The sequence below is a fragment of the Leiobunum rupestre genome, chromosome 3, assembly GCF_980474605.1.
Source record: "Leiobunum rupestre chromosome 3, qqLeiRupe1.1.hap1, whole genome shotgun sequence".
In the NCBI taxonomy this organism is placed as follows: domain Eukaryota; kingdom Metazoa; phylum Arthropoda; class Arachnida; order Opiliones; family Sclerosomatidae; genus Leiobunum; species Leiobunum rupestre.
Window position 1 is genome coordinate 16,052,169 of NC_143386.1, and position 144,179 is coordinate 16,196,347.

At 34.9% G+C, this 144,179-nt stretch overlaps 2 protein-coding genes and 1 long non-coding RNA gene across 3 annotated transcripts; 1 reads left to right on the forward strand and 2 right to left on the reverse strand.

Annotated features, from left to right (window-relative positions):
• Positions 1 to 13,845: 13,845 nt before the first annotated feature.
• Positions 13,846 to 38,963, reverse strand: LOC149949679 (uncharacterized). Its single transcript, XM_090169267.1, has 4 exons — positions 38,950 to 38,963; positions 35,331 to 35,566; positions 26,690 to 26,940; positions 13,846 to 14,172 (listed from the first exon to the last, which is right to left on the reverse strand). Exons 2-4 carry the CDS (start codon positions 35,535 to 35,537, stop codon positions 13,950 to 13,952), a joined length of 681 nt encoding a protein of 226 aa, XP_090025393.1. The 5' UTR covers positions 35,538 to 35,566; positions 38,950 to 38,963; the 3' UTR covers positions 13,846 to 13,949.
• A 6,157-nt stretch (positions 38,964 to 45,120) lies between these two features.
• LOC149949680 (complement receptor type 2-like) lies at positions 45,121 to 88,635 on the reverse strand. Its single transcript, XM_090167869.1, has 23 exons — positions 88,502 to 88,635; positions 78,912 to 79,094; positions 78,665 to 78,844; positions 78,415 to 78,594; positions 77,020 to 77,202; positions 75,048 to 75,227; positions 72,132 to 72,329; positions 71,336 to 71,527; positions 70,112 to 70,297; positions 69,842 to 70,048; positions 69,594 to 69,776; positions 63,808 to 63,855; positions 61,886 to 62,014; positions 60,258 to 60,424; positions 54,568 to 54,623; positions 54,265 to 54,440; positions 50,896 to 51,075; positions 50,688 to 50,822; positions 49,748 to 49,820; positions 49,360 to 49,415; positions 47,138 to 47,225; positions 46,107 to 46,164; positions 45,121 to 45,255 (listed from the first exon to the last, which is right to left on the reverse strand). The coding sequence occupies exons 1-23, from the start codon at positions 88,575 to 88,577 to the stop codon at positions 45,217 to 45,219; spliced, it is 3,153 nt and encodes a 1,050-aa protein (XP_090023995.1). The 5' UTR covers positions 88,578 to 88,635; the 3' UTR covers positions 45,121 to 45,216.
• A 15,547-nt stretch (positions 88,636 to 104,182) lies between these two features.
• LOC149949681 (uncharacterized) lies at positions 104,183 to 104,964 on the forward strand. The gene is made up of 2 exons (XR_016479982.1): positions 104,183 to 104,704; positions 104,915 to 104,964. It is a non-coding gene; the product is annotated as an uncharacterized LOC149949681 (long non-coding RNA).
• The last annotated feature ends 39,215 nt before the right edge of the window (positions 104,965 to 144,179 follow it).

The window sequence follows — 144,179 nt, forward strand, 5'->3', positions numbered from 1 at the left end:
TAAACACTACATTTTTACTAGCTTTTTTAAAGGGGGTCAGAATGGTCACTAACCCATTAAGCGAGAATGTAATTCTAATAGGAGTATCACAGTAGTTTGCCACGGTTATTAAACTGTCAGATTTAATTACTTCAAGCTGATGTAAGGTTCCATCCAGCTTTCTCATTGGTGTTAAGACAATACGAGCTAAATAAGAAAAAAAACCAAATAAGATGGAATATATAATTAATGTTTCTTTTAATTTTTTCTCTCACTTAGTTCTAATTTCAAGATGTAGTTGTAAATAATCTTTTTTCCAGATTCAGTTGACAATTATTCAGGACCTAATTTTAAACGCTTTGATTTAGAGCTTCCGCAATCTCCAGTTTTCCATTTTAAATTCTCGGTTTGTATTTCTCGTGAATGTAATTGTTTCAAGAAAAAGTCACACTGCGTTGAGATGGTAGTTGTGTAAATATAAACAGCTTGTGCGCTTGCTACTTCGGTTTCGGGTGGAATTTTATCTTGAAACTTTACATCAAAGGTTTGTGTTAAAGCATTTTTTAATATTAATCTCTTTTCTTTATCTGTGTTTGAGTTTCTTTGTTCCTAGAAAATGGGTTATCTTTCTGGGTAGATTTAGCCGCAGTTACTTTTAGGTAAAAATTGCCCTGGGTGGACTGATTATTAAGATGAACAGCTGGAGTTGTAGTAGAGGATATTTTAGTTTTGCGGGAAGGCATGGCCAAGGCTTAAAGTTTTAACATCTATAAAAAAAAGTTGATAGTTTAATTTAGGAGCAACAAACACAACACCCCACACAAGGAGAACGCAGCCCGTCAAAAGTCGTGGATTTTCTTGTGTACATTTTTCATTGGCTAGACGCTTTAGCGCCTGCTGCCGTCGGAAGCGGAAAATTAGGAAATTGTCTTCCCCCCGCCCGTAAAATGTTCAGCGTAAAGGTTCGTGACGCTCGTCCAATGAAATTCGTTAGCGTGTTTAAAGGCAAGCTGCGTTCTCCTTGTGTTTGTTGCTCCTAGGTTTAATATAAAAAATTTTAACAAATAGTTTCCAATTACAATTATTTATTTACCTGGTAGCAATAGATGTTGTGAAAAGCCCTAAAATGACGTATATATTTAAATCTAAAGCAGCTAATCCTAGTAACGTCTCCGAGTTTTTGAAATAGTACGTCAGTGTATAAATGACCAATAAGGAACTAGAATTCGATATAGGTTCTACTTTCTTTCACATCTATTCTGATAAGCTATTGGCTTATTTTGAATGAGAAATTTTAAAAAGCATCGTCTGCTCAAGAAATAACGTGTAAACTTTACCCAAAGCTGCAGCTCGGCCCTAGTTCCAGACTTTTTGTACGAAGTCTTATCAGACTTTTGGTTTCACAAATAATATAAAAAAGAGGAAAATTATTTCGACAACTTACTCCAAAGAGCGAGCAGACTCTTCGTTATGACGGCGTACTGTAGTTGCGATTACAGTTGCTTATCTCTAGGAACTGCCGTAATTACTACTTTCCCGTGACAGGCGTGCTCGAATGACAACATAAAGCTTTGAACATAGAGATTAATGGATAGATAGATGTACAACGACTATAAAATCTACCTGACTGAAAGCGTTTGCCGTGCACGAGCGGATGACTCGAGAAATGCGTACGCTTTTTTATTTTAATTTTTATTTTTATATATCTATATAAAACTTAAGTTAAATATTTAAAAAAAATGATGTATAGCTTTATAGATGAAAGTATTTTCTTTAGGGACGATACTCTAACCCAAAAAAATTTAATGGAATTCCCAAATAATAAAAATACGTAAACATGAAATTAGTATATTTGTAGCGTGTATTTGTCGTCACGTTTCTTTAATCTTTTCTTAAAACGTATACTAAGAAAATAATTGATTTTCTTAAGTTAAAATGGGTACAAACAAATTAAGGTAAAGACAAAATTAAAAAATTTTTTTTTACACTATACTAATTTTTGGCTTTGCAAATTTTATACCAGAATTTGGCGGATTAAAATAAGTCCAATTAACTTATTAAAATAAGTTCAATTAACTTAGGAAAATAAATTTATTTTATCAATAATAAATATATAGGGATCATGACTTATGACGTAAATAAAAACCTATAGCTATTTTTACACACAAAAAAGTATCTGTTGAGAGCCAACTGACCAATGGCGTCAGTTCTTTTATATAGAATTGCCGTCTATATTATTTTCATAGAATTTTACTGGTGCTTCCGTCCTAGCCGTCAACCGCCTAGTAAGAGCTCTACCGTAAAAATGGGATCTCCCCAAAATAGGTTATGGCTTGCCCCTCCCCGTAGACAGCTTTGCGCTGGCACGGGCAGATTGGGGAGGCGGGAAAAATAGTCTATATTTTATGAATATTTATCAAATAATTAAGACCGAATATAAGAAATGTTATTCGATATTCGATCAAATACGAAAGAGGCGTTAAATGAATATAGAGATGATTATCATTAGTTTGAATATATATAATATAATGACTTTCTAGGAACCTTGGGTGGTGACTTCTTAAATCTTGTATAGGTGGCTCTTAAGTGTAACTTGGATCTCTGAATAAATAACGTGAAGTCAAGCCCAAATAGCAATATGATTAAAATATAATTTATATTATATTTATTTAATTGCTTAAGAAAACTATCATAAAGTGGCAACTGTTTTATAACTTATTTTAAAATTTTAAAAGGTTCATAATAAACAATTCACTTCTCACCTTTATAGTTCATATGAAAACCTATAAAAAACCCATTCGGCATAGTGCATTTAGTAATTTGTGAACGTAAACTCTTCGACATAAAAAGTGAAACAAAAGATTTTGCACGCATAGCTCATTTCTGAAGTTGTTAGTGTGTCCGCTTAGAAAGTGGTAAACGAAGACTAAATGTATACTTTCTCAAAATGGTTTTTTTTTGTACTTCGTTATGCAGAATAAACATAATGTTTACGGGCTACTAATCTATATTTTCTTTAAGATGACTTGGGCCTAAAGTCACCACTTGGGTATTATCCTAGCTGATTATTAATATTATTATTATTTCCGTATCCAATATTTGGTGTAGTTTTCGATGAGTGTCCTTTTGAACACGACAATTCACTAAGTCCCTTTTCGGAATAAATCGTTCAGTTTTTCCAACGAGTTGATTTGACTGACGCCTTTAACAAGTCACCGTAATAAACCGTTGAAATCGTCAGCCCGAATTGTCAAAAAGAAAGTTGAACAGTGGTCAACATCCAACTGCAACTAATAACTGAACTTGAACTTGTGGTTACGAATAACATATTTAAATTTGACTTCAAGCTTTAAAATGCGGAAAAATGTTTTATCCAATTAATTTTTGAAGTATTTGATTGACTACGGATAACGACGGGGTGCTTGTTTTTTCCGAAACTGAAACTGTTTATCATTTTAAGTGTTAAAAGTTTTATGAGCTTGGGAATCAGCAACCTAATAAATAATACATAAGATATAACATTATACTTATTAGTCAGCTTCTTTTGTTTGGAAGCCGCTTCATCCAAGAGCATGTCTCTATGTAGTTTTAATCTAATTCTATCAAAATCCGTTACGTAGAAATCCATAAGGAACTCTTCAGAAACTGTTTTGTCCTCAATAACGAACGTTTCTCTGCTCTTCAAATGGTCCATGTGATAGTGTGTGTGGTGATGGAGTGTATAGCACTTTCAACTCTCAGCATTCAATTTCAGCTGGTTGCACTGGGTGTGATCTCGGAAAAACTTCTTCTGCGTTGAGTTTGGAAGGTTTCTCCCAAACTGTGTTTAAGGTTTTTCTCTAGAGTTCTTCCGTTTCAGCTTTCCATCAAAACGTCTTAAAGTAAGCGGTAATTTAAAGTGCACTAAGCTATTGACTTGCTTTTCGTGAAGGTTTTTTAACCATCTTCCTTTGCATCGTAAGCGGGCGACCTGAATTAAGGGCAAAAAAGGCGCAAGCTGACTTGGGCCTATGCTAGTGACTGGGGTATTAGTCTAGCCAATTATATTTGTAAATATATCCATTTCAATTTACTATTTAACGATAAATTAAGCTTTGGCACATCTCCAGAGCGTAAAAATAGAAGCTGATATAAATTGGATGTGTCGGCTGAAAGTGCTTGTAGAAGATCTATGAAATGTTATTTGTTTTAATTTCATGCTATTTTCAGTACCTTTCTTTCAATTCAGCTAGAACTAAAATCCCGTGAAGACTGAGTTATAAATAAAACCCTATCCCCCCCCCCCCCCCGCTCAGTCTCCATTCTCCAAGTGACGATGACGCGGCCGCGAAATTGACTGAGGCAGAAAAATATCGGTTGTATAGGTGTATGTAGGTTGCAAGATTCACGGCACCTTTCCAGGGGCAAAAATACATAGATTTCGACTCGCTTTTTAACATTATTTAATTAATTAACTTAATTGGAAATCGATGAGAATAGCGCGACTCGCTGCCTTTAAACCATAACAATAGCTGTGAGAAATTTGGAGGTCCTAGGTTGAACGGCTCGGACGCCTATAGAGAAACAGATTCAACACAGACAGACAGACAGACAGATGAAGACACTTAGGAATATAGTATAGATAAGAGTTATTGTTGTTTTTAACTCCAGGGGTTCCTTTTTAGCATTGTTACAATCTTTTTTAATTTAATCTATCAATTTAATTAGACTCGTTCATATTGTTCAAACATTAATTTGTAAACATTTTGAAGATTCCTTTCATAATATAATATACTTATAAATTATATTAATTCGTACTTGTTAGGAGCTTTATCCTAATCACCAAGTAAGAAAAGTTGATATAAGACTAAATAGAATGTGAAATTTGACAATTTTGGAATTGTCAATAGGAATAAATAATGCAATTTAGAATGAACAACAATTACATCTAGATAAAAGATCAACATCTGTTTACAATACACCTATATAACCGTTAAACTGATCCCCATCTTCGAAGCTAAGGGCCCTGTGCAGATAAGTATTTAATTATCGTAGCTTTTAATAAATAATATATTTACAAGAAAGGGGACATGACCAATAAACTAACGATTCTATTGGTCAGAACGATATGCAGAGACAATTGATTCTCAACTTTACGAGAGACGTGTTGTAATCAACAATAACAGTCCAGTTTGTTGCTTTGATCGCACTGGGAAAAGCTGATGATAATTATCGAGGAATAAACGTCATTGAAGCAGTTGTTAAAAAAGCGACGATTTATCACGAGAGACCACACCCTTTTCAGATATGGAACCAAGAGTTTTTCAAAGAAAAGTATTAACCAAAGTAAGGTTTTTTTCGTTACAAACTTCGATAGACAAGAAATCAACACCAAAAATAAATCAATCGGTGAAATTAATTTAAAAATAAATTCTATTTTATTTTAGTATTTTAATATAAACCCCCCACCCGTTATCAATTGCACCCTTTGGAGGAAAATTTGGCCGAGGATTCTATTTAGATGTTTATAATAAACTTAAAACTTTTCTTCATCTAATAACTCAAATTATTGGTTTCATTCATACTATAATTGTTTGTTATTTTAACACTTGCTCAAAACGTGATAAGGGATAATTTAAATTTGAAAAAGTAACCAAAACTGTGGGTAGATAAGGGCATCTATTATCAAACGAACAAAGAAACAACAGCTAAAAAATATATTACTCTTTTTTAAATAAAATATAAGTGAAATGAAAAGATTTATCTGAAGACTGGAGATACGTAAATTGGACTTTATATTTTATTCAGATTAAACATACCAATGACTCTGCTCTTATGTATAACGGCTAAAAATTATAGCGTCAGTACAAAGATATGTGATACAAAGAACTAAGATTTGTAAGATCAATTACATTTGCAACTGGTACTAGAGTATTTTAAGAAGCTTAATGAATATGCGACCAAATAGCCGCGTCGTATGATTAAGACATTAAATAAATTGCAAAAGAAATTTTTAAAAATTAATTAAAAATAGAATGGTTGCCGTTTGCGGGTTTTATGACGACAGATTCATTTGGTAAATTAATACTTCGAAGTGCAGTATAGGACATGCAAAACATTACGCTGCTGCTTAAATCGATTTATGGCCGAATTGAATTTTGTGCCGAAGATATTGGTCACAGTTTCATGCTTTCAGTACATATATACTTAAATTGGGTTATCGTCTAAGCCTTGAACACCGCTTTAAATAGATAAATCATAGGCTAATAGATTTTTTATGCTAAAAGTTAACTAAATCCACTTAGGATTAATAGCATTGCTTTGACCTCACACGTTTACTGTGCCCTGTTTATAATTGAGAAAGGAGCTCACAGTTAATTTTGCTTGTAACTTTAACTAAAGCAGTGCCAGCTCTAAATTTGGCGGTGCAAGGTGATGCAATATAGAATAGGGTAGTTAGCCCCCAAAGGGTTTTGGGTTATAAAATTTTAAATAAAGCGGTGCAAGCTCTAAATTTGGCAGTGCGAGGTGGAGCAAAGTGGGTGCATATAGAAAACGTTAGTTATAAATTAGTTGCGTACCTAGGGGGCTGGCTCTTAAGTTAGCCCCCGGATGGTTTGGGGTTATAAAATTATAAATAAAGCGGTGAAAGCTCTAAATTTGGTAGTGCAGGGTGGTGCAAGGTCGGTGCATTATATTTAAATATGAAAACCGTTTAGGTAAAATCTGGGTGTCTATCGTTAAGTTGCCTTCCCCCTTAATTTTTTATTTCGGTGGCGCAAAGTGGTGCCAGGTTGGTGCATATAGTGTGAAAATCTGTGATTTTATTTCAGGAAATTGGGGGGCTAACTGAAGATAATCCGAGGGGAAGCTAAGAAATTGCTTTTACTGACGCCCTCGTAAACCAACCCCTCTTCTTCTCGCAAGAGAGAGTAAGGTCGAAAGGCCCAAAGAACTTTATGGTGAATTTTAATCGCTTTTTACGGCAGTTACGTAGTGCATGGACACGGATGGCCTCCCGTCTTAAATCGATTCAGCAGATAGGTAATGTTTGCATACAAATTTCACAAACGCACGTATTTTCAACATGCGAAACGACTATTACAAATCAATTTACTAAGGTAAATGCAGTATGTAAAGAAAAATTGGACGGGAATAAAATGGCAGAAAATAATAAAATTTTAAAATGTAAATTACAATTATATTTCGAAATGATTGGGAATTAAAAAAACTTACCCCTAAAAAAATTGCCAAAGAACAATTTAAAATTTATTTACTCCCTGGATAGAAAAAATGACGGTAGAGAAGCGCCTTCCTATACGTAAAAATGTATGTCATTTAAACGACAAATACAAACTTATTGACTTTTACCGAAATCTAAATCCCTATGTTAAAGATATGACGTGCAAATGTAGTTCCGATCCACATCAAAAGGTGTACCACGACCGTTATTAGGTTTAATCTGCCATTTGGCCAATAGTGGGGGAAATAAATACGGTTTATGGCGCTTGCAAATCTAACAACTAACAATCCTAAGGTAGATGCGCTTCTGAACTATTTTGTTGAAACTTGGCTTGATGACTTCGATGCTAGGTTTGATAGAGCCATATGGAATCACTGGAGCAACTGTGGAAAAAGAACAACCAACAACATGGAAGGATGGCATCATGCGCTTAAAAAGATAGCCGGGATCGTAATTCAAGGAAGAAGAAGTAAAGGTGGTGTTACCGATTTGAAGCTGCTTCGGAATGGAAGAAACATTCGTGGAAAAACTCGGTCCTTATGCCCCCGTCGTTGGCATGCGCCATAATCTGCCTGGATGTCTTATTAGATCTTCGCAAGCCCTTTGATAGTGTGCACACAATCGACTAATAAATAAACTGCATAGACTAGGAGTACGTGGTTACGCTGGGAGCTGGATAAAAATTTATCTCACAAACCGTAATTGTTACACCCGAGTTGATAATAATTATCTATCGAATATCCAATCATGGTTAAATAATAATGGCCTAAAGCTTAACCGGGATAAAACGGAGTACATGATTTTTAATAATTTCGGAAAAAAAAAACAAACTGCAATCCTTATTGACAACTACCCATTCAAAAAATATATAAGTATCTGGGCAATTGGTATGACTCTCATCGAACCTCGAACGAACAAGTAGACTCGCTTTCTAAAAAACTCTCAAGGGTTTTTGGCCTATTCAACATCTGCCGCGTAAAGTTATGGTGGAAATGTTTCACTCGTAAATGTCGTATGGTATGGGTATTTGGAGAAACACTTCGAAGTTAAATACCGAACGTATACAAAAACTTGAATCAAAATTATACTATGCCCCCTACCTAGCTAATACAAAAATGTTTTTTCCATAAAAGCAAAAATTTTAATGTAAAACAGCAATATAATTATGCAAGCCTTTTATATATCTATAAACATAAAAAATTGGAATGTAAAATCACTGAAATAAATACAGCCTTAAATCAAAAGAGGTCAAATAAAACAATAAAAGAGCCAAAATGCTATACCACTTAAAAATCACATCGATCTTCTATTAAGGAGCAAAAAACTTTAATAGTCTAGAGGGTGTTATTCAATCGGCAGCTAAATACATTTAATTCATATACGTAGATGATAAGTTAAAAATTTTAAACGACGATACGTTTTGGGTATAATATTGGTTATAATGCTCAAGCCTGGTGCTATAATTGGAATGATGTTTTAAATCTTTTAAATAGTTTAAATCTGTTAAAATAATGAGATTGATGGTTAGTTTTCGGTTTAATAATGTTTTTTTAATATACTATAATTTATAAGAGGGAAGTCGCCAGTTGACTTAGCCCTCTAACCTCCATGTACATTTTACTAAAATATATAAAAAATGGAATTGAATTGAACCTAACATAATAGTTAGGGGTGTGTGAGTACTCAATTATCATCGAGTACCCGACGTTTTTTTAGGTCGAGTACTCGAAACTCGAACTCGAATAAGAAAATTTAAATACTCGTCGATTATCGAGTAGTAAAAAAATGCCTTATTCGAGTACTCAACTACTCAAATAAGCCGCCTGCTAAACTCGTGGAGTTATTTCCCCGTCGATAATATGCAGCCCGTCGTGTAATCGTCTAAAAAACGCCACACTACCCCTCTATAAGAGTCTCTTTCTCTTCGTCTAGCCCTTTTCTCCACCGATGAAGCGTTTTATTTTATCTTCAACGCGCGGCTGCGCAGTACACAGCTATAATATGAATAAATACCACCGTTACCTGGTTTAAAACTTCACTTTTCAAAATCAAATGTGATAACTTGTCAGGTAACTTAGGCAAAATTACCAGTTGTTTGGATTGCATTTCCGGTTTTTTGGATTTTTAACTTAATTGTTATAGTTTTAAATTTAACATGAACTACCTCTGTGATAATTTTTCACAAGACTAGAATTATAAATACCTGTGATAAATAAACTAGGTCATTTTATTGTAACTCTTCAGATTTTAAAGTTATTAAAATTAATTAAATTTTGTAATTAGCTACTGGTTTTTCTTTAATCGACAACCCCGGGCGATTTTTCAAACTACTCGAGTACCCGAACTATTTTTCTTAAATACTCGATACTCGAACGAATAAGGAAAAATTTTAGCTTAATCGAGTACTCGAGTACCCGACTAGACCAAAATATTACCCGACTCGACTACTCGACGAAAGCTTGTCGAGTACTCGATACCCGACTCGATCACCAAAACCCACTACTCGCACATCCCTAATAATAGTGTGTTTCGCTCAATTTCACGCCAATGAAACTTCGTGTTTTTCAATACAATTATTAATTTAGAACATAATAGTTTAGATTTTTTGGATTATAAATCCGTTAAAAAAAAGGTTTAATTGTGAAATTAAAAAACAATTCTTGAAGTCATTCAAAAATCAATGAAGTCGGACATATTCAACTAACAAGATGTTCATTTCAAAGAAATTTTCTGCAGTTTATTCTTATTTCTATATTCATTTCATGTATAGGGTAACAGGGGCTGATTAACCCTTTCGGCGCCTCTAGGAACAAAACCATGCCTAATGGTTAATACGCCCTTGTAGGGTATCCAGGCATATTTACAAAAAACTATATATCGTAGAATTTAGAAAATTTCACGCTTTTAAATATCCCATAGATGTCGATTTATCTTGTGAATTTCAGATAAAAGTTTTTTTTATATAATTAGATAATTCTTTTTTGTCTTGTAATACGATATATAAATAACACCCGACTTTTACAAAATATATTTTTTTAAAACACTGTCATGTTTCTGTGTTCCCACTTCGTCGTCACGTGCTTGACTTTTTTTCAAATATCTTGAAATTTATATTTTATTGGTATGTGATAAAAAAATGGTTACAATAATAAAGTTGTAGAACCTAGAGCCTAAAACTAAACATAACCTTGAACCTATCAAAGAAGACCTATATTTCAATTCGTTATGATATCATGGAAAAAACAAGTTGGTATTACCCCAAAATAACTTTTTTTAAACCATTGTTATAAACATTTTTGAAAGCGTACGGGTTTCAGTAGAATATAAATAATATTTTATAGGGTTACGTACCTGTACAGTGGTAAGTTATTAATCAAGTATTGAAAGCCCCGCCATTTCCAATTATCTCATTATTAGAAAAACTTTCTCGTTGTAAAATAATGTTTCCGAAGTCGTTATAAATGCATCGATTTTTTTGAAATTCCCAAACAAGGAGATGTCTTTGCCTTTAACTTTACGAAAAGATACGTTAATTTTCTTTTAATAATATATTTAAAAAAACACTCTAGTAAAGAAATTTTTTACCTCTCCGAGGGGACAAAGTCCCCTAGGAGGGGTTATACAACGACCGTGTCTGTCTGTGGGTCTGTGGGTGGGTCTGTCTGTGGGTCTGTGGGTCTGTCAGGCCTGCGAACGCGTTCGCATTTTCGGTGCAAAGTGTAATCACTGCGTACGCAGTTTCTCGAGATCTCTGCGTTCGCAGTTGCTAGTAAATAGGGAACAAAGTCGAAAAACCGTGTTTGCAAAACCACCGTGGGACGGTGAGCGTTAACGGATTAATTTGCAGTCGGGGTTGGTTTGGTGGTTTTTTTTCGTCAACGCTCGCCGTCACGACAGGTTTAATTCAGTGGTTTGGATATTTCGCTATTGTAATGTTTATGTGTAGGGTGGTAATGTTGTGTTATTGTTATGACGTTTGTGGGTGTTGAGTTTGTGGTGTGTATGCACGGGTGGTATCTCTCCAACTCTTTCTCATTGACTTTTGGGACGGACCGAGTGCTGAGTGTAATGCTACCTCTCAACATCCAATGGCAGGGTTTCCACCAATTGTTCACGGTATTCGTCTTAGTATCAATTTGCGATGGCATTGGGCGGGTTTCGAACCCTAGACCGCCTGTTTGACAGGCGGACGTTCTACCACAGAACCACCGACACTTATTACGTTTCATTGAAAATTAGACCTTCAGCTTTATCGAAAGCGTATTTAATAGAGTATGAAATTTTGGTTTAATTGAAATAGAGCAAGATTTCGTGGAAGATTTAAATTATTGCATCGAAGAAATTCTAATTTAGCGATTTCTCATTTGATTAAAAACAAATGCGTCACCCGGGTTTCGAACCCTAGCCGTTCAGTTAGGCAGTCGAGCGCTCTACCACAGAACCAACGATAACTTCAAGCTATACTGGGTCATTCCATGACAAAACGACCTAGTTTTTTTTAATTTTAACACCCGACCCCTTTCGATTTCGCCAAAATTTTGTATACAAGGTGTTTTGGGCCTAGGAAAACGATTTTGACAGTTTCATAACGATCGGTTCAGCCGTTTACGAGATACAGCATACGCGTTTTTTCAAAAGTTCGCCTTGACCCCCTAAATGTTTTCTAGTATATCTTATGACATAATTATCGCAAAATCACATGTAATACCTCATTTTAAAGACAATGCGCACCCTAATATGATCTGGGCAATTGGTATGACTCTCATCGAACCTCGAACGAACAAGTAGACTCGCTTTCTAAAAAACTCTCAAGGGTTTTTGGCCTATTCCACATCTGCCGCGTAAAGTTATGGTGGAAATGTTTCACTCGTAAATGTCGTATGGTATGGGTATTTGGAGAAACACTTCGAAGTTAAATACCGAACTTATACAAAAACTTGAATCAAAATTATACTATGCCCCCTACCTAGCTAATACAAAAATGTTTTTTCCATAAAAGCAAAAATTTTAATGTAAAACAGCAATATAATTATGCAAGCCTTTTATATATCTATAAACATAAAAAATTGGAATGTAAAATCACTGAAATAAATACAGCCTTAAATCAAAAGAGGTCAAATAAAACAATAAAAGAGCCAAAATGCTATACCACTTAAAAATCACATCGATCTTCTATTAAGGAGCAAAAAACTTTAATAGTCTAGAGGGTGTTATTCAATCGGCAGCTAAATACATTTAATTCATATACGTAGATGATAAGTTAAAAATTTTAAACGACGATACGTTTTGGGTATAATATTGGTTATAATGCTCAAGCCTGGTGCTATAATTGGAATGATGTTTTAAATCTTTTAAATAGTTTAAATCTGTTAAAATAATGAGATTGATGGTTAGTTTTCGGTTTAATAATGTTTTTTTAATATACTATAATTTATAAGAGGGAAGTCGCCAGTTGACTTAGCCCTCTAACCTCCATGTACATTTTACTAAAATATATAAAAAATGGAATTGAATTGAACCTAACATAATAGTTAGGGGTGTGTGAGTACTCAATTATCATCGAGTACCCGACGTTTTTTTAGGTCGAGTACTCGAAACTCGAACTCGAATAAGAAAATTTAAATACTCGTCGATTATCGAGTAGTAAAAAAATGCCTTATTCGAGTACTCAACTACTCAAATAAGCCGCCTGCTAAACTCGTGGAGTTATTTCCCCGTCGATAATATGCAGCCCGTCGTGTAATCGTCTAAAAAACGCCACACTACCCCTCTATAAGAGTCTCTTTCTCTTCGTCTAGCCCTTTTCTCCACCGATGAAGCGTTTTATTTTATCTTCAACGCGCGGCTGCGCAGTACACAGCTATAATATGAATAAATACCACCGTTACCTGGTTTAAAACTTCACTTTTCAAAATCAAATGTGATAACTTGTCAGGTAACTTAGGCAAAATTACCAGTTGTTTGGATTGCATTTCCGGTTTTTTGGATTTTTAACTTAATTGTTATAGTTTTAAATTTAACATGAACTACCTCTGTGATAATTTTTCACAAGACTAGAATTATAAATACCTGTGATAAATAAACTAGGTCATTTTATTGTAACTCTTCAGATTTTAAAGTTATTAAAATTAATTAAATTTTGTAATTAGCTACTGGTTTTTCTTTAATCGACAACCCCGGGCGATTTTTCAAACTACTCGAGTACCCGAACTATTTTTCTTAAATACTCGATACTCGAACGAATAAGGAAAAATTTTAGCTTAATCGAGTACTCGAGTACCCGACTAGACCAAAATATTACCCGACTCGACTACTCGACGAAAGCTTGTCGAGTACTCGATACCCGACTCGATCACCAAAACCCACTACTCGCACATCCCTAATAATAGTGTGTTTCGCTCAATTTCACGCCAATGAAACTTCGTGTTTTTCAATACAATTATTAATTAAGAACATAATAGTTTGAGATTTTTTGGATTATAAATCCGTTAAAAAAAAGGTTATTGTGAAATTAAAAAACAATTCTTGAAGTCATTCAAAAATCAATGAAGTCGGACATATTCAACTAACAAGATATAGTTTCAATATAATGAATATATTTTTCTCCTTTCTATGTATTAAATTTATACGTTACAGCCAGCATGGTTTAATAAAAATTAATCTTGTATACAAGAAGTAAAGCAACACTTTTATCGCCTCACTTTTTATACAGTTTGATTAAATCATCATCTCAATTATTAATATTAAGTTAGACGTAATTTGTGAATCGTCTGATAAGGCCCGAAATGAAACCGAGGGATCCGGCCAGGTAGCCTGAGGCCAACAATAAGAAAGTGCTTTTGAGGTGTCGCAGTCGGATATAGTCGACGGCCTCTCCTTTCGCTGCCACCCACATTTTATTCGTCGTCAGAGGGCGCAGCAGTTTTTCTTCCCATTTGGACAAACAACCAGATTCTCGGAGAGCCTCGATCCTTCAAAAGAGGAAAGGTATTAGAAAAATCATTTCAACATTTTTAGAAGCTAGTAAAAACAAGTTGGCAAGCCAAAATATACCTCTCCTCGGAAGCATTGTCCCTAGTGGTATTAATTTCTCGAGATGACCCTCTAAGTTATATCTCCCCAATTCAGAGTTATTTACTAATAACGTAATCCCGGTTCAATCCCGCCCGGTATAAAATTTTAATTTGAATTAAAATAATTGAAACGAAACAACAGAGATTAATTTGTTCAGAATATTATAAATTAAGTAGTTACAACAGTGAGTTAGACGAACTAGAACAACGCACAATTGAATTTAACCCTATTTACAAAATAATTTTATCAGTTAAATGTAATACGAAGCAAACTTTAATAAAAGAAATATCTACAGAGGGTATTTGTATTTTTATCGCTTACGATATAACAACACAGAAAACCTTCTTTAAACCACTTCACACGAAAAAATGATAATTAAAGCCAACAATACCGCCCAAAAGCTCAACACAATCAAAATTAAAATACAACTAGCGGTATTTATTTCTCGAGATGACCCTCAAAGTTATATCTCCCCAATTCAGAGTTATTTACTAATAACGTAATCCCGGTTCAATCCCGCCCGGTATAAAATTTTAATTTGAATTAAAATAATTGAGACGAAACAACCGAGATTAATTTATTCAGAATATTATAAATTAAGTAGTTACAACAGTGAGTTAGACGTACTAAAACAATGCACAATTGACTTTAACCCTATTTACGGTACAAGTTTAGCAGTTAAATATAATACGAAGCCAATTTTAATGAAAGAAATATCTACAGAGGGTATTTGTATTTTTGTCGCTTACGAAATACTTGCCGCATAGTTAACGCTCATTTTATTTCAACGTTCGCCCGATCAAGATACCGTAGATATCTGGTAGTGGACGACTCGTAGACTGTCGGAACCATCCTGTTGACGTTGTGACACATACCGCATGAAAAAGACCAAAACCGTCCAATTTCCAATATCATATAATGACTCGCACACCCCGGATATCAATGACTGCATTAGGAATCGTAGATATCCAAATATCCACACCACCAAAAAACTTATTAACAAGAAGCGAAAAACTTACCATTCACAAAGCACAGAAAGCCACTAGACTATACGTATATCAATAAATGACCGTAGAGGGAATAGTTAGGGTTCTTTATAAATAAACACAAACGAACCCAATTGATGAACTGCATTAAACATCTTAATCAGCCGAGAAAACGTTTAAAATAAATTACGACCGAGTTGAAAACCAGACCAACTTGATATGTTGTTAATAAATGAATTATTAAGCTTGAAAACCCATACGCTAAACCTAATAGATAACAATATACGACTGAAAAAACTAAATAAATTACAAAAAACTAACGGGTTCTACCCTTTATCTTATCTGCTGACTGCGCTAAAACAAGATTTGACCATTAAATTTTTTGAAAATGCGACGTATACACTTTGAAGGTTCCGTCAAAAATTATCCTTTCCCAAACGTAAAGGTTCTCAAAACATTAATACACAAAAAATAAGTAAAAAGGTTCCTCCAAAAAATGAACCATTTTGCGGAAGAAGTAAATAATTTTAAAAGAATAAAAGATAAAACAAATATACAACCGCAAAAATAAAACGTCAAATAATAGAAGAAAAAAATCTTTAACTCCATTCATTAAAAAAACCCTAAACAAAAGTACCAAATTGAAATAAAGCAACTTATTATATTAAACAAGATTAAGTCTTTATAATTTTTTCGTAAAAAACCACATTAGGCCTTCACAATTTCATTCGTAAAAAAATTCAAGACTTTGTTAACTATTATGCTTACAATGAGTGTCTTATTTGCAGTGGGGTCATTCCATGACAAAACGCCTGCCACAGAACACCCGACCCCTTTCGATTTTGCCCAAATTTTGTATACAGGGTTTTTTGGGCCTAGGAAAACGATTTTGACAGTTTCATAACGATCGGTTCAGCCGTTTACGAGATACAGCATACGCGTTTTTTCAAAAGTACGCCTTGACCCCCTAAATGTTTTCTACTATATCTTAAGACATAATTATCGCAAAATCACATGTAATACCTCATTTTAAAGACAATGCGCACCCTAATATGAATATTTAATCAGAGTTGTCATTTGACGTAAATGTCATTAAAATCTGGGCCTTTAAATAATTTGACCTTTGACCTTGCCCAGACACCTCAGTCGTAGGTCAACGATTTTAGCATTTTTAAAATTCCCACTATCGAATACATAATAATCACTCAAAATCTCAAAGTAATATTTGTAGTTTTCGAGATATTAATTTTTGAAATTTACCCCTCAAATTAATGAAAATGCTATTTTATACACGAAACTAGTTGACCTACTAAATAAATTAAAAATATTATTATTTTGGTAATTTTGAGTTTAGAATATCAAATACACTAATTCTTAAATTAAGTTGAGTTATTTACATATTATTTTTAGTTTTGCATGTTATCTGTAGACAGAAGACATCACTAAATTGCTTGTCCTTAGTATAGTCTGGCGTTCAATATTATTGTAGCGTATCTTACTGCACCCTAAAATGGAAATGTGCTAGATATCTCAAGAAAACCCAATATTGCTCTTAGTCATATCGATTACGTTTTTAATAACGTAAAAATGTTTTAATATCTTTTTAATATATAATAGTTATAATTGAGTAGTTAAATATATTAACAGCGATAATTGAGTAGCGAAATAGAATTTATTTAACTGTATATTCTCGAACAAAGCCCTGAAATGGATCGAAATTGTTCGTTTTGGAGAGACAGTAGTAAATGTCATTTGCAAACACTTTCGAAAACAGTTGGTATCAACAACCATCTGTCCGAGGATGACAAATTAGTTCTTAGCAGCCGAACAGCTATACCTATGTCCAAAATAAGAAACATATGTCGTCACCATGAAGAACTTTTTATGAAAAGGTATTCAACGAGTCAAAAGAAATGTATGAATCCTTTTGGGACTCACGACGCTGAAAGAAAGAGTGGACTAAAAACTATTTCATTGGATTTGTTCAAAAAATTAAAGTTACGAGGAATTGAAGTTATCGCTGGAAATAAGTTGTGCATCCAGTGTTTTATGTCTGCTAAAAAAAAAGTAAAGGATGAACTCCAAATACAGTTGGACGTTTCAGAAGTTCACACTGCACAAGAATCACAAGAAAGCGATTCTTTTTCATTTAGTCAACCTTGTTCATCGGGAGATGCGACGCAAGACGACAAAGCTATAGCTTTAGTGGCAGTTAACGAAACTCTAATAAACTTGGGAGAATCTCCTGTTAAAAGAAGTAAGAAATATATTCAATTTGAAAGAATTTATATATGTATACATATATAAATACATATATTTTTTAACTTTTGTACAGAAGGTTTGTCATCTCGCCAAAAAACAATTCTAAGCAGGACTAAGTTAAACGCTGTGAACAATTCATTGAAACGCAAATTAGAAGAGTCAATGGAAATTTCTCTTGATGAAACAGACGATAATATGGTTACGGACGATGTTTTTAGAAAGCTCGAAGAACATCGATTATATGAGAATATTTTGAACGAACTGAGAGAGAAATTCAATAACTCCAAGACATCATACGGCGAAAAGCTTCAGATCCTGACCTTGTCACCATTTGGAATACAACGCACAATGGAGGAATTTGGAGCACCAGAATACATGGTCAAACGAAGCAGGAATCTTAAATCTAGTCAAGGAATTCTTTCGCTACCAGAGAAACAATCGAAGGGATTAATATTGACCGAAGACGTTAAATCAAAGGTCGTTGAATTTTACGAAAATGACGATAACAGTCGTATGACACCTGGACAAAAGGAGTTTGTGTCAGTTAGAAACCACGAGACAGGTCAAAAAGAACATCATCAAAAGAGGCTTGTACTGCTGAACCTGAGAGAGCTCTATAACAAATTCAAGGAAGAGCATGATTTGACGTTAGGATTTTCGTCATTTTGTTATCTACGACCACCTTGGTGTGTATTAGCAGGTTCGTCAGGTACACATTCAGTGTGTGTCTGCACCTATCACCAAAATGTCAAGCTAATGATATCAGCTCTACCGTCTCCTTGTCCTTTAAAATGTGATATCGATTTCATGGCGCTCACCGTGTGTGACACTCAAAACAGGAATTGTATGATGAGGGTGTGCAAGGACTGTCCTGGGAAAAATGGTCTACTTGAAAATGAATATTTAACGAACCTTTTAGAAGATTTTGAAAATATAAAGTTCATGCAATGGGTGACAACTGACAACACAAAGCTCATGACCTTGAGCGAGAGTGTTGAAAACTTTTTCGACTCTTTGGCCATTAAACTACTTGAACTAACGCGTCATCATTACACATCTAAGTCGCAATCTAATTATCTTAAAAACCTCAAAAAAACTCTAAAACCTGGTGACGTAATTGTTCTCGGTGATTTTGCGGAGAACTATTCCTTCGTAATTCAAGACGAAGCACAAGGGTTCCATTGGGACAATTCTCAAGCGACAGTGCATCCCTTCGTAATCTACTTCAGGGTAGTCGAAAACGGAGAACTTAACCACTTAAATTTGTGTATTATCAGTGATACCAGAACACATACAACCAATACTGTTCACAGTTTTTTAACTTATCTAATTCCAAATATAAAAACACATGTTCCTAATGTTAGAAAGCTAATTTATTTTACGGATGGATGTGCTGGACAGTATAAAAACAAATACAACTTTTCTAATCTCTGTTGCCACAAACAAGATTTTGGTTTGGACGCTGAATGGCATTTTTTTGCCACATCTCATGGCAAGGGACCTTGTGACGGAATTGGCGGAACAGTGAAGCGTAAAACAGCAAGAGTCAGTCTTCAGCGACCAGTGACTGGACAGATTTTGACTCCAACAGATATATTTAATTTCTGCCTATCAAACTTCGAAAATATCAAGTTCATCTATGTTAAAAACGAAGAAATTGAGCGACAAAAGGAACTTTTAAAAGAAAGGTTTTCTAAAGCCATAACAGTAAAAGGAACTCGAGGGTTTCATAAATTCGTTCCGAAATCGTTAAATGAAATCATGGTTTCTCCGTTATCTAATGACGATTCGCTAACCACAGTTAAGGTTTCGACTTTAGAATTGTCAGATACTCGAAATCAAGAGGCTGAAAACTTTAAAGTGGGAAATTTGGTAGCCAGCGTCTACAAAGGCCAACTTTACGTTGGATTAATTGAGGAAGTATCAGAAGAGTTTGGAGACTTCTTTGTAAACTTTTTGCGTCCCCCTGGTATTTCGGACAAATACACATGGCCCAGAAGGATCGATAGCAGTTGGGTGTCAAGTGAAAATGTGAAAACTACAAATATTACTTTGAGATTTTGAGTGATTATTATGTATTCGATAGTGGGAATTTTAAAAATGCTAAAATCGTTGACCTACGACTGAGGTGTCTGGGCAAGGTCAAAGGTCAAATTATTTAAAGGCCCAGATTTTAATGACATTTACGTCAAATGACAACTCTGATTAAATATTCATATTAGGGTGCGCATTGTCTTTAAAATGAGGTATTACATGTGATTTTGCGATAATTATGTCTTAAGATATAGTAGAAAACATTTAGGGGGTCAAGGCGTACTTTTGAAAAAACGCGTATGCTGTATCTCGTAAACGGCTGAACCGATCGTTATGAAACTGTCAAAATCGTTTTCCTAGGCCCAAAAAACCCTGTATACAAAATTTGGGCAAAATCGAAAGGGGTCGGGTGTTCTGTGGCAGGCGTTTTGTCATGGAATGACCCCACTGCAAATAAGACACTCATTGTAAGCATAATAGTTAACAAAGTCTTGAATTTTTTTACGAATGAAATTGTGAAGGCCTAATGTGGTTTTTTACGAAAAAATTATAAAGACTTAATCTTGTTTAATATAATAAGTTGCTTTATTTCAATTTGGTACTTTTGTTTAGGGTTTTTTTAATGAATGGAGTTAAAGATTTTTTTCTTCTATTATTTGACGTTTTATTTTTGCGGTTGTATATTTGTTTTATCTTTTATTCTTTTAAAATTATTTACTTCTTCCGCAAAATGGTTCATTTTTTGGAGGAACCTTTTTACTTATTTTTTGTGTATTAATGTTTTGAGAACCTTTACGTTTGGGAAAGGATAATTTTTGACGGAACCTTCAAAGTGTATACGTCGCATTTTCAAAAAATTTAATGGTCAAATCTTGTTTTAGCGCAGTCAGCAGATAAGATAAAGGGTAGAACCCGTTAGTTTTTTGTAATTTATTTAGTTTTTTCAGTCGTATATTGTTATCTATTAGGTTTAGCGTATGGGTTTTCAAGCTTAATAATTCATTTATTAACAACATATCAAGTTGGTCTGGTTTTCAACTCGGTCGTAATTTATTTTAAACGTTTTCTCGGCTGATTAAGATGTTTAATGCAGTTCATCAATTGGGTTCGTTTGTGTTTATTTATAAAGAACCCTAACTATTCCCTCTACGGTCATTTATTGATATACGTATAGTCTAGTGGCTTTCTGTGCTTTGTGAATGGTAAGTTTTTCGCTTCTTGTTAATAAGTTTTTTGGTGGTGTGGATATTTGGATATCTACGATTCCTAATGCAGTCATTGATATCCGGGGTGTGCGAGTCATTATATGATATTGGAAATTGGACGGTTTTGGTCTTTTTCATGCGGTATGTGTCACAACGTCAACAGGATGGTTCCGACAGTCTACGAGTCGTCCACTACCAGATATCTACGGTATCTTGATCGGGCGAACGTTGAAATAAAATGAGCGTTAACTATGCGGCAAGTATTTCGTAAGCGACAAAAATACAAATACCCTCTGTAGATATTTCTTTCATTAAAATTGGCTTCGTATTATATTTAACTGCTAAACTTGTACCGTAAATAGGGTTAAAGTCAATTGTGCATTGTTTTAGTACGTCTAACTCACTGTTGTAACTACTTAATTTATAATATTCTGAATAAATTAATCTCGGTTGTTTCGTCTCAATTATTTTAATTCAAATTAAAATTTTATACCGGGCGGGATTGAACCGGGATTACGTTATTAGTAAATAACTCTGAATTGGGGAGATATAACTTTGAGGGTCATCTCGAGAAATAAATACCGCTAGTTGTATTTTAATTTTGATTGTGTTGAGCTTTTGGGCGGTATTGTTGGCTTTAATTATCATTTTTTCGTGTGAAGTGGTTTAAAGAAGGTTTTCTGTGTTGTTATATCGTAAGCGATAAAAATACAAATACCCTCTGTAGATATTTCTTTTATTAAAGTTTGCTTCGTATTACATTTAACTGATAAAATTATTTTGTAAATAGGGTTAAATTCAATTGTGCGTTGTTCTAGTTCGTCTAACTCACTGTTGTAACTACTTAATTTATAATATTCTGAACAAATTAATCTCTGTTGTTTCGTTTCAATTATTTTAATTCAAATTAAAATTTTATACCGGGCGGGATTGAACCGGGATTACGTTATTAGTAAATAACTCTGAATTGGGGAGATATAACTTAGAGGGTCATCTCGAGAAATTAATACCACTAGGGACAATGCTTCCGAGGAGAGGTATATTTTGGCTTGCCAACTTGTTTTTACTAGCTTCTAAAAATGTTGAAATGATTTTTCTAATACCTTTCCTCTTTTGAAGGATCGAGGCTCTCCGAGAATCTGGTTGTTTGTCCAAATGGGAAGAAAAACTGCTGCGCCCTCTGACGACGAATAAAATGTGGGTGGCAGCGAAAGGAGAGGCCGTCGACTATATCCGACTGCGACACCTCAAAAGCACTTTCTTATTGTTGGCCTCAGGCTACCTGGCCGGATCCCTCGGTTTCATTTCGGGCCTTATCAGACGATTCACAAATTACGTCTAACTTAATATTAATAATTGAGATGATGATTTAATCAAACTGTATAAAAAGTGAGGCGATAAAAGTGTTGCTTTACTTCTTGTATACAAGATTAATTTTTATTAAACCATGCTGGCTGTAACGTATAAATTTAATACATAGAAAGGAGAAAAATATATTCATTATATTGAAACTATATCTTGTTAGTTGAATATGTCCGACTTCATTGATTTTTGAATGACTTCAAGAATTGTTTTTTAATTTCACAATAACCTTTTTTTTAACGGATTTATAATCCAAAAAATCTCAAACTATTATGTTCTTAATTAATAATTGTATTGAAAAACACGAAGTTTCATTGGCGTGAAATTGAGCGAAACACACTATTATTAGGGATGTGCGAGTAGTGGGTTTTGGTGATCGAGTCGGGTATCGAGTACTCGACAAGCTTTCGTCGAGTAGTCGAGTCGGGTAATATTTTGGTCTAGTCGGGTACTCGAGTACTCGATTAAGCTAAAATTTTTCCTTATTCGTTCGAGTATCGAGTATTTAAGAAAAATAGTTCGGGTACTCGAGTAGTTTGAAAAATCGCCCGGGGTTGTCGATTAAAGAAAAACCAGTAGCTAATTACAAAATTTAATTAATTTTAATAACTTTAAAATCTGAAGAGTTACAATAAAATGACCTAGTTTATTTATCACAGGTATTTATAATTCTAGTCTTGTGAAAAATTATCACAGAGGTAGTTCATGTTAAATTTAAAACTATAACAATTAAGTTAAAAATCCAAAAAACCGGAAATGCAATCCAAACAACTGGTAATTTTGCCTAAGTTACCTGACAAGTTATCACATTTGATTTTGAAAAGTGAAGTTTTAAACCAGGTAACGGTGGTATTTATTCATATTATAGCTGTGTACTGCGCAGCCGCGCGTTGAAGATAAAATAAAACGCTTCATCGGTGGAGAAAAGGGCTAGACGAAGAGAAAGAGACTCTTATAGAGGGGTAGTGTGGCGTTTTTTAGACGATTACACGACGGGCTGCATATTATCGACGGGGAAATAACTCCACGAGTTTAGCAGGCGGCTTATTTGAGTAGTTGAGTACTCGAATAAGGCATTTTTTTACTACTCGATAATCGACGAGTATTTAAATTTTCTTATTCGAGTTCGAGTTTCGAGTACTCGACCTAAAAAAACGTCGGGTACTCGATGATAATTGAGTACTCACACACCCCTAACTATTATGTTAGGTTCAATTCAATTCCATTTTTTATATATTTTAGTAAAATGTACATGGAGGTTAGAGGGCTAAGTCAACTGGCGACTTCCCTCTTATAAATTATAGTATATTAAAAAAACATTATTAAACCGAAAACTAACCATCAATCTCATTATTTTAACAGATTTAAACTATTTAAAAGATTTAAAACATCATTCCAATTATAGCACCAGGCTTGAGCATTATAACCAATATTATACCCAAAACGTATCGTCGTTTAAAATTTTTAACTTATCATCTACGTATATGAATTAAATGTATTTAGCTGCCGATTGAATAACACCCTCTAGACTATTAAAGTTTTTTGCTCCTTAATAGAAGATCGATGTGATTTTTAAGTGGTATAGCATTTTGGCTCTTTTATTGTTTTATTTGACCTCTTTTGATTTAAGGCTGTATTTATTTCAGTGATTTTACATTCCAATTTTTTATGTTTATAGATATATAAAAGGCTTGCATAATTATATTGCTGTTTTACATTAAAATTTTTGCTTTTATGGAAAAAACATTTTTGTATTAGCTAGGTAGGGGGCATAGTATAATTTTGATTCAAGTTTTTGTATACGTTCGGTATTTAACTTCGAAGTGTTTCTCCAAATACCCATACCATACGACATTTACGAGTGAAACATTTCCACCATAACTTTACGCGGCAGATGTGGAATAGGCCAAAAACCCTTGAGAGTTTTTTAGAAAGCGAGTCTACTTGTTCGTTCGAGGTTCGATGAGAGTCATACCAATTGCCCAGATCATATTAGGGTGCGCATTGTCTTTAAAATGAGGTATTACATGTGATTTTGCGATAATTATGTCATAAGATATACTAGAAAACATTTAGGGGGTCAAGGCGAACTTTTGAAAAAACGCGTATGCTGTATCTCGTAAACGGCTGAACCGATCGTTATGAAACTGTCAAAATCGTTTTCCTAGGCCCAAAACACCTTGTATACAAAATTTTGGCGAAATCGAAAGGGGTCGGGTGTTAAAATTAAAAAAAACTAGGTCGTTTTGTCATGGAATGACCCAGTATAGCTTGAAGTTATCGTTGGTTCTGTGGTAGAGCGCTCGACTGCCTAACTGAACGGCCAGGGTTCGAAACCTGGGTGACGCATTTGTTTTTAATCAAATGAGAAATCGCTAAATTAGAATTTCTTCGATGCAATAATTTAAATCTTCCACGAAATCTTGCTCTATTTCAATTAAACCAAAATTTCATACTCTATTAAATACGCTTTCGATAAAGCTGAAGGTCTAATTTTCAATGAAACGTAATAAGTGTCGGTGGTTCTGTGGTAGAACGTCCGCCTGTCAAACAGGCGGTCTAGGGTTCGAAACCCGCCCAATGCCATCGCAAATTGATACTAAGACGAATACCGTGAACAATTGGTGGAAACCCTGCCATTGGATGTTGAGAGGTAGCATTACACTCAGCACTCGGTCCGTCCCAAAAGTCAATGAGAAAGAGTTGGAGAGATACCACCCGTGCATACACACCACAAACTCAACACCCACAAACGTCATAACAATAACACAACATTACCACCCTACACATAAACATTACAATAGCGAAATATCCAAACCACTGAATTAAACCTGTCGTGACGGCGAGCGTTGACGAAAAAAAACCACCAAACCAACCCCGACTGCAAATTAATCCGTTAACGCTCACCGTCCCACGGTGGTTTTGCAAACACGGTTTTTCGACTTTGTTCCCTATTTACTAGCAACTGCGAACGCAGAGATCTCGAGAAACTGCGTACGCAGTGATTACACTTTGCACCGAAAATGCGAACGCGTTCGCAGGCCTGACAGACCCACAGACCCACAGACAGACCCACCCACAGACCCACAGACAGACACGGTCGTTGTATAACCCCTCCTAGGGGACTTTGTCCCCTCGGAGAGGTAAAAAATTTCTTTACTAGAGTGTTTTTTTAAATATATTATTAAAAGAAAATTAACGTATCTTTTCGTAAAGTTAAAGGCAAAGACATCTCCTTGTTTGGGAATTTCAAAAAAATCGATGCATTTATAACGACTTCGGAAACATTATTTTACAACGAGAAAGTTTTTCTAATAATGAGATAATTGGAAATGGCGGGGCTTTCAATACTTGATTAATAACTTACCACTGTACAGGTACGTAACCCTATAAAATATTATTTATATTCTACTGAAACCCGTACGCTTTCAAAAATGTTTATAACAATGGTTTAAAAAAAGTTATTTTGGGGTAATACCAACTTGTTTTTTCCATGATATCATAACGAATTGAAATATAGGTCTTCTTTGATAGGTTCAAGGTTATGTTTAGTTTTAGGCTCTAGGTTCTACAACTTTATTATTGTAACCATTTTTTTATCACATACCAATAAAATATAAATTTCAAGATATTTGAAAAAAAAGTCAAGCACGTGACGACGAAGTGGGAACACAGAAACATGACAGTGTTTTAAAAAAATATATTTTGTAAAAGTCGGGTGTTATTTATATATCGTATTACAAGACAAAAAAGAATTATCTAATTATATAAAAAAAACTTTTATCTGAAATTCACAAGATAAATCGACATCTATGGGATATTTAAAAGCGTGAAATTTTCTAAATTCTACGATATATAGTTTTTTGTAAATATGCCTGGATACCCTACAAGGGCGTATTAACCATTAGGCATGGTTTTGTTCCTAGAGGCGCCGAAAGGGTTAATCAGCCCCTGTTACCCTATACATGAAATGAATATAGAAATAAGAATAAACTGCAGAAAATTTCTTTGAAATGAACATAAAGATGCAGTAGAGAAAGGGCGTTAGTTCTAGGCTACGTTCAGTAGCTTGCAACAAATTAAGCGTTGCAGTATTTCGGAACCGGTTTTATACTGTACGCTTTTTTTCATTTCCGGTGTGACGTAGCGTTGCTGAACCGTTGCTGAAACATTTGAACCTGCTCTACCAGCTGGTTTCTTCGTTGTTAAACGGAATCGTGACGTCACAGCACGCGGGAAGGCTAGCTGCGGACGATACAGCAGACGATATTTTATAAAAATTACAACAATCGTAAGAAAGCGTTCAACAAGACAGGATAAAAAGTCTCAACGGAATCAACGCAAACGTAAAACGGTATAAGACCGTTAAGCTTCACTGAACGTAGCCATGGTGGTCGGTATAAACGTTTGGCGCGTTCTTTTGGTATCAAAACCCTCCATAATTCCATCTTAGTTTCCTTAACTCATTCTGATCACGGGCAGTTGCACTAAAGTTTTACTTAAAAAAACAAAATAATTATTTCCCTATTTTTAAATATACTATTGAAGCAAACTTTGTAACTTACACCCAATTAAAGCCATCCTTGCACGGGAAATCCTTCCTGAATCCAAGACCTGCTCGCAGGTTGTATAAGTGCTCTTTAACGATAGAGTATTGAAAGTCTTTTATGCCGAATAAGAGCAACCGAAAACCAAAGCTTTTACTAGCATACAAGATAGTCATTTTGTTTTCGTTTAGACGGGGCAAATTGATGAAATTGAATGTCATCGGAGAAGCCACTTTTCTATATAGATCACCGTACTCGTTCGATGAAGGCTGTACATTTCATTAAAAAAGTATAAAAAGTTATAATCTATTAAGATTCGATTGCGGGTTAAGAAAGGAAAAATATATAGGGTGTTTTAGGCGTCAGTGCAATAAATTTGAGGTGTTATAGGGGTTGGGTAAAGATGTTTGACTGTCTTTGTCGCGATCTTCTGCGACCAATAGGAAAAGCGCTAGAGAGCGTTAAAGTTTGGCTAAAAACGCCTAAGTGTAATCTTTCAACGAACATAAGAACCCAGATAGAAAACCGGTTTTAAAGGGGTAGTAGTAATTTCCTACTAAGAACCGCACTTTTCGACCTTTACTATAGTTTTTTCTATTCGTACCTTAACTACGGCATTGTAGTTTGGGGTAATACGTCAAACCACAATTTAAACAGATTAAATATTTTACAAAAACGAGTTTTGAGAGTAATTTTCAATTTAAATTGGATTGCACCAACGAGTCACTTATTTCTAAAAAACAAACTTACCAATATTTATCAATTGTATAAAATATCATGCCTAAAATTTATCTATAAAAATACTAACAGCGGGAATACAACGTTGTTTGAATTCGGTATTGAAAACCGAACTACTAGGCAAAATATTCTGTTAAAACCACCTTTATGTCTTACTTCCAAAAAACAAAACTCAATATTCTATCAAGGTGTAAATCTATACAATTTATATTTTAACCAAATACAGGAATTAAAGACAGTAGGTGCAGTCACAAAATTTTTTAAAGAAAAAATACTAAATGATTTTTAAATTTATTATGTGAAAATTAATTGTTATATTTTTTGTTGTTTTGTTTTTTTAAGAAATCTTGATTTTTTTTATTCCCGAATTAACTTTATTTATTAATGTAAAAAAAATGAGGGCTATAAGTCGCTTGAAGACTTGGCCCTCAACACCGTATTGTAATGATAAAATAAATAAAAACATTTTTGAATTTGAATTTGAATTTGTTCTTATGTTCGTAATAAATTAGACCTATGTAATTTAGAGAACAGCTCAGTCTGATAATGCTCACCCATTGAGGAATCAGCAAAGTGGCGTAACGAAAAATTTAGGGCCCTTTATAAAAAACATTTTTTTTAATTTACCCCCAATTTTACAAGTTCTCTGAAAATATTGGGGATATGTGTAAGATTTCTAAATTTTTAACAATAGTTAAAGCCTATTTTTTTATTATTTAAAAATGTAAGTAAATTAAAAATCAATACTTAAAACGAAAGGGCCCCCTATTTGGTGAAAATGTCATCCCCCCCTAAGTGGCGGGTCCTTAGTTACGCCACTGAATCAGCATGTTTTGTTTGCTCCTTGAAGGGAATGTATATTAACTCTAACTGTAGTCTAGAATAAGCTAGTTCTTTTGAAAAAATGTATATATATATTTAACTAGTTTTAATTAAAGCAATTAATGAGTTATAAGTCAAGTCTCATTTATAATTCCGCCAACAAATTCGCCGAGGCCGGGTTTTTTTTTGCCGGTTTCAAGACGACGTTTATATTATAACACCAATTTGAATAATCACACTGGCGGACGCCCGATTGTTGGAGAATGGAACTATCAAATTGATTCATGTAAATTAAAGAAGCTGGGGTTATGATATAGAACAAATATTAAGTGAAAGGGAATATTGGGAGATATTTATTGGAACTGAATCAAGGCCGAAAAGGGAAAAAGCTACAGCTGATGAAATAAATAATTTTAAGTCAAAAGCAGCTTATGCACTATTAACTCTGGCCAAAATGGGGGGGGGGGCAGTTTAACGATGCCCCCCACTTCATTGTATCGACGAACACGTAATAGCAATCGATTGCGCACAACATGCGCTCTTATGCACCACCATCAGTTTACTATGCGCTGCATTCATTCGAAAGTTAAACACGAAAATAGGTGGGGGGCTAACTTAATGTCATAATTCAATAAAAAAATATTTGAGGTACGGAAAAGGTAGCGCACGTCATGCGCTCTTATGCGCCACCATTAGTTTTGTTTGCGCCAACATAGTTCTTGATATAATAAAAATAGCGAAATATTAGCAATCTTACTTATGGAATCAATTTCGCACGTCATGCGCTCTTATGCGCCGTTATTAGTTTTGTTTTCGCCGACATATAGTTCTTGATATAATAAATAAAACGGAATATTAACAATCTTAGTTATGGAATCAATGGCGCACTTCATGCGCTCTTATGCTCCACCATCAGTTTACTATGCGCTGCATTCATTCGAAAGTTAAACACGAAAACAAGTGGGGGGGCTAACTTAATGTCATAATTCAATAAAAAAATATTTGAGGTACGGAAAAGGTAGCGCACGTCATGCGCTCTTATGCGCCACCATTAGTTTTGTTTGCGCCAACATAGTTCTTGATATAATAAAAATAGCGAAATATTAGCAATCTTACTTATGGAATCAATTTCGCACGTCATGCGCTCTTATGCGCCGTTATTAGTTTTGTTTTCGCCGACATATAGTTCTTGATATAATAAATAAAACGGAATATTAACAATCTTAGTTATGGAATCAATGGCGCACTTCATGCGCTCTTATGCTCCACCATCAGTTTACTATGCGCTGCATTCATTCGAAAGTTAAACACGAAAACAAGTGGGGGGGCTAACTTAATGTCATAATTCAACAAAAAAAATATTTGAGGTACGGAAAAGGTAGCGCACGTCATGTGCTCTTATGCGCCACCATTACTTTTGTTTGCGCCAACATAGTTCTTGATATAATAAAAATAGCGAAATATTAGCAATCTTACTTATGGAATCAATTTCGCACGTCATGCGCTCTTATGCGCCGTCATTAGTTTTGTTTTCGCCGACATATAGTTCTTGATATAATAAAAAAACCGGAATATTAACAATCTTACTTATGGAATCAATGGCGCACGTCATGCGCTCTAATGCTCCACCATCAGTATACTATGCGCGGCATTCATTCGAAAGTTAAACACGATAACAAGTGGGGGGGCTAACTTAATGTCATAATTCAACAAAAAAATATTTGAGGTAAGGAAAAGGTAGCGCACGTCATGCACTTTTATGCGCCACCATTAGTTTTGTTTGCGCCGACATAGTTCTTCATATAACCAAAATAGCGGAATATTAAATATCTAACTTATGGAATCAATTGCGCACAACGTGCGCTCTTATGCGCCACCATTATTTTTGTTTTCGCCGACATATTGTTCTTGATATAATAAAAAAACTGAATATTAACAATCTTACTTATGGAATCAATGGCGCACGTCATGCGCTCTTATGTTCCACCATCAGTTTAGTATGCGCTGCATTCATTCGAAAGCTTAACACGAAAACAAGTGGGGGGGCTAACTTAATGTCATAATTCAACAAAACAAATTTGAGGTACGGAAAAGGTAGCGCACGTCATGTACTCTTATGAACCACCATTAGTTTTGTTTGCGCCGACATAGTTCTTCATATAACCAAAATAGCGGAATAAATTTATTGTTAGATATATCTTATTGTTTCTTTGTCGGAAGTATTTTTTTGCAACTTCGGGGTTAATTTTGTGCGTTTCATTTACGTACATGGTGAAAGCAAATGAGGTTATGGCTGAATTTGTTTTCCTTCTTTAGTGTTGGTACATTTAACTTCATTGAAATCTGAATTATATGGAGAGTGTTTTACTTTAGTTTTGTGGTTGTGGTATTGCTATTTCTCTTCGTATCACTTTTCTACTTCCTTAGGCTTTATATTAGTATGTGAGACACCACGTTTGGCAGTGACTCAGTTTATCTCAGTTTGTGTTTAATATGTCAGAAGCAGAGTCCGAAACAAGCTTTGTCAAAGATTGGAGAGAATGGTAGAACACAATTGTTGAAATGAGCGAAAGAACGGCAAGAGGCATTTGACAGCCAGTTCAGTGAGGCAATCATACGGATTTTGAAATTGCTTAAGGAATATGATCTAACGTGGCACTATCACAAAAGCTGTTATTCCACCTTTACTTCTTCTGACAAAATTGAAAAACTAAAGAAGAAAATGACAAAAGTAAAAAACAGGATGAAAATAAAAATGCAAAAAGCAATCTATTGACTCGCTCAAGGACAGGAAAAACTGACTGGGAAAAATGCTTGTTATGTCAGAAGGTAAAAGGAGAGGAAAAATTGAAGCTCATAATGACAAAAAACATGATTGATAAAGTTTGGGATTTGTCTAATTTTGACTACAAGCTGCATGTCAGGGTTAGTGCAGGAGGAGATTTGATAGCTGCAGAAGGAAAATATCACAGTTCCTGTTTGCTGAGTCACCAGAAATTAAAAAAGAGCTGGGAAGCTACTAAGCCAAACGATCGAAAGGAAAACCTTCCTTTCATACAAATCTGTAAAGAACTACGAGTCGCTTCCTCCCTCGATCAGGTTAGTACCGCGATGTAGTATGCCTACAAATTAAGGCTATGTACAGTTGGTCCGAGTTGGTCGCAAGGAATGTTCCGGGGTGAGTTAGCTTTCCTGCGTCCGTCGTTGTTCGTAAGCAGGAAAGCAAACTCACCCTGCGACCAACTGTACTTTGTAGAAAATAATAATAATGTTGGCGCAAACATAACTAATGGTGGCGCATAAGAGCGCATGACGTGCGAAATTGATTCCATAAGTAAGATTGCTAATATTTCGCTATTTTTATTATAACAAGAACTATGTTGGCGCAAACAAAACTAATGGTGGCACATAAGAGCGCATGACGTGCGCTACCTTTTCCGTACCTCAAATATTTTTTTATTGAATTATGACATCAAGTTAGCCCCCCCACTGGTTTTCGTGTTTAACTTTCGAATGAATGCAGCGCATAGTAAACTGATGGTGGAGCATAAGAGCGCATGTTGTGCGCAATCGATTGCTATTACGTATTCGTCGATACAATGAAGTAGGGGGGGCATCGTTAAACTGCCCCCCCATTTTATTTTTAACTTTTTGAAAGAACCATAGCGGCGCACGGGTAAAAAATGGTGGCGCATAGGAGCGCAATCGATTCCACTTATTGGATTTCTTCTATGATAGGGTGGGGGGGGGGCAACTTAATTGACCCTATGTGGGAGGATATACATTATTTCAGATCAGTAGAAACTCTGACTAGCTTGCTTTAATCATTTACTTTTCACAAAATATTTTAGTAAATGCGTCCACCCTAATGAACCAAAAACGTTTGATTGTCACATTATCTGACGGACTGCCGTCTAGCCCCTGACGACATACTAAATCTATCAGCAAAATGAATTTTCCTTCCTTTCTCAATTATAAATTGAGGAAGCGCCTAGCTCGCTTCGCTCGCTATTGAAGGGGGGCATCAAAATTAACTTGGGCCTAGGGCCCCATAAAGTCTTAATCCGGCCCTGGTCTTAAGGTATTTTGTGAAAATAATTCTGTTTAATTTGCAGTTGAAAAGCCAGTCCTTTTCTTCAGTTTTAATATAACTGAAATGAAGGAGTGACAGCAATGGTTAAAATTATAGTGGGCACTGATCAATTTGACACCATTGTTAACAGTGTGAGGTCTCGGTAGTTTGTTTCTAATTTCAGGATATCTGGTAAATTAACAGTAGAAAAATCAACGAGCCGAGTCTTATTCTTCAGTTAAAATTGATTTTATAGTAGAAATGATGTTATTTAGTGAACGAGTGATACTAATGGATAGTACCATATGTAACATAATAACTCATAAGTATGCCATAAAAACATTTTCGTTAATGAAACCTTGTTCACGGGATATGACGTTAATTACGTCAATTACAATTCCGTGACGAAATAAGCGTCATCAACTTTACTGATGGGAAACGGAAGTTAGTGAGAATTCCTCGCGCGTTTCTGGCTTTGCCCATGTCAAGTTTAGTTCGTGCCTCGCGATCACATGATTTCATTTCCATGGTAACCTTTTCAATAGCGCAAGGATTATCAGCATTTTTGCATTTTAGGGTTCGCTTTATGTATGTTCCGCGTGAAACAAGGTTTCATTGAATTTTTTCAATGGAAATGTTATACAGAGGCATTCTTATGAGTAATTATGTTACATATGATAGTACCAATGCTAAGGAAGCAAAGTACATGTTTACTGTGGCCCACAAAATGCTTTATTTTTTTTTAAATTCCACTGGTTCTTTAATTAACTAATTTAGAGACTGAAAAAATTACTTTATTAAATTGTGTTTTTTCCAACTGGAAATGTAACTGAATTCTTTAAATTGTGTTTTTTCCAACTGGAAATGTAACTGAATTCTTTAAATTGTTTTTTAAAGACAAGACCAAATCTGGTAAATTTTAGTTGGAAAATGCATGAATCAAGTATTGAAGTTAATGATTTGGTTGTGCACAGTGAAATTTACTAAATTTAAAGAATTTTGATTACTACACATTTGGAAAGGCACGAATCAAGAATTATTATTGTTAAATTTTTGATATCTCTGTAGCTCCTACCTTTAATTGATAAAATTTTAAGAATTCTTATTAAATTGAAACTCTAGTCTTCAAAATTTTTAATATTGCTTCTTTACATTTTGGTTTGAATCATAGTGTAGGATCTGTCATTAACAAAACTAACATTTTTTACTCTAAAGCGATAAGTTATAAAACTTCTAAAAAAAAAACTGAAATGACCTCCGAGTGACCGGAAATGACAATTACATAAATTGTTTATTCAAAGTGACCCACAAATAACGATATTAAGTTATTGATTATTGGATCTTGAAACTGAATGATTACTTATGGCTTATATTTACAAAAAAAATTTTACGATAAATATGCCCTGTAGGGCAGGGAAAAGAGCCAGATATTAATTAAAAGTGCTTTTATCAAAGCATTTTAAAGGTAATTTATGGGAGGGGGGTGGGGTTATAGAGAGACTGTAACTATGAAAGGGGAGTGTAATGTTTTCCAGTAATATCCAGAAAAAGATAAGAACTGATCCGGATTTTTATTCTAATAATAATAAAAATAATTATCAGCTAAGCTAATACCCAAGTCACAAACCACAGGCTAGCATCTTGTTAGTCATGATTCAAACTCTAATTTAATGTGAAAATATGATAAATGTAATATATATAGTTTTCAGTATAATAATAAACTGGAGTTAATTTATTGGGTAGCATAGTACAACAAGTTTTAAGCAATATCAAGCCCTAAAAATAACAATAAAAACCAAGTGCCACTTCATTTTAAAATATTATAAAATGCAAACTAACAGACAGAATTTATAAATTAAATGAAAGTAAAACTCGCTTACATCTTAATTAAATACAAATAAAAAAGCATGCTAATTACTTTACAATAACTATGTACTTTCTTATTTATTCAAACTAGTGATGACACCGTAGCAGACGACTGTTTTTAAACAAAGAGCCAGATATAAGGTTATTAAAGTAAAAATCTGCTTCCTATGAGTTTGAAAGTTAGTGTATTTTTCTGTCTCTTATCGCTATTTTCATATGAAAAAGGTGAAATTTTTTAAAAGTGAGTTATTACCAATATAGTTCCCTCCCCCCCTCGAATAGAAAACCCTGCACGTAGACGCGTACTCCTTTGCATTTTAATATTTTAACAGTTTCCTGTTACAGTTTCAAGGCTCAAATTTAAGGAAAGGGTTTTAAAGTATATACATTTCCATCTGATAAATATGAATATCAATTTGTGAAAAGGAGAGGAAAATTGATGATATGTAATAAAATATATTTGGCTTTTGAAATTAATTGCAAAATATATCTCTTAAAATCTAAAGCAATATCTGTACCTTTCTAGGTACCAACACACAACCCCCCCCCCCATAAATTACCTTTAAACTGCTTTGATAAAAGCATTTTTTTAGAGGCATTCTGTCCTAATTCCAGGGCACGTATTGCAGCCTTAAATGTTTAATTAAAACAATAAATGAGTTATTAGTTAAGTCTCATTTATAATTCCGCCAACAAATAAAATAAGTAAATCTAAGGGAATACCGAAATTTATCTCTTTTGGGGAGGTTCAAGCTAGCCTTGCACCAAACGGGATTAAAGAAACGTCAGCTTCGGCAGTTCCAAGTGTATGTTAAGGCTACTTTGATACGCAGTACGGAGAGACATAGGTCAATTTGGACAAGCATATCCGCCATAGGCAGCATAGCCATTTGTCTACTTAGAGGTATCATTAACTTATGGTGGTACTAAAGTGTCACAAGGACCTCTGAAATAGAAAAGCGTAAGTCCTGTGCCCAAAAAGAAAAATGACTAAATTAAATTTTGTATTTTATTTAATTTAATGCTTAAGAAACTAGCATTAAGTGGCAACTGTTTTATTAAATATGTGAAATTTTAAATAATTCGCAATAAGTTATTTGTAAACGTGAACTCTAAAAAATATAATTGCCTCAGCAGATCTAAAAAAATAAGGCTCCATACCAAATCTTTAATGTAACTTTCGTAGAAGGTCCCTTTGAACACACATATTCGAAGTGTCCCTTGGCGAAATAAATCGGTAAGTTCTTGTAACGAGTTGATTTGATCTGCGCTGCTAACGCTTGTCGACGCCTTTAACAAGTCGCCGTAGTATATCGTTAAATTCGTCAGCCCGAATAACCAAAATGAAAGTGGAACAGTTGTCGACATCCGGTTGCCACTAATTCCTGAGCTTGTACCTGTGGTTATCAAGTATAAAATTAATAAATAAACTAAACTAAAAGCTTTGAAATGAGCAAAATAGTTTTATTAAACACTACTTTTCGAAGTATTTGATTGTATACGGCTAACGACGGAGTGCTTGTTCCGACTGAAACTTAAACTATGAATCATTTTCAATGTTTTGAAAATTTCATTAGCTTGATAATGAGCGACTTAAGAGATTATTTTTCCAGTAAATACGAAATGATATTGGCTATATAAGTTTTTTATTTTTTTCGAAAGCCGCTGCATCCAGCAGCATGTCTCGATGATGTTTTTATCTAATTTGAACAAAGTCCGTTACGTAGAAATGATTAATGAACTCTTCAGAGACTATTTAGGATGACGGAGTGGTTAATACTTTTTAAGTAGCAGCAAGAGGATTTTAATTCTATTAAAGCTTTTCGCAGTGGGTGAGACAACTGAAGAAGGTTTTCCGCGTTGAGTTCGCAAGTTATATCTTCAACTGTTGAATGGCGTTTTAATTAAGTTCTTCCGTTTTACCTTTTCATAAAAACTCGTTACAGTAAGAAAAGAGAGCTGTGGGCTCGCCTGCTATTAAGGGTTTGGCATCATACTTCTACAAATTGTTACCCAGCCATCCGAATTAAAGGCAAAAACCTTGATAGCTGATTTGGGAAATACCCTAGACGATTATTGTTATTGTACCGACTTTGTTTTCTTTCAATGCATAGGTTAAGCTCGGCGCATCTTCGGAGCATAAATGTATAGAGGTTGATAATAGTTGGAGCTCGTGACTGATAGCGTTTTTAGTATAATAATAATTTTTATGGTTTTTGATTATTACAATACATTTCTTATAATTTGTCAGTTTCAATAATGTAAATGTTTTTTTCGAATACCAGAAGTACAGCCAACTTCAATAGTTTTGACACACGTTTTTATATCATCACGATTGACGAAGATGTTTCTTTTGCGCGAGACTAATTTTAAGAACGCACTGCCATATTCAGTGCAAATTTATGTAAACCGATAGATGGCTGCAATGTTATTGAAAATAGCAAATTGCCAAATCATTCATTTATAAAGGATCTTATTGTCACTTTTTACCTACAAATTTTGCAATTCACCCATTGAGTGGATTACGATAAGGGCTATTGTTTTTATTAACATTGCCACGGACGGATGATTCGTGTCTCAAAATTAGCTGATGGTGTAAGTGACGTCCGTGGCAACAGCCACTGTTGTGGAGGAAGGTACCGCTCGGGGGTTGTTGCCGCTGATGTACCTTCCAATTCCGAAGTATCATACCCTCGACCAAAGTTTTTCGTTTGGTTTTTTTACCGTGGAAGAATGAGAACGCGGGCTTTGAAACAGTGCTTACACTTTGAGGGATTCTTTCCTTTTTTAGGGTTTTTCCGACCTAAAAGGGATTTTATTTTGGAACAGAGGGATAAAGGTAAAATTAATGGATTTTTCGAAAATTTTGGGTTATTTCCTAATTTTCGCTAGAAATATTTTGTCTAGTACTTCAAATACCACGCCTCTTCCTTTATTGGAATCCACGAATGAAATTAACTGGGATTCGGAAGCGTGTCATAGATTTTAAAATATTTTTAAGAAATTATTTTTCTTTATATAAGGCCTAAAAATTATAAATCTTATTGTTTTAAATAAAAGAATTGTGAAAGGGATAAAAGGGAGTTATTAGAACCGACAGAGGGATAATTAGATTGTCCAAGTGGAAGCCATATGACGAAAAACTCTTTAACTGTTAAAATTTTTTTGGGTTAAAACGACCTCGAGAGACATCGAGTCATCGTATTATTGTGATCCAAAATAATAGTTGTAGAAGTGCTATGCTTTATTTACTTTTATTTGTGTATGAAATGTGTGTGTTTATTTTCTCAACCTAGATAATAAATCATAAAATCAGTCGGGATCCAACGGCAATATAACGAAAGTTATTATTCAAATAATGAATCAGGTTTCCATTTCATAAATCCACCTACAACATTGGATTCGATTTTTTAAAGTAGTTAATTTAATTGTTTACATAGTTTAAATTTGATCCATCAATCTGGTTAGACTCGTTCAAAATGTTGAACATTGTTTTTAAACGTTTAGAACACTTGATTTATACTTTTATACAGGGTATTATGTTAAGTCATATATTTAAAGGTGTGTTCTTTAAGTCATTATGAGTCAAAAATGTCCTATGAACATGGGTACTAAAATGCTTTGTTATAGAATTTTAGGCCTACAAAAACCAGCAAAATAGCAAGTAATGTGAAGTTCGGTATTCTGCCTTGAACCTAAATGTTTAACATGTTGCCGAAAAATCTTACTTTAAGCCTAAGAAAAATAATCTGACAAACGAAATACCGATGTTGACGAGGATTCAATCGATTAGGATTCTGCTTCGGATACTCTTAGCTCTCACTCTACTACAACTATCAAATCGCTCATTATCATTCCACAACAAGCCATCTCGGATACCATCCCACCAACTTTAAAATCCTTTGGACATAAAACCCTGGGTAAAGAAATTTGCAACACGCTAGGGCCATTCAATAACTGTCATTTCTTTGAAGTGGAGTTCTTTACTTAAAACATAAGATACCTGAACCAGAAGACAAAATTTTTACTCTCAAAACACTATGTGGACTAACAGTAAAAATAAAAGCAACAGGAAATCCAAGAATTCCTCTAAACGGTGGAGTGATATGTCTATCGATGATATCCGGACTGAATTTTACAATCAGCAGGTTCTTACTGCCAATATACGCCATCTGGGTGATAACAGTAAAACGGTCTTATCTGAATTTATAAACATCATTATCGAAAAAATCATCTTATACTACTGCAAATTTCAGGTACGTGTCCAATGTAAACACTGTTGAAATTTGGCCACCTTCAAAGGCAATGTCAAGGACGTGCATTATGCTCTAATTGTGGTGAATCACACCCAGAAAAAAACAGTATATACAAACCATTCAATATGCATAAATTGTAAAATACAGCCTCCAGCAATCGCACAAAAATATAAATCAAAGCGAGATGAACTACACATACTACGCCTGCAAACCAAAGAAGAAAGCTGTTGAAATATATAAAAGCCAAGCTCAAGCTCAGCCCTTCAACTTCCAACCAGCCCATTTTCCCGGATTATCACAGGACACTACACCGCCTTCAAAACATAGTTCTAGCTCAAACTCCACTGCTTTGAGCAAGCCATTTATTATACATAAAGCAACCACCATACCTTCAGACCACTCTTCAAAGCATTTGATAAAAATGATGATGCATATATTTCGTGATATTCTATGAAAACCTGGGGGCTTTTACCCAGAAAAAATAGACAGTGCAATGGCCACTAGTGTTAAATAAGGCTACATACCACTACAACAAAGGCTTCCACCTCCTCAAGCACAGATCGTGACATCCGACAGGGAATTGTTGATGATCTTGGTCATACGGAGATGAGAAATGCCTAAGAACCAAAGCTCTCATTTTAACATTCTACAATGAAATACCAGTAGCCATCCTTCCCTTCTTCCTGAACTGGCCCTGTTATTAAAAAAATACTTTTCCAATGGCCGTAGCCCTCCAAGAAACGAAACTATATGCAAAAAAACAGAGATACCTACCATTTTAATTGTGGTGACATTTATATGGTGCCCAGGACTTGCGCTGATTGATTGAAATGACATAGCGGATAGCCTCGCCAAAGGGAAACTTTGGAAAGCATTATTTTCTTATACACGACGTCAAACTTGAGGAGACTGTTGAAAACACAATTTCGCGCTATTTACAATGATAAATGGAAACACACCATAGATGGAGCATTGCAGCCATATCAAGCAGACTTCTATAAAAACCCTCTAGATGACTTTCAGGGTTCACGACAAACGCGTGTGCTCATTATTCTAGTAATTCTAGTTTTCCCACAAACAGTGTATTAGCGCGTTTTACACGAGCGGTCACGTCCAGTAATTTGGTTATCTGCAAAATCAAAGAGGACATCGCGCATATCTTCTGACACTGCCCCGAGGGACAGGTCACTTACATTTTGGGTGCGTCTTAATCATAGTAAAATGATTAGATCAGGATAATCGTGATTAAATCAGGGTAATCAAGATTAAAAAATCTAATCAAGATTTAAACGAGATTTAATCACGATTTAAACGATTTAATCATTCTTATCATGATTTAATTATATTAATCAAATTTCATCATTTTAATTAAATGTAATCAATATAATCGGTCAAATCGAGATTTAATAATTATATCAGAACTAAAGTACGATAATTTAATATTATTTTTTAATATTCATGGTTATATCACAATTGAGTTTGATGGAAATGATTTGAAAAATAACTTATCACATTTTATTTGAAACATCCGAAAACATCACAGCTTTGTAACAAGTTATCACAATTTTGTAACACGAGTTCTCACAGCTTAGTAATTAAGGTAACATTGTAATGGGAACTACTTTATTCATATTAAATTATTATAAACCGCTCGTTCTAATCACGCACAATTATTATCATTCTAATTTCTAATCACGATTTAATCATACTTATCACGATTTAATCGTTTCGATCAGGATTTAATCATTTTAATCAGATCAAGAGTTGATCTATTTATACAGAGAGATAATGTTTATATTCCGTCAGTCGCGACACATCATGAACCAGGGGAATCAACTAAAGGGTGTAGGAAATGTATAAGGGGGCGTCAAGAGGACGTAATATTTAGGGAGCCAATAATGCGCCGCCAGGAATTGATTGCGACGGGAAAGAAGGTAAAAATCGACGGAATATAAATATTAACTCTATATATAAATAGATCAATTCTTGATCATTTATAATCATTAAATCAGATTTAAACATTCTAATCATGATTAAACGTTATTTTATCAACATAACCATTTTCTTTTCTAGATGCAATATCAACGGCTTCCCAATAATGATATCTTACCAACCAGAAGATCTGCCCTTTCTGCGGGCCTTGATCTCTATACTCCGCAAGAAGTAATTCTACCTCCACACTCAAAGCAAGTAGTAAATCTTTATCTAGCCCTTCAGTTTTATCTAGTAACGTATAATTGGATCTCTGCATAACAAAGTTTGCTAGAGAAAGGCATCCGTTGGATTTTCCAAATGGATGGTGAGTCGGTTTGGACAGGGGTATTTTTTAAATACTCAATAATCCAAACCAATCCAAAGCTGTAAGTTTTGTAGAAGCTGTGTTTAATCCCACACCAGTAATTGTATCCGAGTCTAACGACTAGGTAGTTTCAAGACTAGAGGACTTAGAGCCTCTGTTAAGCTATAACTAGGAAAAGGATACGCTGACAGAGAACCTAAAAGTATTCAGCCTATCGGATCCTGAAGAGGTCCTCCAGGATATGAAGGCTCAAGACTGATGGAACCAATATAACCAGCGGGAGTGGTGTTTTTTCCACACTCACCGCTGGAAAGGGCGGCAACAAAGGTCAACCTCCAATCTAGGTCTGTTTATTCATCCAAAAATTATTTGAGTAGTTGATGTCTCAATTTATTTATAATTATTAGGCCTAATAATAAAACGTTTTCTTTTGCTTTTAAACAAAAGTCGGTTTTTTATTTTGTATTTAAATCTTTCCGTTTTAAAACCATTCTCTAAGAACTTTGAGTCTCATAATTATGCCACTTTATTCTCGTGAACAGCGCGATTTTATGGTAGAGTTGTATTACGTTATGCTCACAGAGTTAGTGATTTGTTTAATATTCGCTATCCTGACAGGAGACCAAGCCGCAACACTGTTCTTGGAGCTGTTCAAGACTTCAACGACAACAGAGATGTCAATCCCAGGTTCCGTAGAGCAGGTCGTCCAAACCTCCACACCGATCTGGCTTAATTTACTGCGTATGCTTAAGTTAGCGTTAGAGGTGCAAGTGACGATCTTAATTTGTCAAAGTACGTGTGGTACACTCTTAGCAATAACAACTTCCATCCGTTTCGAGCGACCCTCCACCAAGCTCTGCACGAAGCAAATACAGAACGTCGATATGATTTCTGTAATTGGCTAATGATCATGTCTGATGATAACCGAAATTTCTTCCATCAACTTCTAGTCACCAAAGCGTTTTCCTATGCGAGTGATGGGCCTTTCAACAGACAATATAACCACACGAGTAGTGATGACAATCCTCAATGGGAAGGATTGCTAGGGATCGAGTTATCAGCCCACTTTTTCTTCCAAATCGTCTTAATGGACAAAATGTCTTGGAGTTATTGCGAATTATGTAGCAGGTGCGTTGGACGACGTTCCTCTGGCCACTTTCAGATGACTATGGTACCAACATGTTGGTGCGGCACCCCATCAATCTTTAGGTGTTGTGGAGCATCTGAGCAACGAGTTAACTCAGCGTTAAATTGGTCGAAACGGTCCCGTTCAATGGCCTCCGAGGGGGGTGTACTAATTTTCGCATGCAAACTCTTTTTGCAAACTTTACGCAAAATTTGATATTTTCAGAAATAGCCAATAGTTTGCAAACCAGATACTAATTTGCGCAAGGTTTTTGCAAACCTTTATCAGATATTGATATTTTCAATTCTATTTACCTCAGATATCAGAGTTTGCAAAAATGTACTATTTTGCGCAAAGTTTTTCCAAACTTTTCACTAATATTGGTATTTTCAATTATATGTACCTGATATATCATAGTTTGGAAAAATATACTATTTTGCGCAAGGTTTTTGCGAACTTTTTACCAATATTGAAAATTTCAATTCTATTTACCTCAGATATCAGAGTTTACAAAAATGTACTATTTTGCGCATGATTTTTGCAAACTTTTCTCTCATATTAGTATTTTCAATTATATGTACCTCAGATATCATAGTTTGCAAAAATATACTATTTTGCGCAAGGTTTTTGCAAACTTTTCACTAATATTGGTATTTTCAATTCTATTTACCTCAAATATCAAATTTTGAGAAATCATAAGAGTTTTGCCAAATACCTTTCCCAGTTTTTCTTAACCTTAGTATGCCTAGTTTGCAAATAATTGTTTTTCAATGCAAATAGAGTATTAATTTTCTCTCGAATTTTTCCAAAAACGTTTGTCAGTTTGTAAATTTCTGAATCATATACCAATTTGCCCAAGACGTTTTTCGTATGGTTATATTTATTTAACATTGGATAACATTTTGTAGTTTTGAAATTTTAATTTTTCTTTATACAAAAGGGCATAGAAGACACGAGAACAGTTGTTTGTGTTAAGTTTTGTTTAACTAAATGTGGCGGTTTTGCTGCTTATACTTTATTTCTTCTTCGGTTTTGGCGCGTTTGCAGGGCAAAGAGATCCAGTTTAGGAGTTTGAGGGATTCTTCTTGCGAACCAGAAATATCTGGAACTCCTTTTTTGTACTTTTTCCTAGCTTTTTTAAGATCTTTAGGATTGTTGTTCAATAAGTTTACATGAAACGCCCATTTTCTACCTTTAAATGAGGATTGTGTGTGACTTCGCTTATGTGGATATTAAATCAAGCAAAAGAAAGTATTATTATCGTTAGAGAATGCTAGCAACGTTAGATAGCTAATTAATTTTCACTTTTTTATGGAAATATTAAATTGACGGGACTTGAACTTAAAACTAGTCTTACATGATTTTAGGAGAAAGCTCAATTATGTTGAGGAAAAAGGTGATGTATGCATGGGTAACCTTCACTTTACTGCGACCAAGAAGGGGCAGGTATTTGAGAGGATATCGAATTGAGTTTTTAGAGGATACAAATTTCGATACATTTTAGTTTTGGATTTACGGTCTCTGTAGTTGCCAACCTTTCCGAAATTTCTCGAGCCGCAAGTTTAAAATTTCAAATTGGCATGACAGTCATTGGGAACAAAATTGGCTCTTTATTTAAATTTAGTTTAGTTGCGCAAAAATACCGATAAATCAATTGTTTCCTAAACAGGGCGAGAAGTAAGAATTTTTTTAATTTTATCAAGAGGGAAAATTGAAGTTTACGATGGTTCTGTTTTCTCGAAGAGAATGAGAACATTACAAAAAGCGCTCTTCGTTTGAAAATCGGAATTTAAAATTTCGGAAATTTAAGTGCGGGCCGATATATTGTTATATATCGATTCGGTTCACAGGCCGTAATTTAAAACACGGCTGGCCGCGTATTGGTCATGTGATAGAAAAAATAATTAGTTTTAATCAAGTGTATGACATTAAGGTACAAAAATAATCCTATGCATTACTGTTTTCTTGTTAAGCCTATATATAGCGGCCTTTCATTTATTACCTTTCATAATTAATAAATGAAAAAGATGAGCATTTAAATTTAAAAACTATAATCTCGATAGTATTTACGATCGGGATCAGTAAATAGGTGCTTCAATAAAATCCCCTTCAAAGTCAAATATTGCGTAACGCTACGGCCCCTGGATATAAAACAGATTCTTTTATGGATTATCTTTATATGGTGAAAGCTGAAAATGTTTCTCTTCAAAACAGTCGGTTAAGGTTTTATTAAACGAGATGTAACGTTAAATGGAACCACCTATTGTAAGCCTATTTCCATACCTTTAACAGCTGCTCCTAGCCAAAAGGACGACAGCGCAAGAGACAATAGCCTACAGGGAAGGATTGTTACTGGGAAACTCGTATAACGTACACGATTGGAGTTGACGAGTTGAAGTCTAGGGGTATGCTTAAACTACTCATAGGGATAAAAGGACGGACTGCCAAGTTGCCATTAGAATAGTTACCTTTAATTATTAATCACACAAATTAGGTTTAACTCTACCAAAAGCTCTGCACCAAAGACTCTGCAGAGACTAACTGATTCATGACGTACATTTTATAACAAACACAACACAGAAACAATTCCGAGGGAATTGACAACAGTTATGTCTTATTTACGAAAATAAACAATACGTCATACCATCGTTGTTTCGGCTCGGCACCCAGTTTGCGGTTTCGGAACGGTGACCGCTAGTTTTATGGCGCACAGACACACACGCGCACACCGGGATTTCTGCTGCCCGAACGGGACTAACGCCTTTCCAACTTAAACCGTCGGGTTAGCTCGATTCATCACGACTTAAAGCCTTAACCGCGGGCCAGTTGCCCTTAAGCTTAGGGGTGCTTCTGACTTCGCGTCCGTGGCCAAAGTTACCCAAAGGTTGGGTCTGCCCCAGGAGTAGCGGAGAGGGTGACCCTTTTTTTGTGAACAATCTGAGATATCTTATTTTATGATGTGATTTAAACCGACCGTTACAAGTCACCCGATATCAATGACAGTAAACGTTTTTCTCTGATAAATGCTCAGATAAAGATCAAGTCACGTGTGTTTTGTATTGTTAAAGTCATTTTGGGTTCATTTTCTATTTTCGTTCCGGACAAAGCTGAAGCTAGATTTCATACAATTCTTGTTTTGAAAAAATGGTTGAAAAGGAAATTAAATACTAAAATTTATCAATTATGATAGTTTGATGCCCAGACTCTATTACAGACGTGGTTCTATTACAGACGTGGTGAATTCTCGCTACATATTAATTGTGGATAACCTTTTATTAAAAAAAAACGTTTTAATTATTTTAATGTATACAATTTTTTTTTTTACTTTTAAGAAGTACCAAAAGAATAGACTGAGTCTTTATGATATTACCATCTGGTATTCACTCTTGCTACTGGACGTGGTATCTTAATAATAAAAAAATTTCATTGACCGTTATTAAATATAAAATATATTAAGAGAGTTAAATGGGTTTTTTCACTTTGCAAATTGCTTCCAAAATCCCGTATCTCAAAATTTTAAGTTGAGTAAAAAGTAATATAGGCCCTACTTTTAGTAGGTTGCATACGAATTTTCCAAGGCGCAGGTTATTAAGCTTTAGGGTGCCCTTACACTCGTTATTATTTTTTTTTAAATATCACAATCCAATCATTTTAATAGCTTCTTAATAATTTAAACCGAGATTTTATCATATCATTTTAAGAAAGAGTTAATCATATTATTAATATTTATATTTATTAATAACGATTTAATTATTCAATCACAATCGCCTCAAACGCAATTTCATCGTCCCAATCCCATTTTCATAGTCCCAACCTCATTTTCATAGTTGCATTAGCAATTTGATTGTCTCAAAAAATATCATCGTTGCTTTAACAATTTCATCGTCTCAATCACGATTTAAATATATTAATCATGATCTAATTATTTCAACTACTATTTAATCATGACAATAATGTCCAGCTTAATCACTTCAATCACAATTAAGGCTAATAAATGTGTAGAGCACTAAGCGTATCCCAATTTAATTAAGTACACGAAATAACGAGAGGAAAGTTAAGTTTAAAATAAAACAAGTCCGCCACAAAAAGGATAGTAAATGCGGAAGGCTCATTCTAACAATTAAATCACGACTTAACCCGAAGTCCTAAGAATCATGATAGTGAAATCCTCTTTCAGAAGAAAAGCGAGGTTAGGTTACTTGCTTTTGGAACTTTAAAAGCAAAATGAAGAGCGTTACAGTTAAGGGTGTACTTACCGAGTAAGTTTGCAGAGGGTCTTCCTGATGATGGACCTTGTTTTTGTTCCTACGCAACCTGCGTCGAAAAAAGAAATAGTCGAATGCCATTATTACGTTTCAAATAAAGTAATCACTAAATAAGTTCAATCAAATTGTCTAACTACGTAGTTTCTAAAGTATAATATTGAGAAATCGTAAAATATAATTCAGCACCTTGATATTTATCTCAAATTATAATCGAATATTTTTTTCAGAAATTTTATGACAAAATATTGATTAGGGCCGGACCTCTTGAAGAAGAATAAAATGTTTTGAAAATTATATGGGAAGTTATAGGTACAGTGGTTAATTAAAAATTAACATATATCATGTATAGTACGATGGAATAATTTATAAAATTTGTTACGTAACACAATCTACTTTGAAGTATTTATCTTCCACTACGCTTCGGGAAACTATCGAAGAAAATGGATTTCTTAAAAGGCGTTATTATTCTTTCTGCTTTATTGGATCTTTCATTAGATATGATTGGGTCTAATCGAATAATGGTGTAACTTGGGTCTTTAAAATCATTTTGAGGGCATCTTCTTATCATGATCATCATTTTTTTCTGGAATCGTTTGAGGCTTCTTTTAGTTAATAATAATAATAATCAGCTAGGCTAAAACCCAAGGCGACTTTTAAAGCCGATAATTCCCACATCACAGGTCCTGCGGATCCGTTATCTACGTTACTGCCCAAGAACAGTGGTGTAGGTAGATATATTTTGCACTAATGTAAAATAGGAAAATGGGACCCCGTTTATGTTTACGTCACTCACAAATCAACCGTCGAGGCTCATGGTGAGCTTGCGAACCCCTATAAATATCGTGGGCTTTAGGTTCATTGGCCTCATTTCCAACCTATAGTTGAAGGGGTTATGTTTTATCAAAAACAAATAATTTAAGCATAACAATAGAGCTGTATTTCCAAAAAAAATATTTCAATGACCGTGGTACCATGCTTTCCTTATTGGGAAATTTTGTAAAAATCGGTTTGAATTTTCTTACCTGGAAATGACAAATGCGGAACCTCCAATCGACAGTAAGAGCAATCCTCCCAAAACAGATCCCACGAGGATGTTGTTCATTTCAGCAGCTAATTAAACAGATAAAAATATATGTGCAACTTGAATATGTTTGGGTTAGAAATCCGACAAAATAAATCATTAAAAATTATTCGTTAGTTGGTCTAAGCTATGTTTATAGCTAATAAATTCCCAAAAATTAATTTCCTAAGAATCCCACTTGAATTTAAAATCATTTTTTAAATTGTTTTTAAATAACTATTTGGTAGTATGACGTCATGTGGCGTCTCGTATGATTTTACCAGGAGAAAGGACCTGATTTTACCTATACATAGATATAAAATTGAAAACTAGTATCACCTTAAGAAAGTTGGGACTATTTTCAGCCCCGAAAAATCCTTAAATTTCACGCAAATATACTCAGTTTCAATTCTTAACTAAATACTTATTTTTAAAATCAAATCATTAAATTTTATAAAGGCCGATAAAAGTTTTAAAAATTCTTAATAAAGTTTTAGAAATGCTGATAAAAATTTTAGAAATGCTAAATAATATTTTAGAAATTCTGACCAAATTTTTAGAGATGGTGACAAAATTTTTAGAAATTCTGACAAGATTTTTTTAAATTCTGATAACCTTTTGGAAATTCGGATAAAATATTTTCCCAACAATTATTATAGTAAATATTTTATTGCCTACTACTGTGAATTTCGCGAAGGGCAAATGCCAAAACTTAAACCAATAAAAAAATTATTTAAATAACATATTTTCAACAGTCTTTTAATGGTTTTTGAAACCTGGTTTGAATTATGGAATAAGAACAATTATCAATTTATGGACAAAGACGAGAGCCACTGTTGATCTGAAGAGAAAGATCATTAAGCTAAGCGAAAAGGTAAAAAATCCACTTTAGAAAAGAGAAAACTGAAATGTATTTGGTCGAAAGGTTTTCTACGCAAAAATACAACAAGAATGAAGCCTAATATGAACAAGACGTACAACGGTCAGAATACACACTATCCTTGTAATGTGTTAAGTTTGTTTGAGCTATTCACAGCAACCTGCAACGCCGGTATCACAACCAATATATATCGACGGCCACACATAATTGGTGATTTCGTAACCACTTAGAAGCAACAGCGTAAAGAGGAGCTAGGGCGCCCCCTTGGCGGTGAATGACCGAGCGTGTACAACTTGAAGTTAGTGAGAACATTTGTCATACAGGTGCTCTACGAAAAGCCGATGCTAGCCTCAATTTAATGGATACCGCTAGCCGTGGCGGATGCAGTACTCTAAGATAGGGAGAACGTAGGTTTTGATACCCAGCGGCACTAGGATAGATATTCGAATCAACCGACGAAGCGAAGGCCCCACCCAGGGCAAGTTGTGGCGCGAGGAGATTTATTATAACCACGCGTATTTCCAATGTTAGAAGTTGAGGGGATTACGTATACGCTGTCCAAAAAACCTAACTTAGAAATAAACTTAAGCAACGCAATTGCAATTCTAGGTTATATGAAAAGCACAGCTATTCAAAAATATAACTTTCATGAAAGTCGGACTTAAATTAAGGAACGTTATGTCGGTTTTCAGGCGGAAATATAAAACCACGAACATTGGGGTCCCGTAAATTAACTATACTGTACGTGAGACTAATACACACAAATCCTTAGGATTGTGTGTAAAATAACGGAACAAAAACATGCGCGACGAAAATAAGGGAAAATTTCGAAAAAAATACATAAAAAATTACTGTCATAATAAGAAGTTTTATGAAGAATAAAATGCGAAAGCAAAGAAGGAAAGTGGCGTGGCAAGATATTAAACATCAAATGTTTACTAACAAACCTTTTCTTACTTTTTCGCGCACATCTATGTTTAATCATTAATCAATAAATAATGGAAAATGGAAACTCTCTGGCTTAAATAATTGTGTTTTTTTATAATTTCCGTTGACCAAGGTCAATAACTTCTGGGTAAAAAATTTAATTATGGAAGTTGAAAAAGCTAATTTTATTTATCAAGCTGAAAAATAATTCGAACTATGCAAGTTAGAAACTCTGTATCGAATTAATGAAATGTTTTCAAGTTAGTAGTGTTTTATGGTATTACAAAATGAACGATGAGAACTAACCACTCAGCTCCCGTTCTAGCAAACAATTTATATTTTTAGTCTATTATTATTATTTCAATTATTAGCCTTACCTGATAATTTTTCGGCTTTTACATCACAATATTCTCCGCTGTATCCCAAAGGGCACCTGAAATAATAAATTACATTTATAACACATTTAAGGTAGGCAACAAATATTAAACTTTGAAAATCACTATACGCAGATTATTAGAATAACGTTTCATAACCACTTTAAAACATTAAATGACAATTTGAATATATTTGAATTATTATTATTTATATTTGGTTTATAAGTTAAGAAAGGCTATAAATGCGTTTAAATACTACTTTTAAGCTGGCATTAAAAGTCGTGTTGGAAAGTCAACTGAATCATTTTCAGATTATTCCTTAGAAGGGTAGGCAATTTAACTATTTACCGCCACATTCATTTTATAAAAATAATTAATGAACAATACTCACTCGCAAATGAAGGAGGTTTGGTCGTGATTCAGGGTACAATATCCTTTGTTCTTGCATGGATCGTCTTCACAACCTGATTTGTATAGAAGTAATTCATATGAAAATTACTGGGCGAATCTAAAAACCAATTGCCCGAATATGACTTTTGAACTAAGTATTTGATATAGTACTAAAAAAGGACAATGGTACCAGTTAACGCCATTCCCCTTACACCCTGCTTTTCAAATATGTAGAATTCAAATTTACTTTCCACTGCCTTAGTCCCAAAACCAGGTATCTAATAAAATATTTTTGTAGAAATAATGATTTATATTTTAACTAATAGTATTAGGCTAGGTTTTTAATGTAAATTATTCCATAACGTTGAAACTAAATGGGCACAATTTTTATTTTATTTAGTTTAAGGAAAGTATTAAATATTCTTTCGAAAGGTGGATTTATGTATTTTAGAAACTAAAGTAAGTTATGAAATAGACTTGTTGGCCTATTTATATCAGTATTCCTCATAAAAATAACCTTCGCGCTTGGAATGTGCAACGAGCTGCCCCTCGGGAGTATTGTTTTAATTTTTTCTGTGGACTACTGGGTTAACTGACAAAGCTGTGAGGTATGCAATCAATTATCTTGCAAGTCCAGGTCGGAATTGGGAGAGTGTCAGTTTTGGTCAAAAAATTTGCATTAGAAAATAGGAAATTTCATATTTCTTATTTTCTTAATATTATGTTACTTTCGATATTACTCATAAACTAAAGTTATCCGTGTAAATAGTTTTAGAAAGTTTCAAATGATGTACATGTATTTCCACAACCTACGTTTTCTTGCAAAATCAATTTGCAAAACGCAAAAAACTTTTGAAAGTTCGTGTTTAAAGCTTACATTATAACAGCGCAAGAAGAAAAGATGCTTTTACAGATATGCTTAAAAAATTGTTTACACTTACCTATACATGAAGTTCGACTGTCATTGCTATATTTGTAACCTAGTTTGCACTCGCAATGGAAACTACCTATGTCGTTTACGCATTTTTGATTTTTAGGGCAAGTGTTCTCCACGTTGAGTGTGCACTCATTTATGTCTGCAATCAATTCGAAAATGGTAACTCTACTAAAATAAAATCGGAATTAAAAATATCATTGAAATTGTTTAACCTTTGCAAACTGGAGATTCAAATAGTTTCGATTTATGTGGGACGCCCTTTATCTCTTCATATCCATGCCTGCATGGGCAATTGTACTCTAACGCCCCTGCTCCTTTTTTACACTCGTTCTCAGGACCGCAATAGTCAGAATTTTCGTTGCACGGATTTTTAACTTCTACAGCTTTTTCCACTACAAGAAATCAGTTCATGATTATTCTTCATTCGTTAAGAAATTAATTCATAAGTATTTCTCGTTTGTTAAGAAATTAGTTCATAATAACTCATCATTCGTTAATTCGTTAAGAAATTAGTTCATAATAACTCATCATTCGTTAATTCGTTAAGAAATTAGTTCATAATTACTCATCATTCGTTAATTCGTTAAGAAATTAGTTCATAATTACTCATCATTCGTTAATTCGTTAAGAAATTAGTTCATAATAACTCATCATTCGTTAATTCGTTAAGAAATTCGTTCATAATAACTCCTCATTCTAAAATTCGTTAAGAAATTAGTTCATAATTACTCATCATTCGTTAATTCTTTAAGAAAATAGTTCATAATTACTCCGCATTCGTTAAGCAATCAAATAATGACTAGCTTTTATTCGTTAAACAAAATGTTAATGTATACTCATTATTCATTACGAATTTTCAATCAAGCTTTTATATATCAAAGTCGAAGTCAGGCCTTTGAGGCTCCTATTGACATTACCACCTTGATAACCTAATAAATAATTATAAATAATAATCAGCGAGGCTTATACCCAAGGCACCACCTTAGGCCCAATTCATCCAGCGACTTTTTTGCTTTAAACAGGTGGCCGGGTTACAATGCGTACTGCGTAGGAGGGTGGTGGCAAGCCCTTCATGCCACGCCACTATGTTCCGAAACGCCCCAAAAACGGCTAAAATTCCCCATAGAATATTTAAAAAAACTTTTTGCATATTATGAATCAGTGTAAAATCAGATTTCACCCACAGAAATTTCTATTCTCTGCGACCCCTGGCGGCGAAACTAGCCCCCCTGGCGGAATATCGCAACAACACTTATCACAATCTGTAGTTTGCCATCGGGCTAGTCATTTTTAAAATTTTCAGAATTTTTCCACTGCCCAATTTGTTGCCGCCACCGTAAGAAAAGTGAAAAACCCCATTTTCGTCCATGTTGGTAGAGGTTTTTCTCAAAAACCCGCGGGTACCTTTTCAAAAGTTTAACGACGTCTCCTAGTACAATACCCCAACATTACGTTGTAATTACTTTCACGCGTTGATCTCCGCGCATTTTAAAGAAAAATTCGTTTGAAATTTAAAAAGAATATTTCTAAAATAGCCCAAAAACCGCCAAAGTTTTGGGCTAGCTTTGGCTGAAAAAAAAAAGTTAGTTTTTTGAAACCAAATGTTTCATTCGTGTACCTGGCTTTATTCAGTTTTATTTTTCCATGTTACAATGTAAAGAGTAAGACTAACGCCTTATTTGCATATATATTCTTAATTATCGAGTTCCATTTCATCTTCTATTTCTAATAGAATATTATTCAATGTGTTTCTAGTGAAGTCTTCAAGGAATTGGTCCTCGTCAGAGATATCAGTTGATTCGTTTGAAGAAAATACATTGTTTGGAACTGTAACTGGCAAATAATACCATGGCCATGGTATTATTTGCCAGTTACAGTTCATAAAATTATTTTTCATGGTCAAGAAATAATTCAAAGTTCGACTTTGCCTATGGGCATGTCAAGCGAACATGCAGGAGAGTCCCGAAACAAATTATATCGCAAGGATCGAGAGTTACACGCTCGAAAAAGTTCAAGAATTGACAATTTAACAGATATATTCAATAGAGCTATGGACTCTTCTGATCCAATTGTCTCCAAGTATTCATTACAAAAGAGGCTAGAAAAACGAAGCGCCATTCAACTTCCGAAAGCCGCGCTAGAATTACTTAAAGGGAATATAACCTGCAACGCAATCTTTACGGAAGACCCCTTCAATTTTTCAAATGTCCCTGTACAGTGGCGCCAAAAATTTTTAAAGCCAAAGGCAAGAGCGGCCAGAGCTGCAAGCGTTGGTGTTCCACACCAAATACCTGAGGTTATATTCCCTTTAAAGAACCCGACGAAGCGCCATTTCCAAACAATGTATTTTCTTCAAACGAATCAACTGATATCTCTGACGAGGACCAATTCCTTGAAGACTTCACTAGAAACACATTGAATAATATTCTATTAGAAATAGAAGATGAAATGGAACTCGATAATTAAGAATATATATGCAAATAAGGCGTTAGTCTTACTCTTTACATTGTAACATGGAAAAATAAAACTGAATAAAGCCAGGTACACGAATGAAACATTTGGTTTCAAAAAACTAACTTTTTTTTTCAGCCAAAGCTAGCCCAAAACTTTGGCGGTTTTTGGGCTATTTTAGAAATATTCTTTTTAAATTTCAAACGAATTTTTCTTTAAAATGCGCGGAGATCAACGCGTGAAAGTAATTACAACGTAATGTTGGGGTATTGTACTAGGAGACGTCGTTAAACTTTTGAAAAGGTAGAGAAAAACCTCTACCAACATGGACGAAAATGGGGTTTTTCACTTTTCTTACGGTGGCGGCAACAAATTGGGCAGTGGAAAAATTCTGAAAATTTTAAAATTGACTAGCCCGATGGCAAACTACAGATTGTGATAAGTGTTGTTGCGATATTCCGCCAGGGGGGCTAGTTTCGCCGCCAGGGGTCGCAGAGAATAGAAATTTCTGTGGGTGAAATCTGATTTTACACTGATTCATAATATGCAAAAAGTTTTTTTAAATATTCTATGGGGAATTTTAGCCGTTTTTTGGGCGTTTCGGAACATAGTGGTGCACGCGAGCCTACAGCTTCCTACACTTACTATTACCGTTAACCTCTACAAGTTTTTCTAGAAAGGTGAAACCGAAGAAGTCGGTAGAAACCCTTTAACCAGTGCAAACTCAACGCAGAAGGGCTGGCTTCGAGCTTTAAAGATCTAGGTTTTTAATTATTAATAACATAATGTGACGTATCGAAATGTGTATCACATGATGGAAACCCCGGTAACACTCGTACTTCTATGAGTTTTCAAGTAATCTGTCCGTTTGTTAAAGGGGTTTCCTCAATGTTCTTAGTTTGACCATTTCCGTAAAAACTTGCAGAGGCTTTAAAACCATAGTTAGTGCCTATCTCTGACGGGACTATCCACAACCTTCCCACCTGATTTTAATATAACTCACATTTATTTGATTAATATTACTATCAAAATTACACTCGAAACCAAATTACGGTTGCGGGTCTTTTTTCAGTTTTTATTTATATTTCAAGAACTTTACTAGTTCCTTCGAATCTTATAATACCACTTACTTTCGGTAACTTTCTCTCTCAAAACTTCCAATTCGGGAGACAGAAGTAAATAATCGTCAGTTCGTTTTATCCAGCGAGATATGTTTCGAACGGCTTCGGGCTCTTCGACCGTGTCATTGGAAAAGAACATTTCCACTAAACACGTCCCCAATATAATATCCTCGAAGGGCTTAAAACTAAGTGTAATAAAGATAAACGGTAAATATCAAAAGCTACACAAATTTTTAAATACTAAAAATTAATCTTTTATCGTTACATGTATTGACTGAGAACAAAAAAGTGGTTGATAAAAATGCAACTTACCTACAATTCGCAACTTTAACATCTTTCATTCCGGTATCTTCGAAATTTCTTTTGAACTACATGTACATGAAAGTAAAACAAACGTAAAAGAAGTGTTTCATTTTTCTCCATCAGGTTTTTGTTGAAACTATTTATGCTGTAAATCCAAAATTATCAAGGAATAAGCATTCCATAGTTAATTAAGAAAAACGGAAAATCATTTCATGTTTTTGAATTCCATATAACTATCATTCTAAATTATTATATCGTTATAAGAAAAATAACTTTTTAAACCATATATTCATTCGAGCTGAACTCAACTTTGATGATTTAAAAAATGGTAGATCAAATTAGCTCAAAAAATATCTACATAACTTTGATCAAAATTGGATAAAAAATGATTTATATTTAAAGGGAATATAATCTCAAGTCTTTTTTAAGGTTTTTTTATGTTTTTTATCTAAACAAATTTGGGCGAAAAATCACTAACCAGCGCCAAAAATATCTGAAGCCATAGGAGGGAGCGGGAAATGGTCAAAGTGTTGGTGTTCCACACCAAAAAACCTGAGGTTATATTCCCTTTAAATGTTCGCCGTGCTGGACTGTTGGTTATTTATTAAAAAATATATTTCATTATTAATATTGTCTAACCATTGTGTATTTCTTTGGGTATCCTTTTGTTACAAAAAAAATATTAAAATATATTTGTTAAAATTGTCTGTGGCTGTCCTCGTGTACCCTGCTTTACCACAGAAACAAAAAATCGATTAAATTGTTTTTCTCAAATATTTGTTTCTTGTTTTCTCTTATATCGAATAATGAAGACTGAAATGTGATTTACTTAATTTTAAGCATATTGGCTTCAGTTGCAGCAATAACGGGCATGTGTCAAAAGACTGCACGCAGCCTCAACAACGGAAGCCCCTTTATGAGAATTGCAACGACACTGGACACGTGAGCAAAGATTGTGTCACGCAAAAGAAAACCATGCCAAGCTCGACTGGAGAAAGACCTAAAAAATGGCCCATACTGTGCCCGGATGCAAACATCAAATGTTTTAAAGACGCTACCTAGTTAGGTCATACATCGATCAATGAAGCAGATGAGTCCTTCTGAGAGAACGTGACACCGTAAAAATTCCCAAACGGCGTAACCAATAGAGGTCGACCAAGCGAAGGCGGTAGTCGGATACTTCGTGGTTCCGGATAAATTTAAGCACATCGCTCTACTTATTGGAAGACCACAAACGAAACTTACGAAAGAATCCGCGGTAAAACGACAAAACACTCTACGGTTATTTCGCGAAAAGCACAAAATGACAAAAGAAGATGATCAACCACGTTACCTCCCCAACCGGTCACACTGTGGGTTAAAGACGCTACCGTAGTACCGCCGTATTCCATGGGATTCATCGACCTGATGACGAATGACATCACTCACAACGATTGAAGTAAATTTCAAGTCTTCATTAAAAGCGAATATTGCATCCCTAGATGAGTATACGCATTGGATGAGAATGGTCCGACAACGATCCGATCATAAAAGGTGGTCAAACTATCACTAGAGCTAAGCCGTATTTAGCAGAGAACATTCCTGTTCTATAACTCGAAAGAAAAGACCTAAGACCATTTAAAGTCGACGAAATCAAAGCCAACCCAAACGTATCTCTTGAAATGAGAAAACGAATCTGCAACAACCAGTATCGCAACTGTTTCACCGATAACCTCTACAACTGGGGGGAAAAACAATCACAAACGAAGAACGAGTTAACCACGACAACGCTGATCACGTATATAGGTCCTACCGACTCTCTAACGCTGAACGAAAGAAGGTGCGAAGTAAGATTTCAGAGCTACTGTATGTGGGAATTATCCCTGAGTCAAATTAGCCATACTCTAGGGCAATTTTGATTATCTGGAAGAAAAACGGAGAGCACAGCCGTTGTGTCGATTTCCCAGGGTTAAATTGACTGACGCCTAATGACGCCTTTCGATAATACCGTTGATAGACGAAAAACTAGAACGAGGGAACAAGTTTTCACGAGCATCGACGCTATCCTCGGTCCACCTAGGCACGCGATCACCCTTATGTATCTGGAAGACGTACTTATTCCGACACTTGACGAAGAACAAGGTCCGGAGCATCCAGAAGAGGTGTTAAAGGTTTTCCGACGCGCCAAGCTTTCCTTAAACTTGAAGAAATGTCCCTTCCTTTAACGTAATATCGTCCAGACTGATACGCAACGATGTTGAGTGCGTGTAGGAAGTAGACCAAAAATCGTTTTTTAAAACCCTCAAGTTACAGAATGCCCCATATTGTACTGTACAACCCACAAATGAACACTGAAGTCCACACGGATGGAGCGAAATTGGCTTAAGCGCAAATGTTCAAAAAGACAACATCGACCAAAAGTATGCTCCATCCCGTCTGCTAACGCCAGTAGCAAGACCACCCGATAGAACTCATGATATCACTCCAGCTAGTTGTGGACTCTAGCGGAAGTATGGGACCTAGAGATTTATAGTCTTTCTGATCGGAATCAAGATTAACATGGATGCCGAAGAAGAATTGAAATAGGTATAGGCTATGCCCGACGCAGATCAATGGATGATCCAATAAAAATGTATCGATGATATGATCATGTCGGCATTGAGAAAACCGGTAAAAACATTTCCATTACCCGGGGATAACGTAGCATAGATTTACATCGAAGGTCAGTTACGAATGGTCCCCGATAGAGGCGAATACAAACAAAGAATAGAAACCTAAAGTGCAAATGCTAAACGTATCCGGAAACGAACTGGTCAGTGAAAGCGGTCAAACAGTAGTGAGAGCTTAAAAATACAATGCAAAAGAAAGTTATGCGAAAATACAACCCTTCGACATTGACGAAATAATCGTAGGACCAGAAGTTTCGTCAGCCCGATCCTCATTGTTAAGAAGAAAACTGGCGAAGGACGTCTGTGTGTGGACTTCCAAGCTATAAATCGATTTCCGAAGAGAGAAGCCTCCCCACTATTTTTAATTTATGAGCATTTAAAACGTTTAACGGGTTACAAGTTCTTTACCAGCGTAGATCTCTCATCAGGAATACACAGGTTTCTTCAAGCCAGATGGGCATTATCAGTTCAACCTTTTACCGTTTGGCTTGACTAAAGGTGTTGCCATGTTTCAAGGCATACAAGGACGTAGAAAAAGTACTAACACACTTGAAGGAGGTTTTAAAAGTTTTCCGCAAAGCGAAGTTCACACTTAAACTCAAAAATCAATACGGCCAGGTCAACGTAAGATAAACCGCGTCTAAACTTTCCCGGTACCGAAAGACGCACACAAATAAGAAGGTTATTGGGACTTGCCATCTATTTCAGGCGTTTCGTGAACGGATTCGCCACGGAAGTCGAGCCACTCTCGAAGCTACTGAGGAAAGACGAAGAATGGGAGTGGTCAGACGAACAAAACAGATCATTCTATACTACTACTACCGGAGACCGCACCCTAACTACTAATCAAAATGTAGTCTAAGTTTCCATTGGTGATATCCCTGTTACAGATTTTCGGGGAAGAATTAAGATCGTTAAAAACTTCACTAATATAGAAGAGTTAAGGGAAAGGGTCGACCAAATTTACGACCACATTTTAATTTCCGGTATTTTCAAGCCAGTTATAAATCTTGAATACAAAGAAAAGTTAACTAAAGAAATAGCGCATTTTTAATAGTAAGGCGTTGTGTTAAAAAACACGGAGTTTAAGAGAGCATTAAGTACTCTTGGAGGCAATTAGATCGTACTCCGAAGCTTTTAGGCCTATAATGGTTGGAAGTCCTCACGGGCTGATATTTGTAAAATTTTTGGGTATCTACATTATTCAGAGAGAGGAAGTAACATTTTTATTGTTGAACAAGTGACTTTCAGTTACTTTCTCAATTACTTGCTGGTTATTCAGCTAGGCCTTAGACCTGTTTCTTTTGAAAACCTTCTGATTAGGTAGTTGGTCTATTTTTTTCCGGTTTATTCTCTTTCCTTTTTGGAGCTGCAAGCCGCTTGTTTAAGAGAGAATCCCTATAATGGTAGGAAGCCTTGTAGGTAATTTCCCATTAGTTATTTTTTCGGGTACCACACGCCCTCGGCACGCAATTGCGAGAGACTGTTTCAAAAGTGTTGCGGTTCACACGGTCAAGATTTTGGTTTTTATTTATTTTTCCCATTTATTACGCTCACTTAACTGTCGTGTGAGCCTATATAGTTACACGGTTTTTCCATTATTTATCATTCTAGGCGTATTGACGGCAACCGCAAATTGATAGGTTGGCGATTTGTTTTTTACGGCTTAATGAATGGTTTTAGCCGCTTAGTCTTGCAACTTTTTGAGAGCGACGTGAGACAGTATCGAATACCCTCAACGATCCGTGGAGATATGAGTGGGAAAAATACTAAAGACACTCTGTTCTTGCTTCAAAATCAAGGGTGAAACCGTGAAAGCTTCATAACTGGCTTAAGTGTGCATAACAATAGAATGGAAAGACCTTCGTCTTATTATAAATGTCTATTTATAGAAGAAAAGGAAATACTCGACAGTACTGGAAAGACGCATCTTTTTTTGCCTTCATAAAGTGTTTCTGCATTACGAACGGAACATGGATCGAACTCTTCAACTATGGTCCTTGAACAGGCTTAATACCGAGCGAAGACAATAATGAGTACTTTCAGAACCCCGAGTTTTACGGTTCGACGATATAGTAGCGTAGGGTCTTGTCACCTTAACCGACTAGGGAACGCGAGCGACTGGACTAGGGAGAGAGCGAGGAAAATGATTTCGGAGGGTGTGAGACTTAACTAGGGATCGTCAGTTACTCGACTTAAGTAGAAGTGAGAGATTCGACTTGAGAGTAAGTTTTGAGTAACGTGAGAAGTTTGTCCGCGCACGTTTGGAAAAGCGCCCATTAGTGACCTCCTAATCCTGTCTCTTGGTGCTACATATCGTTGAAACTTGAGTTCTGTCACCTCGCTATTTAGATTATGTATTTAGCAGGTTAAACGCATGACATCTCAATTTTACCAGGAGGTGGTTAAAAAATATATAAACGAGTTTCTGCAAACTCGAACCTTAAGCTTCGCTCGCAAACCATATTGGGGTAAAATCTGATTCGTCTGATTATGCTTTTAGACTATGATTTATATAACAAAATTAACGAGAAGTACCATTAGACTAGAAGAAGTACTACATTAAACGAGAAGAAGTATTATATTCGGTTGAAAGGTCTATCGGCCACAGGAAATAGTTAATTCCCTAAAAAAGATTAATTTCTTCTTTACTTCTACGTGATTTATACAGGGTATCAACTAAAAAACGAAAAATAATAAATAACTGATAAACGTTTTATTTTTAATTTAAAATTAATATGAAACTAGTGTAAAATTGAATGACCTTGAACCATGTCTTCAAGGTCATTCTCGGGAACCGTTGGGTTCCAATTAGAAAGTTGTTGCTCGCCATATTATTAGTTCCAATAACTTTGATTTAACAAAATTTTACTAATTTTAGTAAATGTCCCTCTGCACAAAGAATGTTCCATAGAAATTTTAAATTTAAAAAAAACATCAGTTATTTATTATTTATCGTTTTTAGTGGCCACCTGTATAGCTGTATGTTTCACATATCTATTGAAGATCGTAATGAAAAAACAAAAGCCAAAGTAAGGAAACCTAACTTACGGCATCTCTTATTTTCTTTTCGACAATTTCAATTTTCTTCTCTAATTCAATTTCTTCATTATATCCCAGGAAGTGTATTGAGCGGCGGGCTCGGTCACTCTTGGGAACTTCTATATTGGACATATTCAACTTGATTCCCTCCAGCTTCAACTTATAGATTTTCTCGGCTAGAATTTTTTTTTAAAAAAAGGGAAAAAACACTTAAACTGAACCATTTTCGTTGCAATTAAACCAAGTGCAGAATACTACTTTCAAGTACCGTTCAGATTATTCAATTTTATCGCTGTCAAATTAGTTGTTCATACGCGATGAACCAATTAATTGGTCACCTTACGCCGTTCACAATTTTTCACCAAACATTGCGTGTATATTGAATTCTAGTGGGCCGCAATAGTACGACCATTGTTTAACCGAGGACAAATGATTTACTGACCTCCAATGGGATTATTCGTATTTTTAAGACGTTTGCTATCACGTTTCCGGTATGAAATTTATAAATTAAGTTTATCCTGTCAAAATTATTAATGTCTGCTATTTTAGTAATTGCAAAATTATTTTGAAGCAGATGATGTGTCAAATGTTTCAAAACTCTGGTGTCAATGACGTTACGGAATAGCTTAATTTCATAGCTTGAATGAAAAATAGTTGAAAATGTCAAACAAGTTGTGCACTTATAAGAAGGTCACCTAACTGCTTAATTCACTGCTTCATTTGGTGGATAAACTAATTGGCCTTAAAAAGTTAATCCGAACGCATATATTAATTTAGTATAATATTGTGTATTGGCACAGAGCAAAAGGTATGTGTTGAAAAACAATTCGAACTCGTCACCGTTACGAATTAGGGTCTGCAAAAGGGGGTAAACACAATCGGGTCGCCGAAATAAGTGGCTTTGACGTCATCATGCGCCAAAAACGATATGATGTCAACCCCATTTGTGTCAGCCTCTATTCTTCCGCGACTACTTGAGCGACATTCGTCAATAATGGTAAATATCTAAATTTTAGTTTCAGAGGCATCAGAGATTGTTGAACGTTTTGAATATTAATGAATCCAAAATTTGACTACAAATTTTAGCTTTGGTTTAAGATTCGTCTTCGTTACTTTCTGAGATTGTTGCAGATGTAAGAATAAAATAAATGTTTAGCCCTGATTATATTTTCACCGAAAGTTTGAGAAAGCTATTTGACGTGGCTTTATCTATATTTAATAGTTTTTTATGTAAGGACTGATGTTATTCTTTTTAATGAATTATGATAAATTGTATATTTTAGACTTTGTATATAAATATAATGCACCTTGAGAAAATAATTAAACTCGTTCTAGAAAGTAGGAACAGTCTGTTCACTTATCCGACTACGATACTTCACTATTCACATTAGTGGAATCTACTGCACCCAAAAAACTTAACGACAATTTCCTATACGCTGAATAGTGAGACGTTTACACCTACTAAATAACCTAATCTGGCCTAGAATTTGCGTTCTTCTAAGGTTTCATCTAAGAAGAAAGGTTTATTTTCCGGGAACCTATGAGGTCAATTCACGTTGTCTAAATATAAGCTTTTAGAAGAAATTTTTGACTGCATTTATTTATTAAACATATCGCTTGTATGGCAATTTGGTTACCCATTGTGCATGTGTCTCCTTCTACGTAAGGTAAGTAGGCGGGTGGGCACTGGCATTTGTATCCGCCGTTGACTGCTCCTGCGACGCATTCGGCTCCGTAATTCCGGCATGGGGACATTTCACACACTCCTATCAATGACAATTTAATAAAATTATTTGTTTTCAACATTTAGCCTTTTCTCTTATCATAGAACCACCTAGCGAGCGAAGTGAGAAGCTCTCTAATTTTCTGTGTGTTCGACGCTATGGTATTGTAATGGATAAAGGCGTCTGGCTCATTCCATTGACGATGGAACATCATTATTCATAATCATAAGATTAAAAGGTGTTAAAAGTACTGAAGACACAAAGTGTATAGACTTATTTATTGCGCAAAAATAAAATAAAACAGTAAAGTTAAGAATTTCATTTCAATTTTTAATAGAACTCCCCTTAACAAATCAGAGAATCAATCAAATTTAAAGAACTGCATTTAAATTTAGGTAAGCAATCAAATTTAAGGAATGAAATTTCAGTTTCAGAAAAATAAAATTTAAATTTCAACACGTGAAAAACCTATCGCAATTTCATTTGAATTTCAAAAGCTACTGGGTTCACCAGTTATAATATTTGCGCAGACTCGCTTGCAAGCTACCGACTTCCGACTAAGCTTCAATGTTAGAGGGAAAAGGTTAACGCCCCGACCAAGCTATGAATAGCTTCCCAGATCAACAAACGATTACACAATTAGTCGTTGTATCTGAAATTTATTAAGTATTGAGCAGTCCCAAAAGCAGTGAAATTTTTTCACAAAACGTCTGTTTAACAAACTAAAATCCAGTAACTTGGTGAACTTCTTACAATCGCCGATAGCTGTCTCAATGGGAACTAAAACGTCTTTCATTTGAACTTAGAAAGCGTTAACGAAACTCTCGATAGATCGTCTCGTCAACAGCTTTTTAATCATACTTATTATAATATTACATTAAACAACTTTAACAATATTAATAAAATAAATGTTTGAAATTATTAATAATAATTTTTTAACACCCAACCCGAAATCAATGATATCCTATGCAATTATCATAAATAAATCATTTCAGAGTTTCCTTAGTTGGCCAGTAGACGGCTGTAGTCGGTTATCGTTGATTATGCTTTTCTATTTGAGATATAGTGCACTCACACAGCTACTAGACTCTCATAGCTTACTAACAATGTAAGTTTCTAGTAAAGCTACCAAATAAAAATTAATTAGTTAATTTACATAGAAAAATTATGAGTTACTTCCAATTCTTAGAATTTTGGAAGATATTACTTAATTACTGACTTGTTATCTAATATCGCGAAAACGTAAAAGTGGAAGGTTTAAGTGGAAATTCATCAGTAACTCTGATTTTTAAGAAAATGCGGTGGAAATAATGGTCGATTCGAGTCTAAGAAAGAACGGGGGTTTTCCCAGCCCATTCAAGGTCCCAAGAAACGAAAACAAAGTAATAAATTAATAATAGTGCTGGGTGGAAGATTTCTTGGGAATCCACAGCCCTGGGTCCAGCAGCTGGCGAGCTGTTCTTCATCTCGAGTTACAACGCTCACTAGTTTCCCTTCCTTCATTAACAACCGGACCGGCCATCTCAGCAGATGGACACATGCCAGAAGCTTTGTCCCCCAAAGCAGTTCGATACTTGAACAGAAATGATTTTCAAAACAAGATAAAGGATAGATTACAAGAAAATTATTTAATATAAATTTGAATTTCAAATTTATTTAACGGCCTATAAAATTGTTTTATTACATATAAGTGTCAAAAATATCTTTAAAGTAAAGCTAATCTAATTTTACTTTCGTTAACGAGCTACTTTTCCTGCTATTGGTAGTGCTAAGAGGTACCATTGATTTCGAGTACAACAAGAAACCCACCTTTATTTATAGTATCAATATCTTACCAACACAAACTCCATGCTCATTTTTAAAATATCCCACGTTGCAAGATTCTGTTCATTAAGAGAAAATACGTTATTAGGTGAACAGTTAAACTGTTCTGCATTAAAACACTCTGAATATTTATTTATTGTATTATTATTGGAACATTAGGCTCAACGAACCGAAAAAGAAAACTTACATATTTAACAACTTTTAATGTGGATTTAGTCGGCTCAAGCTATCACACTCTAAAAAAAAGCATTCAATTTCCTTTCAAAATGGAATAACACTATTCAATTTTGAATGCCGCTTCAAATAGGCATTCAAATTTAACCGCTACCATTCAATTTTAAAAAAGCTTTCAAATTGACGTTCTAATTTTACTAATTCCTTTCAATTTTGAATAAATATTCACCTTGGCGTTCAAATTAAATAAAAACCTTTCAAGTTCAATTCAACAGTCATCCTGGCGTTAAATTTTGACTACAAGTTCTACATCCATTCAATTTAACAGCAGTTTACAGAAAGTGACAAAAGATCGTTGGTCGAGTGAGCTCTCGGCTGCTGTGTCGTCTGCTATAAAAAGTGACGACGCTTACGCGAGCTAAATAGTGTATCCAAGCGACTTTGTGAGCAGCCGAAGTTTAGCAGACGACGGTTTGCTCAACCTTAACGAACACGCATAAGCCTCTGCGTTCAAAAATCTTTCACGATGCTTTTGACGTCTAAGCATCCAAATGGCAAGGTTTCCAACAAATGTTCACGGTATATGTCTTACTTGTGATCGCATCGGGTGGGTTTCGAATCCGAGTCCTCCTGCATGACAGGCGGGCGTTCTACCAGTACCAAAGACCCTCCGATACTTAAAGGGGCTCCAAAGTTCGGTGGCAAAATGTGTGTAAAGTCAGTAAAGTGCGAAATATACGGTTGACTCTGCCGAGTGAGGGGTTGGGGGAATGAAAAGCATGCTCAATTTTCTTTTTTTTTTGCCACCGAACTTTGGAGCCCCTTTAAATCACTTTGTTGAAAATTAGAAATTCAGTTTCATCAAAAACGTATATCAATAGTGTTTTATTTTTCGCTTCTTATGTAAATACATGGAAGAAGAAAGCTTTATTCTTCCATGATAAATATAACGAAATTTTGGGTTCGATTTAAATTATTGCACAGAAGAAATTGAAATGTTGTGACTCGCGTATTAGTAATTATACAAATGAATTAACAAATCCGGCTACCGGGAATAGAACTCCCGGCGCTCTGCACTCCGAACGAGTGCTTAACCGTTGAGCCACCGACACTTACTGCACCCGACACTTTTTTTAAACATAAAGCTTAACGTTTCTCGGCCATTCTTTATGCTTTTTAATTTTGGAAGAGACAATTGTTTCTTTAATAGTTTTGTTATACATTATTTATATAATTAATAATAAAATTTGAGCTGAGCTTTTTTTAAAGACAATTCAGTGCAATTTTTTTATTTTAATTAGCAATATTTAAACGGTATGGAATCGAACCCGGATCACTAGATTTAGGCGGGTAATGCCTAAAGAATTAAAAAACTCGGACTCTTGGCTAAAATCTTTGTGTATTATCTTGTATATAGCAGATACACCTTATTATTAAATTAATTGAATTAAACAAAGTTGTTTTGCCGACCGAGCGTAACCATCGAAAACCACATTCAGGGTATCATAAATTTGTATACCAAACGTGATCGAGCTATTTAAAATACGAACCAATTAATTAATCTAAAATGAATATTACTTTAACCCTCTAGTAGCACAAATTTACACGATTAAAATAATTTACAAAATTTTGAAATTCATTTTACAATCATTTTCGATGTTCAGCCCCGCTTTCTCGTAACGGCTGCGGAAGCGCTCCGGCCTGGAATCATTTGCGTTTTAAAACGTGGCAGCGATGCGTCGCTACCCACTCCAAAAAGACCCTGCTATTACTTAAGAGCATCGTGGGAACTAGGCCATTTTTTCCCGGTCGTGTTAAGCCTTAGCCTACTTTGTTGTTCAACTACCAAGACTTCACGAGGCTACCTTTTAACAAGCAGGTAAATAAAATATAGGATTCCCCGCTTCCGGTAAACAATGGATACGTTAAGCTTATGGAAAGAGATTTTTAAACACTAGTAAACGTTTAGTGTTGAAATGAAAACTATTGACTCTACAGATTTTAAACAGAAATATACTTGATATACATTTAAATTGGGAATTTAGATTTCATTTTATTTCGCTACCTGATCTCCAAAACCTGGTAACTCGAAATTAATGGTTGGCGTTTTTAGAAAGAGCTTTTCAGCCTTCACTAAATAAAAATCAAGATAATTCACCACTTCAGTAACACGATCTGCGCAAACGCAGTGACTGACGCGCCATCTACTATTAAAGAAGAGAATTGCTTAGTGGGCAATTTCCTTCTTCCGTTTCTACAAAATTTATATAGTATGTGCTCTCGGAAAACTTCCGTAAATGGCACAATAAATACTGAAGTGGTGAATTACCACATAGTTTCATAGTTCACGTTTAAAGTTAGAATAATTTTTTTAAAGCATGCGGTTTTATATTTTACAAAATTTATATTTTTATATTTCATACAGGATCCAATTGTGAATACACCGAAAATAGTATTCCAAAATGAAAACATTAGAGAAATATTCAATTCTACCTTGGAGGTTAAAATAGACGGGGTGTCATTTGACGACAACTCTATAAGAATGACAGTCGCATCCTTGTTTTCTGGATACCATACGTTTCAACTTGAGTATCCGACTTCCTTGAGAAAAACAATGGATAAAGAATTTCCAGAAAGTGTTTTTATAAATTGTAACAACGGATGTTTCGTCGCCGGTAGTAGGCATTGTTAATAGACTTACAGAATAACTATAAGTTTATGGATCATGCTTTAGAATACACTTTAATTTTGTTTAAAGAATAAAGTTTAAATTTCAATAAAAACGTATTTTCTAAACTATGAACTTATTAATGCTGTAAGCTTACTTGTTCCCTTTCTAGCACATAAACAATTAAACATATTTGTCGCCTCAAATTCACCATATAATAAAAATGATTCACGCACGCCTGTACGCGTTAATGTGAAGCTCAATTGTCGTTATACTGAACGACATATCGCTTAAATTTGAACAGCAATTCAGGTACGTTTGATCGCCAAAAGACTTAAATTTGAATGCCGGAACGCTTAAATTTGAGTGCCAAAAGACTTATGCCTACATTTGAATGATAAATCCCGCACATTTGAAAGCCATTTCAGGAAAATATGATCGACCCAAGACTTAAATTTGAACGCCAAAAGACTTATATTTGAACGCCGGAACATTTAAATCTGAGCGCCTAAAGACTTACATTTGAATGATATATCACGCATATTTGAACGCCATTTCGGGTAAATATGATAGACCCATGACTTAACCCCTCTAATATTTTAACGAACATTTATAAATAACAGTCACACAGCATTGTTTCCAAATTTATCTGGATAAGATTAACATTAATAATGTAGGCCTAATGTAACTAAACTTTGAAACCCAACAGCACACCACGTGCATGATGAAAATGACGCGGTCTAATCAGCCCATTCGTGATTAGGTTTATTTTAATTTATGATATAATATACTTAACGGCAATGTGTTTGATTGAATTCAAAAACGTTTTTCCAACCTCAGAACTTCCCGAAATATCTGAGGCCATCTTAATTTTGTTAAATTTTACGCCGGAACTCTCAGACATATTTAAAGAGCATTTAAAAATTATAAATTAATAAATAAATGCTTCACATTATAACATTTCACCTACTTCGCTTTATATTACAAAACAAAATTGCACATTTCACATCTAACTAAATAAAAATGACTTTAAGACGGCCTGTATACCGACTTTATCAGTGACGTAACCGAAATGCCTTTTTAAAAAACAAACACCATTTAGTCGCGTAAAATTTATAAATCTTAAAGAGGTCAAAGAAAAAATAAACAGGGTGTTTTTTGGTGTTGGTCCATTTGGTCGAAAAATATGTGATCGACAGTCGACCATTATACGTTGCAGTTGATCGAAATTCCATTTGATCGAATCCCATTTGTCATTTGTTTCATAAGATCGAACCTTCAAATGATCGAATACTATTTGATCGAATTCAAAAGTATTTATAGTACCAGTTGGTATGTTTTTATTTTACCGAATGTCAATATGAAGTGCAGAAGGAATAATGATGGAATAATGATGGAATAATTCATTGCTTTAACTGTATTAAGCCACAAAGATGAAGAGATTTTTACTTTATACACTATATGATGGAATTTATTTTATGACATCGACGATAACGGCCCGTTGTTTTTGATATATATAAATAGGGTCAGGTTAGGTTAGGTTAGGTTAGGTTAGGTTGATGTACGCGCGCCGTAGGCGCGTATGCACCGTTGTATACGAGGGGTCTGACCACGTTCACGGCCCTTCTATTGCTAAAAATTAGGTACAGAATTCGTTTTTTAATAGGTCTTTCTATTAATTATGTCCGAGAGAATATTTTGTTTTCTACGTCACTGCGCTCAGGTTTTTTCTGTATAGTAATTGTATTTTCGATTTAATCCCAAAAACTAGTAGTTTTACCCTACAGTAGCTTTCGATCAAATGCCCTTCGATCAAATGCAATTTGATCAAATGGGACCCGTTCGACCATTTGGTAATCGATCAAATAGACTCAAACCGTTTTTTTGCTCTAAAAAGGTTTTTTTTAAACTATGTTTTCTAGAAAGTTGAAATTTGTATGAAAATTTCGTTTAATTTTGTCGAAACAACGATATTCATATGTTTTCGATGACGCTCTACAAGTTTTCCATTGACAAATTAATTCCAACACCTAGCGGTAAAAAATTAAGGTTCTGAAAAACGTGAAAATAATTCCCGAAATCGATGAAATGTATAAAGTACCACAGAAAACATAGTTTATAAAAAAAAACTTTTCCAATCACAAAAACACCCTGTTTAATTATGAAAAATTACTTTTAAAAAACTCTTTGCTGATTTTGATGTACATTTCAGAATTGGGGACGCTAAAGCTTTTAACTTTTTGGTAGTCAAACATTTATCGAAATCGTTCAAGAAATTAAAAATTGCTTTGAGGCGAACAATTTCAAAGATGGCCGCAGAAATGACTCCGATCTCAACTTTGAGCTAAGTACATCTGTTCTTTCCAAATAAATTTTTACCATTGGAATTTTTTACGATCTCCAAATTCTGAATACGTGACTAAATGTTCAGACAGTCCAATTTAAGTTACGTAATTGGAAAAGTCTGTATTCGCTTCGGTTTTGCTAAATAAATGTTTGATTCTACCTTGATCTTGCAAAACAAAGAGATGGTAACGGTAATGTTAATATAGACCATCAATTTCGTTGAACGATTTATAATCAAATTTCCTAAAAGAGATTAGTTTTATCTTTCGAGTAAACTGGCCAAAAAGGCCATTTTTTGGGGGAACTGAAAACATTTGGCTCTTTATTTATCTTTATTGAGTGCTGCTCTTCTTTTGACTTTTATTTCGACTAATTTCGCAAAACTATTTGTACCCACTGACAGATGGCGCTCAACATATACCCTTCCCAATTAATTTGGTTTACTTCATGTTAATTCACTTATTCATATAAATCAATATTTTCCGAGAAATAGAGAATTAAATAGACCGAAAATAATTTTTATGGTAGCTTTTTTTGACTTTTTGGTCTATAAGAGGCACTTTTAGCAAGATATTTAACTCTCTCCGTTAATTTCAAATAAACACCTACCTTGGCAGCTTCCAGGATATCCTAACCAACGGCCGTCATCTCCACATTCGATTTCTTTGGCACCTACCAATGTCAGTTTTGTGATACTACATTTTATTTGGCATTTCTCTCCTGGTCTTGCCAAATGACAAACGCCGGATAATTCGATGTTTCCCTCAACTTTTGGTGAAGGGCACATGATTTCTAAAGAAACAAATCATATATTTACCGATTTCCAGCGAATACATCTTTACTGTTAAGATTCTTACGTTCGCAGTGACCTAGATCTCCACTCCAATATCCTTTTTCCGTACATCTTATCTTGTTATTTCCAATCATTCGGAAAGTGTTCTTAATAGAAGCAATGGTCGCATTTTCGGGACATTGTTTAGTGCAGTACTCCCCAGGAACAGCCAAGACGCAATTTTCTCCTAATGTTCCATCTCCAATGTCTTCAATATTTGGACAAAATATTTCTAAAGAAACATATCTATGTAATACTTTATTTTTCCGCGGGCTAATTTGAACATGTGACGAACCTTCGCACACTCCCAGCTCCATATCCCATTCGCCGTCTTCGGCACACGTTACCTTTTGTTCGCCATTTAGTCTTAATTTATTGTCTGTTCCACACGAGATGGCGCAAGAATCCTGTGGATGCGCAATATCGCATATTCCTGATAACGTCCCTTTTCCGGTATTTTCAATTCGAGGGCACATTATCTCTAATGGCAAAATGATAATTAGTTTAGAGTAGCTTTAGCCGTAGCTAATATGACAGTAAAGACAACTCTCACGAGACCCTAAGTGTAAATAAAACTTGGGCTACTGACAAAATTATTTTAATTTTTTGTTAAGTCTAGCGCGCGTGTAAAATTGGTAATTAAAGGTAGTTAAGGGCCAAATTAAGAACAACTTTTAGCATTTTCTCGATTTTAAATATTTGATCAATTGTGACCCGTCAAAAAAATTATATTCCATTCCGAAGTATAAAGGATAATAGAAAACCATGGATAATTATCACTTGGCTTTTCTATTTTATAAATCAAAAGTTTTGATATATTTAAATAAATTAAATTTCACATATTAAACTATTTATTTTTAATTCGTTAGGTTTCTGCGCCCAAATCCTCTGTAGCAAATTAGAGTCGGGCCGACGTCGGCCAAAGATACTTAACACTAAAGTCGGCCGACCTTTGGATTTAGGGTCGAAATATCCTAGGGGTAAAAGGGTCGGCCGACTACAAAACGTCGACTCTATACCGCTTTTAATAGACCTAAGAACCGACTCCAAAACGACGTCACGCCGAATTTATAGTAATGCTCATTTCCGACCCAAATCTGATCTAATTATTAGATGCATCGTTTTTCGAATACAAATAAGTTTTCAGAAAAATTAAAAGTGAATAAAAAATTATCTCAGAAAATCATTAAATAGTCAGAAAATAATAAAAATATCCCCTTTTCCTAAATACATATGGTCTGTTTCATAAAGTTAATGTCAAATCCAATAATTAAATGTAAGGTCTTTTCTAAGTCGGATATTGGTCGGCGTACCGACCATAAATAGTCCCAAAAAAGGGTTTACGGTTTTAGTGTCGAAAAACGTTTGGGCATTTTTAGGTCGGCATTTGGTCGTCGACTATAAAGCGACTTTTCGACCGTACACCGACCCTAAAACGACTTCATGTGCTTCAGGGGAAGTGTTCTGGCAGAATTATTATTCATATAATTTTTTATTTAGCAAACTATCATAAACCAACCTTGGCATATGCCGAGATCGTTCGACCACTCTCCACTTGTTAGACACTTGATAGTAGAATGTCCATCGACTCTCAAGTATTTGTTCTCGCCCAAGCACTCAATGGTACATTTTTCGCCGGGATTCGCCATTCTGCATTTTCCGGATAGCTTATCGAATTCAGTAAATTGATCGATATTAGGACAAAATATTTCTAAAAGTAAATGAATCAAGTTAAATTTTGTCGATCATCATAGCTTTTCAAAGGTTGATATGGTATTTCGCAACGTCATCAGGCGATCTAAAATATAAGCATTAAACGTCGGTAGGAAACTGGAACCTAAAGTGGTTCCTTGGTTATTGGTCTAGTTGATCAACTGATTAATGGCGTAATATTTTACTTGTAAAAAAAGTTTTAATGAAAATATAAATAGTACTACCGTTTGTAAAATTATTAACAATGGATTGAAAACGAGTGACCTCGGGTCTTTCTGCACGAGAAGATATCAACTATATCAAAGGACTTATACAAATCTTGTAAAACAATATTATTCACGAAAAACTAAAACAAACGGGAAAAATGAGGTATGATTGCTTTTTTTCAAAAGTTATCCGAACTTCATTTCAACACGCAAGGTTACCAAAGTATTAGGTAGACAATTACCCCGGTAGTGGCACTTTACTTTGACACGCGACTACGCGGAAGACGATAAGAGCTCCTAAATAAAAAGCAGTTTTGAAATATCGTATCAACCGAGTCCTAGTCTTTTTGTATGAATTCACAATTTCATAACGAAGTGAACTTGACGGCCACTCACCCTTACAAATTCCGGGCTCTCTATCCCACTTTTCAGTACTCAAACATTTTAAAGAACCTGCTCCGTCCAGTTTGTATTTGTCACCCTCACACTGAATAGTGCAGCGATCATCCTCCTTCGCTACAGTTGTTTCATTTTGACTACATTCACCAACGAAGATCATGTGTCCAGTATCTTCAACTTTAGGACAAGTTATTTCTAAACAAAAAAAAACTTTTTAGAGTGTAATAACAGCGTGTTGATAATTCATTTTTGTCTTATTCAAGTTGATTTTAATTTCTGGTTTCTTAATTTATCTTTAAAATACACATGTATTTAGCTAAAATTCCTAAATTTTATCGAATAAGGTTGAACGATCATTTGCTTAATCGTTAGCGGACGTGTATGGCTTAAAGGAGCAACTTCGCATCACGCTAGCGGAAAGAGGGATCAAACTCCTTTATTCTCCTAATTTTAAGAAGTGCGTTTTCTTTCATTTCACTCAATGTCTTCACCGTCTTATACAACCAGAAGCATAATTCATAAAGTGTCTCGAAACTCTCAAGACTAACAATTTTAAGAGTTTTCAATTTTCTGCTCTGTTGCGATCGAGATCGCCGCTACCAGCATATCCCTGTTCCAGTTCCCTGCTCGGATTTTTTTCCATGTATTTCCTCCAAGTGCCCAAAATATTCCTAAATTTTAATAAAGTACATCTTTCTTAAGCATATAAACATAAAATCGGAACGAGATCAATTAGTTCGGCATCGGAGCGAATTTTGAACAGTCGAATTTAAAAATCCAATTATCTTTTAGATAAATTTTTTTGTGCCATAGGTTTTAGACATTATTTAAGCTAGTACTCTTTTCTTTCCACCATATTGGATTCAAGATGGTTTCTTCTTTATATTTTAAAAAGCCAGATATTTTTTAGACACTTTTAAATACACCATTGACCCCATTAGAACTTTATTGGCATATTTAGGTGTTGAACCTTACACATTTTCAATCTAATCCCACCACTGAAAATATCTCTGAAATTGTCGTTTTTTACTTATAATATCTGAAATTTGAATTAATTTTCTTCACACAAATGATCTCATATACATATTTAAATCGAAAAAACTCTACCCCAACCTACTTTAATAATATTTCCCCATTACAAATATGTTTAAATCTTTTTTTAATTGCGTTTTAGTTGCTAAGATATGATTTCTGAACTTTCGTAAGAAAATGGAAAAATAATGACCAACATATAAATGCTCTTTTAGGGTTACTTTTGATAAAAGTAGCTTATTTATAATTTAATCAATAACTGTGTTTCAATTATTTCAATATTATTTTTGTGGATTAAAAATTTTGCATTTTCATATTGATTTGTGGCGAGCTTTAAAATTTATCAAATAGATCGTTCCCTATAGTCTGATAAGGATTCTATAAAATAGGCTTTCTATTTCAGTTACGTCCTCTCTAATTTACTTCCAAAAACCTTTCTACTTGTCCAAACAATTCTTCAATATTTAAACTGGTCTCGGTTAATTGTAGTTTCTTGATGAGATATTATGTCTTGCCATTAGGCTTGAACGCGAATGTTTACTCTGGGAAGAAATTCTTTTAAGTTTGTTATAACCATTCATTACCTTCGTGTAGACTTTTCTCGTAAAAGATATAATATATACTTCTGGTTATAGCTAATGAAAATTAAAATACTATATTCTAAATCACTTGTGGAGACTATCAATATAAAAGCCGATTCACACGAACCAACATTTTTTTGAACATTATTGGTCAAAACGGGACGTAAACTGAGATGCTCCGTGTAAATGAAGGTAAAATGTGTGTCCAATTTAAAGAACTACCGGTTTTTGTGCTCAGAATATTTAAATCTAATACATTTTTTTTTAATTTTTAGATAACGTAAAACCAAGAATGTATTTATCTATACTCAGGGAGAATGAATATGTCGATATTATTTTTAGCGTTTCTCCAATTCCACCCGTTGGGGTCTCCGGTATGCTCTACCGCTTTAATAAAATCAAATATTACTGCAATCTCATTGGTTCTTAAAAATTACGTTTTTCGACGCGATTAACGCTGCTGCGAGGACGTAAAAAATTAAACCGCCTCCTCCCCCCCCCCCCCTTTTAGCGTGACGGGGTTAGGGCCTCAACGTGTCCATCGATAGTCTCGACATATTCATTCTCCCCGAGTATAAATAAATACATTCTTGGTAAAACCGATAATATTTATATATGTAACTGTATTATTTATTTTTCAAGTTTAGCGACATTTTGGTGGAACGTGTGAGCAAAAACTCTACGTGTTTGACGAGTTCAAATTGAAATTGTGGTCACAAATGTTGGCTCGGTGGAATAGGCCTTATAATGAGCATAAATTGAAATATTAAAGCGTGTTTCTCAAACTAGAATTTAAGAAAGCAAACGCTTCCTCAATAATGTTTAAGCAATACGAGATTAATGTTTCAAATATAAATTTAAAGGGAATTTGAATATTTAAAACTAGAGGCAGATTCATTTTCAACGCTTCCAACCATGGTCATTCCCGGCGATCAATTATCATCGAAAAAATAATTAGCTAGTTCTTCTCTTCTATGAGCGATAAGAAGATATTTCAAAAATCTCTGAAGAAAATGGCATTTGGGAATTATTGAATATTCATTTGAAAGACTATTTCAAAAATCTCTGAAGAAAATGGCATTTGGGAATTATTGAATATTCATTTGAAAGACTATTTCAAAAATCTCTGAAGAAAATGGCATTTGGGAATTATTGAATATTCATTTGAAAGAAGATTTCAAAAAATCTAGAAAATTAATAGTTGGTATTTGAAACCTAGAACAATAAAATAAGTTTGAATCTTTCGATTGATTTTGAGATGTGAAACATGTTATCAATTGAGAAACGCTATACAATTTACCTTTGCAAGGTCCCAGTTTCCAATTCCACAACCCTTCCTTTGTACAATTTGCAGAATTTGGACCAATCGATTTATACTTTTCGTTGCACTCGAGCCTGCATACGTCATTAGGAGTACCTAACACGCAATTTCCAGACACGGCGCCATTTTCAGGTTTTGTGATATCAGGGCAATAGATGTCTGAATTACAAAACAAAATGAATTAAATAGCTTCATAAGAAATACCCCATCAATAGACCTGTGAGCCTAATAAAAACTGTTTGTTCATTACATGTGAAAGGTTTCACAAAATGTAAGTTTCAAAAAAAGTATAATTAACCATTTAACTTTCGAGTTAAATACTTCTATTGGACTTTTTTTGTCAAGTTAATACGACTCCCCCCCCCCCCCCCAATGGACTAGAATTCCAACAAAAGTAACAAAATGCTAAGAGGTAACGAAGTCTGTAATGTAAGGGCACAAAAACGATAAGCCCTAATAGAATTTAAAGATATAAAAAATAACTAATTATACAAAAAATAACGGTTTATTGCAACAGATACGTCTGCGAGAAAAACCTTAAGCCGTGAAGCTCAGACCGAATTAAAGATTAAAGTAATAAGCCAGAATCACCAACATAGTTGATGGTTTTGCAAAAATTCTTAAACTTAGCTTCTCGTTTCGATTGGTTAGTCACAAGCCAGTATTGATGAGCCGCAAATATTACAACACTGTTATACTGTTGGAGATTCTGGCTAATTTCTTTAATTATTAGTCCGTTTTTGCCTCTAAGGTCTGAGTTTCGGGCCTTCATTTTACTCTCGAAGACCTATTACTCCGAGCAACTCGTAAGTTCTGTGATATCATTAAATTCCTTTTACCTTTTTTTTACCCCTTCTCTTCCTTTTAGAATTTTTTAGTCTAGCCGCTAAAATAATGGAGTTGTTTAAATAGTTCTCTGTATAACCGCTTTTTTACATTTTCGAAGGAAAGCTCTACATATTGGTCTGCGGAAAATATTTTTAAGGGGAAAGTTTAATACCGTGCGACAGAACTTTCGTGATATAAAAGATTGGTTGACAATACAATTTTTTTTTAAATTCCTGTTCCTTTAAATTAGAAAAAATATTCTTGATCGAAACACGTATTTCAAGCAACGACAATAGAACGTTTTATTGGGCTTGAATACCTTTTAATTCCAACAAACCATAGGATATCTAAATGAGTTCTTAACCATTAATTTTATTCGGTCTACAGACCATGTTTACAAACAATTCCATCGGTTTAAGCAGCACCAATATCATATTATACAATAAATATATAAAAACGTAAAATATTATGACATTTTACACACTGGGTAGGAAATTATAATTTCAAAAACAAGACTATTGTATTATCCCTTATCAAATATATATATATATTCGAATGTAAATTCTATTTTACGCGCGATATCCTATTTTTAATCTTCGAGGAGAATCGCGACCGTGTTTCTAAAAACCCAAACAGCTAAATTAGCTGTATTTTCTTCCAAAATACGCCTGCCCTCTCAAGAGTCAAGACGATAAAATACCAAACATAACGGACGTATATTTCTATCTCAGGGATAAAAATAAGTCATTATCAGTGTAACATGTTCAGGGCTACATTGAAATAACCAAAATATTTCTTCAATCGTGTTTAACCTACATCGCCAGAAAATGAGCTTGTTTTTTATTACTTTGTTCAGAAGAATGCAACCCACTAATATAGCTTTCTTTATTTGGGGGGGAACAGACGAAATGTCTGACAGCATTGATAGGGAATAGTTATATGTTAATAAACCCCCAAAATGTGAATTTATCAGAACGTATTAACTCATTATGATTCGGTAGTTGGAAATAGTTTGGTTTACCGCCGATAGTTGGCATATTTTTTACTAAAGAAGGGATTTCAGCGTAAATTTTATCGATAAAATAGTAAATACGATAATGATTGTATATTATTTTCAACAAACCTTCGCAAAATCCGATATCCTCAGTCCACACCCCATCCTTCGTACAAGTCGTTTTTTCAAATCCAATTATCCTTTGTTTTACTTCGTCGCACCAAACTGTGCATAATTCGTTTGGCTTTTTTTTTAAGCACGTTTCTTTCTCGCCACCTACTTTAGTTGTTTGGATGGTAGGACACGTTATATCTATAAAAAAACAGTTGGATACATTTAAATTTATCATTAATAATAACAGGGAACGCTGCCAAGGGGTTAATTGTTTTAACTTTTTACGTTTAATATCATATAAGATACTGCAGATTCCTAACAATTTAATTTAATCGATGTTTTATATGTAATTATAATAGCGAAAACTAGTGATGTAAAATACCCGGGTATTTATAACGCAGGGTAAATACCTTGGGTACTTACCCGGGTAAATACCCAAAATACATAAATACCCAGGTGTTTATAAACACCTTTAATTTCTTTGTTAAATATTTTTTAATTTATTCAATTAAGAATATGGTAATTGAAAAACCCACAAACACATCAAGTTATTCTCATATTAAATATTAATTATGGTTTTTTTACTTTTTTTGCAAATTTTACATAGTAACATTACATATGAGATAACTATTAAATATTATGTATTCATTATCTGGATGATCACTTGAAAGTTCAGTCTCTGCTGCCCCTGGCTCTCCTCAGACTCCTCATCATGACTATTTTATTACCAGGCTTAACACTAACAGTAACATGAGCAATTAAGGATTTTATTCATTTCATGTGGGCCATTAAAACATTTTCTGATATACTTTGTCATTTTGTAGACATTAGAATGTTTGTATTCCTTACAGCAATATATATGAAAGCAACACCTTTATTTTTATCTTTGAATAACTCCCAGGCTAGAAATAAAATTGACTAATAAAAAACTGCTTTTAAAAATGTAGTTTGCCCAAATTTCCCTACCTAATAAGCCCAAACCAAGCAAAAGATGTAGACAAGGAGGATAACAGATAGCTCCACTCGACCCGATACTAACTAACGCCCTAATCATAAAAACCCTAGTTTTGGGTATTTACCCGTGCATGGGGTAAATACCCGGGTAAATACCTATTTAAAAATACCCTACCCACTGGGTATTTACCCGACTTACATCACTAGCGAAAACCCCAAAAAACAGTATTCATTTTATTTAGTTATTTAAAATAATTAAAAACTACCTCCCCATATTCAACACGAAGAAGATCAGTTTACAAAAGTTAACCCTCCTAAAAATTAAAATCACATTTTTCTTAAAAGCCAAATAAAGAGTCACAAATCAATATATTTAGTGACCTTTTCATTTTTAAAATAACTCTTAGATTCATTTTACCTACTGATAATCTATATGTATTTAATTTTTTTACTAACCGTCACATTTTCCAAGACGGCCAGACCACCTTCCATTTTTCCGGCAATCTATTTTCTTCGAACCAGTGATTCTCTGATTTTCAGTACAAGCCAGTTCGCAGGTACTTCCGGGTCTAGCTAGCTCACATTCTCCGCTTATTGGACTGCCGATCGAGCTTCTTATTTCGGGGCAATAAACATCTTGAAAAAATTAAAAGAACGATTACAAATTAGTTGAATGCATAATTTAAAGCACCCAGGAAATACGAACCTTCGCAAATTCCGAGATCGCCGTCCCAGACTCCACGTTCGGTGCAAGTTACGCCTGACTTTCCCTTCAATACACCGAAATCACGACATGTAATATTACAGGAGTCGTTGGGTTTTGCTAACACGCATTTTCCACTTAAGTCATCCTTTCCCAATTTTTCCAAGTTAGGGCAGAATATTTCTTAAAATTGAGAATATTTTAATGTAATAATTATACGACACAATTCTGCACTGTCTCAGATACAAACCTTCGCAAATTCCAATGTCATTTGACCAGAATCCGTTTGGTTGGCATTCTATTTTAGCGGCACCATTCAGCTTAAATCCCTCCTTGCATTTAATTTCACAGACTTTTTTGACTGTTCCCGAAGTGCAGTTAGCACCGAGTTGTTCTTCATTTCCAGTTTCTTCGATTTTCGGACAGGTGATTTCTAATTTAAACGGGCATGGAATGGTAACGTGTAACCTTTGACAGTATTGTTGCTAATTCCATTGTTGTTGTTGTTAATAATATCGCTTTTGGTTTGGTAGATAAGTTGTGAAATTAACATCATACTTAATCAATTAAATGCGTTCTGAAAATTTATTCGACTTTTCGCTCGTCATTTACTCTGACTTTTCAAAGATAAAAGCAACAACATTCTTTCCCTTATTGTGTTTCGGGGTTTGTTGTTAGGAAAAATATTGAGGCTTAAGAAACACAATATTTGTTCATTAATATAGCATCAATGAGCTAATGATAATCGCGAACCAGGAATATTGTAATCGAGTGGAATTAATATGCATAATAAAGAACTGATCGTGTATTTCGATAAATACTCGACATAGAAGGGCTGGAGACCAAAGTTGGAAACGTTTAAAAGTTAATATATAATTTTATATTTGATGCAGTAAGTAAGGAAAATAAGATACACTGCTACTAGTTATGGTAGTTTTTTAAGGTGAACATGCATTACTGTCTATTTCTCTATGAAACCTAGGAGCAACAAACACAGCACCCCACACAAGGAGAACGCAACCCGTCAAAAGTCGTGGAGTTTCTTGTGTACGTTTTTCATTGGCTAGACGCTTTAGCGCCTGCTGCCGTCGGAAGGGGAAAATTCGGAAATTGTCTTCCCCCCCGCCCGTAAAACGTTCAGTGTAAATGCTCGTGACGCTCGTCCAATGAAATTGGTACACAACCCTTCGTTAGCGTGTTTAAAAGCTAGCTGCGTTCTCCTTGTGTTTGTTGCTCCTAGATGAAACAAGAAAGGAAATTTATTTTCGTAGCATATACCGGGTTTTTCAAAAGGTTATGCAAAAATTTTAAGGAGTTGTCGGGGGTGAGTTGAGAAGTATGCCTGTTTTTTTTTTCATTTTCCTACGATGAGTTAAAAGAGCGCCAGAGAGCTTCAATGTGTGGCCTACTAGCCCCCGGAAGTAGGCTGAAACAAGCACAAAACAAACTGAACATTGCGGGCAACCCGTGGTCGACCTACTTCGTTCCAGTTCTGTAAAACGAACAATACGTTTGTAACGAACCAGTCACAGATAATTTTAAGTAAAAAATTAAGTAACGTACCTAAAATGTGCCTGCCTCACGTAATCGACGATGGACATTGTTAAAAGTTCGTGAGACGGGGATGCGCTGGTTCGGGTACCTTTCCTGGACCACCTACAGACCCCCTTCAACTCCTTAATTTTTGTGTATAACCTTTTGAAACACCCTGTATAGTGTTGCGGTTCTGGATATGCGGAATGTTTTAAAGATCATATCATTTTTCTCCCTAGCCACCTTTGGTGCTCCTTCGTTGTCTTTTCCAATAGACGCTACAATAAATGATTATCCAAAGAAATCGCCAAGAATTATTATTACCGAGAGCCAGGACCTGCTTGTTAAAATAATGGAAATTTTTCCCCTTTGCGGTAGCAACACGCGTTCCCTTTTAACCAGGTAGTTTTTTTGACAAATATTAAACCTTGGAAAAAAATCCGAAGCTCAATTTACAGGGGAAAAGTTTCGATTATTACAACAAGCATTATATAAACAATATCCGGCGGGTCCTGCAGGCTCTCGGAAATATTACTTCTTGGTGATTTCCTGGGAGGCTCCACTATTTCGAGTAGAAAGGTTCCATATCAACGAGAATGCAACCCATTCCAGCATATGACTTTAATAGAAAGAAGTTCAAACCCTAAACTTGAACTTTTTATCAAAATGACGCATACACTTATTTTGTGAATCCAGAACCGGTGATTTGCCAACTGCGATTTTTTTTACCAACTTCTTCAGTGCTAAATAGCTTGCTCTTCGTGTTATGCATCGGCGTAATGCAGTTTTAATGTTGTGATAGATTGTGTTGCTTTCTCGCAATATCGCGTAAAAGAGTAGCTAGGGTGTTCTCAAAACGAAGTTGGTTTTCGGAAACAAAAATTCCCAAATAAACTGGTGCTTGTTTCAAATTTGGTCTAACTTTTTACTTTTCATTTTCGTCTGATTTTTTTATATTAACGGTAAATTTAATTAAGGCGTGAATTCTAGACAACAGGACAGGTAACCCCTCTGTAGAGTTCTATATTTCTGACTGTCAGAAAATTTTGTGTTTCAGGTAATTCTTCCAATTTTATAAACTGAACAGATTTTGTAAATTAACTTTTGTTTGGGTCTTGGTGTATATATCTTAGTTAGAAAATACTATTTCATATACGTTTACTCATTACATAGACTATAACGTTCGTTCATATAGACCACGTTTGGAGCAAAACGCCCTCTGGTGGCTAACTGCCCCATCTGACTCTAGCACGATTATTCTTTCCACTTCTCACCTAAATACCACCTTCTGAGTCATTCGCATTTGAAATCTGTACATGTTTCACGTTGTAGAGACGATTTTTGGGATATTATCGGTGAACCTATTTCTATATTTAATTTCCAGTTTATTTTTAAATTTTCTGTAAATTAATACATAGATATGTAACAGCAACAAATTTCTTCAATGTTTTGCCCAACTTAGCTTACCACAGAATTACAAAACATCGTTATTAATAAAGTCTTAAGCGACTTGCACAGATATACTTATTTTTAAAAAGAGAACAACGAATTTTTAAAGTGCACAAGATAAATTTTAATTTAAAACAAACAAGGGTGAAGAATGTTTTAAAATAAAATTTATTGTGCACTTTAAAAATTCGTTTTTCTCTTTTTAAAAATAAGAATACATCGTTAATTAGACAATCTATATTTGAATTGCATTGTTACGTCTTGAGCCATATACTCGGTGTGTATCCGCTCTGTTTTGAGGACCGCTAAAAGTCTAATAATGTTCCTCTATTTGAGGACAATTGCTCAACTCTAAAAAGGTGTAAACGAGGACACTTTTGATAACGATGGATACTTATCGGTATTTTTTTAAAATTCGGATATCTTTAATTAATATTTAAAATTAATATGTAATATTCATAAATTACTTAGTTTCTTAAAACGAACATTTATTAATAGATCAATTCCAAAAGTCAATGAGTTAAAATTTCGTTTCCTTGATCTTGCTAAGAGTGAACGACAGAGTAAGGATGGGGATTTTAAAAACTAACTTTCAGAGTCAACCTATTAAATTTTATGTAAAGAAATCGCTGTTGAAGCTTGGTAAAATGTTTGGCACATCTAACATTTCCATAACGTACCCGATATAATTGATAGGTGATTTAGATGTATTATTCTTTGTTGGTTTGTCAAACTCTAAAGAGTGTTTTAAAAGATTCAAAATGTTTTAGGTCTAATGATCGCTAATACTCTAATATATGTAAAAATTAACCAAAATAAATTTTGGAATGAGTATGATTTAAGGGTAGCTCAATCTTAAAACAGTATATTATGTTTTATTGAGAGTTTTGTTCGTAAAATACCGGTACGATATCTTAGAAACCGATTAATAAACTAACTTTTTACCCTTTTATCAACAACTACTCTCACAATTTTGGTTGTAGAACTTTGAAATGGATTATGGGTCTTTATTTCAAGGTTTCCCGCTTTGCTAAATTTACTTAGTCCTTATGAGCAAGGTACAATCCCGTTGTATAAAACATGAAGCTTTAACCTCTACTGATGAAAGGCTCAACTTTCTGTAACCGGTTATACCACTGTATTTATAAATACCACTTTTCTTTCTTAAATGTGCAAATTTCACGAAATAATTTTGTATTGAAATTTAATTACTTCTAAAGAAAAGTTTGCAATTTATTATAGTTAGAATATGATAAAACAATATAACATTTAAAAATAATAATTAGACAAGTTAAAAAAACAAAGAAGAAAAATTAGAAACCGAATAGACAACTAGTTAATTAATAATCATCTTAAACGAATGGGTTGTTTTTAGATCTTTTAATTTTTCGTAAATTTCTTAGTAAAGTTTAGCGCCGTAATAAAATATGGAAGTAATTTTTCGACGTTTTACTTTGTGGCAGATTTAGTTTGTATTCGGATCTAGTACCTAATTTTATGTCAAAAAATGAAAAGAGGTTGTCAGAGATACTATTTGTATTTTTATATATAAAATTCGAGGGGCTAACCACTCTCTAAAATCTGTACACCGATTATATAAATATGAAAATGAGTACAGCTTTTGGTAGTGTTAAATCTGCACTCACCTACGTAATCATTTTAGTGCAGTCAAAGCTACGGGCTTGTACACTCTGTTAAATAAGTCTTCGGCCGTTGGGATTTTGGCACTTATTTGCGATTATCTGAAAAACTATGAATGATAACAAGTTGAAACCAATTTTATTTTTAATATTTTATTAATATCTTTCACACCTATGTCTTGATTCACGTGTAGCATTTCCATATTCGCCGGAAACGCGAAATATCGTTTTGTCAACTTTTTTAATAATGATGTTACGCCCCAGAAACATGCATTTTTGAATTCAAAAGGGTCGATTCATAGTTAGAAAGTGCCATTGTTATCCGTCTACGTCGAACTGTTGCTAAGATATGGCCTATCAAAAATTCGGGTCTCATTCGGAATATTCTAAAATGCCTAATTAATCAATATTATTAATCCGGCATATAACCACAGCGTTCCAACAACTCGTTAAATCAATATATATATATGCTTATTGTGTTACCCGCAATGAAACGACGAATGTTGTTTTTTCCTCAACAATAAGATATTATTAATATTGATTAATTAGGCATTTTAAAATTTTCCGAATGAGACCCGAATATTCGATAGGCCATATCTTAGCAGCCGTTTGACGTAGCCGGATAACAATGGCACTTTCCAAATATGAATCGACCCTTTTGAATCGAAAAATGCAGGTTTAAGGGGCGTAACATCATTATTAAAAAAGTTGTCAAAACGATTTTTGGCGATTCCGGCGGATATGGAAATGCTACACGTGAATCAAAACATAGGTATGAAAGATAGTAGTAAAATATTAAAAATAAAATTGGTTTCAACTTGCTATCATTCATAGGTTTTGAGATAATCGCAAATAAGTGCCAAAATCCCAACGGCTGAAGACTTATTTAACAGAGTGTACACCGATTAAGGGGAGTGATCAGCCCCTCGATAAAATTAAGGCTCGATAAATTGTACATTGGATATATATTTAAAATTTAGCTTTTTTGAAACAATGGTTTAGAGGCAGCTCTCCAATATACATTAAATATATTTCTAAGCACACGTTTTTGTAGGACTTTTATTCTGTTCAAATTATAATTTGAGGTATAACCCCCGGCAACCACTGCGTATATAATATAAGAATAAAACAACGAGTAGTAGAGCGCAAACAAAATTTTTCTAGGGAAGTACTCCTTGCTTCTACGTATCAGGTACGTGGAACTTGATAATTTTTGACAGATATAATTGACATGGTCACTCCAGTTAAGATTTGTGTCAAACCACACTCCAAGTTATTTAAATTTCAATACTTTTCTTTTTGCAGTCCATAGATAACTATCTAGACATCCTTAATCGACTAAAACGTTTCTGGGAAGCCTTCGACGGCTGCTATGGGTGAAAACATTTACACTTAATCATAATATTTTTTGTGGATAATTATTCTAATAGCCTTAAACTTAAGCTATAATTATAGAAACACTTTCAAAACAAAAATTATATTCAGAAATAATAGTGTACTTATTTTTAACTATACAAATGTAATAAAAATATTTGTATTACGCATTTCGTTACGCCTTTTAGTAAAGTAATTTCCGTGTTAAGTCAAAGTGATAAATAACCATATAATTTATTATTTTTTAAAAAAAGATCAAAGTAGCAAATTTTTAAAGCTCTTCACCATTACCGTCAATATTGTTGTAATTTTTACAGTGTGACACGACAAACAAGGTAATAAATTAGGTGGGTGATTCAATGGGTGGTACTGACCAAAAACGGTTCTATGAACTGAAATATATGGAAGATTCAATGGGTGGTACTGACCAAAAACGGTTCTATGAACTGAAATATATGGAAGATTCAATGGGTGGTACTGACCAAAAACGGTTCTATGAACTGAAATAGATGGAAGATTCAATGGGTAGTACTGACCAAAAAAGGTTCTATGAACCAAATGAGACGCGAGATTCAATGGGTGGTACTGACCAAAAAGGTTCTATGAACTAAATGAGACGGGAGATTCAATGGGTGGTACTGACCAAAAAGGTTCTATGAACTAAATGAGACGGGAGATTCAATGGGTGGAACTGACCAAAAAAGGTTCTATGAACTGAAATAGATGGAAGATTCAATGGGTGGTACTGACTAAAAAAGGTTCTATGAACTTAATGAGACGGGAGATTCAATGGGTGGTACTGACCAAAAAAGGTTCTATGAATGAAATAGATGGGAGATTCAATGGAAGGTACTGACCAAAAAAGGTTATATGAACTAAATGAGACGAGAGATTCAATGGGTGGTACTGACCAAAAAAGGTTCTATGAACTAAATGAGACGGGAGATTCAATGGGTGGTACTGACCAAAAAAGGTTCTATGAACCAAATGAGACGGGAGATTCAATGGGTGGTACCGACCAAAAAAGGTTCTATGAACCAAATGAGACGGGAGATTAAATGGGTGGTACTGACCAAAAAAGGTTATATGAACTAAATGAGACGGAAGGTTCAATGGGTGGTACTGACCAAAAAAGGTTCTATGAACTTAATGAGACGGGAGATTCAATGGGTGGATCTGACCAAAAAAGGTTCTATGAACTGAAATAGATGGGAGATTCAATGGGTGGTACTGACCAAAAAAGATTCTATGAACTAAATGAGACGGGAGATTCAATGGGTGGTACTGACCAAAAAAGGTTCTATGAACCAAATGAGACGGGAGATTCAATGGGTGGTACTAACCAAAAAAGGTTCTATGAACTAAATGAGACGGGAGATTCAATAGGTGGTACTGACCAAAAAAGGTTCTATGAACTAAATGAGACAGGAGATTCAATGGGTGGAACTGACCAAAAAAGGTTATATGAACTGAAATAGATGGAAGATTCAATGGGTGGTACTGACCAAAAAAGGTTCTATGAACTAAATGAGACGGGAGATTCAATGGGTGGTACTGACCAAAAAAGGTTTTATGAAATAAATCAGACGGTAAATTCAATGGGTGGTACTGACCAAAAAAGTTTCTATGAACTGAAATAGATGGGAGATTCAATGGAAGGTACTGACCAAAAAAGTTTATATGAACTAAATGAGATGGGAGATTCAATGGGTGGTACTGACCAAAAAAGGTTCTATGAACCAAATGAGACGGGAGATTCAATGGGTGGTACTGACCAAAAAAGATGATATGAACCAAATAAGACGGGAGATTCAATGGGTGGTACTGACCAAAAAAGGTCCTATGAACTAAATGAGACGGGAGATTCAATGGGTGGTACTGACCAAAAAAGGTTCTATGAAATAAATCAGATGGTAAATTCAATGGGTGGTACTGACCAAAAAAGGTTTTATGAACCAAATGAGACGGGAGATTCAATGGGTGGTACTGACCAAAAAAGATGATATGAACTAAATGAGACGGGAGATTCAATGGGTGGTACTGACCAAAAAAGGTTATATGAACTAAATTAGACGGGATACTAAATGGGTGGTTCTAACCCTCTATTTTATCTCCTTCATATGCCTCAAAAAATAAAGATGTATATTTGACTATGACAGTATTCTTACTTGATAATTTTAGAAAAGCATATCATATTCAGTTTTTAATGTTTAGCTTCTTATTAGTTGAACTAAATATAGTCGAAGATAATAGTGGCTTTAATAATACCTATATGCAGCGAAACGTTAGGAAATATTAATACTAATAGCCTAGAGAGGTATCGTTTATTTATATGTATAGTCTTTGCCTTTTGGGCTTAAAGCCGGGTCAGAATTAAGGGTTGCTTCATAGAGTAACCAACTCACATAGAGTGGAACGCTATCAGCGAAACTTGTTAACACTTTTCGTACGCAACTTCTCACTTTCGAGGCCTAAGACTTATGGTCAAAGTTTAAACTCTTAAAAATTTAAAAATAACACCATCGCTCTTCGGACTATACAGGGTGTTGTAAAAGGTTATGCAAAAAGTTTAAGGATTTATATACAAATCGAAGTAACCAACATATAAAAGTAAACTTAAACAGTATTTAAAGTCCCTACTGCTTGGCTTTGCACTTGTTGCAGCCTACTTCCAGGGGCTAGTAGGCCACACTTTGAAGCTCTCTGGCGCTTTTTTAATCCATCGTAGGAAAATGGGAAAAAACCAGGCATACTTCTCAACTCTCCCCCTACAACTCCTTTTAAAACACCCTATATTTATTCATGGAAGCGTATGAAACATTAATCCCAACAGGCAAACTGGTTTTCGAGGCGTTAATGGATATAGAGCAGATATAGTACATTAACTTTAAGCCATCTTGTTAATTTCACGCCTCGAAAACAAGACGTTGCGTACGAAAAGTGTTAACAAGTTTGGCTGAATGCCTGCACTCTATGTGAGTGGTTTACTCTATGAACTAATTTCTACAAAAAAATTGTTAAATAGAATCTAATTTTAAAATAATTGTTAAAAATTGTAGAATGTTGTATTTATAAGATTTGAAAAAAATCCTTTCTTTTACATCGTGTTTCATAACAATTTGTAGTTCGAATCCTTTTATGACAAGTAAGTAATGGGCGTTGGTGACATCAAAGATAATACAGAACTCCGTACCCTAGATTCGAATTCAAGCTTTCCGATTGACGATTTTGTAACGAAGTGTTTCACCACTTCCGCCAACTTAAACGACGCGCGTCATCAAAGTTGGCTTTGGTTATCTATAGTTGGTTAACATGGTACCTATCGAGCAAATGTATTCGGAGTTGGTAGGAAGTAGGTAAACGCTTTTGACTACACGCGAGGCAGTTATTTCGAATCTAGGGTACGAGGTTTATATTAACTTTGGTGTAGAGTGGTACGATTACTAACTGTTTGGAAATAAGTCGCGCCAATGATCGACTCCGTTAGAGGGCACTTATTAAAAGGACCTACTCTCCTAAAGAGGGAAGAATTGTAAACATTTCAAACGGTTAAGATCCAAACGAAATCTTAAAAAATTATAGACAAAGTCATAGTTTAGAACAGGGCGTGAAAAACACCTCGGTCAAATTCATTTTACATAGTGGATTTCATAAGCTACTTTGGAATATCCCCATAAAATTCTACAGAAGGTAGCTAAATATAGAGGGTTTTATTAAAAGAACCGAAAATATCGAACTGTGGCAGAAAACAAATATTGTATTATAATGTCATCTTGTTTTAGTAAACACCCTATATTTCCAGACGTAAATTGAATTTAGATACAAATAACAAAGGCATACATACTGGTTTCCTCTTGCCCATGGACCAGAGAAAATATTAGTATTTGAAGAAACACCACACTTAGTAAATACCGTCTCATTTTGATACTTAAGAGTATTGCATGACACACTAACGGTAAAACGTCTATCAGCGCGCCAGTAAAGGTTAATTTCTATATAATAATTGGCTTACATTTGAATACACTCGCAATAATCTTATCTTTCTCGTGATAAAATGAGATGGAAATACGAGTCGATATCTATTGAACGCGGAATTGGTTGCAACCTCAAAAACAAAGACAGACGGCTATATTAGAGTTGTCAGTAAAAGTGATAGCTCTCATTTTGCGAATACGACAGTAGCTTAGAGGAAATGCTCGGTGACCTATGAGATTTCAAACATTCCGCACGAAGATTCGTTCGAGGAATTCAATGCTTAATCAGTAAAAGTTTGAAATGACACGGTTAATCTATATCATATCCCTTTGATTATATTACAAAGGGCGGTTGCGTGCTAAATGCGTAGCAGCTTACTGAAAATTGTAATAAATTAAATATTTTTCCCTTTACAATAGCCTAAGCTGACACTCCGCTTTTTTTGGATAGGACCATGTACATTCCCAATCATTTGTTATATTTTTGGGCTTTTTCTTTATACAATTCTGTTTTGGAAACAATTCTATCTTTTAGGTTTACGAATTAATAATAACAACGTCCAAATGAATTAAAGAAATAACAACTTATTTCGCTCAAAAACCAACTGATATTATCAAATTATATTTACATATTATACAGGATGTTTTTTTTTGCTCGAAAAAGTGATTTTTTTTTCAAAAACTATGTTTTCTAGAAAGTTGAAATTTGTACTGTACATTATACGTGCCGGGGGACACTTTCTACCAAAATTGCATCTAAATCGAAAAATATTTTCACTTTTTTGAAAATTTAAATTTTAACCGCTAGGTGCTATAAGAAAATTGTCAATGAGGAAATTGTAGAGCGTCACCGAAAACGTACAAATAGCGTTGGCGCAAAAAAAAACGTATTTTTTACTGAAAAAATACGACTTGAAAAAGTAACAAGTTGGGCAAGCTAAAATAACTTTTTCTGAATTCCATTGGGAGAGTAGTGTAGCTTTATGAAAGTCAGAAATTTGTTAATCTGGTGTTTAATGCAATAAACACCACTGAAAAATCGAGGAGACAATGGCGAAGAAATTAAATTAATTAATTAAATTATTTACGGCGATTTAAATTACGTAAGATCTGGCAGCCTTGCTGGCCAATGTGCCGAATCGTTTCACCCTATTCATCGTTTTGAAATATCGTATTTCACATTTCGGGGGTCATGAAACCACAATCTGGCTCATTTAGCTATTGACTTTTCCTATTAGTTTTTAATCTAATAGGCCTGTTATTGCATCTAGTCGTATTCGAAACCTATTTTAACCCTGATAGGTGAGAAGATAAATAGACCACAGGATTAAAGGTCAGTAAAAACCTTCAATTTATTTAGTATTTAAATAACTGTAATACAAACTGTGTAACATTATTGTCGTAATCAACCTTAACAAACATGCCTCAATATTCCAGAGCTGATCGTACGGAACTAGTGGCCATTTACTACGCGGAAGGTGGAAGAAATCTACGACGAGTGAGTGAGATCTTTGAGCAACGACATCCAGATAGAAGACCATCCATAACTACTGTAAGGCGAGCTGTAAATGAATTTCACCATTATGGTAACGTACAACCTCGATTTCATGGGCCTGGTCAGCGGGATTTGGACTTTGAAAACACCGTTTTAACCTATTTTGCCACATACCCACGTAGTAGTTGTGCCGCGGCGAGTAAGGATTTGGCTTGCAGCAAAACTCGCATTTGGGAAATTTTGCATAGGCATAAGTACCATCCTTGCAGAGCAACGCTTCACCACGGTTTACGAGATGGAGACGCTCAACAACGGCTGGATTTTTGCAACTGGCTGCTAAATTCCGTGCACGACGACCCACAATTCCTCCGCAACATGCTATTCTCGGATGAATCCTCGTTTGCAAGAGACGGCCCTTACAATCACCAAATAATCATGTTTGGGAAGACACAAATCCACACTGGGGATATGAACACCGACACCAATTTCCATTTGGGCGCTTGAATGTTTGGATTGGTCTTGTTGGAAACCGGTTAATTGGTCCAGAATTCTTACCGCAAAATCTAAATGGCCAGAGTTATTTAGATTTCTTGAGAAATGAGCTAGAACCACAACTTGACGAACTGCCGTTGGCGCAAAGAGCAAGACTGTGGTTTCAGCAAGACGCATTTTTTCATCATACGAAATTAAATCGGGTAATACCTTCTTCGCCATTGCCTCATCGATTTTTCAGCGGTGTTTATTGCATTGAACACCAGATTAACAAATTTCTGACTTTCATAAAGTTACACTACTCTCCCAATGGAATTAAAAAAAAATTCGCCCCAACGCTATTTGTACGTTTTCGGTGACGCTCTACAATTTTCTTATAGCACCTAGCGATTTAGATGCAATTGTAATTGATCTATTCCCCAGAATGCACCCTTAAAAGATATTGTAACGTAGGTAAATAACTACACTAAGGTATCACAGCTTAAAAATGAACAGAATATTTTTCGAACGTTACAAAGAACAAGTTTAATTTAATTAAATTCAATGAAATTAAATTTTCACGCGACTATCTAAACTAGTAATAAAATCAAAATCATATAAAATCTGCCTTTTAATAGAAATATCCATTAATGATTAAAAATTCTTAAAATAGCTTATGGTTTTTCATATTTTTAAAAAGTATTTTTGAAATTGGAAAGAGTTTAAAAGTAAAAACTCTTTCAAGTTTCAAAAATTCTCCTGTTAAGTTTTAAGCGAAGTAAATACTTTTTCAAGCCTATTTTGAAAAAATTTCGAATTCACTTTAAAAGGTGTTATTTTACGTTTCTGACCTTGCCGCTGTGGTCAGAAACAATAGACCCCCCTGGAAAATCCGCTTCTTCATATAAATTCTAGGAATGTTTTCTTCGAATGTATTTGTATTTTTGCCCTTTTCAAAACGCATTCATTCACTTGATAATACTATTTGGAGGAGGAAAGATGTCCACGATAAAAACAAGCGTTTTTGGGAAGAATTTATAGAAATTTACCGTTCATTTGCTTGCTTATGGAAAGTAAAAAGTGATGTATATCATGACTGCCATTAAAAAAAACCGAGCGTATGAAACGCTAGTAGAGAAATGTAAGGAAATAAATGAGGACGCGGATAAGGCTTTCGTGAGCAAGAAAATCAATAACTTCAGAACTTCATTTAGACAAGAATTAAAAAAAGTCAAAGATTCTAAAAGCACCGGCAAATCAGCCGACGATGTTTACGTTCCTTCTTTGTGGTATTTTGATTTATTAATGTTCACTGCCGATGATGAAACCTCAAGAAAGGGAAAATATAGTATGGATGAATTTCAAGAAAAAAGTCTGGAACCTGATCAGGTAAGGATATTTTGTTTTATTTTTTTATACAAAATTATAGATTTGTCTGGTTCGAACGTATTTCTTGGCGTTTTGAAACCATATTATCTTGAAAGGAAACTTTACCCTCATTGAAATAGTATTCCTTAAGAGTGTCCCTAAGCACTCTTCCCGATTGAGGACTTTTAGTCGGAACCTTGATTAAAGGAACTAATTCGCCCTTGTCACGCCAATCACCCGGAATGATTCGATTTGTTTCTAAATCCTCTCGGTCAAGCATGGCCTGGGGACTGTAAGCATAACCAATATTTCAGTTGTGTAAAACACAGCACGCTAATATAACAGCGTCAATTGTTTCGAGATCCATGTTCATTGGCTTAAAAAAAATATGAAACCTCGATTCCAAAATACAAAACGCGTTCTCCACAACCCGTCTAGCGCGGCACATACGGTAATAAAAATACTCTCTTCGCGAGTTATTCTTTTCTGGGGATAGGGCCGTAGAATAACTTCCGAAAGGGGAAAAGCCTCATCTCCTATCAAAGAGTATGGAGTTACATAATTTTAATTTGGCAATTTTTCTGGTTCGGGAACGCCTAGTCTATTTGAAATTAGCTTCTTATAAAAATCTATTTCGCTTAAAATACCCCCGTCAGACACTCTTCCGTTTGTTCCTACGTGAACATAAATAAATTCGTAATTGGCGTTAACAATTGCAAACAAGATAGCGCAAAAAATCCTTTGAAGTTGTAATAGTATGATCCACTGTGGGCTGGTATTTTACGGTCACGTGTTTCCCGTACATCGAACCTAGGCTGTGGTGAAACTGCCACATCCGCTCAAATCCTTTGGCTACTTCTTTCCATTCCTCTTTAGAACAAGGCATCTGTAAATTAGTAAATGTATGACTAACTTAAATTAGTTGCTACTTAGGTGGAAGACGAAGAATATTGCGATAGATCGGATTCATCTAGTCCCAGAGCAAATCTTGGAAATCTTTCCATGGCAGAGGAACCGACACGAAGAAGTATAGAAAGACAATTGGAGGAAAATTCAACCAAAAATAATGGAGACAGATAGACCACAAAACTCCAAAAAGAAGAAAGATGGCAATGGAGAAAAAGAAAGAAGCCCTTTTGGAACTAGTTCATAAGCAGTTAGAAATAAAGAGAAAGGTGTCTTTACAGCCACTGCTAGGAAATTGGAATTCCAACTAAAGGATTTGGATAACCAACAACGAATTTTCGCCGAAAAATTAATTTCGGATTTAATTTATTATGGTTGCCTAGGCAAGCTAAATGAAAATTGTAGAGTTCATGTTGAGCCAGCCATCGTCACCGCAGAAACGACCTTCAATTCTAATGCGAGAATTTCCTACCCGAAAATAGATCCAACACTGAACAACCGAACCCCAAACCTAACAGTACTGAATTAAGAAATCGCTTAATTTCCCGTTCTCCCGAACTACCTTCACAAGTTCACCTGATATTCCCCTTAAAAATAACACACCATCAACCCAAACAGAATAGAGATCGACACAAACCTTCATTGAAAATAGGGTCACCACTCAAGTTCAAAAATTCGTAGATAATAGTAACAAATTAATTAATCGCCCAATTTCAAATTCACCCAAATCATCAGTACCCACTCCAACATTCTATAACCACCCACCAACTCTCTCAATATCTTCAACTCCTTCCGAACTCAGTCATGGTCATTTTAATCCATATACTTTGAATCAAAATAGACAGGAATTCTACCAACCCTCATCATATGTACTACTTCAATATTCAACTCAAGCTTCCTCGGAAATTTTTCACCAACTAACATGCAAGAAATCAGGCCTAAACAAAATCTAAATCAAAATATTCCAAACCCAAATAATGCTGTACCACGTCCATTGTTTGTACCCTATACTACTCTAAAAACCCCACATTAGGTCTATAAAGCTCTCTGATTGGTGGAGCCTAACACGCCTCAAAAACGGCCCTCCGTTTTATCGTTTTCCGGCAGCGCTCGCGGTGGTAAAATCCGGCAAATTTTGTCGGTGTGTATAGTCGTTTTCACGTGTGCCAGAACAAGGGGAAAAGGTGGTAAAACCAGGAAAATATTGCCCGTGTGAACCAGCGTTAAGTTTCGGAGATTTTGTCAATAAGCATGATATTCATTGGTAATTTTTTTAATGCACGAGGTCATGGTTTAGAAATCGTTGCTTTTGGTAAAAACAATTATAGGTTGATTTAGTGTGCTTATCAAACGGGTGTGTAGGGTGATTGAAATATTGCTATTAATGGGCAGGGCCGCAGGGTAATTGATTCTTTAACTAAATAATTAATTATTTTTCTTTGTGGTAAAGTTAATTTTCGGTTGTTAAGTGACCTAATATTGTTAAAGGACAAGCTCATCATGGTGAAATTTATACTTAGGTGGTTATAATGTGCTTACTTATTAGTTAAATGTACAGGGTGATTGAAATATTGCTCATAAATAATAGAGATGGTGATTAATGAAGCGTTTTCGTCGAATTTTTCCTTAGGGAAAGAATAATTCTTACGACCGGGTATTTTATATAATTTTCTTTAAATACAGGTGATTGAGCAGACGCACATTTTACCGTATGTTATTATAGTGCGCTTATTAAGTTAATGTACATTGTACAAGGTGTCTCAATAACTAAGAAGCATTACTTAAAAGCAGTAAAACAATGAATATCATAAAGTAGTTAGCTTACCACGCACATTGAACAATTTCAAATATTTATTGATAGGAACCGGAAAGACACTTTGAGCTCGTCTTTATCTTTGGAAGTAGGTGGAGGATTTGTCCCATTAAAGATCCTCCATCACCGACAATTAGTCGGAAATCACCAACTCTGAAATAAACTTTCTTCTTATCAGATTTCTACCGATTATTAAGAAATCGACCTAGTTTTCTTCGAAGATATGAAACTGTCACCGGTCAAAATACAAGAAATATTCAACAAAATGGTTTTATCATGATTGTTTGTAGGTAGAGAAAGTGTGAGCTATCTGGTTTGCTGTCAAAATAAAAGCGACACAGGTATGAGAGAAAAATGAAGGAAGACGATGGCGTAGTGCTTATATAGATAATAGAGAGGTTAAGTCACTCTTCAAAAACATGTAGGAGAAAGCTGTAGATTGTTTACAATGAAGATACGACTACAATCCTGCCAGTTTTTTTCAAGACGTTTTCTAGAGCTGGCTTCACCTGTCTAATAGTATTACAACCCAAAAATATAAAATAGTAATATAAATATATAATAAAATAATAATATCATGATATAAATGTATAGTGAAATAATAATACATTGATATGATAGTATAGTTAAATAATAAAACAATGATATAATAGTATGGTAAAATAATAAGGATGATAAAATTAGCGAATAAGTAGATTAGTCCATTATGAAAAGGGATAATAAAACTAAACCCTAATGGACCATAATGGACTAATCTACTTATTCGCTATTTTATCATCCTTAACAAGGCAGTCCATAGGTGGTTCCTTTTAACTAAACATTGCGTATATACTAATTTCCACCACTCTCCCCCTATTCGGCTTTCCGTTGCTATGCAACTCGTTTTGAAATTTTTAATATTTAGGCTTAGGGCCTGGTGCAGAGACGTTTTGCGATTCCTGTTAATTTTAACAGGATCGCAATTTTGCGATTCAGATTTAGCGAGCTGTTTATTTGGCGATCCTCGCAATCGAAATCGCGGTGCAGAGACGTTTTAGCGATTCCTGTTAATCGGCGACGCTGTTATTTTTCCGAATTTTTTTACCCAAGTCACGGACCAATAGGAGAGCTCGATTTTTGACGCAAAAAGCTACCACGTGGTTATGGTTGTCTTGCATTTTGACGATGAAATCATGGATCTTCTAATTAATAATTTTCTTACTCTAATTATATTATTAGGTTTTATAATTTCTATAGTTAAAACCGTTATTTTAATAAAATATATTTATATAATATAGCCACGAAGGGAAACCAAATCAGTTTCTGAAGAATGAGAGGTTATCCAAAAAATTTTTTAAAGCTATAAAATAGTGCATGAAAATTGGTTCCTTCTGATTATATAATTTTCTTACTATTATTATTTATTAGATTGGTTGCATTTACTACACAGTTTAATGGTTTTGTCATTTTAAAAATATATTTTTATAATGTGGTTGGTACACCAATAAAATAACGAATGAAAATAAGATTAATTACTATTATAAGCCAACATTTTCCGAAAATGATTCTCTGTTAGAAAATGACCCGTATCATTTGGTTTTTAGGAAAATATTTATTTCAAAACTTAGCTGATAGCAATTAAAATAAATCTCGTTATAACATACATCAATAAATAAAAAACAGCAATTTCACGAGTGTACAAAAATTGGTAATTGTCTAAAGCAATTTCTAGCGAAATATCCTATATTGATCACACGTAAAACAATTGTCCTGCTTTATGATATAAGTTGTTTTTTAATTATCTGGCATTTACATAGCCTAGTCCAGGTATAAATTGTAACAAATGATATAAGCGTGTAGAATTAACTGACAAACACTTTTAAGGTAATACCGAGGGGTCGGACATTTACCAAAATTCCGTACTTTGTCTAAAATCGCAAATTCTTTTAACTCTCTCTATGGTAAATTAACATTGAAATCCCAATATCACTTCAAAATTTAATGATAAATCGCCAAAATCTCTACAAAATTATTGTACAAAATAATGGAAAGTGTCCGACCCCTCGGGTAATACATCAAATTGGCTCGGTAAGCTCTTGATGCATGCCAAATAAATTTGAATATTCCAATACATCTTTTATCGCAACTCCTAGTGTACCTGAGGAAAGGTTTCTTCTCGGTAGTTGAATTGGTATAAACGCTGGTTGATAGCTAAAGATCTTTGATACACTGAACAAATTCACCATGTCATTACTGACTCATTAGTTAAAACCCACTGCATACACTACCAGCAAATAAGGATCTATAAATAAACCAAGGTTTAGAATACACCCAAAGTAGTAATGTATAAAATTCCCTATTATAATTTATTCTTACCTGTAAAATTGCTAAGAGTCGCTGGCTTATTTTTGTTTCGTAAATCATGATTGTGGTTAGGCCTTGGCTATGACAATAATTTGACAAAAACATTTTTCGGAAAGCGACAATGAGCTAGAAACTCAAATTTTAATAATTTAAAAGATTCTGACCTACCGTGTTGTATTATTTATCTTATTAAAGTAGGTAAAAAGCGTTTACTTCTCAATTTATTTCCCGAGCTCTTTGCGTACCACAATCCGCCATTGTTTTAGCGAGCTTTGGGGCGGCTAGCGATTGCCGTAGACCACTCGCCATATAGACAGAACGTATTACTGTTTATTTTGCGATCGCGATGTCTCTGCACACCGATTTGGCGCGAAGCTCGCGATTTTCCGAAACCACGCCCCCTTTCTGTTAATTTGGCGATGAATCGCAATTTGGCGATTCTTAAAAACGTCTCTGCACCGGGCCCTAAGTTTCACTATTCGGTGTTATAGTTGCAAGCCAGATTTCCCGCACGGTACTGAGGAGTCCCAAATAGGACGAAACCGATCTACCGTTGGAATTTCTGGCTATTTTATTTAATTTAATTTTGTTTTTCACTCGAAGACCTATTTGGTCCGAGTTTCGCGTCATTTTGTTTGCTCGAAGACCTATCGGTACGAGCTATTAGTAAGTTTTTAAATTTCTTCAAATTTGTTTAAGGTTTAGCTTTATTATCCCTTTTCATAATGGACTAATCTACTTATTCGCTAATTTTATCATCCTTTACAATGCAGTCCATACGTGGTTCCTTTTAACTTAACATTGCGTATATAGTAAAATAATAAAACAATGATATAATAGTATAGTAAAATAAAAATACAATGGTATAATATAATAATAAAATAATAATACAATGAAATGAAATTAAATTAAATGTTTTATTTAAAGTGCACTACAACAGTACAAAAAGTACCAACATGGCAACACACTGCAAAGAGGATTTGAAACAAAAAATATTTTGCGAAGCAAATGTATATAAAGTAGCTATGGTTTATAAGGGTGCAGATTTAGAAAGCCTAAGAGAACCCAATGTTTAAAATATAAATAAGAACAAATAGACAGATAACTAAACCAAGATGACAAACATGAGCGTTATACAAATTACAACAGATCAAGAAAGAATCGTATCGGAGTTAATTGTCTTAAATGTACATTGTAGGTAGATGAAGGGTACAGTTACAATACAAATATTACAATTTAAGTGAATTCTTTACAATAGAGCAAGGAACATGTATTCAGTAATAGTAAAATTACATTTAGGTTAAGCAAATATAACAACAATGAAATGCATATGAGGACATTTACATAGTGACGGATATATGAGTGATAGTAGTATCGACACGTTGGTCGAAGATATATTTACAATGAATTACATATAAGCTAAATATAATAAGAAATATAAGAGGAAGAAAAATTACCATTAATTACTTTAATTTCATGATATTAGGGAATTGACATGAGAATATATCAATTTGGTTATCGTATTTATTGCAAGTAACTTGCATACGCAAGATAGATGAAAGTATTTTTTTGACGCGTGGCATGGTACGGCACGTGAAAACTTAAATAGGGGGTTAAATCAGATAGCAGTGAGCGATGTAGAAGTTTCCAAACAAAAGTAATCTCACGTTTATCTTTATATAGTGTGATAGTATCAAGGTTCAAACAGTCCAGAAGGTATGTGTACTCATAGGGTCGTTTCTTTAAAAAGTAGGTATGGGCAAGCTCAATACATTTTCGCTTTACCCCCTCAATTCTGTCGAACAGATAGTTGGCACAACCACCCCAAGACAGAGCGCCATAGGTTAGTTTGGAGCGCACCAGAGTAAAGTAAAGAGTCCGAAAACAGTTGATTGAATTAAGTACCCGCGCTAGGTGAAGGATCCCAAATAGAGGGCGCCTCGATCGACCAACGACATAAGAAATTTGCTCACGGAAAAAGATACCACTGTCTAATAATGTTCCTAGGTCTTTTAAGGTGTAAGTTCGCGGGACTGGAACGGAATCGACATGGTAGACAGACAAATTGTAGTTTTACTTTCTTGTAAATGAAATTGCCAATCTTTTTGAACCGTTTATAAGTAAGTTGTTTTGCAAACACCAGCTAGAAATACTGTGAAGGTCAGTTTGCAGTGCTTGACAGTCGTCGACGCACGTAGTTGTTTTGTATAATTTATTGTCGTCCGCAAATTGGATTACTTGGGAATGTTTAATCACAGTAGGCAAGTCGTTGGCGTATGTATTGTATGGGAGAGGACCCAAGGAACTGCCTTGAGGTACTCCGCAAGTTGTGGCATACCGCACAGTTGTTAAGCAGCCGTTACATTTGATGACATTGGATCTTCCGGTTAAGTAGTCCGCCAACCACAGTGAGGCAGGACCTGTTAAACCATAATGCTTTAGCTTGTGCACAAGCAAGGGATGGGATACCCGGTCGAAAGCTTTTGAAAGGTCAATTGACACGACATCAACCTGGCCTTGGCTCATAACCTGAGGCATTATATCGTTTAAAAAGGACACGTGATTTGTCTCCACGGATTCTGATCGTATGAATCCATGCTGGCGTTCAGTAAAGTTATTTTTAAACCAATGATAGAGAACTTTGTGCATAACGGCGTCGAAAACCTTGGTGAACAACACAGTAGCGAAATCAGGCGATAATTTTTGACATCACCAGCGTAACCGGACTTGTAAATTGGGGAGAACTACAGTGCACTTCCACAGGTCAGGGAAGATACCAGTGAATAGTGATAAGTTAAATATATGTTGTAATAAGGGAGAAAAGATCGTATAACAACCTTTTATGATAAAAATTGGAATATCATCAATGCCGGTGGAGTGGGTTAATTTTAGACCTTTTATAGTGATTCTGATAACCGTCTCGTCAATCGTGTCCGAGAGCGTGTCAGCAGTGGGAGGTATCTCTGAGAGCGGGTAATTACTGGTATCAGTTAGGTCATCGGTGGCTACGTTGTTAAAGTTGACAGTGAAATTTTTGGCTATTACGTGAGGAGTAGAAATTATAGAGGAATTGATATCCAGTGAAATCGAATGAGTTTTTGGTTTGAGTCTTGCGTTAACGAAGTTCCCCAGGTGTTTGGGCTGTGAGAGTGAGTTAGCATAGCCTTTCTGATCACGAGCTATTAAATGCTTAATATTTTTCCGCAATATTTCGTATTTGGCTCGATCCTCTGGTTTACTAGTGCGTCGGAATTTACGATGATAACAAGATTTGCTCTTAATTGTAGTGATTACTTCTTTGTAGTACCAAAAGAGGTACTGAGATTTCCGTTAAGACCTCGCTTTTGGTATTCGGGCAATCATGGCTCGCGGAACGCGGTCGGTAAGTAGGTCAACACATTGATTGACATCACGGGATACACTGCAAATTTGAGGTACATTTAGAGAACATGTCGAGAACACTTATGTGCTCCCATGTGATCTTGTAATGTGTCTATGTGAACTCAAAATGTTCTTAAATATCATTATGTGTTCTTCTTGTAAACCATGGTGTTATTAAAGTGTTCAAGTGTTCTAAAATTGTAGAATTAAAATTTTCAGAACACTTTACATTTCAAGAACGTTTGGTTCGCATATCAAGAACACTATTCTTTCAAAGTGATCTTGAGATGTCTCTAGTTTTTCATATTACACAGGCATAACGTGTTAAGGTTTCGAACACATTTTAATGTTCAAAACTTTTTGATTCAGAATATTAGATTTTTCATTTTAAATACTTTAAATTTAAACAACTGGCAGCTCTATTACATTATTTGGGTGTTTTGATCTAAAATTAGTTGAGAAATAGCACCTAGTTTACAGTACTTGACCATTCGTAATGGGTGCTATTTCTTAACTACTCAGTGTGAGGCTGAGAGCGACCAAAATAATCTAATATTGCTTGCAGTTGATAACAAAAAGTATAAGAAAAAACATTTTAGTTTGTAATGGTCAAGTACTGCCACCAGGTGTTATTTCTCAACTATTCAAAGTGCGAAACACCAAAATAATCTAATACTGCTGCCAGTGGATAACAAAAGTATGAGAAAAAAACACAAATCTGGTTTGTAATGGTCAAGTACTGCCACCAGGTACTATTTCTATTGCAGTACCAGACTATCTAGACTTTTATGTAATACACTGGCGGCTGTATTAGATTATTTTGGTGGGTCTTTTTGGGTTAATTTGCTGTACCTTGAGTAACTTCTGTTTGACCCTGGGGGGGGGGTTATTATTTGAACCGAGTCGACTGTATCTTAGAATTATTGGTGAAGTTTTATTTCCTACTAAAATTACTTACTGAATCAAATTAAAATAGGTTTTTTTTTATTTAAACAAATATAATTAACATTTTCTTAAATTAATCTCTATTTCAAATTAAATAGGTTTTTTTTATTTAAACAAATATAATTAACATTTTCTTAAATTAATCTCTATTTCAAATTAAAATCTCCTCGCTTTTAGTTATAGACGGGGTCCGTAGGTGGGGACTCAAGGGTGGTAATTTCACCGTGATAGCTTATTAACAACGGTGGATGGGCTTGGTCAACCCTAACCAGCGGCTCCAGAGGAGTCGCTGTTGTGACTAATGAGTTATTAATAAATATTAAATCCAATACATTTCCATACGAATTCCGGACACGGTAAATTTGTTGTAGATTACAATCTGAACCAAGGTTTAGTATGGCTTGAGCCTTTCGTCGAACGTTCGGGTGACAATTGATTGTGGAGTGGGTAGACCAGTTTATACCAGGAACATTAATGATATAGTTGTATTATTTAGTATAATAATACAATGATATAGTTGTATTATTTAGTATAGTAAAATAATAATACAATGATATAGTTGTATTATTTAGAATAGTTAAATAATAATACAATGATATAGTTGTATTATTTAGTATAGTAAAATAATAATACAATGATATAGTTGTATTATTTAGTATAGTAAAATAATAATACAATGATATAGTTGTATTATTTAGTATAGTAAAATAATAATGCAATGATGTAATAGAATAACAAAATAATACAATGATATAATAACAGAGTAATATAATAATACAATGATATAATAGTAGAATAAAACAATTGCAATATAATATTATAGTAGAATAAAACAATTGCAATATAATATTATAGTATAAGAAATGAATAACAGCATAATAAAAGAATAATAGCATAATAAAAGAATAATAGCATAATAAAAGAATAATATCATAATATAGTAATATAAAAGCTTGAACGCATATCGGTATGAATTTCAGAGATTTTAATTATAAAGTGATAGTTGAAAGTTTTTCGCCGCAACCTTAATTTTAGTAAAATACGTCGCAGAAACGTTTAAAATACGTGAATATAAAGTTTCATTGCTTTTAGTATCGTAGTTAATTTGGAATAATTAAAATAAACAAATGTTGGGCTTGAATTTAGGGGGCTTTCGTGACGTCACCAAAACTGAGCTCTCTCATTGCCCGAAATCGGCTAGGTTCAACCAGGCTTCCAAAACAGAGAGCTTTAGGTTACAAAAAATTATAGATTTGGTGCCTTAAAGGGAGTATAAAGTTTTGTTTTAAGGGTGGATCACCTAATTTCCCTTTTTTGCCACTTGTGGCACTTCAGTATACATTATGAGGGAAAGCTGCGAAAAATAGGGGTTGCCGGTGGGTAAAAAAAGCACCTACAGTAGTACTGCATTATGATTACGTTTTTTTCAGTCAGGCCGGTTTACTTAAAAAAATGGCTGCTAAGTTATTGCAACAATCACGCTGTCGAGCAAAGAAAAATTCGCTTAATTTCGATCAAATTAAAGATAGAAAAAACGGTTAGTTAAAGAAAAAAATGCCACGCGAATAAACCTTTTAGGTTCATTTAGCTCATTTCAAAGACAAAAGGAGGGATTCATATTGTCTAAGCAACAAGGTATGCCTCAAAGGCTTATAAACAATGGCAAGAGTTGCACTCCTTGGAATTCCAAATTTTTGGAACTTTTACTGGACACACACAATAAAAATTGCTCAGATTGCAATTGTTTTTTAAATGAAGATCTTTCGGTTTTAGAAGATAATAAGTAAGATTTGTAACTATTCATTTTACGAAATATAACTATGTATTTTATTTTCATTCTAATTTTACAGTGTCACGTTTATCAATCTGGTGGATAATGATATGCCTGAGCCTAGTTTTTCGCACAACCGAATGCTGAGTAAATTAAATACATATCAGATTGTTTTACTGCTACTTTATCTATTTTTAACGTTTCACAGTCTTATGGTAACGGCTGCAGCAGAAACTTCGGGAGGTGTTTCGCTTGATTTTAATATAAATATCATGTAAGTAAATTTATTTTTCTCAATTGCAACAAATGAATTGGCTAGTTTTATATGATGTTCCGTCTGTTATTTCAGTTCTGCAGAAGAGTCAAACCCAACAACTGTAAGAAAGGATATGACTAGCCTTGTTCGTCAATCTACCCCGCTTCAGTCCAGAAATGTAAATAAAACATTACCTGCATTCAATTTACCACCTACACCAGAGTGCCTTAAGAATTTAAATTGTACATTGTGAGTATCACATTTGAATCAAAATTTAGTTTCAGAATTTAATCTGGTTTTGAATTATTTCTAGTGCCACTGCTGGAAGCTCCCCAGCCCATCTAACTTGCTCCTTCGAAGAAAATGAATCCTCAACTCTAAATAATATCAATTCAATAGAAAAACAAATTGTCCAAGGCAATGAAAAGTTATTTTTAGTTTGCCTTACTGACTTATTAAATTTGTTTAAAGAAGCGAAAGGAAATCAATGTAGAGTTGAACAATGTATTGGTATTGTAAATGTTACTAGTACGAAGAAAGGTGCATATTTTTCATTGTATTGGAGATGCACGTATGGCCATAAAGGGTCATGGGGCAATGATCCAAAGATAAATTTAAAAATGGCCTCAGCTATTTTACTGACTGGAAATTCCTATGCCAAGGTATTATTTTTCTAGTAGACTATACCAATATTCATTTCATTAAAATGATAGAAAATTGTTTTAATATTTCTTCACTTTGCGAGCTTTTTCATGTTGGCTTTTTTAGTCGTACGTTTTACCAAAAGACTGTCAAAGAAAAATGTCTTTCCCCCAACATCCGATATTGGGATGCCGAAGTAGTAAGTTAAACAACAAAACCTTGGAAATTCAGTTGCGTAGCCAGACATTTTTCAAGGGGGGGATAAAATAAAGAAAATTATACTGAGAGAAGGAAAGGGGGTTAAATTTTAGTGCAGTGGAAGGGAGACCCAAGGGGGGGGGTGAACGTTGAACCCCCCCCCCCCCCCAATTTTTTTTTGAGAAAACCGATTATTTTTCGTTATAGGTTTCCATTTTGTCAAAACTGGATAAACCGCTTGTATAAGCAGTCGACGGTCGAAATGATTCTCCGGGATGGTGTTCTCAGTACTGTTCCGTAACTGGGATGATTGAATATTCTACTAAAATCTGTCATGTAGAATTTGTGGACAAAAGGCAAACGAATAACTCTAGTGTGGAAATGGAACCGTATGGTTTCCGAAAAATGTTGACCAGTCTGGGAGAGAAAGTCCAAGTAAAAGAAGTTGTAACGGATGGTCACAAAAAAATTGCATCACTTTTGAGTAAGTAAAACCTTTCCATATGGGCAAGAATGGATCGACGGACAATTCAATATTCTTAGGTGTCCACAAAATACTCCGTTTTGAATACTGCGTGCGGAACTTGTACTGTATATGATTGTCCGTTCTTATCCACTTCGATCTGTTCCTGATATGATATACCTACAACAGTCCCTTCATTTAACAAAATAATTTTTTTTTTAACTTTTTTAGAGACTCATCATAAGGACATAGTTTACCAGTGTGATGTATGGCATGTATGATTTGTATATAAGCTTACCAATTTTACCGCCACGGCCTTTTGATCTACTCCCAGCTTTCGAATGACTAATGGTACCACTCTCACAACTTTCTTGAACACCTTGAGATGTTATATTTTCACTCAGTGTATCCTGAAAATTTGCAGAAATATCATTTGGAAAAACATCACCGCCACTTTGTTGAAAGACATTCAATAATTGATCTTCAATAGGACCTATAATTAAAAAAAAATAATGAGAGCTCATATCAAAGCTAGACATTATATTGCTGTAAATGTATTACCTTTTCTAGGTTCGTCATTTGCCATTGAAAGCTTTGAGAAAACAGGCCTAACGTTATAAGGCCTTGCCACGTTTTCTTCCAAATCGCTATGTTCTTCTTTATTGGAACATTTTATTTTGAAAGTGCCACAACCACAACTCTTCTCACATTTTATATTATTTGCTTTACAAACGCAAAAATGTCTACTGGATAAATTTGAACAATTGTTTTTGCAAACGCATCTAGTCATATTTACAAAGAACGACCACAAAAAGTTTCGGAAACGGTCAGTCCACGGTCGCGCCGAGGGTTTAGAAAAATGAAAAAAAAAATCAGGAGATTTTAGGAGGAGATTTCCTCCAACTGTAGTAACCTAGTTACCCTAGTAGCATTATAGTTCCCTCTACCATTCTGCAGAAATTCGTTGGGCCAGTGGGGAGGGTAAGAACCAAAAAAATATTTCCCCCAATTTTTGAATTTCTTTATACTCCCTTTAAACGAAATATCTCCTTTCGAACAATGAAATCCTATTACCGTAGTTCCTCTCCGTTTCGCGCGCTGAGAATTCCTCCTCTCTTAAAAACTAGGGTTCGAAAAATGGCTTTAAGAGTGAAGCGAATATATTTTATTGAGATTTATCTGGGAACGGATCGGACGATTCAGATGTTATAGACGAAGATTAGAAAGCGATTCAGAAGAAGACGAAGACGACAATATGGATCTTGGTCGAGCGACCTTGGCAGCAGTGTTGGGCACCGCTCATCTCATTGAGAGCGGATTTGTTATTATGAGCGAAAATGAGCGGTAAAATATCTTTTTAAAAGAGCGCAAAACAATAATGAGAGGAGCGCCAATTTTACCGCTCAAAAAAAGAGCGGAAAGAGAGGAGCAAAATCTTTACCGCTCAAAAAAGAGCTGAAAGAGAGGAGCGAAAATTTTAACGCTCAAAAAATAGCGGAAAGAGAGGAGCTAAAATTATACCGCTCAAAAAAAGAGTGGAAAGAGAGGAGCGAAAATGTTACCGCTCAAAAAATAAAACACGTGAGCGTGAGCGGCTCTTTGACGAAAATGCCCAACACTGCTGGGCAGTGCCGGATTTACGTATGTGCTAAGTGTGCTGCAGCACAGGGCTTCACGATTTGAAGGCGTCTCGCCGGGGCTGCGTTTCCGAAAGGTTTTACAACAAATAATAGAGCCTACAAAACGTTTTTAGTAATTGCCATCAATTACACGGGACTGCGTGTTTTTCTTCTCCTGAAGTTAGTTCATAGCCTGGCTGCTACTTATTGGTCTTCATTGTACTGGCCACATAAATTAAATCGTCACTTACGGATGAATCGCTTTCCTGGTTTTCCCTTTTTCTTCTACGATTTACCGAAATTTAAATGCCGTTTATGCGCGCGACACAACTGTTACAAGTCTTGGACGGACAGCCTTATCGATATGCATTTTTTACACAAAACGTGTCGGGTAATTTTCACACGCAATTTAAATGAACGATATTCGAAGAAAAATAAAAGTATTTCATATTATGATTGTCAGTTTAAATATCAACTTATTTTACTTTTACAACATCAGTTTGCCCTTGAAAATTAAGTAATTTAAAAATGTGCCCCACCTTGACCCCACCTAACATTTAAGGCTGGTGACAGTGCTGTTCACAACTATAGACGCCACACGGCCACGATTAAAATTAATTAACGTATTTAAACACCAAAATAGCAATTAAAAAATACAATAATTGACCAAATCATAAGTCTTTCTAATCGTTTTTGTCGTCATTAGTAGTTGTTACAGTTCTACCTCGCACTCTGAAGTAGGACTGATAAGTACATACATTTAGAAGGTGGACAATACTAATTTTGTTTTATATATGCTATTGTGAATTTTTTTAGGCTTATTCCGGGTTTCCCGATTTATGCGTAATGCGAGTGTTCAACTAATAAATAACTGATTACCCTGAAACTGCTTATTTGATAAAAAAAGCTATAAAGTTTCCATTTTTTTTAATTAATTATATTTATTTTTTTAAACAAATAATTATATTTTAAATAATCAGTGTTTAACTTGAAGCAACAACGTCTTCTCTCACAAATTGGCGTAGTGAAAGTAATCACAGTAGTACAGTACATACGTTTTATAACGATAGTCTCTACCTTTCTATATACATGTAATTGAGTTTTTTATATATTTGTATCATAAACGTATGTTAGAACTCAGATCCTACAAACATCGTAACATTAATTTAAAAGAGTTACATAAAATGAAGCGACGAAATATTTAGAGGAAAATTCCAGATTTGGTTTTAGCTCTTATGCATTTAAAATTATTAGCAGAAAATTAAAATTTATGAGAGCCGCCATTTTTATATAACGTGGGCTCTCAGGTCGCAGCATTCTGATTATATCTCGTTCCCAGCTGTAAGAATCTTACTGTACAGCAGAATTAATTCTACAGATAACCAATAGAGAAGCTAGGTTTACCCCACATGAGCAAAATAGTAAAATGCTTGGTTTGTTTTGAATGTTTACCTCTGTGTTTGTTCACATAAACAGTGTATTTTAGTTATGGCAGCCTGGAAGGGTGACTTAATCCTTATGATTTGCAAGCTTTATATACCGATTCAGAATAAAAAATGATGAAAAATAAGGCAATTCTGGAAGATAATGGACAAAACATAGGTATATAAAATATTTTTAACATCGAGGAAGTAAAAACTGACTGCCAATGTGAAAAATGTGTACCATTGTGGTTAGACCTTGGCAATAACGACATCAGTATGGAAAATTTAAAACCGTATCTTACTCATCAAGACATAAGAGGTGGTATTATCGGTTGTAAACGTATTAACAGAATAAATTTGTTTCTACAGCAGCACATTCCAACAAACCCGTCAACCTGTATTACATTTTTTCAGGGGTTTATGAAGTTGGTTATAGATAGGCTTTCTCTAGAAACTGGCTATTCGCCACCGAAAACTACTGATACGCCCTCTTTATGTGGCAAGCGAAAACAGTAACAGGTCGCGCATTAGCAGACGCTATTTACCGTAGGAGGGACTTTTGAATTAAATTTGAAGAGGGTAAAATTTTCGTGTCAACGTTATGGATAAATCTGAATATATTAAAGGTTAATACGCATTTTAATACTTTTTTACACTTTTTTATTTTTTCATAATGCTATTATTTTAGTGAAATTGCCACTGGCAAGGTTATTCGACTATATTGGAGATAATAGATGCTGTTTAGATGAAGGGAAAAGACTATTTAAAGAACTCTCTAAAGGAGCGATTGAATTTTTTATTACTAAATATTCAGCTGACGGAACGATAGTAGAAGGTAGAGTAATTAAAACTTCAGCACCGTCATAAAGTGAAAATAACCCTTCAAAGGCAAGTAAACTCTGTTTCTCAAGATGAAGCTTAGTAAGTTAATGACACCTATTGCACTTGTAAAGCTGGGTAATTAATTTATGTACATTGCATATCGTAGTATGCTTAAATAATTTACTTAATTTTAACTGCATTTTAGATCATCTGTAACATGCAAGCACTCAATAGCAGGATTTCTTTATACTAACAAATTTGAACAGGTCAATATTGTAGAGACTGGTGTTTCATGCACAACCCAAACACGATCTTGGGGTAAATGCAATGATAATGTTTTAAAGAATTATAAGCCAAAAAAAGTTTTGGACCTTGAGTTTGTGAAAACTGTTAAGAAAATTAAATTCAACACCGAAGTCTTAGATAATTCTGCGACGAGGATTTTTTTTTAATGGACTTTCCGACCTAGCTCTTAAGGATGTTCCGGTTAAGGCAGGAGAATATATTTCAAAAAACGCAACAGTAATACCAGAGTTTGAAGAGGCTGAATGCCGAGATAACGAAAACGAAGTAAACCAAGATTTTATAATGATAATTTTAAATGAAAAAACTTCTGGCATGGAAGATCTTAAAGCATTATTGGTTTCAAAGGTTACAGCACTAGCTAACAAAATAAATAAATGTTACAACAAGGACGCCCTAGAAACGGCAAGAAAGCACATAAACAACGAGTCTCTCGTCCTAGACCTACAAGAATCTAAAATTCGAGGAGCTGGTAATGCAAGCAGTGAATTTCAAATAAAAGCTTCGAGCGTAAACATCCCACATAATAAGAGTATTGAAACCCAAAAGAGAGGATTTTTTTCCACGAAAAACAACAAGAAAAGAAGGAACGTAAAGTATGATAAGCCCTATCTGGAGGAAAACATGATTTAGAAGATGAGATCATGAATGATACGAGCCAAGTGGCACATGACGATCACAGATATTATGCCAACGTGACATTCCCAAAAGCGGTAGAGACTCAAAGTACACCTAATCTCGAAAAATTCAAAAGTAGCGTAAATTGTATCGCGCTTCCCTCAACCTTCGGTTTTTTACAATCATTAGGCACCGATTCGAACGTTAATTCACTTCAATCAACCTCGATATCAACGACCTCTGGCTCCCCAAACGCAGAACTGGCTCCGCGTTTTCCAAATCGTCATTCAAACTCCAAGCTTAAAAGAAAGAAACCTAATGATAACACCAGCTTTACCGGGCCGTCTTACGTAGATGCTGTAGTTGAATCAAAGAAGCAAATTAGCAAAAAAACACTTTCCCTAGTACGTCGTTTTCTTCAAGGTTTTGTGGCTAAAGAATATGTAAATAAGTTATTGAAAGATAATTTGAGAGCTGATGAAGACAGGATTGAAATCAAACCATAAAATGTGCCGGACAACTTAATAGACATTCCTGGAGAGATTTTACCAGAAATACAAAAATATCTTACAGATGATGCGTGGCTTTTAGTAAATCAGGTGTTGTTATTAAAACGCAAAATGTGGACTTGCGATTTGTGTCCCAATATAACGTCTAAACTAAATATGATAAATTGTGACGCGTGCCAAAGGTGTCTTCCCTGGAAATGTGCCAAAATAACCAAGGAGCCTAAAGATGAATACTGGATTTGTGCAAAGTGCAAAACTAGTAAAGGTACTCCTATGTCAGAAATAACAAGTACTTAAACGTTAATTTTTCAGAATGTAAATATTTAATGTACAAAGAGATAATAAAAACTACGACTTAAAGTTATATATTATTAAAAAATAGAAATATGGTACCGGGAGAAATTGGAACAAAACAAATCATGATTGCATTTAATCCTACAAGTGTACGAAAGTGGGCCGAAGGATTAATTATCATGTGCACCGACAGTTGCAGTGAAGCAAGTTGTCCCCTGGAATTTTTCTATGCGAGCAACCACTGTACTTAAATCCACCAATAAAGCTAAAAGCCGACGTTTTGAAAAAGCATAAATAAATTAAAATAAATATAATATCAAAAAATTAAAATAAATATAATATCAAATAATTAAAATAAAAATAATATCAAAAAATTAAAATAAATATAATATCAAATAATTAAAATAAAAATAATATCAAAAAATTAAAATAAATATAATATCAAAAAATTAATATAAATATAATATCAAATAATTAAAATAAATATAATATCAAATAATTAAAATAAATATAATATCAAATAATTAAAATAAATATAATATCAAATAATTAAAATAAATATAATATCAAATAATTAAAATAAATACAATATCAAATAATTAAAATAAATACAATATCAAATAATTAAAATAAATATAATATCAAATAATTTAAATATAATATCAAATAATTTAAATATAATATCAAATAATTTAAATATAATATCAAATAATTTAAATATAATATCAAATAATTTAAATATAATATCAAATAATTTAAATATAATATCAAATAATTTAAATATAATATCAAATAATTTAAATATAATATCAAATAATTTAAATATAATATCAAATAATTTAAATATAATATCAAATAATTTAAATATAATATCAAATAATTAAAATAAATAGAATATCAAATAATTAAAATAAATGTAATATCAAAATTTTATAATATACTTTTCAAATAATTAAAATAAATATAATATCAAAATTATATAACTCGAAAAACCAGGACCATATATTTCTATCAAAATTTAAAATTTTTAAGATATGGCGCATATAACACCGCGAAAAAGCGAAGAGGTACACCATTTTAATTCAAACAGCAATGTTTCCCCGCCAAAACACGTACAACAACTATTCCACCCATGTTTTCAACACGTACGAAGCTACGCTATCCAATATCAGTATGACTTGTATACTTAGACAGAAGAGAGCGTAGGCTTGAGCATACTGAAACAATGGTTGAAAGAGAATATTAAAACACGCCTCCCTTTGGAACGCGCTTTCCCATTCGTCGAAAAGAGTCCGGTGTCGTCGAGGAATTATCGGCTCGTCTACTACCGACTAAAACAGAGACAGACTGCTCGGGCAAAGTGCGTCTGCAAATAATACCGTGGAGCAGTGCTGCCAAACACGTCAGGGCAATGATTAGGGCCGAAAACGGACACCCCCCCCTCCAAAAGACACGGTTTTATTATCAGAAAAATGGCACGAGAAGCGCGTACAAAACAACCACAAAAAAAGAACCAGTAGTGCAAAAACAAATAAACAAGTTGACGCACCTTGGTGACAACAAAAATATATCACAAAAGTCAATAAGTAGAAAAATTATTAAGTAAAGTCACGAACACCGTAACCACGTGAAGCGCGACCACAATAATAGGGAATATTCTTTGGACGCTGTCCTGAAAAACGCTTGGGTGGATGGAAAGCGGTAGCCTGCTGGTGAACCCGACGTGGTGGATGGTGAGGGTGAGGATCGGAAAAACTGGCGCTTTGAAGACCCCAACCGGAAGCAGTATCGTCCGGGTGCAGAATTAATGAGTCGTCGTTGACAGCCACGGGAGATGACGGCAGATCGGCAATGGTAACGGATGCGAGAAAAATACCAGGGGATCAACGTTTGGACGAGCCATAGCACAGTTCTGGTTGACGGTAACGGACAAACTGGAAGGTGACCCCTTTATGTGAGATGGACCACGATCGCAGGGTAACGACGGGCAGAGACAGACTTTATGGCTCCTCTTGCGATGAAAACACAGGATACAACGTGGGATTGGCACAAACGTGAAAGGCGTGACGCACGAAGGTAGCGAAGAAATAGGCTCAAGTCGGTAAGTACATTTGCGAAAGTCCATAAGTAAACCCATACGAGCCAAACTTGCAGGATCAAAGTTAATTTTTGGTGGCGACATGTCCTCTTATTGTACGAAGAGGTACGGTAACACAAAATCAGACTGCGACCAGAACACCTTAACGTCCAACAATTCGCCCACGAAACTAACGTTCGCCCAACTACTATAATAGTCCAGCTATGCTTCACCCAACAAATTATAACGGACGCTTAGACACATAACTCTAGCCAAAGTAATTCGGAGAACGGGGGAAAACCTCAGATCGACTGGAATCTCAATTCTATTGTCAGTTAACCTATAGTACGCAGGAAACTCAAGCCAGGGCCCACAGGTAGAGCTCTGCGAAACAGATAAATTAACCGCTAAAGTTTTGATTAACCATAAAAATTACGATTAACTGTTTATCCATGGATATTATCCACGGCTATATAGTATTTTAACATCGTTTTTTCCCGGATAATTTTCGTTTGTGGATAAAAATAAATAAAGTGATTATTTCTTATCCAAACGCCGAGCTCTACCCCCAGGAAAGAAATCGTGGAATGAAAAAAAAAGTATCAATCACAAGAATCGATTGGGTTCACCGGCTGAATGGACGAACTCATGAGGTTCCATGTAAATAGGTTTTTTAACATACGTAAAATTGTCCAACGCTAAATTATGAGTAGGTAAACGTAAACTACTCATAGTCTCCAGCTCCAACGTCATATCATTCAATGACCTTAATTTGATTACTCTGCCGACCCAGTCGAACCGAGGAGAAAAACAATAAATGTTTAGCATGATACCGGTAACGGAAGTTTTAGCCCTATGTACAACAGCCCTATGCCAGCCATGCAAACACCATTCTCTCCCTCGTCCTCAAATAACCCAGGCAAGGCTTCCAATCCTAATGGCAGGGGTTGATCGTTAACACCCTCACAATCCTCGACCAATGGAAAGGTTGGCAAATCGGGGCCTCTAGAATAGAATTGCTTAAGTAGACTAACATGCCACGGGCCCACGCTCAGCTCGGTTCTCAAATCCACTAGGTGCACATACACCGAATTTAGGTGTAACAACAAAGCGATGTCCTCCTACTCAAATCATCTCCCGTCCACACTCATATGCTAGCTTGAAGCGAAGTATCAAAACCGCAAAGCCTATAAAAAGCAGTATTAAATTGCTCGATCCTTAAAAAGAATATAACATCAGGTATTTAGTGTGGAACACCAACGTTTGGCCACTCTTGCCTTTGGCTTTAGAAATGTTTGGCGCCACTGTACAGGGAAATTTGAAAAAATGAAGAGCTCTTCCATAAAGATTGCTTTGTAGGTTATATTCCCTTTAAGTCAGTAGAATCAAGAGAAGAGCTATCGAAGGCAAAGATTCTTTCAAAAACAATTATTTTTGTAGTAATTGTACTACACTCTAAAAAAATAGCATTAAATTTTCTTTCAAAATTGAATAACACCTTTCAATTTTGAACACCGCTTCCAATAGGCATTCAAATTTAACCGCTACAATTCAATTTTAAAAAACCTTTCAAATTGACGTTCTAATTTACTAATTCCTTTCAATTTTGAATAAACAGTCACCTTGGCGTTCAAATTTAATAAAAAACCTTTCAAGTTCGATTCACCAGTCATCCTGGCGTTCAATTTTGACTACAAGTTCTACATCCATTCAATTTAACAGTTGTTTACACGAAAGATCGTTGGTCACATGATCTCGTGAAGTACAGCCAAAATAAAATCTCAAGGTTGGCCAAAATTCGAGTGAGCTCTCGGCTGCTGTGTCGTCTGCTATAAAAAAAGTGACGACGCTTACGTGAACTTACAATGTTACAGTGTATCGAAGCGCGTACCATGCGGATCACGGTCAGTGTTGGACATAAGCTTTAAAAACTACTGGTCACTGTGACCACTATACCCCTAGTGAAAAAATTGTTTACTGGTCATGACCACTCTCCTCCCCACTTCTTTCCCCCTTTTATTTTACCTTTGTAAGTAAATATTGTCAATAGCCATTAGGAAAAACACTTCAATTTCGGAATTCGGAGGGGAAATAAGGCAAAATTCGTAATTCCATTGGCTGTGGAGAGACGAGAGCGCAACTTTTATACCTTTTTTTTTCTTTTCGGTGCACTACTTTTAATTAAAACTTAACTGGTCATTATGACCAGTAGACCCCCAAACTAAACTGGTCTTTGACCGACGCCACTGCCTTATTTCGAACACTGATCACGGTGCGACTTTGTGAACATCCGAGTTTTAGCAGACGATGGTTTGCTCAAATATAACGAACTCCCATAAGCCTCTGCATGCAAAAATCTTTAGCGATGCTTTGGACGTCTAAACGTTCATACGGCAAGGTTTCATGGTCTATGTTTTTATTTGGGATCGCATCGGGCGGGTTTCGAATCCGAGTCCTCCTGCATGACAGGCGGGCGTTCTACCAAAGAACCACTGATTCTTAATTCACCTCGTTGAAAATTAGAAATTCAGTTACATCAAAAGCGTACATTAAGAGTGTTTTATTTTTCGCTTCGTATGTAAATATTCGAGATTTTGGGTTCGATTTAAATTATTGCGCAGAAGAAATTGAAATTTTGTGACTCGTGTATTAAAAATTAAATAACAAATCTGCCGACCGAGAATAGAACCAGAGGCAGATAAAGGGGAAGGATGGCACTGCCCATATGCTATAATACTTTACGAGTGTAACAACAGTTCGACCAACCTCGAATTTCGTGATTTTTTTTATGCCGTAATGATGACATACGATGTCGTCAGAATCTTCAGCTCACGTGACTCACTGACGTCGCGAAAGACGCGAAAATAGATTGCTATGGCGGCGAATCTTAGTAAATCTGTTCAAGTTGATTTAATTTCGCGGGGTAAAAGGTTTAAATCTACCCAAGTTAATATAAAGCCAAGTCAAGTTAAATGTTTAAGTAAATACGTGCAAACAGACGGCTTTAAAGTTCAGGAAAGCGATAGTAAAACGAGGAAACTAAACGATTCGGCAAGCCTTGTTTAATAACTAATTTTCTAACTTTGATGCTGATCCAAACTAGTCCTTAGCTTCCGGTTTTAATAATTTAATTATAAACAAATACTACTTTAAAAGGTAATAGTCAAAACTATTAATAGTTTTAATTAAAATTTGAGATAAAATACATACCTCCAAACAAACGAAGTCTACATCGTCCAGTTACTCGAGTCGACTTAAGCAGACAACAAGGCGGAATTGTACCGCGGAGATCTCTCGGGACTACGTTTTTTTGGGAGTAAATTGGTTTGAAAAAGTGTGTACTCCCGCCATATTTTCGCACCTTTTTGAGGTTGGTCGGACTGCCGTTACAGTAGAGAACCCTTGTGTCATCCTTCCCCTTTATCTCCTTCTGATAGAACTCATGGCGCTCTGCACTCCGAGCGAGTGCCTTACCGTTGAGCCACCAACACTTACTGCACCGGACACTTTTTTTAAACATAAAGCTTTGACGTTTCTCTGCAGGGGCGTAGGAACGTTTTAGAAGTTGGAGGGGGGCAAAGAGAAACAAAAATTTGTCTGGAGAAGGGTTTTGAATTTTTAATGGAGTGTAGCTTCTTCGAATGCATATGTACTTTTTACTACTATGTAAATTAGCGGGAAAATTTAAGAAATTTAAACACAGTTGAGGTTCTATAAGCTTTACATGCTTTTAAAATGAGAATTTGTGCCTTTCGAAGATTTCAACTGACCAAAAAGTTGAAGGGTGCAATAACATTAGTTGCCTCTCCCAGCAAAATTCTAGGGAGGGCCATTGCCCCCCTGTCCCCCCCGGTTCCTACGCCCCTGTTTCTCTGCCATTCTTTATGCTTTTTAATTATGGTAGTGACAATAGGTGCTTCTATAAAATACGGGAGGTCATGTGACAATGTTTTGTTTACGTCACGTAGCTATTGCTCTTGAAGGTAGAGAGCACGCGCTGCAGTCTCGAGCCCCTTCGAAATCTGAAGCCCGCGTGCAAAACTCAAGTGAAGGTAAAGCACTTAAATAACTGGAGCTCGTGACGCGGATAAAAACATTTTGTACTACTAATATTTATTGCTCTATTTTATAGAAACACCTATTGTTTCTTTAAAAGCTTTTTTATACATTATTTATATTTATATTAGAACAAAAACAGTCAAAAAATTAAACATTCAAAAATACTGATAGTTTAGTTTAACCAAAGATAGGTTGAAATGAAAGCCAACTATATTATTTACCTTTTATCATCGAAGATTTGTTCGTTTTAAATCATTATGTTTAGACATGTTAGAATATGAAAATTAACATTTCACGCGGGCAGCCGGGCACGCGGCATTAAAACCCCCGTCAAAACCAAGCCGTGTCGGCAAGTTGGCAACTTTTTTCTGACTTCCACCGCTGCCTACGTTAACGTAGGCAGCGCTTCCACCCGTTCCCGTTGCGCATGCGCGCCAATCTGAAACTTAAGAGGGAAAATGGATGCCTCGAAACCGTAATTTCCTGGCGTTATTGATTAAATTATAAATCGTGAAACGACGGGCCTATGAAGTGAAACACGCTGATTTTAAATCCGTTTACAGAATTAAAATACGAGAAGTGGTTGAGGTTAGAGCGCGACCCAAAAAAGGCCTAAAAGTCACTCAAGCTGACTTGACGTCTTCCACGACCAAACCGGTAAATTGCCAATATACGCGCAGCAGAGGTGGAAACGGGGAAAAAAGATGAGCTCTAAATATACTCCGCGGCCGCGGAGTATAATAATTAATAATAAAATTTGAGCTGAGCTTTTTTTAAAGAAAATTCAGTGCAATTTTTTTTATTTTAATAAGCAATATTTGAACGGTCTGGAATCGAACCCGGATCACTGGATTTAGGCGGATAATGCCTAAAGAATTAAAAAACTCTGACTCTTGGCTAAGATTAATGTGCAGTAACTCGTATATAGCGGATATACCTTATTATTAAATTAATTCAATGAAACAAAGTTGTTTTGCCGACCGACGGCGACCGTAACCGTCGAAAACCACAGTCAGGGTACCTTAATATTGTATACCAAACGTGATCGACCTGAGCTATTTAAAATACGAAACGATTAATTAATCTAAAATGTATATTATTTTAACCCTATAGTAGCACAAATTTACACGGATTTAAATAATTTTAAAAAATTTTAAATTCATTTTATAATTTAAAACCATTTTTCGGAAGAAGGCGCTGGTAGAGGATAAGAGATTCAAAAGAAGAAGGCAAGGTATTCTCCCCCCCCCCCTTCTGTTCTCGAGACTTACTCCGAACTACGGCCTTCGGTCCGGATGCCGAAATTTTTTTGAAGGGCAGTCGTCGCTACAGTGCTGCCAGACGTACCACAATTATGATACAAATCAATAATTTTAGGAAGAAATTTGGGCTGCACCATAATTGGTGCGATGTGGGCTTATTTACAATAATTTTCTGGCAGCGATGCGTCGCTACCCACTCCAAAAAGACCCTGCTTTTACTTTAGAGCATGCCATCGTGGGAAATAGGTCATTTTTTCCCCAGTCGTATTAAGCCTTGGCCTACTTTGTTATTCAACTAGTAACTACCACGACTCCACGAGGGGACCTTTTAACAAGCTGGTAAATATCAATTGGGCCATTCTAATTTTATATTATTCTTGGCTTAGAATTAAGCATTGAAATTATTTGTTCTTAAAGAAAATATAAGGTTCCCCGCTTCCGGTACACAATGGCTACGTTAGGCTTATGGAACGAGATTTTTAAACCCTAGTAAACGTTTAGTGTTGAAATAAAATCTATTGACTCAACAGATTTTAAACAGAAATATACCTGATATAAATTTAAATTGGGAATTTAGGTTTCATTTTATTTCGCTACCTGATCTCCAAAACCTGGTAAATCGAAATTAATTGTTGGCGTTTTTAGAAAGAGCTTTTCAGCCTTCACTAAATAAAAATCAAGATAATTAACCACTTCGGTAACACGATCTGCGCAAACGCAGTGACTGACGCGCCATCTACTATTAAAGAAGAGAACTGCCTAGTATGCAATTTCCTTCTTCCGTTTCTACAAAATTTAAATAGTATGTGCTCTCGGAAAACTGCCGTAAATGGCACAATAAATACTGAAGTGGTGAATTACCACATAGTTTCACGGTTCACGTTTAAAGTGAGAATAATTTTTTTAAAGCATGAGGTTTTATATTTTATAAAATTTATATTTTTATATTTCATACAGGTTCCAATTGTGAATACACCGACAATAGTATTCCAAAATTAAAACATTAGAGAAATATTCAATTCTCCCTTGGAGGTTGAAATTGACGGGGTGTCATTTGACGTCAACTCTATAAGAATGGCAGTCGCATCCTAGTTTTCTGGATACTATACGTTTCAACTTGAGTATCCGACTTCCTTGAGAAAAACAATGGAGAAGAATTTCCAGAAAGTGGTTTTTAAAATTGTAACAACGGATGATTCGTCGCCAGTAGTAAGCATTGTCGATAGACTTACAGAATAACCATAAGTTTATTGATCATGCTTTAGAATACACTTCAATTTAATTTAAAGAATAAAGATTAAATTTCAATAAAAACGTATTTTCTAAACTATGAACTTATTAATGCTTTAAGCTTACTTGTTCCCTTTCTAAATACCTAAATTTGAACGCCCAAAGACTTACACTTGAAAGATAAATCAGGCACATTTAAACGCCATTTCAGGTAAATATGATCGACCCAAGACTTAAATATGAACTCTAAAACCTACATTTGAACGCTGGAACACTTAAATTTGAATGATAAATCACGCATATTTGAACGCCATTTCAGGTAAATATGATCGACCCAAGACTTTCATTTGAACGCTAAAGACCTGAATTTGAACGCCGGAACGCTTAAATTTGAACGCCTAAAGACTTACATTTGAATTATAAATCACACAGTTAAACGCCATTTAAGGTAAAAATGATCGACCTAAGACTTAAATTTGAACTCTAAGACCTTAATTTGAACACCGGAACACTTAAATTTGAATGTCAAAAGACTTAAATTTGAATATTAAATCACGCACATTTGAACGCCATTTCAGGTAAATATGATTGCCAAAAGAGTTAAATTAGAAAGCCGGATCGCTTAAATAGGAACTTCAGCAATCAAAGATGAACTGTGCGACTATCGGCTTTGAATGCTTTACCCATTCAGGATTGAATCGTCGCTTTCAATATTGAATGTTAACCTAGCAGTCGAAGTTGAACGCCCCCGTGAGCATTTACATTTGAATGGAAAAGCATTCCACCACAGTGGCAAGGCATTGAATGCTGATGCATTCAATTTCGAGTGTTGTGTTTTTAGAGTGTATGATAATTGTTTTATCGATAATATTCCATTTCTACAACATTTAATAAAATTGCCAACTATCCCATGAGCGCTAAGTATGTACTGTACACTTGACAGATATTTCGTGAAACGCACCTTTTATTCAGGGGTTAGACCTTTGTCACTTTAAGAATTTTAATTTGAAATAAAACGATGAAATATGTTGCGAATATTACTAACTGTAGGCCTAGAATAAACAACTAAATGGAGACGTTGGTAGCTAAATAAACGAAAATTTTTTCCAAATGTCAGTGAAAACCGTTGGTTCATTTGGTTTAAAATGAAATGCATGCTGTTTTTTACAGCATTGTGAGATTTAATCGTGGTAATAATGACTCAATATTCTAGAGCGGATCGTACGGAAATAGCTGCCATTTACTACGCAGAAGGTGGTAGAAATCTAAGAAGAGTGAGTGAGATTTTCCAACAACGTCCATATCTTCAGTGAGGCGAGCTGCCAATGACTCTCTGCAGTATGGTAGTGTAGAACCTAGATTTCGAGGTGTTGGTGAGCGTAATTACGACTTGGAGAACACGGTGTTGGAGTACTTTGTCCCGTACAAGTTGTTCCGCGGCAAAAGCTGATTTGGGGTGTAGTAAAACATGTATATGGAATATATTACGTGCACATAAGTACCATCCTTACAGAGCTACGCTCCACCAAGGTTTAGTAGATGGAGACGCTCAAAGACGGCTGGACTTCTGCAACTGGCTGCTGAATTCTGCGAATAACAACCCTCAATTTATCCGCAACCATTTATTCTCTGATGAAGCCTCGTTTTCGAGAGAGGGGCCTTACAATCACCAGAATCGTCACTTTAGGCAAGACAAAAATCCACACTGAGGGTTTGAACACCATCATCAATTTAAGTTTTGACGCTTGAACGTTAAGGTTGGTTTAGTAGGAAAGTAGGGGTACAATTAATAAGAGTTGAAGTTCATACACTTCCACTTCATTTTTTTAAGTGTATGTTTAAACCCCGTAGAAAAGAAGTGTATGTTAAAATCCCATAGGAAGGAGGTGCGAGTGGGAAGTGTATGTTAAAACCCCGTAGAATTTGAAAATAAACGTGTAAAAAACATAAATTTGGGTCCGGCTTGTTTTTTTAAAATAGTGGAGGTGGTGAACTTATTGTAAGTAAAATTGTTTGTAAGACGAAGCAAATGATATTAGACAAATAAAAATATTTGAATGTAATTTCTTAAAAATAAATAGTTTAATATTATCTCACGACTTTAACGATTTTAAATGTAAATTGTGAAAAACAAAGAGTTGATTAATTCTTTAAATTTTGTTATTTTGTCATAATTTGTGGCTAGATGGCTAAGACCAGTATAGGGACGGCTATGGTCTTAGATAAAGTATACTTACACTTCAATTGTGGAAGTGGAAGTATATGTTAAAACCCCTTTTTACTACAACAGGCGAGATGATTATCTTGATGTGATTTGTGACAGGACTGATGAACTACAACACCATGTACGACACATCATACCATTCTTCATAGATGTGTTAGATTTTTATCCGCAGCCAGGTTCAAAGGCGTTCAGGACGTGGATAAAATATGCGCAAAAATCCATAATACTCTTTAAACGTTACTTAGTACACTACTTAAGTAGTTTTAAACAATTGTAAATATCGTTAGTTAAAAACTAATAAAATTAATTACACCAATGTTCCGATTCTCATTAACCATTAGGGATTTAAGCTTACAACATCCTATGAACGGACTCGTAGCCGAGTCAACCCAAGGTGGGAAGTCATTCCTGGTAGGACATTTGAATCAACATAGGAAGACCCGCATATCACCTCCTCCGGGGAGGATACCGAGTATCAACCAAAACGTTTTCTATCAATATTAGAACATACACTTTCAGTTGAATTTCATGAAGGGTTACTCGACGTTAATATATTAAATTCTCAAATTAGGAATTAAGTTATTTTAGACGATTTACTATGTGAGATATCTAATAATAAAGACGTAACCTAATTTTTTTATTCGTGGATCTCATCACAGAAACACCTCCGTTTAAGACTGATTTCCTAACCCTAAGACTATAAAATGCATTGTTTTCAATCAAATTTATATGAAGCTTTTCCGTCGAGATAATACCTATACCAAATGCATCCCTAGGCACCTTATTAAGGGGTTTCCTGCACATCTCAGGTATACGTACTGTGGACGAAAAGGCTTGAAGAGCAGTCGTCGGGGTGAAGAATGCGAAGCGTTCGATTTCCTGGGTTGTTGTCACTATCCAAAACCACCCCGTGATCGCACGGTCATACGTTTTATAAATAATGATAATTGTGAACAATTTAAAATAAAAACCAATTGTCTATTTATTTATTATTTTTTCATTCTATAATATATAAGTTTATTCCTAAATTTATTAGCCCATTACAAACGGCATTTCATTTTCGACTCATCTTACAAAAATCCCCGATATTCACCAAAGATTGTTTTAGGAACGGCAATACAATCCATTTTGGCCACTATACCCAGAAAAATTAGGTTTATCTGCACTTCCAACCGCTTGTTTTAAATAATATTACATGTAAGGACAATATCTATCTACGTGTTGGTATGCCGTTGTTTACGGTGTGGGTCTCAAATGTACTTTACAATGAAAAATGCACAGAGCCCTTACAATAATTTGTATTTTTTTATTCGTTTATTATCAAATATATAGATAACTGTTAACATTTTTGTTAGTCTTGGAAATCCGTTATTTTCAAATTCAATCGGATTAAAAGCACGCAACACCATCTTTTACTTTATTTTATAGTTTTTATTCGATCAAAATATTTATTAACGAGTTATTGCGAATTCTAGATGGCGTTAGGGATCCCCAAAACTGTAAGATACTTCAACTCCTTGCTTCAACTCTATTTCCTCTTACAGATCTGTGAGAGCAAGCGCATTTATATTTTTAAAAACAGGTTTTATTTATTTATTTATTAAACAGATATTAAAAACATTATTTTTATTTTCATTTTCTTTTCAGAACTGTTTTATATACAACCTACTTATCACTTAATCATAGTTTAGTACATTCGGGAAAATTTTAAATATTGTAAATTTGTGCAGAAATTATCTCCAAATGGCTACAGACAGAATATTTTACCCGGCAAGGAATTGTACACTAATTCATACACAAATTGAGCAGGGCCGTCGTAAGGCATGGGCTAAATGGGCTACAGCCCGGTGCCCCAGCCAGTTTTTGGGCCCCCGGAAAGGCCAGCCATACAGCCTCTACTCTATGGCTAAGGGTTTAATTGGTTAAATATTAATTATGCTCATTTAATATTATGTATCTTTTATTTACGTCCCGTATCATACGGTACCTACAATTTCTTAAACCTAACAGCGAGTCACTGTCAGTAAAAATCTTATTTTGAGTAGGCCTATGTTATACTTTTGAAATTAAAAGTTTTGGTTTGATTATGGTATAGTTGAATTTAGACAACGGACATACAAAGGCTGACCGTTGGGGATGGCAAAGGTCTTAGGAAATAATTAAGCCCAGGGCCCCAAAAGGTCTTAAGACGGGCCTGTAATTGAGACGTTTAACCAAATCAAAATTTGTAAAATATTGTAAATATTTTAAGTCAATAAAGAAATTAAGAAATGTTTTAAAAAATAAGATCTTATCTATTTTCTACAATAGTCACCTTTTATTTTTTCAGTGGTGTTTATTGCATTAAACACCCGATTAACAAATTTCTGACTTTCATAAAGTTACACTACTCTAACAATGGAATTAAAAAAAAAATTAAGCATGCCCAACTTGTCACTTTTTCAAGTCGTATTTTTTCAGTGAAAAAGACGTCTATTTTTTTCGCGCCAACGCTATTTGTACGTTTTCGGTGACGCTCTACAATTTTATCTTTGACAATTTTCTTATAGCACCTAGCGGTTAAAATTTAAAATTTCAAAAAACGTGAAAATATTTTTCGATTTAGATGCAATTTTGGTAGAAAGTGTTCCCCGGCACGGCTAATGTACAGTACAAATTTCAACCTTCTAGAGAACATAGCTTTTGAAAAAAATAACTTTTTCGAGCAAACAAAAACACCCTGTATATTATTATTACTTTAATATTAAATCGCACAATTTTAACATGACTTAAGCCAGTCAATGGTATACAACATTACAAAAAGTTCTAATGGTACTGATTCACGATGTCAAATATTCTAGATGTAGTTTCGAACTGAGAGACTGTTTAAACTATTTCGCGTGTTTCACTTTATCTTTCAGGACCTCTGCTCTCTTCCAACTATCTTGCAATATTTTCAAGAACTTTAATTTCCACTCTTCTATATGCTTTTTCATTTCTTGCACATCTAGCCACGTGTCATTGTACTTTTCCACTATTTCACTCGCTTCTTCAAATGTTTTGAAATCCATACGGTTATAAGTAACAAAACATAAGTAAAATAAAAAGTTCAGAAATGCTAAAATTTAAGTCGTCCGAAGACCTTTATCTCTTATTATTGTTGCTATTTCAGTAAAAACGATACGTTTATATGGTTTATAGTAATATGACGGTTCAATTTTGATTTAAGCAATAGACACGATTAAAGTTTACATTTATGGATTTTTGAAAGTAGAATTTTCTTATCAAGGAGATAAACACATCAATCAAAGATAATAAAAGTTTTCAACCTTTCTAGAATGGATCCATAACCAAATTATCGTGTAACTAGAGAAAAAAGAATGCATTTTTAATAAGAGGGTGCGATTAGTTTATGTTATTGAAGATGTGGAATGAACTATTTATCTGCGAACCCAAAAATACTCTTTTACATTTAAAATCGTTAATGTCGTGAGATAATATTAAACTATTTATTTTTAAGAAATTACATTCAAATAATTTTATTTGTCTCATAACATTTGCTTCGTCTTACAAACAATTTTACTTACAATAAGTTCACAGAAATTATTTTCCAGATATGATCTAAAACTTTTAAACTTTGTTACCCTATTTATTAAAAATGGGTTTTAAAATTAGTTATATTCTACGTATTCACATTTTGAAGTGTGTCATATTACGTATATGGAAATTCACCCGGTCCTCATAGGGTATTACGTGTACAATTACATTACTCGATAAAGATACGTTTTTCATACTAATTTATTCGAGATTTTATTGGTTATAAAATTACTACGTTTAACATCCACCCCAATTCCAATACATTCGCGACTTATTCTAGGCACTAAAACTTAAGTCCTCGAAAAATTACTCCGCGATAACATACACCACTTCCACCACTTTACAAACAAGCCGAACCCAAATTTATGGTTTTTACACGTTTATTTTCAAATTCTACGGGGTTTTAATATACACTTCCCACTTCCACCTCCTTCCTATGGGATTTTAACATACACTTCCCACTTCCACCTCCTTCCTATGGGATTTTAACATACACTTCCCACTTCCACCTCCTTCCTATGGGCTTTTAACAGGTCGGATTGAAGAGTAACGCAGTCCTGTGTCGAGAAGATTGGCCTGGAGAGTGCTTTGTCATCCGCAAAGATGTAAAGTTGGGAGACGACGTTGTCTACGATGTTGTTGATGTAGATGATAAAGAGGAGAGGCCCCAGGACCGATCCTTGCCGTACGCCAGAGGAAGCAGGTAGCATGTCGGAGGTGGCACTGGGGAGTACCACTGAAAACTCCCAGTTCTCGAGGTAAGCTGATATCCAGTTCAGGGTCCTACCCCTGACCTCGTAGGAGTAAAGTAAGGCCTTGAGGAGATCATGCGGAACCGAATCAAAGGCTTGCGAAAGTCAAGGAAAATGATATCCACTCGGCCGGCTTGCTCCAGCCCAGAAGTCCAAGCGTCAACGCGGCAAAGGAGCTGGGTTTCAGTGCTGAAGCCACTACAGAAACCGTGCTGAGACGGACTCATGAGGTTGTGCTGGATGAAGTGAGCCGAGATGACGGACGCACTGACATGCTCGTCGGCTTTGAGGACCAGTGACAAGAGTGCAATCTGACGGTACTCCGTTGGGTCAGATATGTCTCCACCCTTAGGGATCGGCGTGACATTGGCCCGACGCCTGTCATCCGGGATTTCTCCCGTGTCGTAGGAGAGCTAGAATATGACAGTCAGAGGAGCGGCTAAGACATCAGCACACTTGCGAAGGACCACAGCCTGGATGCCACTTTGGCCCGGACCTTTTTGTGATTTCACATTTGTGAGAAGCTGGTGAATGCGTTTTATGTGGTTCCAGGAGAGGATGGGTGTCCACGTCGTACGATGGAAAAGAACGCTGGAAGGTGGAAGCCAGGAGATTCGCTTTGGTGGCTGCAGTGGTGTACGACTGCCCTGAGTCAGAGCGGTCAGGGCTTTCCGTTGCTATATGCAACGCGTTTTGAAATTTTTAATGTTTAGGCTTAGTTTCTCTTTTCGATTTGATAGTCGCCAGCCAGATTTCCCGCACGGTACTGACGAGTTCCAAATAGAACGAAACCGGTCTACCGTTGGAATTTCTGGCTATTTTATTTATTTTTAATTTAGTTTATTACTCGGCGATCTATTTGATCCGAGTTTCGCGTTGCTCGAAGACCTATCGGTACGAGTTATTAGTAAGTTTTTAAATTTCTTCAAATTTGTTTAGGATTTAGCTATATTATCCCTTTTAATTATGGACTTATCTACTTTTTCGCGTATTTTATCATCCTTCTCACAGTCCATAGGTGGTTTCTTCTAACTTAACTTATCGTATATACTATTCTCCACCACACTCCCCCCTTTTCGGCTTTCCGTTGCTATATGCAACGCGTTTTGAAATTTTTAATGTTTAGGCTTAGTTTCTCTTTTCGATTTGATAGTCGCCAGCCAGATTTCCCGCACGGTACTGATGAGTTCCAAATAGAACGAAACCGGTTTACCGTTGGAATTTCTGGCTATTTTATTTATTTTTAATTTAGTTTATTACTCGACGATCTATTTGATCCGAGTTTCGCGTTGCTCGAAGACCTATCGGTACGAGTTATTAGTAAGTTTTTAAATTTCTTCAAATTTGTTTAGGATTTAGCTATATTATCCCTTTTAATAATGGACTTATCTACTTTTTCGCGTATTTTATCATCCAGTCACTTTCGCCTTCATAGAGACGACCTGGTAGAACTGCTTCCTGTGGGTAGTCAGGTCGGAAGCCATTTGTCGACATGATGGTACGCGCGGCACAGCGCGGCGGGCGTATTTGATGATGGCCCGATGTCAAGTGAAGGCTTGCATGTTAGCAGCCGTAGGGTACAGCCGAGAACGATTATAGCGACGCTTGGTGATACGCATCAGGCGGCGGAGAGAGGAGCCAACCCACGGGAGATTATGTCGAGAGGAGCGACTCTTCATTGGACCTCATATGTGTAGTTAGTTCAAGACCCTCGTGAGGTACTCACAACGTCGTTTGACAGACAATTAGAATATCAAAGTTAAGGACCTCATATGTATCGTTCGTTCGAGACACTCGAAAGGTACTCACAACGTCGATTAAAGACCAATATTACACACTATATGAAAATTTAAGTGAAGGACCTCATATGTATAGTTCGTTCTAGACACTCGAAAGGTACTTACAACGTCGTTTGAGTGAGTGCGCTACACGCCTCTGCAATAGAAGAGGTGGCCGTCAGGTTAACAGTCGGCAGCGCCCTCTCCATAGCAACGAAATCGGCCTTGTTGAAGTCAGGGCAGAACCAGGGAGGGTTCTGGGCGGGGGGCGAACCACTCGGATTCGGAGAAGGAGAATGTCGTGATCGCTGACTCCAGGTAAGTAGATGGTAAGTCCCTTTTAACGAGTTCAATGACCGAAATCCAAGATGGCGGCCGATAGCTTTGAACAGTGCTTTTGTTCCCCCCTTGCGTTAACTGGTTTTGTCCTTGTGGCTACACCCTTGTTTGGAATGTGGTTACACCTTGATCATTCGAGAGTCATGATGACGCCCAAATGTCGTCAAAAATCCCCCCCAGGGGAAAAATTAAAAACCAGTTTCGTCCTTTGGAAAAGTCAACAACATATTTTTCTTTTGATCTCAAATTTTACCTTGGATATGACCTTTGACCTCGATGCTTGACCCCTGACCACAACCCCTAAGCCTCGGTCTATCACCCGAACAATTTTGGACACGATCGGACGAGATCGGACCGAGATATCAAAACCCGTGTCTGATCTCCCACTTACTTATGTTCATTTACTTTTGGTTATACTTTTTTTTAATTTTTTCGCAATTTAAAATGCTAATTTTATAATTACGAGATAGCGAAAGAAATTCTTAACCTTCGCTTTATAGCCTTGGCAAGTTTGGCCACACCCAATCACGTGATATTCCACTCCTGTTGAAATAAAACTTCAATTGATTTACTTTTCAGAGATAAATAAATAAAAAGTAATTGCATAATAAAAAACCAATATACATTTTTAAACAAATCACAATGTGGCTGATTGGTCAATATCCGCCCGAGATATAGCCACTTATGTTTTACCCCGGTCGAAATAAAATTTATTTACTTTTGGAGATACAATGTTTTTACATTTGCAATACAAAGGTATAATTTTCCCCAAATAGGAAATTGGTTTTCAATAGTACCCCAATACATTCTAAGTAACATAATCAATAAAAATTCCCAAAAAACAATGATTTTAAAATAATAAATTAATTATATAAACAATCAACCAACATTTCAAAACAAAACATTACAATGGGCTTGATTGGTCGATATCCGCCAGATATTTAGTCACTAATGTATTATAAAAATTCAATTTATTTACTTTTAAAGATACAATGTTTTAGCGATTCAAAAGTATAATTTTATCCACCTACAATAAAAACGTATTACTTTACCAATATAAAATAATTCTTACATTTATTTATTTTTGAAGATACAATGTTGTTTTTATTATCTCTTGATACTTTTGCTAGTGTTCGGAATTGTTTATTCATTATCCACAAAATGGCGATTTATTTTAAAAACGTTGAGAAAAAGAATATAATTTTAACTTATTTATGTTTTTTACGCAACAAAGTATTTATTTGAATAAAAGTGGTATTCATTTAAATAATTGTTTGTTTTATTTAAATATTAGGTTTATTTACTTTCGATTATTTAAACATTTTAAAAATTTTATTCAACTATTGGTTAATTAAATAAATATTATTTAACTATAGCTGAGCTTATTTTATTCATAAATAAAAATTAATCGACTGCCGAGCTCTAACTTTTGCAACCCAAAAGACTATAATTTTACCCAAATGGATGGCTAGTTAATTTTCAATAGTAAAATAATATATTCTAAAGTTGTAAAAACATTTGAAGTTACATAATCAATAAGAATTCAAAAAAATATTTATTTAAAATAAATAAAAAATAATTAACTTTTTTAAATTAAAAATAGCAATATTGTGAATACACGTAGATAGAATTTTCTCTGACTATACACAGTGAACGAACGGCCGTTTATTGGTGACTAAATTAAAACAAAATTAAGTTTATTAGTTTTAATTATTTTCAAATAAAATATTACTTACTTTATTTGATTGATAATTTTAGCTTTCTGCTGAACCACGTTACCAGAAACACGCAAAGCAATCTTAGATGACGCGATCTATGAAATTCTGCCGGATTGCGAGCTATACCTTTAAATTCATAAATTATAATTACCTCTAGGATAGGACTGGTTCAACATTCTTTAGCATTAGTCTTGTAAAACCGATTAGATAACCATCCCCTTAATTATCGTCACGCGTAGAATTTATCAACTACAAATGTTACACCCTTGTAAAACTGGTTTGGATTTTTCATCAATTTACTAATGATATCACACTTTCAAAAAATGTTTATTATCATCTGGCATCATCGATCCTACTCTATCTTGGTTTTTTAACCTCTCCGAGGGGACTATGTCCTGTGTTGCGATTGTAATGTTCATGTATATAGTGCATTTGTGAAACGTCGTGTAATGATGTTGATGTATATTGTGCATTTGTGACGTGTTGTGTTTTTGTGATGTTTGTGTTTCGTATGTATTCTACTTTCCAACGTCTATGTATTGACTTTTCGAACGGACCGAATGCTGAGGGTTACGATAAACGTCTCAACGTCCATAATGCAGGGTTTCCACCAAATGTTCACGGTATACGTCCTATTATCAATTTGCGATTTATTGTCGCCGGCCGGGATCGAACCCGGGTCTGCTGCGCGAAGAGATTTACTCTAACACCTCAGCTTGTTGAGCTTCGGTGTTTTTCAAAAACAGCTTTGGCGAATGTTTTTATGCTGTTATAAAGTTATTAGCGTCAATTTATGTTACAACATTTTATACATTGTTAAAATATATTAAACTTACAATTAATTAATTATTTTATCTTAATCTAAATTATGAACGCGTCAAGGAATCGAACCCGGGTCCTTCAGGTAGGAAACGGACATCCTACCGTTGAGCCATTGACTCTCAAGTGACCATAATGAAAATACAACATGTCATAGGCAAACTTTTGAAGGAAAAATAGCGATTAAAAAAAGGCCGGTAAAAGTTCAAATCTAAATTTGCTTTTTATATTTGGATGTGGATCTAATAAAATGTTAGGCCTGGGAAAGGACTTATTTTACCTCTGTTGACCTTTGTTTAATGATCCAGATAACGATTTGTTTTATTTTCCATTTTTTGATATGATTGTTTTTTTTTCAGCTATTCTATTAAATTGTAAAGCGAATTTATTATTTATTATTTTTTAAACGTATTTAATTTTTCCGCGAAATAACTGATTTTTGCAGAAACATTCTATTTGGCTACTTCGTTATTTTTCCAGTTATCTAATCGACTTCAAATTTGTGATATAATTTTATTTTAGCGGCGAAGCGAATTATTTTTTTTTGTGCTCGTTATGAGCCATTGTAACGGGTGGGACAATACAGTCCGCTCGTCCATTTAATTAATCAGGTGCGAGATATGTGTTACGGCCACGCCAACGGGGGGATACTTGGGGATAGGGTTGGGACACCCGTTGTGGGATTAGTGGTCGTCCTCACACGGCCATCCACAATCTCTGCCTCCCGGACGCCTGGGATTACAGGAGTGAGCCACTACTCCCGGCGAAGCGAATTATTAATGGTAAGATGTTTTTATTGAAGTTGGCTTGATTTTCAAGTATTTGAATTAATGTGCTGCTTGATTGCGGTGAAGAGTCACGCTGCGGCGATGATGGAGGAACTGAGCTTTGGCGTCGTTGAGCGTGGTAACGACCAGAAAAGTTGTTTGTGTGTGCTCGAAAGGTATCTTAGACTGGACGATCTCCATGGACTTGTTTCTGGGCTTGAAGATCTCGTCGGCCTTGCGAGCAGAATGGATAGATATCGACTACCAGCCAACGTTGTATCATCTTGTATTTCTCGATCAGTATCTTGGTTCCTGGTATCATGTTTAATTAGTGTTGTAAGTCTGAAAATTTTCCGCGGAAAATTTTCTGCTCGGAAAATTTTCCGGGAAATTACTGAGACCTTTTTCCGGAAAATATTTCGTATTTTTCCGCCAAAAATTAATTAACGATTTTCACTCGAAAATCTGCCTTGTGGCCCCGTCAAAAATGTCCCTCTGTACTCTCGAGCGACAGGGGCTAAACTAGGAAGCCCTGATTCTTACAATAATAATTGATATTTTAGGCTCCTATATAAAATGATGCTATTTTACCGCGTCTAGTAATTCGGAAATAAATTATGGGACGAGTCTTGATTTGATCTTTATACAGGTCCGTTAAAAGGATAGGGAACTGAGGGGCAGTTAAAAATAGATCCTGAAAAATTTCGATGTAGCCTTAGCTGCCGTCCTCGAAAATTACCGTGCCCCATACAGAAATAAAAGAAACTGTTCTAAATTGGGTCAGTTTGTGCGTTAGTGATGACTTCTTACTAACGAAGTAGTTGATTAGTCAGTTTGTGCGTTAGTGATGACTTCTTACTAACGAAGTAGTTGATTAGTCAGTTTGTGCGTTAGTGATGACTTCTTACTAACGAAGTAGTTGATTAGTCAGTTTGTGCGTTAGTGATGACTTCTTACTAACGAAGTAGTTGATTGGTCAGTTTGTGCGTTAGTGATGACTTTTTACTAACGAAGTAGTTGATTGGTCAGTTTGTGCGTTAGTGATGACTTCTTACTAACGAAGTAGTTGATTGGTCAGTTTGTGCGTTAGTGATGACTTCTTACTAACGAAGTAGTTGATTGGTGAGTTTGAAAATTTTGGTAAAAGTGACATAATTACCAAAAGTGTGTCAATCTGGCCTATGTTTTAATGAATGTTACGAGCGAAGAAAAAGTTAAGAGGGGAGAACGGAGGGTATGCCTTGGGGAGGAAAGGAAGTTAAAACGAAGAAATAACGCCTCGTAGTGAAGACCGGGATAACTAAGTAGTTTACCGCCGAACCATTGGCATCCGTGAAAACAAATGACATCGCGGCCTACGTCACTGTTTAAATTTCTTAACATCAAAGATGGCACACTAAATCTTATAACTTACGCCGCTAAGGCCCCAGATCGAAGGAATTTTTATGCTTAATAAACGTTAAAACATTTTTACCCTCATGGGGGCGCTCATTACCGTGAGTGTATTACGTCACTTAATTTTGCAAAAGCTTTAGCTGGTGAGACTCTATTGAAGTGAAGGTACCTTTATGATAAGGCCAGTTTTTTTATTAAACGGAAGAGTACAATTCTTCGGTATAGTTATTTTTTCTGGATACGCTTTTTTTGTATGATCATACGAATCGGTGGTTTTGACAAAGGAAGGCTCTTTTTTTATTTTACTCATCGAGATAACGTTGTTTTTGGTCTATTATTCCGTATCGTTGGTTTGTGCTTGTTTATATTTTACTTTTTTTTTAATCTTATTTTTTCCCCGCGAAATCGTCCAGTGTTAGAGGTGATTTTGAAGTGAATGCATCGTGGCCTAAAGCTTATCCGGTTGTAGTATAATTATGTAGAAAATTCGTATTTGTGAATGGTAAGCTGTTCTTGGTTTTCAATTATTTGGATGAATTTGTTGATTGATTGCGTTATTATATTGTTCTAGTAGCTATTTTTGTTCTGAAGCCTGATCGATTGGGTAGTTATCATATATTTTTTCTACCTATTAATTATTTTGGCTCTGAAGCCTGATCGATTGGGTGGTAATTATATATTTTTCTACCTATTAATTATTTTGGCTCTGAAGCCTGATCGATTGGGTGGTTATTATATATTTTTCTACCTATTAATTATTTTTGCTCTGAAGCCTGATCGATTGGGTGGTTATTATATATTTTTCTACCTATTAATTATTTTTGCTCTGAAGCCTGATCGATTGGGTGGTTATTATATATTTTTCTACTTATTAATTGTTTTTGCTCTGAAGCCTGATCGATTGGGTGGTTATTATATATATTTTTATTTGTTATTTTCGCTCCGAAGTTTGGTCGATTGGGTTTTCGCTCCGAAGTTTGGTCGATTGGGTTTTCGCTCCGAAGTTTGGTCGATTGGGTTTTTCGCTCCGAAGTTTGGTCGATTGGGTTTTCGCTCCGAAGTTTGGTCGATTGGGTTTTTGTATATTAATGGTTTGATTGTGTTGGGCTTTTGGGCGGTATTGTTGGCTTTAAATTACTATTTTTGGTGTGATATGTTTTAAAGTGGGTTTTCTGTGATGTTATTTGGGAGTTGTTTTACGTCACAAGTTTTTTTTTATTCAATTTTGTGTAGTGGTTTTTATATCAGAGTTGGGAATTTGGATATTAGATGGCTGGAAACGAAAGTTTATCTAAAGAGGAATTAAGAAAGCTTAAAGCTAGAGACAGGATGAGAGAACGGAGGGCGGATCCCGAGTTTCGGAGGAAGGAAAATGAAAGGACGAAATTTTTAGCAGCTCAGAAAATAGCGAATGCGTCTAACATGCCGAATAATAATTTAGGTGCAGATGAAAACGATGGTTGGTTGTCTGGTCATAGATCTGTGGGGAATCTTCCTGTGGTAGTTCCTGTTGTCAATGAAGAGTTTCGTCGAATGGAAGCAAATGCTATGACAGTGAAAGGGCAGGATGAAATAAATCGTGAAACCCTGATGGAAGCTGATATGAAAAGGCAAAGCTCGGAAGATTGCAGTAGAGCTGAAAGTGTTCGCGGTCAAGTAGTGAGGGCTGCTAATAGTCAGAACTCCTGAATATGTTGATGCGGAACATGCTCGAAAGCGACAAGCGATGGCTGCTAAGCGTCAAGACTCCGAATACGTTGAGGCTGAACGGGCCCGAAACCAACAAGCGTTGGCTGCTAAGCGTCAGAATTCCGAACACGTTGAGACTGAGCGGGCCCGAAACCGACAAGCGATGGCTGCTAAGCGTCATGTACTGTAAAAAGGGTTAAATTCAATTGTGCATTGTTTTAGTAAATCTAACTCGCTGTTGTAACTACTTAATTTATAATATTCTGAATAAATTAAACTCGATTGTTTCGTCTCAATTATTTAAATTCAAATTTTATACCGGGCAGGGTTTGAACCGAGAATACGTTTTTCGTAAATAACTCTGATTAGAGACTTGGCACTCCGTAGCTTTGGCCATGGCCGCCATTGTGGTATTATTTTTCTCCTCACGATAAAAACTATTTAAAAAAAACTGTGACGTATCTCCGCAATAGGGACTTGGCAGTGCTATCTTTGAGGGTCGTGTCGAGAAATTAATACCACTAGGGACCATTCTTCCGAGAAGAGGTATATTTTGGCTTGCCAACTTGTTAATCTGATACATCGAATTGAAAACATGATATAATTTTGTGGTAAATAAAATTGTGGTTTTTATCCTTTTTATTAGAATAACAAAATCTAAGACGGTTGTGCCCGTACGTTCGAAAAAGCACACAAATGACGTACCCGTTTAAACATATAAATAATTTCCTCTATGTAAAAGCATATAAGGTAAAATTAAATTGTTTTTTAATTAACGTTTGATATATGTACACAAGGTTACACTTATTATTTATTAATGTAAGATAAAAAGTATTTTTGAGAAAATTAACTTCATTCTAGTGAAACATTCTAAATCTTGCTATTTTTTAATAATGATTCTTATATATTTTATCTTAAATTATAATAAAAGCTTTTCAGATATTTGATGTATAGAAACTATGCTAATAATATAAAAAATACAAAATGATAAACATTTTTTATTTATTTTAACGTTTTGATTAATTAAATTTCAAAAACATGTTGTTTATATTCAAAACCAAATCCATTCCATTATTAATTTAATCTAATTTAGTTTTTTGTACTATCCTGTTAGATATTATATATAAACTATCTGTGGTTGCCTGCCAATTTTGCCTTTTGCGAAATAAATATTATTATTATTATTATTAAATTTTATAAAAGATTGTATCTTCAAAAATTAAATGGTTACTTAGCTTTGTTTTTAAAATAAATCATTTTTAGTTACAATTTTTTCAAGTTAGACAATTTATTTATTGATATTTTATTTAAATCTAGCATTTGGTTGTACAAAACCAGTTATTTTTCTTTAAGAAATTTGTGGATGTTCTTTGTCAAAACGTGATCTGCGTTTATAATTTTATCGTTTTAGCGCGGACATGCGAAAGTGAGTAAAAAATAGAGTAGGATCAATGATTCCATATGTTAATAAACATTTGGCTTTTGTTAGTGTGACCTTAGACCAAGAAACACAGGGACGTCGCACGGTATATATTTCGCGCCGAAGCTTCGTTGCGGCTGCCTATTTCCTATTTATCTCGCGCTGTGTCGCTAGTAGCGAAAGTGAGTCAATTTTTATTGACTATTTGAGTCACGTGCACAGCCCTACAATCTGTCAGCACGGGGCCTGCAACAGCGTGGCTCCAAAAAACGAAATTTCTGGTATGTTTTTTAATATTTGTGTCCCTAAATTATTAAAAAAATATAAAATAATTTCAAAAATATGTAACTCTCAGCTGATTATTTTTTTTCAAGTTCTTTAAAAAACGTTATTTTTATCTCTCATGGATGGCGCCTATGGACTATCTGTATCACCTAACCCCCCCTCTCCCTACCGCAGCCGCAACAAAGCCCCGCCGAAAAATAAAGCGTTGGGTAAGCTATGAGCGAAACGTCCCTGTGTTTCTTGTAGGGCTCGGTGTTGGTAAACTTTTAACCGTAACTAAGACACAAACGAATTTTTTCGAAAAATATTTCTTTGAATAAAAATGTTGTTAATATTTTTCGATAAATTTTATTCGTATAATTTGATTAATACGTATATGTTTTTAAATAAAGTTATCTTTTGATGTAATTATTAGCAAATATGTTCAATAGTGTTTTTCTTAGTTCAACTATTATCCAATAATCTAAAATTCACCTAAGGTTTTTTTTCAACCAAAAAATTAAATTATTCTATCACTTTTTGGCCAAAACTTTATTTGATTATCTTCCGTGAGTTTCTCTTTATTTATAGTTGGTAATATTTAAAAAATTCATATTTATCAATTACCGGAAAAAAAATCTTTAGACTTTTGGTTTCTTATCGTACTAAAAAAAAACGATTTTTAAAACTTATGCGCAAGGTAGTTGAAATAAATATTTCACGTTTAATTGTTGCGATTAACCATGGCTGAAACGTATGGGGCGCCAAACCGGAAAAAACTAAATAACATTTCTAGAAATATTTTAACACTTCTAGGAATATTTTAACACTTCTAGTATAGGAATATTTTCAAACTCTAGGAATATATTCAAACTCTAGGAATATATTCAAACTCTAGGAATATATTCAAACTCTAGGAATATTTTCAAACTCTAGGAATATTTTCAAACTCTAGGAATATTTTCAAACTCTAGGAATATTTTCAAACTCCAGGAATATTTTCAAACTCTAGGAATATTTTCAAACTCTAGGAATATTTTCAAACTCTAGGAATATTTTCAAACTCTAGGAATATTTTCAAACTCTAGGAATATTTTCAAACTCTATCAATTTTAAGAATCCTATATATTTTAATAGACTTTCTATAGATATTTTAAAGCGTTTCCTAGTTATTTTAAGAGAGACGTTTCCTACATATTTTACGGACATAGAATATTTTTCGGCAAAACGCGGGACAGAAAGCAGCGCTTGTAGTTTCCAATCGGAGAGTTGAGTGTGAACACTGTAAAGGCGAACTATGATGGTACTTGTACCGTTGATGGGATGGTTCTTGTACCGTTGATGGGATGGTTCTTGTACCATTGATGGGATGGTTCTTGTACCGTTAATGGGGTGGTTCTTGTACCGTTAATGGGGTGGTTCTTGTACCATTGATGGGATGGTTCTTGTACCGTTAATGGGGTGGTTCTTGTACCATTGATGGGATAGTTCTTGTACCACTGATGGGATGGTTCTTGTACCGTTAATGGGGCGGTTCTTGTACCATTGATGGGATGGTACTTGTACCATTGATGGGATGGTTTTTGTACCGTTAATGGGATGGTTCTTGTACCGTTAATGGGGTGGTTCTTGTACCATTGATGGGATGGTTCTTGTACCGTTGATGGGATAGTTCTTGTACCGTTAATGGATTGGTTCTTGTACCATTGATGGGATGGTACTTGTACCATTGATGGGATGGTTCTTGTACCGTTGATGGGATGGTACTTGTACCATTGATGGGATGGTTCTTGTACCATTGATGGGATGGTTCTTGTACCGTTAATGGGATGGTTCTTGTACCATTGATGGGATGGTTCTTGTACCGTTGATGGAATGGTTCTTGTACCGTTAATGGTTTGGTTCTTGTACCATTGATGGGATGGTACTTGTACCATTGATGGGATGGTACTTGTACCGTTGATGGGATGGTTCTTGTACCGTTGATGGGATGGTTCTTGTACCGTTAATGGGGTTGTTCTTGTACCATTGATGGGATGGTACTTGTACCATTGATGGGATGGTTCTTGTACCGTTAATGGGATGGTTCTTGTACCATTGATGGGATGGTTCTTGTACCGTTGATGGGATGGTTCTTGTACCGTTAATGTATTGGTTCTTGTACCATTGATTGGATGGTACTTGTACCATTGATGGGATGGTTCTTGTACCGTTGATGGGATGGTTCTTGTACCGTTGATGGGATGGTTCTTGTACCGTTAACGGGGTGGTTCTTGTACCATTGATGGGATGGTTCTTGTACCATTGATGGGATGGTTCTTGTACCGTTAATGGGATGGTTCTTGTACCGTTAATGGGGTGGTTCTTGTACCATTGATGGGATGGTTCTTGTACCGTTGATGGAATGGTTCTTGTACCGTTAATGGTTTGGTTCTTGTACCATTGATGGGATGGTACTTGTACCATTGATGGGATGGTTCTTGTACCGTTGATGGGATGGTTCTTGTACCGTTAATGGGGTTGTTCTTGTACCATTGCAGGGATGGTTCTTGTACCGTTGATGGAGAGGTACTTGTACCGTTGATGATAAGCCTCCACTGAAAGATCTAGTGTCCGAATTTGCATCCTTCAATAAGCGATCTGATTTACGGGTATCCTCTGGAAAACCTGGTCTCCTAATTCCTAATTGAACTCGGATGCTTGAGCTCTACATGTTCTCGCCTCAAGAAAATTTATGGTCAACGGTACAAGTACCACTCCATCAACGGTACAAGTACCATCCCATCATAGCTAGCCTTTACAGTGTTCACACTCAACTCTCCGATTGGAAACTACAAGCGCTGCTTTCTCTCCCGCGTTTTGCCGAAAAATATATTATGTCCGTAAAATATGTAGGAAACGTCTCTCTTAAAATAACTAGGAAACGCTTTAAAATATATAGGATTTTTAAAATTGATAGGTAATTTAAAATATTCCTAGAGTTTGAAAATATTTCTAGAGTTTGAAAATATTCCTAGAAGTTTGAAAATATTCCTAGAATTGTTAAAATATTCCTAGAAATTTTATTTAGTTTTTCCGGTTTGGCGCCCCATATATAAGCCAATAAATAATATAACAATAATAACCAGCGGCAACTTTTAGGAGTGTATACAGTAGCGTAACTAGGAACTCCGGGGCCCCCCTTGAAAAACGACTCGGGGCCCTTTTAAAAAGCATCAATTTCAATCATAAACGTTTGGGGGCCCCCTAGTTCTCGGGCCCCCCCCCCCGCGCCGCGAGGTCTGCGGGGGCGCTATTTACGCCACTGAGTGTATACACCTGTTTTCTTTGAAGGACTATGAAGAACTCCTTTCTACGTGTAACTTATTTGTCTACGACAACGTCTGCTACTGTTGACATTATCTATACGCACACTATGGAAGTTAAGCGTAGAAAAAATTAACTTGGGAGAAAATGAGTAAACTTGTAAGACTATAACTCCTATATTTATTCACCCTACACGTTTACTAGTCCTTACTTATGTTGTCTATTAAGGAAGTAAAATTTCCATAGCTTACTAAAAGGATATTATTTCAGAAGTGGAGAAAGAAACGTAATTAGCCTTTTCAGTTTACATAGAGCCACATAGTGGCAAATGCGAGAAGCTCATGAAATGCTGGATTTTCGTCTGCTAAGCAGACGATTTTTCCATAAAGCGTCTGCTTAGCAGACGAAAATCCAGCAGTTTATGAGCTTCTTGCATTTGCCACTACGTGGCTCTATGTAAACTGAAAAGGCTGATTATTGAAAGTGCGATACTTGTACCCGGGTGCTTGTAAGGACTGGTCACTCAATCGCGTTGTGGGGGCATTGAGGACCAAAAATGCCCATCTCACTGAAACGTCGCCCCGTATTTTAGTAAACTGCGCAAACGACACAGGTTATATTGCGCTCTGGCCAGATGTCTGAAGACTTCCGCGGCCCAGATTAGAAAGGGAATTTTATGACCAACTTTATCCATTTTGTTAAAATAAAATGTATTTCACCGTTTCATTAGTCAGCATTGACACTTCAGTTTATTTCGTGATTTATCTATCCATCCTTTTCGGAATTAAGTGTAAGATACTAGCAGCACCAGATGAAAACATAGTTATATTATTTGCTGAACCATGGTTTTTATTATAAAAAATAGTTAAAGTAGTTCACTATTATCCATGGGTAGACTAATACGAGTTTTCCATTAGTGTTTTATTACATTTTAGTCGGGGTACATCACAACTGGAACAACAAATATGATTGATTAACGAAGAAATATGGTCTATATTTCCAGAAAAAAACAATTTGCTTTTTTTCGGTAAATATTTAATTCGTAAATATTTCGAAGAGTTATAATTTGATCTTATTTCTCTTAAAAAAAAACAAGTGTGTACAAATTTATTTAAATAAAAGTTCATATCGGCTTCATGATAAAAAAATACATTCGGGGAAAGTAAGGCGGCGGTGAATTTATTGCGATCAAGATAATGTTTTTTTTTCAAACTATATAATTAGTTGATAAACAAACTCGAGATTTTACCGTTAAATTATCTGGAAGTTTTCCGATTAATCATGGTTAACTGAATTTACCGGTTGAAACGATCAGAAATATCCGAGCCCTAGTTTCTTGGTCTAAGGTGTGACAGTAAATTGTAAAAAAATACATACTAGTTTTACAAGGCTGTAATGTAGATGATGTAAGTGGTGGGTATCAAATCAGTTCTACAAGGTTACATTTTTGAACCAGCTCTATCCTTGAGGTAATTATAATTTATGAATTTAAAGATATATAGATAATTATTTTGCGTGTTTCTGGTAACGCTGTTCAGCAGAAAGTTAAACTTATAAATCAATTAAAGTAAGTATTATTTTGTTTTATTTTAGTCACAGTTAAACACCCATTCGTTCACTGTGTATAGTCAGAGAAAATTCATCTACGTGTATTTACAATATTGCTATTTTTAATTAAAAAAAGTTAATTATTTTTTATTTATTTTAAATAATGGTTTTTCGGAATTTTCATTGAATATGTAGCTTAAACTTTTTTCAACTTTAGAATATATTAATTTACTATTGAAAGCCAACAAGTCATCCATTTGGGTTAAATTGTAGTCTTTTAAATCGCAAAAGTAACAATAAAAACAACATTGTATCTTCAAAAATAAATGTAAGAATTATTTTATATCGACAAAGTAGTTCGGTTTTTATCGCAGCCTGTGGATAAAATTATTCATTTGAATAGCTAAAACAAAAAAAAACATTGTATCTTTAAAAGTTAATAACTTGAGTTTTTCATAATACATTAGTGACTATATCTCTGTCTTATATCGACCAATCAAGCCAATTACAATGTTTTTAAAATGTGTATTGATTGTTTATTATGTAATTAAATTATTATTTTAAAATAATTGATTTCGGAAGTTTTATTTGATTAAGATACTTTAGAATATGTTCGTTTACTATTGAAAACCAACAAGTTATCCTATTTGTAGAAAATTATCGTTTATTCCCATTCGACCGAAATCCCATTCGACCGAAAGAATTTTAAAATGTAGCCCAATTGGCGGGGTGATTTGGTATTTTATCTATAAGGTATGTACTATCGAAGATCCATGTTTAGGTTAGGTTAGGTTAGGTTAGGTTAGGTTAGAGTTGGTTAAGTTTACTATTTAAGTTTTGGATCAGTTACTTTTCTTGACTAGGTGAAGATAAAAATATAATTCATGCTCATTCCATTTTATTTTCCGCTCCATTGCAAACGACTTCAGTAACTAAATTGAAAACATAGCAAAAGTCAATTTATATAGCAGCGTTCGGTCGAATGGGACACATAAAAACCACACGTTTTGGCGGAATTCGGTCGAATGGGACACCTCTAAAACCGTCTTCGGTCGAAAGGGATTTCGGTCGAATGGGACTAAAGCAAAATTATACCTTTGTATTCCAAATGTAAAAAACATTGTATCTCCAAAAGGAAATACATTTTATTTTATTTCGACCGGGGTTATACATAAGTGGCTATATCTCGGGCGGATATTGACCAATAAGCGCCATTGTAATTTGTTGTTTTCTAAAATGTGTATTGATTGTTTATTATGTAATTATTTTATTATTTGTTTAACTCCAAAAAGTAAATAAATTGAAGTTTTATTTCAACAGGAGTAAGTTGGATATCACGTGATTTGGTGGGGCCACACTTGTCAAGGCTATAAAGCGAAGTTTGAGAATTTGTTTCCCTATCTCGTAATTATCAAATTAGCATTTTAAATTGCTAAAAATGAAAAAAAGTATAACCAGAAGTAGGCTTAGGGGTTGTGGTCAGGGGTCAAGCGTCGAGGTCAAAGATCATCTTCAAGGTCAAATTTGAGATAAAAAACAAAAATATGTTTTTCAAGTTTTCCCAAGGTCAAAACCGGTTTTTTAATTTTTCCCGTCGGGGATTTTTGACGTCATTTTGGCGGCCATCTTGGTCGCCATCTTGGATTTTACATCTTCAAATATTTTTCAATTTTCCCAAGGTCAAAACTGGTTTTTAATTTTTCCCTGAGGGGATTTTTGACGACATTTGGGCGTCATCATGTCTCTCGAAAGATCAAGGTGTAACCACATTCCAAACAAAGACAAAACCAGTTAACGCAAGGGGGGAACAAAAGCACTGTTCAAAACTATCGGCCGCCATCTTGGATTTCAGTCATTGAACTCGTTAAAAGGGACTTACCATCTACTTAGGTAGATGGGAGAGGTCCTCAAGTAGGTTGTCGTCAGTTACCAGCGCAAGGTCAAGAAAATTGGCAGCCACATGTATCCTTGACCCTGGTAGGCTCGGTGACTCATTTTGTAAGATGAGAGACCAACAGCGTGTGAAGATAGCTTGAAGCCACTGACGAGGGACTCGTGAGCGTCGCCCAGTCAATAGTGGGAAATTTGAAGTCACCGATTATGATGAAGGAATGTACTCTAATTGTTAATGTAGTTAATCTTTTTCATCGAACATTCTTTTGGTATTAACGTCTCAATAAGAAGATAATCATTAAAGACACAGTTATTAAAATGCCTTGTTATCCTTAATTTTCAGAATTCGGTAGAAATAAAATGTATTTCCAATTTAAAAGAAACACGAGCGAGCTATTTTTAATATAAATTTGGTTATTTAATAATTTAGTTGGATAGGAATTCGGTTGATGGTAGGATGTCGAAACGAGTAACGAAGGCGCTCAGTTCCGAATAATGTTAATATAAAACTCTAAAGAATCCTAAATGTGTTAGCCCGAAGCGAATAGTCAGGAGACAGTTGTTAGCTTCCTTGCATTACTTGGGAAAATTAGCCAAGTTTGATTTTTTTTTTGGAATAGCCTAAAAACATACTATACTATCGAATTAGGCTTGTCTTCCAAATTTCTTACGTTTAATTCCATTATTTTTCGCTAATAGAATGAAGCGAAAAAATTTGGTTTTTGTGGCTGAAATCATGTAAAGCTTAGAGTAGTTGCCTTATCTTCCCTAAGGAAATCTAAACGTTTCTTTACTACCACTAAGAAACTTACGTTCCACACAGTTTTAACAACCTTGTAAAATATTTGAAATTTTTTTAATTTCTAAATGTTTATACAAATAAGTTAAATTAATATTTACATGAAATATTTTTGGTTAGTAAAGGTAATAACTAAACAAAATTTTTGCTAGTAAGCTTATGAAAACAGGATTTTTAACCTAATAATTAAATATCGCTTTAATTGCGTCTACGTACGTAATAAAACCCATATAATTAATTTAATCTTTTACCCTAATAATAGTTAATTATTCAATTTCATTAAAATAGTATAATTTTGAAGAAATGACGCTAATATTTATATTCTACAACGGCAATAAAAATATTGACCAAATAGGTTTCGGAGGATCACATTTTTGTCACAAAACACCTGCATTTTCTGGAATTTACTGTTGCGAAATATGGGGTTAAACCCGTTCTATTTATACTGTCCGCGATCGCGTGCTTAAAGCAAATATACTTGTGGGCTGCTCACTTCAAAGGTTTATCGTGGACTTTAAAGATTTAAATGTGTATTTTTAAAATTGCTAATTTAATTTTAATAATGGGGGAAACTAAAGTAAAAACGCGTAATCTTATAACAATATGTATAATCTGTAATGAGAAACGTCGAGATATATTTTCAAAGGCAACACCAAACGCACTGGCTTCCATTAAGAGTTTTTCATCGCGCTGGTATGGACTTTTTTTTTATTCATTCAACTGAATTCAGGAACTCTCAGAAAGTAACTCAAATTTTTATCATCGAAAATGCTACAAATCGTTTTGCAACCAAAGGGACATTGTGAATTACGAAACTGTACAGGGAAATGTATTGAATACTTCAAGTTCCAAGAAAAGAGGAAGACCAAGATACAGAGATGAAATCAATTTTTAAATCGAGGTCGAAAACCTCAAAAGGTGTTTCGGACAAAAACAAGAGATTTGATTCTAAAAGAATATTTTGGAAATGAAAATATTACGGACGAGATGGA

Bases quoted from the DNA above. Each gene is read 5' to 3' on its own strand.
- LOC149949679 (XM_090169267.1), bottom strand. From the start codon at position 35,537: ATGTCGACAACTGTTCCACTTTCATTTTGGTTATTCGGGCTGACGAAT. The intron at 26,941-35,330 runs GTATGGAGCCTT...TGAAATGTACAG, and splicing joins AAAGTTACATTAAAGATTTG to CCTTCATCGAACGAGTACGG. The intron at 14,173-26,689 runs GTAAGTTACAAA...CCTCTTTTGAAG, and splicing joins AAGGATGGCTTTAATTGGGT to GATCGAGGCTCTCCGAGAAT.
- LOC149949680 (XM_090167869.1), bottom strand. From the start codon at position 88,577: ATGAGACGGTATTTACTAAGTGTGGTGTTTCTTCAAATACTAATATTT. The intron at 78,845-78,911 runs GTTTGTATCTGA...CTCAATTTTAAG, and splicing joins TGACATTGGAATTTGCGAAG to AAATATTCTGCCCTAACTTG. The intron at 72,330-75,047 runs GTAAATTGTATA...TTTTTTGTTTAG, and splicing joins GAAACTGGGACCTTGCAAAG to AAATAACTTGTCCTAAAGTT.